This window comes from Equus caballus, chromosome 9, assembly GCF_041296265.1.
Source record: "Equus caballus isolate H_3958 breed thoroughbred chromosome 9, TB-T2T, whole genome shotgun sequence".
Taxonomy (NCBI): domain Eukaryota; kingdom Metazoa; phylum Chordata; class Mammalia; order Perissodactyla; family Equidae; genus Equus; species Equus caballus.
Genome location: NC_091692.1, coordinates 79264051 through 79408229, shown reverse-complemented (window position 1 = coordinate 79408229; position 144179 = coordinate 79264051). Strand labels below are relative to the sequence as shown.

General features: G+C 37.4%; 2 long non-coding RNA genes and 1 other non-coding gene across 3 annotated transcripts; 1 reads left to right on the top strand and 2 right to left on the bottom strand.

Moving 5' to 3' along the window:
• Positions 1 to 67521: 67521 nt before the first annotated feature.
• LOC111775103 (uncharacterized) lies at positions 67522 to 91804 on the bottom strand. The gene is made up of 5 exons (XR_002810604.2): positions 91645 to 91804; positions 85750 to 85811; positions 85339 to 85397; positions 69275 to 69374; positions 67522 to 67778 (listed from the first exon to the last, which is right to left on the bottom strand). It is a non-coding gene; the product is annotated as an uncharacterized lncRNA (long non-coding RNA).
• A 139-nt stretch (positions 91805 to 91943) lies between these two features.
• Positions 91944 to 128027, top strand: LOC111775102 (uncharacterized). The gene is made up of 3 exons (XR_002810603.2): positions 91944 to 92193; positions 122178 to 122274; positions 127750 to 128027. It is a non-coding gene; the product is annotated as an uncharacterized lncRNA (long non-coding RNA).
• On the bottom strand, positions 104891 to 104963 carry TRNAM-CAU (transfer RNA methionine (anticodon CAU)). The gene has a single exon. It is a non-coding gene; the product is annotated as a tRNA-Met (tRNA).
• Positions 128028 to 144179: the final 16152 nt, after the last annotated feature.

The window sequence follows — 144179 nt, the reverse complement described above, 5'->3', positions numbered from 1 at the left end:
GGTTTTTTTCCCTTTTTATTTATTGTGCTATTCTTTTTCTAGGTTCTTGAGGTAAGAATTGTGATTATTTATTTGAGATATCTCCTCTTTTCTAATGTAAGGATTTAGTGCTATAAAATTCCCTCTTGGCACTGTTGTATTTGCATCTCATATTTTGATGTGTTGTACTTTTATTTTCACTCAGTTTTACATATGAATTATTTCAGTTGAGACTTCCTTTTTGACCTGTGATTATTTAGAAGTGTGTTGCTTAATTTACAAGTGTGTAGAGATTTTCCTGTAGTCTTTCTGTCATTTTCTTCTAGTTTGATTCTGTTATTGTAAGAGACTATACTATGAGTGGTTCACTTCTTTTATATTTGTTAAGTTTTGTTTTATAGCTCAAGATATTGTCTACCTTTGTGACATTCCATGTGAGCTTGAAAAAAGTGTGTATTCTGGTTTTGTTGGATGGAGTATTCTATACACGCAAATTGGGTGCTGTTGCTTGGTTATGTCATTCACGTCATCTATATCATTGCTGTTTATCTGTCTAATAAATCTATCAGTCATGGAAAGGGAGGTGTTGAAGTCCCCAACTATTATCATTTGCCTATTTTTCCTTTCAGCTCCATCAGTTATTGCCTCATGTACATTGAGGCTCTGTTGTGAGGTGTATACACATTTAGGATCATTATGTCTTCCTAGTGGGTTCTTCCTTTTATCATTGTGTAATGGCCCTCTTTGTCTGCAGCAATTTCTTTGTTCTAAAGTCTACTTTACCTCATACCACTATAGCTAATCCTGCCTTTTTTGATTAGTGTTTACTTGGTATATCTTTTTCATCCATCCTTTCACCTTCAACCTACCTATATCACTGAATTTGAAGTGAGAGCCTTTAAAACAAAGTGTAGTTTGGTTAAGAATTTTATCCACTCTTCCAATTTCTGCCTTCCAATTTGTATATTTAGACCATTTCCATTTATGTTGATTTGCTAGGGTAAATCAGCTAAGTCAGCTATCTAACATTTTTTTTCTCTCATTCTTGTATTTGTCATTTTTTGCCTTCCTGTGGGTGCCTTCCTCATTTTTTATGAGTCCCTCTTGATCTTTTTCTAGTGTTTTTGAGTTCACTGATTTGTATAGTTTTTTTGTGGTTGCTCTGGATATTACAATATGCTTATGTGACTTATCACAATCTTCTGGTATTAACATTTTATGTCTTCAGTTGAAATGTGGAAACTCAACTTCTGTTTAGTTCTCTTTACCCTCCTCACTTTGAAATGTGTCTTTCTTGTCAGATGGTGCTACAATTTTTCTTTCAATTATCACGTACAATTTGGAAAACTTATGAGGAAAAGGTTAGTCTATTGTATTTATTCATATTTCTTATCTTTCTGTTATTCTGTCTTCCTTCTGGATCTCCAAGATTCCTTCTTTTATCCTTTCCTTTCTGTTTGAAGAACTTCCTTTGGCCGTTTTTTAAGGGTAGGTCTGTTAGTGAAAAATTCTTTGGTTTTCCTTCATCTGAGAATTCTTTTATTTACCCTTCATTACTGAAGGATATGTTTTCTTGAATATAGAATTCATTGTTGACAGGTTTTTTTTCTTTCACAGCTGGAAAAATCTTGCACCAATTCCTTCTGGCCTCCATGGGTTCAGATGAGAAATCTGCTGTCATTCAGATTGGTGTCCTCCTACAGGGAATGCATTATTTCTCTCTAGTTGCTCTCAAGATTTTTTTCCATTGTCTTTAGTTTTTAGAAGTTTAATTAAGATGTATTTTTATGTTTCTTTGGATTTATCCTATTTGGAGTAGCTTTCAGCTCTACAATTCCCATTTGATTCTCTTTTGTGTCATAATTCTTTGCTGAGATATTATTTTTTCATTTGTTTAAGAGAATTTATAATTGCTCATTGAATGATTTTATGACAGTTACTTTAAAATCCTTGTCAGATAATTTTACATCTGATTTATCTCAGTGTTGATGTTATTTGATTGTATTTTTTTTTAAATTCAGGATGTGATTTTTCTTGTTCTTGGTATGATGGATGATTTCCTGGATATTTAGGCTATTACATTAGGACACTCTGGTCTTACTTAAAATTTTAATTTTAGCAGGTATTGTTTCTGTCTAGGTTTAGCACAAAGGTCATGGCCTACTTTTGTGAGCTGTGATTCCAATGACAATCTAATGTTCAGAGTCTTTCTGGTACTATTTTGGTCTGCTGGTTTTATCTGGTGCTACTGGGGTATCTGCTGATCCCTAGTGGTTCTGCTTGAGAAGATAGAAGGATCTGCTGTAGGCTGGGCTAGATTGTGCCTCTAAGTGGGAGAAGGAAGACTCTGTCCTGCAGGGACAAGGAGCAATTCCCAAACTAGGTGCTTATCTTGGCTGACTCCCCATGCTTGTGTGGGAAAGAGTCCTTCCCAGGTGGGGGCCATTTGTTGTGGCATGATTCCCATTGCCAATGCACCTGGCTGCATGGTTTCTCTGGTTTAAAGAGGACATTATCAGGTTGAGTGGAAAGGAGTATGCTTTCCCTGGATGCTTATTTTCAGTGGGATTTCCAATTGATCTCCCTTTCTAGTTATGCTAGGCTCACCTGGTGTAGTCAGCAGAACTTCTGTTCAATAAAGAAAGAAATAAGCCTACCTGGGCCACTTTTCATTGCTTGGTGGAGGATTATTAAATTCTCAGCCTGATTTACCTTCTTCTATCGGGTTTATTCTTCTACTGCTGGAGTCCCTAACCAGATTGTCTTCTCCTTTCCACCTTTCAGAATTCTATGTTCGTTATTTCTTGCATTGTTTCCAGGAATTACAGGGAAATACAAGTCTGTGTCATCTTGTTCAGACTAGAAGTTTCACCTTCATTTCTAAAAAATTATTTTTCACTGATTATTTCTAGATTTCTAGACTTGTACTGATTCTGACCAGAAGTCTCCTGCCATTCTTATCTTTGTTGTCTGCATGGAGCATATATTTTTTTCCTCTAGATGATTTTAGATTTTCCATTTATAACTGATTTAAAACAATTTGATTATGGTGTGTCTTGGTGTAGTTTCTCCATATTTCTTGTGATTGGAATTCGTTGAACTTCATGGATCTGTAGATTTTCATTTTTCATCAAATTTGGAAAATTCTTAGTTATTGTTTATTCAAATAATTTTTCAGATCCTCTTCTCTTTTGGGGACTACAATTACTTATATAATATCCTGTTTGAAATTTTCCACAGATCACTGATGCTCTGTATTTTTCTTTGTGTTTCAGTCTCTATTTTTCACTATGATTCATTCTGGATAGTTTCTATTGTTATATCTTCACATTCATTAATCTTTTCTTTACAATGTCTAGCCTACTGTTAATCTTATTCCATCTACTTTTCATCTTAGTCACTACAATTTTTACTTCTAGAATTTCTATTTAGGTCTTTTATATTGTCCATGTATCTTCTTACTATGCTCATACTATACTTTCTTGAACATAAGAAATATATAAATTTTAATGTCCTTATCTACTAATTCTATCATTTGTATCATTTCTGCTTAGGTTTCTATTGGTTGAATTTTTCTCCTTATCATGGGTTGTATTTTTCTGCTCCTTAGACTGTCTGGTAATTTTTAGTAGATTAATTTTACTTTGCTAGGTGCTGGACAGTTTCGCATGTTCTTCAACATTCTCGACTTGGGTTCTGGGACACAGTTAAGTTATACAGAAATGTTTTGATCTTTCTTAGAAAGGCCAGAACAGCTTTAGATCCATGGCTAATTTTGCCCCAACCAATGAGACTACCCTTCTGAGTATTCTACCTAATGCCCATGTATTACAAGGCTTTTCCGCAGTGACAACTGAAAACACAAAATATCTCTGGCTTCATGTGAGCCCCACTCACTGTTCTCTCTGTTTTTTACTTGCGGTTTTCCCCCCAGATTCTAGTAGTATCCTCACATTCAAGCATTGATCAGTACTAAGCTAAAGACTCAAAAAGCTGCCTGCAGGGGTCAGTCTGGTGGTGTAGTGGTTGAGCTCGTGTGCTGTGGTTAAGTTCGTGTGCTCTGCTACAGCAGCCTGGGGTTCATGGGTTCAGATCCCAGATGTGGACCTATGCATTACTTGACAAGCCATGCCGTGGCAGTGTCCCACATGCAAAATAGAGGAGGATTGGCACAGATGTTAGCTCAGGGACAATCTTCCTCGAAAAAAAAAAAACCACTGCCTGCAGATTTCTGGAGCATTCTCTCTGTGCAATTCTTTGCTCATTGGGACTCTTCTCTATTAATTCTAGGCACCTTAGCCGCCTTGTGCTCTGAACTCTGTCTACTCAACTCAAGGCTCCCACTGCCTGTTTGGATAGCCCCTCTTCCTGTACTACCTGGGAATTTTCCCCAGTCAGTACATTAAGGCAATCATAGAGGTAATTTGTTTGACCATAAACATATCTGTGATCTCTAAAAGTTTTTTTTCCCCAGCCTCTTTATTTATTACTGTTATTATTTTTATAGTGAATTTCTAGTATACAATATGATATTGTTAACTATGATCACCATACTGTACATTACGTCTCCAGAACTTATTTATCTTGCATAACTGTAATTTTGTACTCTTTGACCATTTCCACATTTCCTCTTCTTCCTAGCATGTGGCAACCACCTTTCCACTCTCTGTTTCTATAAGTTTGACTATTTTAGATGTTTTTCATGTAAATGGCATCACAGTATTTGTCCTTCCTGTGTCTGACTTATTTCACTTTGCTTATGTCCTTCAAGTTCATCTATGTTGTCACAAATGACAGGATTTCCATGTCATCCAGCAATCTTTATGGCTATATATCCAAAAGAATTGAAATCAGGATCTTGAAGAGATATCTGCACTCTCATGTTCATTGCAGCAGCACTGTTTGCAGTACCCAAGAAATGGAAGCAACCTAAATGTCCATCTGTGATGAATGGATAAAGAAAATGTAGTATATACATACAATGGAATATTACTCAGCCTTAAAAAAGTTACCTTTCTAAATGAAATTAAAAGTATTTTTTTTCCTTTTAACAGTGTTTTTGTAATGTTTGAATGACAGCCATGTAAATTGTTCAACACAATGCTCATTATTTAGTAAACATTTAGTAAGATTTAGTTAGACTTCGTTTTGATACTAGTAGGGATTTTCTCTGAAACTTTTCCAAGCTTTTCCCCAAATGTGTTTCTACCACTTTGGCAAGGTGCAGTCATAGAACTTGTATCATGTCCGGGCAAAGCTCAGAAACTAATCCAGGAAAACTACATATGAACATATATAATGTAATTATGTGTAAGAAACCATGGTGGATGGTCGAAAGGCAATGTGACAAAGTGGTTAAGATTGAGCTCTAGAGTCAGATTGTCTAGATCCATATTCTAATAACTGGGTAATTTTGTACAAATTGCTTAATTTTTATGTTTCAGTTTCCTAACCTGTAAATACAAATATTAGCATCTACATCATAGGATTATTTTAACAGTAAGAGTTAATGTAAGTTCAGTGCTTTAAACATTTCTGGCATATAGGAAGAACTGAATAGGTGCTTGTGATTATTATAATGAATATCTTCTAGAAAAGAATAAGCTAAGGCTTAGAAGAGTCAAGAAACTCACCAAAGACGACACACTCAAGGAGTAGCGGAATTGGCATTTGAAATCGATTCTATCTGATTCCAAGCCTGTATTTTTTGGGTTTTTTATTATTTTAGTTTCTCAAACTTGAGTAATGCGCAGACTCTTTTTAAAAGAAATGAAAGTTCTCTTTAATATCTATGTTGAGTTTAATGATTTTTATTCTGTTGCTAAATATGTACAAATCTAAACCTGGATGTAAATCCTTATGCCCACAAATCTTTTAAGCTATAAAATTCAAACACACTTACTAATTAAATGCAGACAAAAGATGCACCACAGTAAAATTCAATTTGGTAACATTTATTTAATGTGATAGATGTTTTTTGTTTACTTGAAACTTAAAGCTACTCACAAAGGAACGTGGTACTCATTGTTAAGATTCAAGTTCTTTTGTGGTCATCATGCCCATACATCTGTGTGCTATGAGATCAGTCATTTTTTCCACCACTCTTCTCTGTTCCAACTACTGCAAAACCATAACATGATGTCATTCGGCCCTCACTTGGCAGAAATTCACCATTTTACGTAGTAATTCTGCTTCCATTTTTTTTTTCTTGCATCTTTTGTCCAGGATAAAGCAGAACTACTGGGTTCAACAAACTCCCAACAAAAACACTGCTAAGGTCTTTGAATTTGGGGGCAATTATTGGTTGTGAGATTACCAATAGATGGTCAAAAATATGCTTACGTACATATTTTTTACATTGCCATTGATATGAAATTCCCAAATCAAAAATTCTCATGGAATCTTGGGAATAAGTTCAAGGATCCCTAGAGAACCAAAGATCTTAGTTTCAGGAATTCTGAGCTGCTCTCTGTTGGTCTACTGCTGTCTCCTCCTGTCTTAAAGGAGCATTAGTTTATGCCATAAGTGATTTAGAATAATCTTTGAGTCATGCTAAAGTAGATCCAGCTGGAAGGAGGTAAGAAAGAACACTGAATTACATTTTCAAATTTTTGTACAATGCAAAGTGACAAAGATATTCTTTCTGAACACGTAGAATTAACCATGTTGCAAAGGGAAGGTTTTCATTTACGGCTTACTTTCGTGGTTGAGAAAAAGGGAGCCTTGATCGTGGATGACAATTATCTCACTCATTTTAAGGGGACAATCAACTAAGGGGACAATGACTAATGCTTCTCTGGCATGTTATCATTTACAAAAGACTTCCTCCAACTTGATTATCTTCTATCTTTAGTCACACCCAAATGAAGACATTTCTCAAAGTAATAATCATAAGTTGAGGAGGTGATATTTAAACTAGGTGTCCTAAATTCTAACTTTTCTATGTTTTGCTATTCCAAGCCACCTCCCATGAAGACTGGTACTATATGCACCCTCTCATGGACACAAATAGAAGAAAATACATCTTATCTTCTACCTGGTCCCCGAGTTTCTCCCTATTCAGAGACTAGAAAGTCTGAACTTTCTCGAAAGTCGTAACAAAATATTAAGAGCATGGGACTCTGGACTTACACTCCATCTTTATCACTTACCGGGTCTGTGACTATGGGAAAGTTATGCAAACTCTTGAAGTTGCAGCATCCTCATCTGAAAAATAAGGATGACAGTGCTTTGCTCATGAGGTTATTTTAAAGATTAACCAAGAAAATGTATATTAAAAGCTTTACATGCTACCTGTAATGTAGCACTAATAATATAATGTTTAGTCTTTGCCAGACACTCTTTTAAGTATTTTATGTATTAACTCAATTAATCCTCATACAACAACTCTATGAGTTAGAGAATATTTTTCTCCCATTTTACAAATGGGGAAACTATGGCCCAGAGTGATTAAATGAGTTATCTAAGGCCACACAGTTGGTGAGTAATGAAGGTAGAATTTGAACCCAGACTTTTGGACCCAAAATCTGTGTTCTAGAGGCTGTGCTTATTGGAAGGCTCTATACTACTTCTCTATGATTTCTAGTTTTTAGTATTGCAACTGGAGAGAGGAATTCTCTTATTTAATCTCCTCATCTTGCCTTCCCATCTCAGCTCTTTCCTGGAGTATTGCAACATCACTCAAACCTTTTACCCTGCTTATAGTCTTAGCTCCATTTTTCACATTGCAGCCAGCATGATGTTTAATATGCTCATTCTTCTTCCTCATTACAATCTTTCTAAGGTTAATCATCACACGCAAAATATTACCACGTTTGGAACCCTGCTTTCCTTTCCAATCTCGTCCTCTTCCATTTCCTCCCAAATTTGACATTCCAGGAATCTAGACTATTTGTAGTTTCCTAAATACACCATCCAGCTTTATTGTACTTTGAAGTATTTTTCCCTGTTGATTTGAACATATGTCTATGAATGGTTAAATCCTTCATATCCTTTAAAACTTGTTTTAAGGATCTTTCGTACAGGAATTCTTTTCTGATGTCCTTACTTGTACTTCCTGAATTCTAGGGATGATTAAATTTACATTTGCTAAGCAAGAAATTCTGATTCTGCCAGAAAAAAAAAGGCATGTAAGGATACTGGTAGTATCAATTACTATGCTGTACTCTGATGGGAGGTTTGTATATCAGAGACGCTTTGGGCAAATACTAAATAGCAACTGAACCAAATATTATCACCACATTTCTTGCTGGAACAATAGCAGTCTTGAATGAATCCAGCTCCGGTTGTGTTCACGTATCAAGAAATCTTTGCATAATACTTTGTGATCAGCAAACTCAGCACATGTTTTCTCAAGACTTCTCCATCTCTTCTTCCTCCCCCTCAACCCCTATCCCTTTGTTGTAAGCTCATGTTTGTCAAGAAAAATTTGGTCTCTATGAATCTGATTTGTTTACACTTGACTAATCAAAAATGTTTTGTAAGAGAAGTTTGATGTCCAAGAAGCCTCTTGAGCCTGCTTTGTAGATCTTTAAGATATTTTTTTTTCTGAGAACTGAGAGACTGTTTCTAGCCAAATCCAAGTAAATGGGAACTTCAAATGACTTAAGACTGTTAAAAGGATCAAAATATATGCATGAACATGATGGCATGTGCTCTCTAGTCCTTAAGTTATACACCCTTGCACAAGGAAGGTTTTCAATTTCTCCCTGAAGGTAAATTTCAGGAAGTGGGCAGTTGTACAATATGACCCAAGGAACCCTTCTTAAGGTATTGCACAGTTCCCTGGGCCCTCTTGGGATTTCTTTGTCCTTGATGCCCACTAATATTTCAAAATCGAAAGGCACCACCTCCCAGACAACAGCTAATCTGAGTTAAGGATTTCTTTCAAAATGATCTTTGGCTTACTGCCAGCCAAGGTGGAGTAGGGTCCTTCCTGCCAAGCCACCTGGCTCCTTGCTTCCTGGCTATACCAGGTAGTCAGGCCTAGTCTGTGGAAGAGCAAGCAAGCCTCAGAAAAGATAATGCAATCCATGTGTCCCAGCATAAATGTCACTGTTTTTACTGCATGGCTGTAAGTCATTTATTCAAAGATTCCAAATTATATTTTAAAAGTTCAACAAATAGTTCATTGTACATCGGACTTGGCCACTTAATTAGAAACTGCAGTACTTTGCTCATTGTATATAATATTATAATGGCCCTTTTCTTCCGTTATCCAAATGTTGTAGCTAATTTATCTTGTAAGATGTCTTGTGCGGTACATTACAAAAGTAATGTAACTATATACAAGTTAGACAATTATGGCCTCATTTGAGAAAAGGGTTTTTGAGAACACTTCCTTAATGTTTTTTCCTGGCCACTTTCTCTAATCCCTACCAAACCACAGGATGTCCTAACTTTAAAACCTACCACAACAGCAACAAAGCCCCCGTCTGGTTACTAAACACTCTCAGAGGCTTCCCTTTTGGAAACTCATTTTCAGTTCTCTGCCATTGCAAGTCACTAGAGGAAATCATCTTATTGTTTCAAAGCCAGAGAACAGAAATTGAATCCAATCACCTTTTTGGATGAGTTGACGCCATGACATCTTGATTTATCATTTCTAAACCCTATTACCCTTTTGCACCACTCAGTAACCCTTAGAGAAAGAAAGATATGGCCACATATTCCCTGCCTCTAAGTATCTGGATGAGAACTAGAAACTCAGTTATCTAATGCCAAACAGCTGGATATGTGAATACATCCTGATGTTTCCTTCTTTATTCCATTTTCAGCCAGATGTTTGGCATTACATAGACAACACCTAATGTTTCTAAAAAAAAAAAAGAGTTTCAAAATATTATGACTCTTCAGTTTTGGAAGATGGGAAAACAAAGACCTAGAAAGATATAATTGAAATCTATTCAATCATGAAGGATTTAAGTAAATTGAATATAAACTCATTCATAAACTCTCAGAATACTAGAAACATTCTTTGAAATTTGAGAAAGACTTTAAGCCACAAACAAAAAGGACAACTGAGTTAAGAATAAACATATGGAACTTGTTATCCCAGAGGTAGGGAGTAAAGATACACATAATTCAAAAATATTTATATACATTCACAGATGATCGACAGAGTTATTAAAGGCAACAAAAATATTTTGGATACATTGCTAACTTTCTGAACTTGGTGTCATGGAGGACAATTCTGACTTTTAGCACACATTCCTTGAAGTAACAATCTGCATCCATACACTAGTTTGGTTGAAATCCAGTCTGGCAACTGTTATTTGCATGGTAGCTGCTCATAATTATTTGTTGAATGGATATTAATATGTATGGTCCTTTCAAGGACATAAACTCTTACATATGCATTCTCATTTTATCCTTATTATAATCCTTTGATATTGAAAAGGAAGAAAATTCTCAAGAGAACTGAGATGGAAGTAATGTGGAGAGAGAAGGACTATGGAAAAGTAACTATAATTTTGGGCTCTGGAGAACTGTCTAGAATCCTGGCTCTACAAATGACAGACTTTATCACTTCAGACAAGTTGCTTAAACTCTCCAAACCTTAATTTCCTTATAGGTAAAATGAAAGTAATGAAAATTCTACCTCAGAGGGTTTCTATGAGAATTAATGAGATTGCCCCTATAAGGCATATGGTTCAGTGCCTGGCACATAATAAATATTTAACAAATATAAGTTTTGTTGGAGATAAAATTTATTTCAAAAGACATTAAGTAGTCCAATTATCCCACAAAACATGGCATATTAATTATAGTACTGATAATCAAACAGGATTCTTTAGATTCTGAACCCTATGTTTTTTGCATGTGCATGGCATATGCTGTTTGACCAAAGACAAAAGACTAAACTGAGTTGTCCAAGAAGAAAGAAACTTGGCATTTGGTGTCTGGATGAGTTGTCCCATACAATCACAAGCATGAACTCTATAACTCATTAAGTATTGTATATTTTAAATGGACTTCTGTTTGCTTTATGATAAAAATATCCAGTTTACTTTTGATCAATGACGGTCAACCGTATGTTTGAATTTGTGAGCTCACCACGCTTGTCTTGGCAAAGTTTACCATTTATAAAATGGATTCTACTGGATTCTACAGTTTTAAGTGACAAGAAATATTTGCATTTATATGATGTGTCTTGCTGTTAGAAGGTGATTAGACAAAATGATCTGGAGGAAACGTTGCAGAAGTGCTTCTTAACATCGATTCCTCAAATGAGGCCAACACTGCAGAACAAGCTTAGCATGAAAATTAATTAACATCCTTTCCAAGATGTCTTACAAAATAAGCCAGGTAGTGGGTTTGAATAATAGAAGAAAAAATCCTCCATAACATTCTTTTCAGTAAAATATAATCACCAAAAAGTATTTCATCTACAACATAATTATTTGACATTAAGAGTTCAATGTGTTTGGCCATAATTGAGCTCATATTTCCCTCTAAATACAAGTAAATCAGGTTATCACCTGTATGGGGCACCTTAATTCCGATTGCTTATCTTATCTTCACTCCACCTCCTCCTCCACCACAACCACCATGTGGAACATGTACTAGTGGTGCAAACCAAAGGTGGGAATTATGTCAGTTAATTCTTGCTGGGTAACAATCACCCCAAAACATTTTGGCTTAAACAACAAAGTTTATTATTTCTGATAATTCTGTGAGTTGGCGGGGCCGTTGTAGTCTGGGTCCATGCAGCAGCTCAGCTGGGGCTGGATGATCAGAATGGCGTTACTCACCAGTCTGGCAGTAGATTCAGTGTCAGTGGGGTGACAGACCACATGTCTCCCACTAACCCACAACCTCGCCCAGACTTATTCACATCATGATGGTTGCAGTATTCCCAAGGGCGGCAAGCAGGAAAGTCCCAATACACCGGTTATTTTCAAGACTTTGTGTCACATTGTTTTTTGTCTCATTGGCCAACAAGTCATAAAGACAAGCTCAGATAACGGCGGGGGGGGGGGAGGGGGGGTTAAATAGGCTTTGTCTCTTAGTGGAAGGAATTGCAAGTCTCACTGTAAAAAAGGTGATACTGGGAGGCGTGAAGAGTTGTGATGAGATTCCCCCCACCACAGACTATCCATGACACTATTCCAATTCGAATTCTCTACCAGGAGTTGGTCTGCACTTTACAAAGAACCTTCACAATGCTTCCTTATTTCATCCTGTCAAAAATTTTGGAGTGAAAATTAATGATGAAGATATGCATTTAAGCTCTAACCTTTAAACAAATTAGGTGTATAACTTTGGCCTAGTCATTTAATACTGCATCATTAAATAGAATTACGGCAGCTTCTGTGTCACGACATTGTTGAGAGAGTTAAGTTAGATGATTTTGTGTAAGTTATTTAGCACAAAATTCAAATTGTTAGCTTTTAAGCTTTCATTTATTCATTTAAAAATACTCTCTGAGCACTTACCACATTCCTATGAATTGGTATAGAATATTTCTAAGAATTAGTTAAGACAAAAGTATTGAGTCAAATGATCTGTACCTTATTCTAGTTTTTACCTTGAGACAAGTTCCTTAACATTTTTTGATCCTATGTTGTTTCCCTTACCTGTAAAATAAGCATAAAAATAATTATATCTGCCTCACAGGATTGCTGTGAAAATTTCCTATAAATACCTAGAGGACTGTCTGGCCAATCATAAGTACACAAGAAAAGATATTAATTATAATCCTGTCAGGGCATTGGACTAGGCATTAGATATATGTAGAGATAAAAATATTCATTAAACATGTCCTCATGTATATTGCAGCCTATTGGAAGAGTAAGATAATGAAAAAGTTAATCAATAAATGAAAGTTGCAAATTTTGATTAGTGCAGTGATGGAAAATATTATGAAAAGATAATGTAGGGATGAACTTCTGGTCATGTGATGTGACAGGTCTCTCTGGCCAAGTAATATTTATGCTAAGAATTTAAGAATCTAAGATATTTGAGATTTTCCAGAAGAGAAACATTATAGTCTGAGAGGTAAAGTAACTTGCTCAAGGTTGTACAGGGGAGAAATGGATAACCCAGGAAGTTTCTATGCAATAACCCCACTGCTCCAAACCTTACTGGCCCTGGGGATGAAAGTTGCCAAGCTCTCAGTGAGGTTGAGAGCATCTCAGATGCAAACTCCACTTCTCTGTGTGTTGTTCTCCTGTTCACCTTATCCAGCTTACGGAATCTTTAACCTGAAGACTGAGAAAACCCTGACTGTGGCTTTTGAAATTAAAAGCTAATAATTCTGTGCTTTGCTGTGGTCCACTATCCTGCCATGTAAAATTTCATAATATTCTTCTAACTAAAAGGCAGGAATTCTCACAAGGCATAAAACTCTAAGCCCCAGCTATATAGTCTATACTATCAGAGATATGTTTTACATAAAAAGACACAGGTAGGAATAAAGAAAGTAAATGGAAATAAATATATCATGCAAACAGTAAGCATAAGAAAGCAGGAGTGACTATATTAATTTTAGATAAAATACATTTTAAGGCAAAGAGTATTACCAGACTAAAATAGAGATAGCCCACAATGATAATGAGGTCCATTTGTCAGAGACCATAAATGTGTATATTTAATACCAAAATTTCAACAGTGACAGAAAAAAAGGGAGGAGAGACAATTCAATAATCATAGCCAGAGATTTCATTATCCTGTTTTCCACAACTGATAGAACAACTGGACAAATCAGAAAAAAACAGAAACAAGATAAACAACATTAATGTGGCCATAACTGAAAATTATGCAACAATGAACTCAATAATTGCCAAATACACATTCTTTTCACTTATTCATGGTATATTCACCAAGATCTGCAAAAAGGTGTTTCAAATGGTGCTTCAAAAATAGCACCATGCAGGATTATAATTCAAGTCCCCAATTTTTTTTTAAATAGCATTAATTTTAATTAATTAAAAATTGATGAAAAATTAATAGCAAAACTGACAAAGTTATCAAAAACAAGGAAAGTGCAAGAAACTACCACAACCAAGAGGAGCCTGGGGAGATATAATTACTAAATGTATTGTAATATCCTATGGGATCCTGGAACAGAAAAAAACATTAGGCAAAAACTAAGGAAATCTGAATAAAGTGTGGATGTTAGTGAGTAATACTATACCAATAATGGTTCATCAAGAAGACAAAAATCAGGACCACAGAATCAAGAAGACAAAAATCATGACTACAGAAGAACTACACAACTTTAAGTAGACAATGAAGACACTGGAATCGTTAAAGATCTTGTTTAACTTAATTCAGTCATCAAATTAAATTGAGACTGCAGCCAAGAAATCAAGCAAAGACTGAGACTCGGAAGGGCAGCAATGAAAGAACTGGGAAAGATCATCAAGTGTAAGGACGTGTCATTAGAGACTAAGGCCAAGATTATCGACAGCCTTGTATTCCAATTACTATGCAGAAGTGCGAAAGCGGACAGGGAAGAAGGCTGAAGGAAAAAAACTGATTCATTTGAAATACAGTGTAGGGGAGAGCTCTGTGGATTCCCTGACTGCCAGAAAGATGAACAAGTGGGTCCTACAGCAAATTAAGCTTGAACCATCACTGGAGGTAAAAATGATGAAACTGAGGCTGTCCTACCTTGGGCATGTGAGGAGAAAGCAGCATTCTTTGTAAAAGGCAATAATGCTGGGAAAAGTAGAAAGCAGTAGGAAAAGAGAAAGACCAAATATGAGATGGATTGATTTCATAAAGGAAGCCATAGGCTTGAGTCTACAGGAGCTGAGTAGGGCTGTTGAGGACCCTATACTGTGGACATCACTCATTCATAAGGTCACCAGGAGTCGGAGCTGACTTGATAGCACCTAACAATAACAATAATGGTTCATTAATTGTACCAAATTCACCAACTGATATAGATGTTAATAACAGGGAAAACTGAGTGTGGGGTATATGGGAACTCTCTGTACTATCTTCTCAATTTTTCCTATAAATAAAAAACTGTTTCAAAATCGTAAAGTTTTTTAAAAAAAGAGAAATTAGAAAATATTTATAACTAAACAATAATGAAAACACATGTCAAAATTTGTAGGATATAGCTAACTCAGTGCTTAGAAGAAAATGTCTAGCTTGACATGCTTATATTAAAAAGGAAGAAAAATCTAAAGCCAAAGACCTAAGATTATACCTTAAGAAGTTAGACACAAAAAGAAAAGAGTAATTCCAAAATAAGGAGAATGAAGGAAATTATAAAGACAACAGCAGAAATCAATGACAGACAAAACACATATGATAGAAAAAATTAACAACGTCAACTGATGTCTCATACCTTGTTAGTGGGAATATGAAATGCTACAACCACTTTGGGAAAAGATCTGGGTGTTTTTAGTAGTGTTAAGTAGACACCTACCCTATAACCCAGAAATTCTACTCCTAAGTAGTTACTCAAGAAAAATGAAAATATATATTCACAAAAAGACTTGTACAACATGTTCATATCAGCGTTATTTATTATAGCCCCCAAATGGAAATAGCCTAATTGCCCATCAATGGGCCAATGAATAAATATAATGGATTATCACTCAGCAATAAAAAAGAATGAGATTCCGAGAAACACAATGTGTATTTCCATGTAGTACCTTTTTCAGTCCCCATAACAACTCTGACACATTATTATCCACTCTATTTTAGATATTAGGCAACTGAGTCATGGAGATGATACTTGCCCAAAGTCAGATAGCTAGAGAGGGGTAGACCCAGGAATCAAATCCTGATGTTGTGCCAAAAGCTTTGCTCTTAAGCAGTATGTTATGCTTCCCTATGTTCACCTGAAACAATCAAATCCGCGGAGAGGCGTGTAGTACAAAAAGGGTATCTTGGAAAACTGCTAAAATATTTCCTTCTACCCATTGCTCCTAAGCAAGAGTAGATGCAGGGTGAAGAAGGTTCTGTAGCCTAGAGTCTCACCTGCTCCTGGACGCACAAACTTATTCAGCCAAGAAAATGCTTAAGAAAGATTGGAATATTGTCAGTTGTTCTAATTTTGCAGTTACAACTACCAGACAGAGACTAAGGGAAGAATGTGTGCTGACAAACGGTTAGATGGGGTATCAGAAGATCCCGATTCTAATAGCAGCTTTGTTACAAGGTGGCTGAAAACTAGGATAAGTCACGTCACTTCTTTGGACTTCATCAATTGATTACGGAGGCTGGACCTGACGAGCTTCAACTTTCCATTAAATTAGGAGATTCTGTGCCTCTCTTCCTAATAGATGAAACCCTGGTTCAATTTTTCTAATTATTCTTGCTCTTCTCTAATAACTGATCCATAATAAACTAGTATCTACAAGAACAGTTAACACAGAATAAAAAATTATTTACAGTTCAATGTCCAAGAAGACTTCCCTCTATGGCAGGATTTTAATTGTTTCCAGGAGAGGATTATGATATAGCAGAAATAAGGACTAGCTTAGGAATCAGACAGACCTGATTCAAACCCCAGGTCTGAACTTTCTAGCCATATAAACCTGAGCGATGCACTTACCCTCTGTAACATCTTCATCAGCTGTAGAACAAGAATGTAAATACATATCTTAATGACCTGCTGTCTGCTCTACCCGAGCTACCATTTCAGGAAACTTTCCCTAACCCATCCTTTCCCAGGTAACTCCCACTTGCTACCAGGAACTCCCTTAGAAGCAGCCTCTCTCTGCTTTAGGTTGCAAAGCTTGGGGGAGACTAGAAAAGTTCTGGTCTTATTAACACGGTGTATAAAACTAAGCAGGCTTGTTGAAAGCAGTGAGATATCCTATAGACTCGGCAAATACAATCTCCATTTGTAGCATTACATCTTTAGGAATTAAAATATGATTTTATTTTAAAAATAAAAGGAATAAGAAATGGAAACCTAGATGTCTCTCTTCTGTTTCGAAATCAAGTAAGAAATTTAGTTTATAGGTGGGTTTGAGAAAGGGCCCTTATCTTCTGCAAACTATTTAAATGATTTAGCTCATATCCCTTCCTCTTCTATTGCAATTTGTTTGTTCTTTTGTTAAAGTGCTTATCTCTGTAAAGGCCTGAGGGACACCCCACCCTCCCTCCCTTCCCCCCTCTCCCTCTCTCCCTCCTCCTCTTCTCTCTGGCTCTTCAGTTGCAGTTTGAGCCCTTGAAAGGCAGACCCAATTATTTGTTTCCTTGTTTGGGTCCTGCCACTTTGCACAGTTATATGATAGGCATTCAATGTTTGCTCATTCGAATTGGTCATTATAAACAAACTTCTGACAGCTGGTATGGACCAGAGCCTTTTATATCGGAAGTTCTCCCTGAAAAACACATGCAGCATGGGGAAATGAGAACAGAGTAAGTAATCTAACCTAAAAGGTTGTGAAGCCCCGTGACACACCCAGAATACAACAGTCCAAATATGAATTCAGTTCTTGGCTTATTTTTCATTTCTTTATTGGCTTCGAAACTGATCTTGAGTCATGGGTCACACTGTGATACAAATAGGACAATTTTGTTGTTCTTATATTTTCTGTTAGTAGTCTATGCTAAAATCTAGAAGTGCCTTATCAGTGGATCACTGGAAAAACCATAGTTGATCTCATGGTAAAAAATTAAAATAAACATGTAAATATACAAGAGTGCTTAAAAATAAAACACTCCAGGGTCTTAGCAGATCCTTTTAAGAGCTTCAATGAAACCCAAATTCTGACATTTATATTTTACCCTTGGATTTATATAGCACAAGAGAGTCAATGGACATCATTTAGGTTACACAGAAGATTTCAGTATGAATGGCCTAAGGAAGAATCAAGAAACTTAAAAATGTGATTATATATATATCCCTACACTATTCTGTAGCAGTAGTCATGAATATATTAGTAATAAAAATAATAAATCTAACGTATTCAACACACATTGTCTCTCAGATGTACTCAGGTTTGTGTATTATCTTATTTAACCCTCAAATATATTTATGAGATAGAAAACTGGGTCTTAAGGATATTAAATAAATTGTCAACGCTGTGTACATCTTAAGTAGCGAGGCCTAGTGTTCAAACCCAGAAAAGCTAACTTCAGAGCCCCAGGCTTAAGCACTGCAATATATTCAGTAGATATAATCACATTTTGCCCAAAGTATTGTAAAATCCACATACAAATCTAGAAAATGTATACATGAATAATAGTTATTTTAACTTTTTTTAACGTCAAATTGGATGGACATTAAAACACAGGACCTCGCTTATTTCTTGCATAAACCAAAAGCTGAAGTGACCTCGATTTTAGTAGGCGGGCAGAAATAGCCTTGTTGGCCAGTACTCTTCCCATGCCTAACCCTCCATGCTTCTCCTCATTCCCAGTCCAGAACTTCTGTTTGTTTTTTTTAAAGATTGGCACCTGAGCTCACAACTGTTGCCAATCTTCTTCTTTTTTTTTCTTTCTGCTTTTTCTCCCCAAATCCCCCCAGTACATAGTTGCATATTTTAGTTGTGGCACATGGGATGCTGCCTCAGCGTGGCCTGATGAGCAGTGCCATGTCCGCGCCCAGGATCCAAACCAGTGAAACCCTGGGCCGCCAAAGCGAAGCGCGCAAACTTAACCACTGGGCCACGGGGCCAGCACCAGAACTTTTAACATAAAAATATTTCACGCAGACTAATATCCAGGGCCAGATTAAGATTTCAGAAAACTTAAACACTGAAACATGATGATACAAAATAAAATGAAAATAATACTAAACTAGAAAACTAAAATTAATTTATAGGAAAATACAACTAGCTTTATTTCAAAGCTTTTCTACCTAAAACTTTTAGGATTAATTCGTTGTAACATCTCTTACCATTTTGGAGGAGGTGCCCCCTGCTGATTCCTAAAGCAGCGTCCTAAAATGTGGGGCATGTACACTCAGGGAATGCTTAAGATGCTCCACTGGGTTGAAGGAAGAAAATATTAGAACTTCTACTCGTCTTTATTTGTAAATATGTCAATTATTTTACAAATATTTAAAACATAGATGGACATGGGAGGCCTCACTCAGGCCACCAGGCAACTGGTCAAGAGATCTCCAGAGGGAAGAGTGGAAACTCCCAAACAAGGAGAGATTGGCACTGGAAGTTTCATTCATTTTTCTCTCTTTTAGTGTATTGCAATAATTTGTAGTTTACTTTTACCCCCTTAAGTGAATTTATAAATCATAGCCTTCAGTTTTAAACAATCTCATGTAATAAAATGAGTAAGAGGCTTAAAATATTCCTATTAAGAAATTGCAGATTGCAGATAATATTAACAACTCAAACACAACAAAATCCAAGAACATGGAGAAGGTAACCATTCTATTAGAACAAACTTTTATCAGCCATGCTGCGAAGTAAAAATAAGATGTTAACCTGAAAATATTTAAAATTATTAGGGAGACTATTCCAACCATGGATTTATAACCATTTTAATGAATTATGAATCTCCTCCTAAGGGCATATTGTGCCTTGAGAATTGACAGGTAAATAATAGTATGATGCCATCATAACCAAGACGTAACTCTTTGATTTTTCTAATAATGCTTTAATATATTTGGCACTAAAACAAGTACTTTTTAAAATTTCCCTCAAGGTAAAATAAATGCTTAGGAACCACTTTCGAGATTCATTAATGGCAAAAGACTGAAATCATTAGAGCACCACTTGGTTTTCCCACTGCAGAGAAATGCCTGCAAGAAGTAATGGGCAACAATATGGTCAAAAGCTAAAATACTTTCCTTTGTTAGTCAAAAGAGTTTTAAGTTCTATATAAAACATTAAAATGTCTTTTTCAAATTCTCTTTTCCCCTTTGAACCTACATATCTTTGCAAAGTAACTTTTTCAGGAATAACAGCCCTAAAAGCCAGTTTTGAGATAATTAAATTTGGAACCAGATCTTTGAATTTCTGTAACACAGTGTGTCAAATCAATATTTTATAAAATATTAAGGTTATTTATTTGTATTGTTCTCACTAAATTAATCAAAATACATTAATAATAATGTTATTATTAATAACAATAATAAATATTATCATGGCAGAAAAAATGCTAGGTGTTCACTCCATCATTTTCTTTTCCTGGACACGTATAAAGACCTCAGTTCTCATTTCTGATCATTTGCAGTAAAATCAGGGTTATCTGGCTGACTTCTGGCCAACGAAATGTAAATTCAGTTGCACACTGCTTCTGAACCTGGCCCTTAACACTTCTTGTGTAATCTTTTAGATTTTACTTCCCCATTTTTAAGTGACTGTGGAGGACTCGTGTTGCAACATTACAAGATGGACTGAGCCTGGAGTTACATGAGAAGAAATTTCCAATGAAAGCACAGCCACACTGGACTCTGATGTGAGGAAGAAATAAATTTTATTGAGATAAGCCAATGAGAACTCATTGTTACTGCTGGGGAGCCAGTACTACTCAGACTAATGTAAATAGTAGTAATATTTTAATGAAAGCAAAGTGTTTTTGTACCACTATTAAACATAATAAAAAATTATTTTTGTAATTTTTTTTACTTCATCTTTATGTCACAATTTTAAATTTTCTACTTTTCACATGTGTCTTATACGTAATATATTTCCACAGTAGTACAGATATACGTATGTTTGGGTTGCCTGATAAAGATACTTTTTCTTGATGAAGAAACAGTCAAAAACATTTGGAGATAACTCACTTAGAATATCTGCTTAGTAAATAAATTTTTGTCACCAGCTATTGAACTATCAAGAGAAGACTCTCAGACTTTTTATTCTTACAAAATGGATGCATATAATAGGACCTAAAAGGCAAGAAATGGACGTTAGCTGCATCCTACTTTCACACACATCTTCCAATCTTCACCTAATGTTAGTTGATATAGGTCACCATACCCAAACCAGTGATTTAGTGGAGTGTCGGCACTAAGGAATTAAATCAATTAGTATGGCTGAGAGAACATCCTCTAAAACACTCCTATCTTTGAAGTTCTGTAAAATATAAGCATTATATCTGAGAAATAATGATTGAAACAATGATGAAATTTCACAAGGAAAAAAGGTAATAAACAAGTAAATGCAAATTTTCATGTAGGAGAGAGAGAAATTTATCTGCACACACATATATAAACAGAGGCACACATAGACAAATACATGTGTGTGTAATTACATATATATTGGGTATTTATTTTATAGGATCAAGCATTTCTTTTTGGCCTGGAAACTCTTTTACTACTCAAAATGAAAGTAACTAGAGGTAAAGTTGAAATGAAGTTGAGCTGCCTGGAAAAAAGGAGGGTCTTGGGTCTCTTTTTCCTGAGTTAAGTCAAGATCACACATTTGTTTCAAAGGTTTCATAGAAATTTTTTGTCCTTTTCAGGTACCAAAGGCAAACACAGTCCTAGCTCTGAACACCTATTCGTCTTTCAAGAATAGCTGGTAAGCTCGCAGAGTGTCTGCTCAAGGATTCTGTTCAGAATGTTTTCATTTTGAGAAGTTTGCGGCTCTTAATAGTCTAGGATTAAAAGTAGTAGAGAGTGACCTTTGAAATCTTTGAGACTGTTGGCAGCTATTAGCTCTCTGGGACCTCCTGGTCACAATATTGTCTACTGAGCACACTCCTGGCCATGTCTCACTAGAAGCTCTCACCCTATTATCTGATCAAAAGTTTGACCTTTAGGTCACTCTGTGAAAGTTTCAAATATTCTTTTGAAAAGACAAGAACAACATTTCAAGACAACTAAAGCTGGATGAAAGTGTTCAGGGTGAATGAGGGCTCCCTCTCAACTTTAAGGAAATCCCTCCAAGAGTAGGGCTTTTGCCTTATTATTTCTCAAAACGGTGGTGCTATGGACTGAGTAATTTTGTTCCGCATAATTCCAAGTTGAAGCCCTAACCCCCAACGTGATGATATTTGGAAGAAAGGCATTTGGGAGATAATTAGGTCATTAGGGTGGAGGTCTCATGAAGGGTATTAGTGCCCTCAGAAGAAGGGACATGAGAGAGATGATCTCTCTCTCTGCCATGCAAGGACACAGCAAGAAGATGGTCGTCCGCAACCCAGGAAGAGAGCTCACCAGATATGCTGAATCTGCTGGCCCCTTGACCTTGGACTTTCCAGTCTTCAGAAATAAGTATTTATTGTTTAAGCAACCTAGTCTATGGTATTTTGTTATAGAAGCTAACTAACTAAGACAAGTGGTGATGAAACAACCAAGCACTCTTAACATAGCAAGCTACTTGGATACAAAATTTATGTTATAAATGTCCTAAATTGATCACATAGCATTAAGAAATCAATTTGCAACCCTCTGTCATCTTTACTTCTTAGGAATGACTCAGTTCATATTACTAATTGTGGGGAGAGAAACTGTAAATCTCCTCTCATCTCTCTTGGTCAGTGAAGTTGCCTATTCATTAGAGAGATGACATTTTGAGGGGGATGTCATGTATTGTTAGTAAACATAGAAATCTTTGTAATGTATAATGTAACTCAAGGCAGGGAAGGGACAAATGCTCCCTGGCATAATAAGGTCATGGTTATTCATTCATAAGAATTAGTAACAAAGTTTTCACAGTAGAGTGCATATGAATTCTTTATGTCTCTGGATTATTTGGGAGGATTTTTGTAGTTTCATAAGGAAGTGGCAAGATGTGTTTGATTTTAGGTACTCTATAAAATGCCAGATGTAGCCCCAAGTTCATGTTCCCCTGATCTCATCTTTGCTTCTATGTAAGTGAACAGGAGCCAGAAACCACTGAAATCAGAGTCCATCCCTGGCCCTTATGGAACAGCTATTATTAGACCAGGGAGTGAGAGCCAAGAAAGCCATTGACATCTAAGGCTGAAGCATTTATAAGACAGGGAAATGGGTTAACATGGACTGAGATTTTATTATTTGAATAAAAAAGCACAGTTCCTTGGATTTGCTCCCTCTCTCCACACACACACAACAGATGAAAGAGGAAGATGTGGCTAAAGGGAGAGAGAACTTCTGAACATTAGATAGAATAGGTGACGTAAATGTTCTGGAAGTACATTGCACCCACAGTAATCTCTCGAAGAGGGTACAGAGATAGACCAATGTCTCCAAGAAGACAAGGGAAAAAGAGATGGGTACTTGGCTTACACAGTGTAATTTCTATTTCCTACCTTGAAGTTTTGACTGTTGAGAAAAAAAAAGATTATGGTAGGTGTATTAGTCTGTTGAGGCTGCCAAAACAGAATACTAGAGACTGGTGACTTAAACAACAGAAATTTATTTTCTCACAATTCTGGAAGCTGGAAGTCCAAGATCAAGGCGCTGGCAAGGTTGGTTCCCAGTGAGACATTTCTTCCTGGCTTGCAGAGGCCCCCCTTTCACTGTGTTCTCACATGGCCCTTCCTCTGTGCCTGCACACGAAGAGAGAGGTCTCTGTTGACTCTTCCTCTTCTTAGAGTCACCAGTCCTATCTGGTTAGGGTTCCACCCTTATGATCACATTTAAACTTAAATTATTTTTTAAGAGGCCTCATCTTCAAATAGAGTCACATTGGTGGTTAGGGTTTCAACACAGGAATTTTAAGGGGATGCAATTCAGTCCAAAATAGTAGATGTCATGTTTAAAAGAACTAAAACCTTATAGGATAAAAGGTAGAATATATAATAAAGCCAGGGGTTAAGTTATGGCAAATACATGAATCCTATAGTAAAGTCCTGACTAATTACATTGGCTCAACTTAATTCTGAACTTCCCAGTGGCCAAGGCAAAGAGGTAAACAACATTGGTTATAGAGCCCACAATAGCAATAAACTCTTATTTCCTGCTCAGGGGAAACAAAGCTTTTCTCAGAGTCAAGACCTGAAAGATATTTCCCCCCATTTCAATGACACCTTTAGAGGTCAAGTGAAAGCCAATTTAACAGCCTCTAGTCTTAGTGTATCCCTCACTGCTAGCTGTGAGAATAAAGGCAAATCAAACATTTAGTGAAATTGTTTCAATGAAAGGGCCACACAATGTGGGCCAAATGCATAGCTATTTGGTGACACTTTCGATAATCTAAGTCCAACAATTGTTATCTATCTAAAATAGGTAACAATCAGTAGTACAAAATTAATTTTCATTTTCTGACTTTACTCATTAGAAAGGTATGCCACTGTGCTTATTTTTAACCCAAAGGAAAATACAAATTTCCAAATAATATAGATACAAAGAGGCTTTTTCTTCCTGTGTCAGTCCATCCAAATGCTCAATGTTATTCTTATTTTAAAAACTTGGGAGGGTAATCTGAGGACTGCAGAGGAACTTACAACTTACTTAAACTGTATCTGAAATTCTTGGCGTTGTGTAAAAGGGTGAAGCAATAAGTGCATGGATAAAATAATTTATCACAAAAGGACTTCAGCGTGAGAAGGGATGACTTCAAGGCCAGCAGCCCTGTTTATAAATCAGGAGTTCTTGAACTTAAGGATTGGCTTCTAAAAAGGAAACGATCATTTCTATGTTAGTTTAACAAACTTCAAATTAAAATGTTATGTTAACTGTCCTGCATACTTGGAACTTCGGTACTCAATAGACACTACTCTTGAAGGTGATGTTATGCTCAGTTAGGCTTCTGGAGATAACTCAGGGACCCAAGGAAGCTCTCTCTAACCTAAACATTACACCACCTCAACTTGCAGAAGAGTTTGCTTTCCCTACTTATGAATCACCAATAGGGGAAAAAAATAAGAGTTGGGCGCACTGGCTCCAAGAAGCAAGATTAAAGTATGTTTTATCAGTGACTATGTGCCTTCCTAGCCTTTTTAAAATGTAACCACTGTTTATTCAATTAGTAACTATCATCTTAAAATACAGTGAAAACCACGACCATAGACAGACAATGGACAATAGACAGAGTGCGTTGGAAGGACAGTATGTTTCCCTAGGCAGCAGAATAGAATACCCTGTTTAGAAAACACAGAACCCAGCTAGGGTATCTGGGCTCTCCTCAGTCCAATCCCACATTTCCCTTCTCTTCTTTGCTCTCCCAAAGTGAAATATCAGTTAGGGGTTAAGCTGTTCAACTTATCACCTCCAGAACACACGTTAAGTATTTTCTACAGTTGCAACTTTCTGGGAAATTTTGATATTAAAGACACTTCTGCTGCTGTGTGACCTTTTGGATGATTTCAATGTTTTATCGTTACTTAATCAATATGTGTCTTCATCTTGTTTCCAGAATGAGAATGAAACTCCTTCAGGGCAGTTGCTTATGTCACACTTCTTCAGACTTACCGTAAAGACTCGGAATGGTGTCCTGCACACAGAGAAACAGTATGGCAGGGAAGATCAGGCTTGAGTGTCGAGATCGAGTCTACCCTCACTCTTCTAGTCCATTCACTAGCTATGTGATTTCTGGCCCCTTGTTTAACCTTCCTGAGGAGTAATTATTATTCTAGGAACACGCTGGCGTACGTGGGAGAGTGGAGTTAGCGGACTGGCTGCTAGTGAACAAGAGGTTTACAGGAAACAGCTGATCCCATTTACACGGGTTTGAGGTTTTAGTGTCCTTGGCCTTGTTTGCAGAGACCTTTCTTTAGAGACGTTCAGCTTTCAATACCTTTAAGAAAATGCATTGAGAAGATCAAGGGAAGGATGACTTTTAAGCTGAGTGCAAAACCCAAAGCTCGCTTAGATATCCCTGGCTTATTCCACTACTGGATAGACTTATGTTCTTGGGCAAAGACAACTATTTTTCCTGGCTCTCCTCCTCAAATATGCAGACAAATCCTCGATGGCAGCAACAGCTAGAGAAGATCTGAAAGCCAACTCTGTTAAAGGGAAGTCGGTAATACGAGTCCTCTTTACTGGTGCCAAATTGCATAAGTCGGTCCAATATTAGAAAAGAAGTTCAGCATCCAAGGGTTTCTATTGATTGCCGTGGGTGATTTTATTCTTTTTCAAATCTAGATGTTTGTTGCAATGCTTAGGGTAGGGTTTGTCCAGAGTAATTTTGAAAAATGAATGAATAAGGGGTTTTGTTTGTTTGTTTGTTTGTTTAAAGCCTGCTTTTACAGACCTGGCATTATAGCTACCAACATGCAAAAAGAAGCATTCTATTAAACATACTGAAGGAGCTACTGGAAAAGATGGAAAGACATTAAAAATGAAAAACTAGAAGTTGGAGGAAAGGGTAAAATGGTATATTTTATATTTGAACTGGGATAACTCCCTGATTATTAACGGTCCTTCTGTGAAAAACTTGGGTTTGGATTTCAGGGGGCCAGTCTTGCTCTTCCAGTCTTGATCTTGAAGATCCTCCCCTCCCCCACTATCATTTCAGCTGTTGTTGCCCATTGCAACTGTAAGAGTTTGGTAATACTAGGTTAAATATTTTTATGGTAGCTTAAGATGGATTTGTTTCTTTCTGTGACTATTATGTTGTCATGGCAAAAGTCTTGTGTAATATGAGAACGATAATTTCCATTTCACAAAGAAAATAATGATTCTTCAAGCTGGCTTAAAGGGCTCAACAATTTAAATGAATAGCAAGGAACCCATACTTATGTATCCCTCAAATATAGCTGATTTGTATATATCTAAGGAAGTATGGATAAGCAGTCATTAATCAATGTCCTAAGTTATAACATACTCCCATCCCCCCAGCATTTGTTGTGAAAGCATTTGTTCATTCTTCCCTATCAGTAGTTCTTTTAAAAACGTGGAGATAGTTTCATTAACAAATTCAGAACTTCCACCAGGATTCATGGAAAAATACATTCCTTTATGTCCTGGTTTTGAAATTCCTTACCGAATCTGAGTCTTTGGAATTTCCATAGCTTAAGCAACTGTTGGTAAAAGAAAGTCACTACACTCCTTGATATTCAATGCGTTTTGCTTTCTGAATGAATGCAAATTAACGTTTTTGGTGACAAATTGTCTTATTTGAAATTTATAGGTATTTTTGTCAAAAGTATTGACTATAGATATAAAACAAAATGATAATTTTTTAAAAAAGCATTCCTCTTCTTATGCGTGAGATAACATAGTTCAAGTCAATTTTTGCCTCCCTTTTGTTTGGAGTGTACAGTCTCCAAAAAGATGGACCTAGTTTTTGAACAACAACAATTTATTTTTTTCCCACAATTCTATGGGTTGAAGAGTGGTTCTACCAGTCTTTCCTGGAATTTCTGGGGCAGTTGCAATCAGACAGCGGCTGAATTGATTGGGCTACGAGAACCAAGATGGCTTCATTCACATACCTGGTAGTTGGTGCTGCCTTTTAGCTGGGGTACCTCCGTTCTCCTCATCTTCACTCCATCCAAAGGCACTCACAGATCAGTTGTTGGCCACCTTCTCATTTCTTTCCCTCCTCCATTATTTTGCAGCCCCCGCCATTCCTCAGGGTGTTTGGAATATTTTTTAATTTCTCTAGTCCGTTTCCCATGTGAAGAATGTGGCCATCTCATAGCTCTTCACTCTTTTCCTCTCACACTATGCTAGATCCATGCTGTTTTCTTAGCTTCTTTTTTTGGCCACTTATTTTTACAGCTTTTATCACCTGTGGGACCAGTTTGTATTTCTGGGCTGTGTCTACTCATACTTTGGAGTGAATCTGCAAAATAGAAAAACATGGCAAATTTTTCATAACTAAGCTCTTAATTGGGGACGATCCTGATTTATGTACTATGATTCTTTGCAAAGACTCTTTTACTTGTATGCCCTTTAAAGGATTTTCTTTTGTTTTCTATTTTTGCTTCTTTTTTAATATCAAGTATATTTCTGTGTTCTATTTTTAAATATGTGCTGCTTTATGTCAACTAAAAACATCCTACAGTTTCTCTGTCTTCTTTCTATATTTTTCCTCTCTTAATACGGAAATAAGACCAATGGTCCACTCCAAGAAAAGCACTACTGGATCCAAGTGAACACAGCCTCTCTAAAGCTCCTGCCAATGAACCACACTCTCTGCCGCAGGACATTTAAGCACTTTGACACCCACCTGGGGCTATTGTCACAGGTGCCTATTCTATACTCCATTCAACTTCGGCGAGTCTACAAATGGTGTCCAGGGCTGAATGTAATTAACGTACTAAGAAACAAAAGGGAAGCACCCAGCAGAAACAAACTGAAAGTGTATTATATCTATCATCATGAAAACCACATTGCTAATTATTTTGGCTTAGGAAGAGTGAGAGCTGCAAAGCTTTTGTAAAATGATCTGTCCCTGAACAGCAAATATCATGAAAACCTCAAATCATCAAATAATACATAGAATTGCTAAGTATTGTCCAGAAGTCCTCTTATTTTAAGTAATATTGCTCCTAATCACAAGTAAAGATAATGTGAATTAGAATTGCCTCTTTGAGTTAACTTTAGTGAGTTGTGACTTACCTGCCTATATTACTTTGAGTGTCTTGGCTGCTGTTTATTTCTAAATTTTTATTGGATGAGCTCTGTCCATTATCTCTTGAGTAAAATTCATTTCTCAATTCTCAACGCAAAATTCTGTTCGTCTTAATTTATGATTAAAATGGCATGGAGAATTAAATAGTGCCTTTTCCTCCAAGGTCAGAATAGATTGAAGACCAACAACAGGGAGAAATTGAGTAACTTGGCTTCATTTTGATCTATTGCTTGGAAATAGCAAAAGGACTTCATCTGTCTGGGGAACTTTTCCAGTACTTATTGTTATTTATGTTTATTATTTCCGGATGACTTTTCCCAAGAAGAGCTCTGGGATCTTACAACAATTTTTATATTTTCTAAGCAAAACAATAGATAAATAAATTCAAATTTGTTAGAAAAAGAAAATGAATGGAAGATATTAAGAATATAGGAGGGAAAAAATGAAACCAAAATAAGCAAGACAAATAAGAGAGTGAAACACAGTTGAGTAGTTATTGAGGTGGGCACTGTCCTGTCAAATAGCTGAGGCTCTAAGAGTAGATGGACTCTCAAAGGTCACTTAGCTTCTGAATTGAGAACAAAACCCATTGGTCTCCTGGGGATTAATAGAACTCTCTCTACACCAGACCACACTGCCTCCCTGGAATTTACGTGACAATTTCATCCTAAACACTGACCCGCTCCCCAAGTCCAGGGCTGCCTCAATGTCCCTGAGTTTGGTGAGTGGCCAGTATTATTTTACAGACAGAGAAACAGAAGTTCCAAAGGGGTTAAGTGACCTGCAAAATGTCAAACAGTACTTCAGAGGGCTGATCTCGAAACTCAGGGCAAATCTCCTTAGCCAGATATTCTGGATAAAAAGTGATTCTTATTTATTTTGAAGAAGAAAAATCGCTCTGAGAGTAAATAGATGCAAAAGAGCTATGTTCTACATTTATGTGGGATTACAAAACAGAGCAATGATGACTTTGCAAATAATGTCCCTAATTTAAAACGTGTGGGGATTTCACATTTAAAAGGGTCATTATGAATATTTTTTTCCCCAAGCTTTTGAAAGTTCTTGAGGCATGATACACTTACACGGGGAAATGTACCTATGACGATCATCATTTCTGTGACATCTGCTCTGGCCTACAGAGTGTAGAGTTAAGGAGAAGACACGCTACTTATCCTACAAGAAAATTGGAAAGATCTTAGCTTTGAACTGTAATATTTCCAGATGGTTGAAATCAAAAGCAGACTTCCTCTCCTTGCCTGTTCAGCCAAAGTTTTATGCAGCAGTAAATAAACTCTTATTTGCTTGTGCCACATTTTATTGCAGGGTACAGAAGGATTGAGGTGACCAATTTCTCGGGAAATGATTCCCTTCTCAGTGTACTTTGGAGGTTAGGTACCACTTCAGTCTTAAAACAGGAATACAGAACTCACAATCTTAACTTTAAGAATACTGCAGAATTCTGTTGGTTCTTTGGTTTTATTAGCTTTTCCTGTGAGACTTTTCTAAAACTTGCTGAAAATGCTCTCAATTTCCATTTCCACAGACGGAGACAGAAATACACAGTGATGTTTCTTCCCCTTAACCTTTAAATATTAAACTGGTTTTTATGTAAGTAAGAACTCAGTACATGAATTTTTATTGCTTATACAACAATGAACAATTTTAGGAAATATAATATATTTAAAAACCTAAGTTAGACTTTTAAAATACTGATTTTCTCATTGATAAGAGTGTGACCATAAAGGAAACAATTGACAAATGGGTTGGGGAGTTGATTACTTACTTTACAAATGTAATTTCAACTTATTTTCTAACCCACAATTTCTATCCCATTTTTTGGTAGAAACAGCATTTCAGCCATGATCTTTGCTGGATAATGTTTTTGGGCCTTCCCAAATATGTTGAACACAGAGAATATGTCCTGTATACTTAAAGGAATAAATAGACACTCATAGTGTATGTGAAACGTGGTTCTAGAATATAACAAAATATAATTGTTGCATCCTATATTATGTGTTCAACCCCTCCTAATCTATTTTTGAGACTAAAAAAAAAAAAAAGAATGTAATATTGTTATAGAATCAACTCAATGCTTTTGTTTTTCCTCTGTGCCTGTTGAAAGTAAATAGTTGTTTTCCTAATCTTCATATGTGTAGATTATGGGTGTTAACGGAACCATGAATTTTCCCAGATCTATAGAATTGAGGTCCCTAACCTGGGGTGAAACAAGAACTCAGCAAGTGTCTGAGAAAGGTGACTGGAAAGAACACTGATTATTCACTAGGAACATTCACTAGGATGTAGCTATAAATATCCTCCTCCAGCAGGAAGGTGTGAGGGAAATGGAGGAGGGACTACAGACTCGGGAGAGAGGATAGAACATGTTAACTTCTCTGGTTCATTTCTACAAACATGTGCTGAGTGTACTGCCCTTGGCACCCAGGTACTGCCCTTGGCATCTTCTATGGACTGAATGTTTGCGTACCCTCAAAATTCATATGTTGAAATCTTAACCCTTAAGGTGATGGTATTAGGAGGTGGGGCCTTTAGAAACTGATTAGGTCATGAGGGTCATGGGATTAGTGCCCTTATAAAAGAGGTCCCAGAGAGATCGCTCTCCTCTTCCACCATATGAGGACACAGTGAAAATATGCTATCTATGAACCAGGAAGTGGGCCCTGATCAGACACTGAATCTATCAGCACCTTGATCTTGGACTTCCCAGCCTCCAGAACCGTGATAGATAAATTTCAGTTGTTTATATGTATTTTGCTATAGCAGCCTGGACAGACTAAGACAGCATCTCTATTCAATGATGAAAAGGGCACAGTACTTCATCAAGGAATACACACCCCAATGTAGTTTGCTTTTAGGCCATCTTAACTTGTGCCTGAGTAGGGTTCCTAGAAGAGGTGATTCTTGAAAGGTTAGTATGAGCCACGAGGTAAAAGATGGTTCAAGTGGAGAGGACAACTTGAACAATGGTACAGAATTATGAAATATGGTATATGCATAGGAGACTAGAGACTACATATAATTTTAATTACAACAATGTAAGACCTAGAGGAAAGAATATAAGAAGTAATTGAACAGAGAAGCTGGTCACAGTCATAAATAATCTCTTTTTCTGTACATATGTGTCCAATGCTGTCTTCCTTGTAAGATAATAAGCATGCTTATGACAGGGAATGTGCCTTGCTCACTATGAGAGCCCCAGCATTTAGCAAATGCCTGATAATATCTTCTGAAAGAACAATTACTTATTGATGTATGACTGAATGACCTGAATGACAGGAGTAGGAATAAGTTCAAAGCAAGAGATAGATTTTTGAAATATTCAAGAGGTAAAGATGCCAAGACTTGCCAACCAAAGTTAAAAATGACATCTGGGTGCCTGTATTAATTAGATCATAGGCAGCTCCAGGACTAGGCATAGCATAGTGTTAAGAATGTGAACTCTGGACTATTCTTAGCTCAAATCCCGGCACTCTGACTTCCTAGCCATGTGCTGCTAGGCAAGCCATTTAAACCATCTGTGCTTCAGTTTGCTCAAATGCAAAATGGGAATGAATATAGTACATGTCTCATGATGTGGTTCTGAGACTTACAGGAGTTAATTCTTATAAAGCACTGAGAACAAAGCCGGCAGACAGCATATGTTCAATAAAAAGCTCAGGTTAAGTTCTCAAGTCACTAGTCAGTAGTGACTGTTTCATTGCAGGGAGGTGACTCGGCTTTTAAATGTCAGCAATAACTCTTCTTTCGATCTTCTCTCTTTCTCTGAAAGGTCTCACTATCTTTGTTTAACAAATGGCAAGTCAGAAGCCCCAAAATTAAGTGATGTGCTAAAATTCAACAGATTGTCAGCACCAGAACTGAGCTCAAAGCAGAGATGTTTTGATCCCCCATAGCACTTCCTACTGAATTTCTTTTCCAGGGAGAGCTCTCTACTGGCTCTGTATGTTTGATAAAGAGCTTAAAAGCCAATTTTTGACTATTTCTAAAAGCATATGTTTTGGCAAATTGCATCAGATCCAAGAGCGATTCAGCCAGTGCAGACAAGCCTAGTCTTACCTGAGGCCAATACCAAAAACTTTTGGAAAGTTCTTCAAACATATGATTTTTGTTATAGTCCATTAAAGACCTATCTTCCATAAATTGAGCTGAAATATTTTTGAGCCTACGATGAATTTTTTCAAGTCTTAAAATTTATATTTTCCCTGATCAAAAGAAGTATGTCAGAAATAGTAAGCTATCCAGACATTGCTGTGTTAACAGTAGTTTTTCTCTTGAACAAAAGGCAAAGCAACATTTCCAGAGAAAAATAAAATAAATCACAAAAGAAAACGGAAGTGTATAGTTAAGACAGAATGGACTAGACTCTTGGTGACTAAGGAGTAATGTTTTTAATTAAAATTTTAAATTGGAAAGTCATATACCAGAATGTATCCAATGGCTATGTTTCAGTGATGGATTTATGGGCAGTCTTGTTTTCTTTTCTTTAACCATGAGTTTCTCCTTTATTTGCGATTCTAGTATATGTAGGTTTCATCTGCTTATATCTTCCTCAACAAGGAGAGTTTTGTGTTCAGCACGTACTAATTCTTACATTACTTCTCTTGTGGAGCATTAGCAAAAGCAGAAACCAAATATTGGGAAAGAAAAACGAAGTCATAGAGAATGGGAGAGTAGGAGTAAGGATTTTGCAATTCAACTCTGGGAGAAATAAAGGAAATTAAATTAAAATAAGCCTTGAGCCTTAGAAATGCCTCTGAGGGACTGTGTGAGGGGCTGAGCGGGGAGTTGGGGGTTTGAGTGAATGGAGCCTGACAGGACTGGGGCACTGTGCTCGGTGGGCTTCTGAAATGCCCAGCAAGGAGTCAACATTGGTGAAACAAATTTATCAATTCAATTCTGGCTACTGGATTAAATCAAGGTCCTCCAAAGTTTTTTTTCCATCAAAAGTTACTTTGAATTTCTAGGAGGAAAGGAAGGATTTAAACAGGATACCAAAGATGAGAGTCAAAATTTCATAAAATGTCTGAAATTACTTGAATATATAGACAAAGAATCCAGCCCTAGAAAATAAATATGCCCCTTGGAAGAGTCCTCTATTGTCGTCTGTGGACCAGGGCTGATCCCTAAAGGTTTGTTATCTGTCTGCTAGAGAAGAATAGACATTGAGAATAAGCTGTAAGAAACTTGTACAGCAGCTTAGAAGTAATTTCATGTCTATTTTATTTGATTATAAAACTAAAGCCGTAATGTAGGCCTTTGGTTTTTTGGTTGTTCTTTGTTTTATGTATGACTTTATTTTTCATATTATCTTTCTAGTGATTCCTTCTTTTCTATTTTATAAAAATGTCAGTCAAGGATGGATTGAGGAAGGAAAAACAATTGGCCTTTTATCATAGATAGTTTGAGAATTGCAGTCTTAAAATGAATGCTTTTTCCTACGAAGTGTAGCAAATGTACAACCATCACGTTGAAACCTGGGGAAACAAAGTAAAAGCTTTCTACCAAGCAAGAAAAGGTAAATGAAGGTTAATTTTACATTGTCCAGTATTTATGTTTTAAGATATGAAAAATGTCATTGTTAGGTAATACGTTGAATTTATCCTTTTTTATATTGATATATATGCAATATATATTTATAATGGCTTTGATAGTCGCTTTTATATCTCTATCTCCTAATCATAAGTTGAACTTACTATCACGTAAATTTTAACAGCAATTTCTTTTGCAACAAAACTTTCTGGTAATTTAGCCCTTCAATTGACAGGAATATACAGCATTTTATATTTTCAATCTGTATTCCTTCTCAGGGGTAGAGTTTCCGTATGTTAATTGCCTATAATGTAACACACTAAATCCTTTTGTTTTTCCTGAATTTACTTGCTTCAAAATGTGTGGTACTGTTTACATTAAAGAACAAATTTTCTTCATCTGTGCTAATGCTCTCAATTCCTTTGGACATTTCTATTTTGCTTCTTGTTAGGAACTGCGAGGGAAGAAGGCATGGTGTTAAGTGATTTATTTAAAAGAAGGACAAATATATGAAAAATGCTCAACTCCAGTCTCATAAAAGTGGCCAAATTGCAGTTTTTTCGAATAGCAGCAGTATTGAAATTAGACTTGAGCAAGCAGGACCCCTGTTCTAGCATACCCAGGGGGACATGCCCACCCAGAACATACACGAACACACACACACACCCCCTACACACACACACACCTTTTTGGATCCTGCTCAGGGAATAAGGGACCCTGGGGTTCCCTGCCCCAAAAGCCAGAACCTGCTTCCGGACTGTATGACCATCTTCCCTGAGTATCTTGTCCTGATGGTGACTATGTCACTAGTGTGAGCAACCGTAGGCCTAAGGGAGGCCAGGGGCATCTGTGAGGAGGCGTGAACAGAGATTTGAAGTGCAGTCTGGGATGTCTACATGTCTGAAAGCTTCTAGAGGTAAGGGACTCAGCTGTGGGATGGGGAAAAGAGCCCTGACCTGAGAGTATTAGTTACGCAACTGCCTCTAGGGTTGGAGAAGCCTTTTCAAACATTCTTGGTGAAGTACACATTGGTACAACCTCTCTTAAGGGACATTTGATGATGCCAGTAAATGTTTTAAATTCTCGTCTCTACTTTGAGGACTTTATCTTACAGGTATACTGTAAATAATATGCAAGAAAATGCCTTTCTTCATGGATTCATTTATTCCAAAATTATTGAATAATACCCTGTGTTTCTGACACAATTTTATGTGCCAGAGATACAGTAGTAAACAAGAAAAATAAAGTCCCTGTCTTTAGGGAAATTACAGGTTAGTGGGGAAAGCAAAGTATAAATAAGCAAATTAAGAAATAAACATAATTAGATAAATTTATTTACTATAAAAGGAATAAAAGTGGAAATTGGAAGACTAAGTAGAAACATTACATGTGTATATACATACATATATATTCATTAAAATAGTGCCATAGCAAAAAATAACAGGAAACAGTGAAAATGTCTTAATATGGGTTTCATTGAAAAAACTAAGATACAGCTAGGTAAATAATATTTATTATACAGCTGTTAAAAATTGAGGTAGAGCTTTCTGCATATGCTAATAAGGTAATATCTCCATCACAGAGGGAATAAACACAAAATATTGTATATTGTATGTTGTACGTTGTGTAATATGCTTCCTTTATTTAAAACACACAAAAGGATATATATGTATATGTATGTACGAGTGCACACACATATCACTCACATAGGTGTGTGTATCTATGCTTTTTATCTGCATGGAATACACCTAGACAGCCAGAGCAAGAAGAGTTAACAGTGGCTTCTTTGGCCAAATGGAGTGGAAAGTACGTTGTTCATTAAAAATTCTTTTGTGCTATTTTAACTTTTCCCCATGTGCATTTATTACTTTTTAAACAAATGATTGTTTTAAAGTCCCAGATTGGGTTAAAAAGGAAGTGCTGTCTTGTAGACTGAGAGCCATGGAATTCCAATCGGAGCGTGCACTATGGTTGCAGAAAAGAAAATGCTCCCTCTGGGTGAGGGAAGTGTGAGTGAGAGAGAGAAACTTAGAAAGTTGATGTCATTGAAACTTTGGTGAATACATTTCCAGAGACACACCAAAGTGGGAAAAGCAACTGAACTAGTTTTAAAATAGGAGTGTTTGCTGTAGGATCCAACTTTTAGAATAAATTAAACTCATCTGAGATTTCAGGCTGGGAAGCAGGACCACTGCAGTGAGAGGTTGGGGTACGGTGGTGAGAATATTTGGCAGGTTCATGGACGGTTCGCATGGTCTTCTCAACAAGCTGTGAGCCTGGAACATAAGACATGACAGGAGTTCTGGTTCCAAGGGGCTGGGCTAGGCTGAGTGAGGCAGCAGCAGGGGGAAGGTTTTTGGGATAAGGAGCATGGAGCCAAGAAGCCTGTTATGGGCAGCATCCCAAGGCAATACTGCAGAGGAAGCCGAGACACTCCCTCTGAAGAGGAGAAGGAAGCCAGGCAGAGGGAATGGAAGGGAGATGTCAGGACAGAGCCCCAAGTTCAGAATGGAGGAGAGAGGACAGATCTGGAAAAGATCCCTGGGGCTCTGGGAACCTGGACCTTTGCTGCTGGCCATCTGCTAGTACAGACAAGAGCCTATGTTAGGAGGCAGTGATTCAGCACCAGCATGGGAGCATAAGGTACTTTTCATTCCTGCATCTCATGGTTGTGCCACTTTCCAAGCTTGGTTCTCAGGTTCACATACAAAGCAGGCAGCCCTTGAAGGCACTTTAGAGGATTTGGGGCACCTGCACAAGGAGGAAATACAGTACGTAATAAAGAGCGTGGACTCTGAAGTCAGACTTCCAGGGTTCTGTCACCACTTCCTAGTTTGAGACCTCGAGCAAGCTGTTTAACCTCTCTAAACCTCAGTTTCTTCACTTGAAAAATAGAATAGTAATACTACTTACCTCATAGGGTTATAGTTGTGAGCATGAAAGGAGATAATGTACACACAGTGCCTGGTATGTCGAAAATGCTCAATAGGTGAGATGATTGATAATGATGATGATCATATAACAGCATCACATAGGCCAGGCAATGTGTGCATATTAGCGCATTTGACATCAGCTTCAAGGTGAAGTCTGTTGATCTCCATCCCTCAGTGATCTGGCAGGTACAGAAAGTGCTGAAAGTGTAGGTGAGGGGCAAGAAGTAGCCAGCTGGAATTCTTGCAACCTAGCCGTCCAGCCAGGGGAGATAAACCATAGAATTATTATTCTTAGCCCTCCGCACCACACTCCACCCTTCATGCTCTTGTATCCTCAGGCTGGTAAACACCTGTTATATAATTTTCATGAACATGAGGATTTATCTGTAGTTTCGTGCATTATATCCATTTCATCCACAGCTATACAGAGTAGAAAACTAACTGTGGGTTTTATCATGATTAATCTTTCTAATTAGGTTTTCTACTCCCTTTATTTCCTGCTCCCCATTTCTTCAGCATGGACGCTGGGAATTTTATACCAGGAAGTTGCATCTGTATTCATATGCCACAAAGCTTCAGTTACAGGAGGAACTTCTATACAGCCCCATGAGTTTGGTAATGTAACTTCCATGTACATTAATCCTTCTTTTGCACTAAAGGTAACTCAAATTTTCCGGCTGAGTGTTCACTGGGTGCTCTCTTGCCAGGTGTGGTGTGAAGGTGCTGGGGTCGGGTATTTTCTCATGGTACTCGGTCATTAGGACAAATTTCGTAGTTTCAGTTAGTTGTATATTGGTTTTCTATTGCTGCTGTAACAAATCACCATGCACTTAGAGGCTTAAAACAATAAAAACTTATTATTCAGTTTCTGAAGGTGAAATTCTGGGCATAGCATGGGTCAGCCGATTCTTTGCTTAAGTCTCGTAAGACTGATAACCAAGGTATCAGCAGGGCTGTGCTCCTTACTGGAGGTGCTGTGAAAAAATCCACTTCTAAACTCATTCACATTATTGGAAGAATTCATTTTCATGTGGTTGTAGGACTGATTTCCTCATTTTCTTTCTGATTGTTAGCTGGAGGTCATTCCTATCTTCTAGAAGCTACCTAACTGCTTTGGCTCATGGCTCCTTATGTCTATCTTCAAACCCGGCAATGATGAATCAAGTCAAGCTTCAAATCTCTCTGACTTCCCTTTCTGCCACATTTCTTTACCTGGACTTCAGTTTCACAGCTCAAAAATTTTAATTTTTCCAGTTCTTAGGTCCAAGAAACTCACAAGAGACTAAAATAGGGATGGAACTAGGTTTCAACTCCAACTTAATGCCAGTGGCTATCTAGCATGCTCTTTATAGAAGGATATCGAGTCTATAATGAAGTTCAGCAAGACTTAACCTGCAAGGAATACTTGACAATGTCATCTATGTGTCCGTGGGTGGATCTAGAGGTGGTGGGTGGAGAAGGAGGTCTCAGCATGCATGCCTCTCATTTGCTGTACAGCACCTAATTTGCAACCTATAGTATCCACAAATTTCTCTGTCAGGACTCAAATGTTTGTGTCCATAGAACTCTGAATTCTTTTCATATTGCAGATCCTTAGAAAATTAAGTCACAATGAGAAGGTTGCTCCAGTAATGCTGGCCACATCTAGCTGTTCTCTTGTATCTCACTGTTACAGACTGTTAAGTTTGACATATTCTTCCTTTCTCATTGTTTACACTAAGGTTCTAGGAGACTAATATAACCAGCTGACCAAAGCTATACATATATATTTTATTTTTTTATTGAAGTAGCATAAATTTATAACATTATATAAATTTCAGATGTATATCATTATATTTCGACTTCTGTATGGACTACATCATGTTCACCACCCAAAGTCTAGCTGCCACAAAGCTATATTTTGATATCTTGATTAGCACTTTGGTATTCCCAGACCCCATTCTTGGAGTCACACCTGCATTTTATGCTCTTCTCCAAAAGACCACTCCTTGTTCCTGTGCCTGGAGTTTTCCAGGTAATCAAATATGTTACTCAGTCATCTGGAATGCCCTTCACCCATTTCTCCATTTGCTACAATTCCTTCAAGAACCCATCTCAAATGTCACCTTTTCAGGAAAACGGATGCATATAGTAACGATAGTTAATATATTTTAGATAAAATCTAGGTCAGACACTAGTACCTTTACATGGCCATAGAATTTAATTCTTTTAATAAGTCTATCAGGTGAATATTACTATACCCATTTTAAAGATGAAAAAACAGATTCAAAGTGATTAACTCGTTTCCAGAAGTAAGTCCAGTTACTAAGAGCAAAGCCAGGTTGCAAACCCATGTTGGTTCCAACATGAACCCCTTGTTCTTAATTGTGTTGTGATTCTAAAATGCTCTGTGCTTGTGACTCTTTGGGTTTAAATTCAGTCATTCCTTCATGACCCACCTCAGAGTCACTTCCTGCACAAACCTTTCTTAATTCCCTCAAATAGATACCCCTAGATTTGAAACATCGTCTTCTCTTATTTGCTCTAGTCCTGAGACCCTTGTCATTACTCTTCTTGTATTATTATTTTCCTTATTCTCTATCTTCCCTGGTGGGCTGTATGTGACCTCCCTGAGGACTGGCTCCAAGTCTCATGACTGTCTCGTTTAAAGGATCCAGCATTCTGCCCAAGAAATGTCTGATAAATAACTGAAGAACTGATGAATATTTCCCTGAGAGGATTTTTAAAGAGCCTGACATAAGAACGATTCTGCTTATATTAGAGGAGTGTAAAGAAAGATGACATAAGTCATGCTTTAGTTACCTTTAATCCACCTAATTGAGTCTTTCGCTTTGAAGTTAAATCCCAACATGATTAAAAATGCATTACTGACCTCACACACCATTTTAGCTGTACGTCAATGCTCACCCACTGGGAGTATCAACCTTCTGAAAGTTAAAGCTAATATTTGAAGGAGGAGCACCAGCAGTTAGTGATGCCAGAAGATTTAGGCCTTGGGGATCTGCATAAAACAACCCGCCCCTTTCTTCACACAGTGATGTTACCACTTGCTAATCAGTCAACAACTGGCCTCTGTGATAGAATTTCCTCCCTGGATTTATACAGTCTATTAAGACAGAACCATCAGTGGACCTTTCCTTTACCAAACACAATCTACTTCCATGAAAGTATTTAGCTTTGGGGACAGGAAATTACTACTGCCCTAAAGATGAGAAGGTGGGGTTATACTGCAGTTTTCCAATTTTCTTTTAATTATTTGAGGCAAGATTGAGAAAACATATACCTGCATATGCTAAATATGTTATTCCAGGGGCTGGTCCCATGCCCGAGTGGTTAAAGTTCCACTCTGCTTCAGTGGCCCAGGTTTGTGCATTCAGATTCCAGGTGCAGACCTACTCCACTCATCAGCCATGCTGTGGAGGCATCCCACATATAAAGTAGAGGAAGACTGGCACAGATGTTAGCTCAAGGCTAATCTTCCTCAAGGGAAAAAAAAAAGAGAGAGAGGAGGATTGGCAACAGATGTTGGCTCAGAGCAAATCTTCCTCACACACACACAAATGTTATTCCAAAAAGCTTTAATACTAAATATACACATTTACATATATATTATTTAAATATGTATATATTTAGTGTGATATAGATATACATATATAGGTATACACACATACATACAATGGTTTGTATAATGCATAGTAATTTTTTTAATTAAGTTTTAACTTATTTTTTTCCTGGGAAAGATCTGCCATGAGCTAACATCTGTTGCCAATCTTCCTCTCTCTCTTTTTTTTGCCTTCCTCAAAGCCCCAGTACATAGTTGTATATTGTAGTTTTAAGTCCTTCTAGTTCTTCAATGTGAGCTGCCACCACAGCATGGCTGACAGACGAGTGGTGTCATTCCCTGCCTGGGAACCAAACCCAGGCCTCCAAAGCAGAGTGCACTGAGCTTTAACCACTAGGCCATCAGGGCTGGTAATATGCATAGTAATTTATGAGATGTTTCCAAACTCTGTCCAAATAAGAGAAGACCCAGACATTGAGTGAAAAATAAAATGTCACAAATAAAAATGACACAGACATTGAAGAAATTGTGATTTTGTGTAGCTACATGGCCAATACAGTATACAGGATCAGTTATTCAGTGGTTCAAAAAAATCTTCAAGGACCCAGGTTCCTACCATCTCTTTGCTTTGCCATTCTCAGCACGGTGGACTTTGTCCTCAAGCTTACCCACCCAAGATCACAGCGTGAATGCTGCACCTCCCAGTTTCATGTCATCAGATAACCAAGTCAGAAAGGAAGAAGGGAACAAAAGCGTGGTGTTGCATGGCTGTTCTTAGTTGGTGGAGCAATTTGTCTGTTTAATTCCTGTAACTAGGGAGACCCTGGCATGCTAACTAGTTATGCAACCCTGGAGCAGTTGGCATCCTCCAACTCCTTAGAGGGACAAGTTCAGCCACCAAGATTGAGCAATAACAGGTCTATGATGCCTTTAGACATCAGAGACTGTGTGCACGCTACCCAGACTGGCTCAGCATGTGCCTACCCAGCGACAGCAGATGCAAGTAAACTGTTGAACCGCATTCGTGATGGGGATTGGTGATTGAATAAATATAAAATATTATTAAAATTTGTTTACTAGTTCAAAATATACTACAAGTGATAAAAATTTAACCATACTCAGAAGGGGGAGAAGTCTGTGATTTAAAATGTTTACCTGAATGTAAATTGGTACTTTCAGCACACTTTTGGAGAGTATATTTATTCATTTGTGGCTTTAATGTATTAGCAAGTACTAAATAGCCTAAAATACTTACCATATTGCCTAAACATTTTAATTCTAGATAGAAGTCTTAACTCATAAGCAGGCTGTTTTGACAGGCACTTTTTAAGCTCCTAGTATTCATTGTAATAATATTTTGCCAGGTTAATTTATAAAAATGAGTACATGCTTAATTTGCTTTAACTTTGTAATATATTAAAGTCAAAATAAATGCTATGTCACTTGGACAAATATTATAAAATTATTTTATTTTAATAAAAAATATTCCTTTTCCTTTTTCTTTTTTATTTTTTGGATGAAGATTAACCCTGAGCTAACATCTGCCACCAAGCCTCCTCTTTTTGCTGAGGAAGATTGGCCCTGAGCTAACATCTGTGCCCATCTTTCTCTACTTTATATGTGGGATGCCTGCCACAGCATGGCTTGACAATTGGTGTGTAGGTCCACACCTTGGATCCAAACCAGCAAACCCCATTCCACCAAAGCAGAGCATGCGAACTTAATCATTATGCCACTGGGCCGGCCCCAAAAAGTGTTCCTTTTTAAAAGCAACGAGTATTTTCTAGAAATCCGCAGCAGTAGTCCCTCACTACTCATTAGCCAGGAGAAATCATTACCATGATTGGAAGATTAATCAAGATTCACATCCAGGAACAAAAGAAGAGTCCTGTCTCCCCTAAAGGATATACTTACTGTATACCTGAATAAATCCCGCTTCTGTTGACAAGAAAAGGAGGCGTGAGCTGCTAGATGGGCCACATACACATTATTCATTTTTACCCTTTACAATGGTACGGTGGAGAAGGTTAGTGTGATAGACATTGATGATGCTCACCGACATGTACAATTCTCCTCCTTTTAGCCACAGAAAGGCATGAAATTCCATGCCTATTGAAATCAGGTCAGGTGACTTCTTTTGATCAATGAAATTTAAGTATGTGTGATGTGTTATTTCTGAGCAGAGTGCATTTAATTACTATACTAGGCACTAGTGCTCTCTTAACCTTCCTTGAAACGCATTGTAGCTGGCGTTGAAATGGAAGCATAAACGCAGCCATCCCATGAAAGACAGCTTCCCTGCAGAGTTTTTCAGATATAAAGCAGAAAATGAGTGAGTGAGAAATAAACCTTCGATGGATGTTTTAAGCCACTGAGCTTGTATTTTTACAGCATATCAGCTTAATATCACTGCTAGAGCTAGTTAAGTGGGATTATCTCTATTTTTTTTCTGGCGCGGCTAACCACAAAAATTATGTAACTTACTCAGTTCTACCATCTAGTCCATCCCCACTTCAACTTAGACCTTCTTATCTTTCTTTTCAGTAACTATAGTAAAAGTAATCTTATCTATTTAAGGGGGAAGTGCCAGCTAAACAGTCTGCTCCGAAGACATCAGATTCCATAAACATTTATTAAACAGCTATTATGTTCCAGGACATTATGTCTCCATATATGGTGTCATACTTTAACCTCACAAAAAATCCTTGGAGAGGGAGATATTGATCTTACCACTATATAGAAGAATCTAATTCATTGCGTGGTTAAATGAATTCAAGACTACCCAGCTAACAAATGGTAGAAACGAAACACAAATCCAGAGTGTTAGGCTCTAAATTCAGCATACCTTTCACAATGCTACTATGCAGGCTTAGAAAATAATTTCAATTAAAGGAAAGTAAGTCCAAATGATGTACTATTTTAAAAGACATAATGAATGAGAGTAAGTAGTATTCAAGAGTTTAGACAAATAAGTTCAAAACTGGAATGCATGTATTAGGGGTACTTGAAATAATTTTGGGTGGTATATAAACAGGTCTGATAGTATTGACTCGGATTTCTGCTTCTAGGAAGATGATATACCTTTCTATTTATCTCAATAGGTACAACTAAAACTCTGGACATTATATGGAAACAAACATAAGAAGATTCTGAAAGGTGAAGAATGACAACTTGACCAGAGATTTGATACCCAAGGATGACATGATGGTGAGTTCCTTGGGTTTTCTTTTTGCCTCAAGTATCCTATACTTGGAGCCAAAGAAGCTGGTACTATAGACTGAATGTTTGTGTCCTCCCAAAATTCATAGGTTGAAATCCTAACCCCCAATGTGATAACATTAGGAGGTGGGGCCTTTGGGAGATGATTAGATTATGAGTGTGAAGCCCTCAAGATTGAAGTTAAGGCCTTTATAAAAGAGACTCCAGAGAGATTCCTCACGCTTTCCACCATGTGAGGACACAGTGGGAAGATGGCCGTCTATGAACCAGGAAGTGGGCTCTCATCACAACTTTATCTGCCAGCACTTTGATCTTGATTTCCCAGCCTCTAAAATTGTAAGAAGTAAATTTATGTTGTTTAAAAGCCACCCAATCTAAGACTTTTTTTATTGTAGCCTGAACAGACTAAGATAGCTGGTAACCTGGCAATGCCAATGGGTAAACAAAAGCTCCAACAAAGGCTTTCTTTCTCTAGTCAAAGAACCAAGAAAGAGGCAGCTTAGTGAGATAGAAAACTTTTAGACAATAACTACTGTACTCCAGCCAATCACCAGAGAAAACACTCCGGACCTTCCTCCATCCACATCAGCAAAGATGAAATACGGGACCTAGACTTATGTTCTTGTGAGGCTGTAATGAGGCACCCCAGCACCTCCACCTGTGTGGTGTCAGAGAAGGCTGAGTAGAGAGTATCAGTGGAGACAACTGGGAAGCTGAACTTCCATCCTCACCCATAGCAATGGAGTACCCCTCCACATAGCCTAGACATGGTGTCAAATGAAGTTTAGTAAAGAGTCAGGACTTCCACTGTCACCCAGTGGTAATGAGGTACCCACCACTGTGGTATCAGTGGAGGTCATGTGGGTATCAGGAATTCACACCCTCAACCAGAAGTAATGAGGAATCCTCCTTCTTGTTTGTGAGGCTGAGTGAAGAATCTGGTTTTCTATCTCTACCTGAAAGTAACAGTGTGGCACTCGATCCCCCTTCTGCAGCTGGGGCAGGGTCAGAAAGTGCCAGGTACAATAGAAGGTTTAAAGGAGATTCAGGATCTTATAACATAAGAAGAAAATTTCTAGATTTGAATTAAAAATTACTTAACATATGGGCCGGCCCTGTGGCTGATTGGTTAAGTTGGCCCCCTCCATCTGCTTTCCTGGCCCAGGGTTTCACTGGTTCCGATCCTCGGCACAGACATGGCACCACTCATCAGGCCATGCTGAGGCAGCATCCCACACAGCACAACCAGAGGCACTCACAACTAGAGTACACAACGATGTACTGGGGGGCTTTGGGAAGAAGAAGAAGAAAAAAAAAAGCTTGACAACAGATGTTAGCTCAGGTGCCAATAAAAAAGAAACCTAAGAACCAGGAGACGTTCCAGCTGAATGAAAAGAGACAATAGATGCCAACTTAGAGGTGACAAAGATGTTAGAATTATGTGACAAAGATTTTAAAGCAGCCATCATAAAATGCTTTAACAGGCAACTATAAACATGCTTAAGACGCATAAAAACAATTTGAAATTCTCAGCAAAGAAATAGATTAAAGGAGAACCAAAGAGAAATATTAGAACTAAAATACACAGTAACCAAAATAAAAATATCAGTGGATGAGTTCAACAACAAAATAGAGGGGATTGAAGAAAAGAACTGAGAACTGCAAGATAGAACAATAGAAATTACCCATTCTGAACAACAGAGAGAAAATAGACTGAAAAGAACATGAGCAGAACCTCAGGGACCTGGGCTATAACAAAAGATCTAACATTTGTATCACTGGAGTCTCAGAAGGAAAGGAGAAAGAGAGCATAGCTGACAGAGTCCTCAAAGAAACAATTGCTGAAAATTTCCCATGTTTGGCAAGAGACGTAAACCTACAGACTCAAGAGGCAAGCTCTAAACAGGATAAACCCAAAGAAATCCATTCCTAGACACATTATAATTAAACCTCTGAAAACTAAACACAAAAGCATCTTGAAAGCATCCAGGGAAAAGTGGCATCTTTTCTGTAGGGGGAAAATCATTAAAATTACATCTGATTTCTCATCAGAAAACATGGAGGTCAGAAAGAAGTAGCTCAGTACTTTTCAAGTGCTGAAAAGTCCTAGACCCAGGGAAAATATCCTCCAGGAATGAAGCGGAAATCAAGACATTCTCAGGTAAAGGAAAACTAAGGGACTTTGTCACCAGTAGACCTACCCAAAAAGAATGAATAAAGGAAATTATCTAAACAGAAAGAAAACAATGAAGAAAAAGCCTTGGAAAGAAGAAAGAAAACAGTAAGCAAAAATATGTATACATACAAGATCCTTCACTTCTCCTCTTGAATTTTCTAAATTATGTCTTCTAAATTATGCCAGTTGAAGCAAACATTATAACACTGTCTGATGTGTTTCTAAATGCATGTAACGGAAATATTTAAGAAAATTATCTTATAAATGAGGGAGAGAAGAGGAAAGTAAAGAAAGGTAAACTTTTTATATGCCACTGGAACTAATGAAATGATGACACAAATAGACTGTGATCAGTTATATATATATGTATAACATAATACCCAGAGAAACCACTAAAAAGCTACACTATTTTGAGTGTAAAATGTACATTCAAAAACAGTACAGATAAAAGCCAGGCCTGATGGCCTAGTGGTTAAGTTCAGTGCGCTCCACTTCAGCAGCCTGGGTTTGGTTCCCAGGAGCAGAACCACACCACTCGTCTGTCAGTAGCCATGCTGTGGCTGCAGCTCACACAGAAAACTAGAAGGACTTACAACTATGCACAACTATGTACTGGGGCTTTGGGAGGGGAAAAACAAGGAAGAAAAAGGAAGAAGACTGGCAACAGATGTTAGCATAGGGCAGATCTTCCCCTCAAAAAAATACATATATATTTAAAAAAAACTACAGATAAATCAAAATGAAATTCTAGAAAACATTGAAGCATTCAAGTAATATACAGGAAGACAGGGGGGAAAAACACAAGAGAATCAACTGAAAAAATAGTATTGTGTTACATAGTGAGAAAACAATTTTTCCCTTTCCAATTCTTTTCAAACTTCTGATCGAGTCAGGCAGAAGTCCCAGTCTGGTGACAGGAGACTAGCATTCCTCTGGTGTTGCTAACACTCGTTTTTAACCTAGAGAGAGCAGGTCACAGACTCAGAGTCTTGGCTGGTGACACCATTTTTCCAGAACTCTATAACACTGTTTTCATTGTATTTATTTTTAAGGTTACTTTCCTTTATGGCAAATGATATAGGTTTTCATACATAAGTGTTGTAAAATGTTCCTTTTATCAATAATTACAGGTAAATGATGGATCAATTTATGGGAAAATATTAAATATATATTAGTTCATATATCCAAAAAGAGCAAATATCAGGAAGACGGTTTGCAAATGACTAAAGTTTGTGGACTTATTTAGGCAAAGTGGCAAAGCAATTCCCTATCATGTGTTCATGAATAAAACATTTCTGTCCTCAGTATTCATTATTTGTTTATATACTTCTCAAGCCTACTATAATGTGAGCTCCTTAAAATCAGGAAATATGTCAATTTTGTTTCTTTAGCATTTAGCATTATACTTATCATATAATTTTCTCATTAAATGCCTGGTGAATGACTGATTAAACAGCTCTAAAGGGAAGTATAGAAAAATAAGATCAAATTCAGTCCCAGGTACACTTTGCCTGTGGTGGGCCTGGAAAATAAAAGTTGGAAATAACTTATATGCTTGAATGTTCTCTAAGCATGGGTTTATTTATGCATTGGGACAGTGGGTACAAAACTCAAGGAGATAGAAATGGGTGGTATGGTACCACTTCATGAATATAAATAAGCACAAAAATACAAGAGCATGCTCCCTGATATTTCAAATCCAGCATTCTACGAACTACATTTAGCTTTCAGAAAGATTAAATTTTTAGCATAATCATGTGTCCATTTATATTATAATTTTAATCAGATACTAGATACCAAGATTTTAATCAGCTTTTAAATTTATTTTTGTTGTAGATATGGGGTCTATTCTGGAGGAACATGATCACAACTTTTATGAAAATTATTATTAGCTAGGTTGATGTAAAAGAAATTCTCCATGTATGTGTGTCTCTGTATATAGTTGTGTGAATGTATTGTGTCTGTGTTCTTTTAAAACATCATGCTCTACTTTTAATCATGTCCTAATTAACTTTGAAAGCCCAGAGAATATTCTTCAAAAGCTGAGCCCTCGTTATTTCTGGAAATAACACATTTTCTCATGTAATATAAAATGATCTGAGGAGATGAACAGTCATTTTTCACAAAGGAAAAAACCACTTTGTGTGTGTGTGTGTGTGTTGGTGAGTGTGTATGTGCGCATATGTGCACACACTTGCATGTTTGGGGGTGTGTAAATAGCAAAGTTAAAATTATGACTTAGATTGTACAGCAGGACTTTCTTACTTAAGCAAGCTTGTTCTTACTTTCAGACACAAACAATAACAGAGACTAATGACTAAATTTTCCAGATGTGGCCTGAACAGATTCGTACTGGAAATAGATAAGGATCATGGAAGTCAGCATTTCTTGCTGTACAAATCTCTATTGAGTATATGAAATCAGTTGTTTTTCAAAACCTCCTGTTTGAAATAATCTTGACAATATTTCATGCTTAGCAAACTCCTTTTCCGTAGATAAATACAAAGGTAAATTTTGACCTGCTCTTGTTCAAATGATCACAGATTTGGAATTTGTGGTCTCACTTACTGAAATTTACTATATTGTTCTAAGAATTTTTTGATGCCTTAGAGAAACAAAATAAGATTTTACGTTTGAGGAAGAAGAGGTTTTTTTGAAGAATAAAGCAAGAAGTTAAATTTTAAATTTTACTCATTTGACCCTATAAAGAACAGTTTCAATTGATTTTTAATAAGTGAAACTGTGATATAATACGTATCAGGAAGAAAAATGTTGCACAATGCCCTCCATAGCACATTCTGAAATATGCATATCCCCTTACTTCTAGGAACAATGGTTTGTTTCATATTTTACTTTCATATCCATTTCATGAGAATGAAAGGCCATATTTGTGGGAAATGACATTTCAAAACTGGGAAAAGGGAAGAGCATATTAATGAGGAAAGAATGATTCATTTCAGAGGCATAGTTCCCTGTGATGCACAATTAATCAGAGTTAAACATATAGCTTATTTCTTCAATAAATATTTATTGTGAGCCTACTCTGTGCCAACCGCTGTTTTATCATCAAAGTTGCTTTGGTGAGCTACACAGGAAAAATTCCTCCTCTCACAGAACTTGCATTTTATTGAAAGGAGTCAGGTTGTAAACAGGGAAAACTGTAAGGTAAGTTTGGGTAGTGAGAAGTACTGTATAGAAGGTAAAAGAGGGTGATATAATAGAAAGTGATTATAGTGAGAAAGAAAGTTCCAGTTAGAGTGAAAGTCAAGGAAGGTATTATGGTGTGACTATGATAAGTTGGATCTAGGCTCTGTGCTTTAAAGGTCCTGCATATCACAATACACACACACACATACACACGCGCAAAATACACACATTGCAAAACACAAACACAAATACACAGGTGCACTTGGCACTTTTCATCCATCACTGCAGGCACAGTGTTGGCTTCAACTTCAAACACCTACCTTCACGACTCATGGCATTCAGCCCCCAAGAAAAGGCTTCTTCACCTCTCTTGGCCTTATGTCCTTGATAAAAGACAGTGGAGGTTTAGCATTGTCTGCTGTTGATTTCAGAATTGGTCACTTTTGTGTCCATGGAGGACTTGAGTAGCTGACTTGCTTAGGTAAGAAAAAGGACAAATTCTTCTCAGTTAAAACAAATGCATAAAATTCTTGCACAGAAAGAAGCGTTTTCAAGTACTACAATAGGTCCGTTTTCTTGCTATTTGTCTTCTAATTTTTGTTTCTGGAGGTATTTGCAATATATAAAATATATATGAATATATGTTATACATGAGTTATGTATGTATGAATATGTATACATGTTCACCCATGGACATATATATGTGTCTATATCTATATTTATCTATACTTATATTTATATATAGTAGATCTAGATGGAATATACATGAAGTCTTATACCAATTTTTTACATCGGGATCTAGATAATCTTTGAACTCTAGAATTGAAAAACTTGTATTTTTATTAAGCTATTGAGTTATTTAAAAATATAAATTTATTTAAAGATATAAATGTCTATATAAAATATATTTAAACGTTATATAATTTTCATTTTACATTGATAGACATTAGTTATTATTTGCCTTTTGTCTTTCTAATTTTAATGGATAATTTTAAATAGCTAAAAATAACTTTTTGAAAACACAATAATATTATGACTGATTTTTATATTTAATTTCTTACTATTTTAGCAAAAACATATTCAAATATTATGTATTTAAAATGTATTCAAATGTTGTGTACTTCCAATCAATTAAATTTTATTTTTGATCCTTTTGATCATTATCACGAATACATTACAAATTGTACAAACGTATGAATTACAGCAATACAATGAATGACATTGTTAGGGTAAAGCCAAGAAAATTAAATTCATGGAATTATTACATAATGGTTTATAAACTGTGTATACTTTATTATATTATTCTTCAAAACATCACCAGTCTTTCAACCAGAACACTGAGACATGTGCAATAATAATTAAATTAGATTCAATTATCTGATATTTTGTCCACCTGCAATCACATAAACCCTATAGCTCTACATATGTGCAATTTATTTCTTTGTCATAAGGACATGTTTGGAGGCTATAATGTGATATAATAGATTCTTACTAGCTTGTTAGCCAGTCATTTAGACATGATGTATGTGGGTTTCCATTTAGTCTCTTAGCCTAAGCCCAACAAATTTTGGGGGTAGGCCTGCCTGAAAGACAATATTTCAGCTGTGCTCAGGTCTGAGAGCAATGAGAGAAAGATGCCTGATATGTTAGAGAACCAGCAAGAAGTGTAGTGTGACTGAAGCCCACATTGCTGGGGAGAATTTAAGAGACCAAATGTGAGGCTATTATAGTAATACAGATAAGGTATGGCTGTGATTGATGCTAGATTGGTAATGATATGAATGGAAGAAAATGGAATTAGTATGTACTTTGGAAGTATTACTGACAGGATTGTTGAAAGATTCCATATGGGATTTGAAGAAAAGAATCAAGATGATTCGTAGGTTCTGTTTCTTGAGCAAATGGGAGATCAACCAGAGTAATGCACCCACTTACTGATCCACAATAAACAATTACTCTGAAGATTGTATAACTATAAATATGTTTAAGGATGGATGGTCAGCAATGTGAAAGTGATAACAATAATAAAAACAATGATGCCTAATATCTGAATATACCTTTGTATTTATAAAGAATTCATTTGTCTCAGTTGATACCCATCACAATCATGTGAGGCCATTTATTTTCCAACTTTTACAGATAAAATTATTTAAAACATCTATTTCTTAGATTCCCTAAGATCTCAAAGCTAGAGACCTAAGAAAGGAGAAATCGAAAAAAAAAAAAAGACCTAGATCAGAATCCTGTTTCAGGATTTCCTACTCATGCAATCTTGAGCAAGTTGCTAAACTTGAGTTTAGTACTTCTCACTTTAAGTACTAATCTGTCTTCTGTACCACAACCGCATTCCAATGCATGAAGAGTTGACTATCTGGTCTCCTTTTCACCTCTAAATTTCTATAGTTTGTGTGGTTTAACCTTGGAGCCAAAAGGTAACAACAAACAACATATCTATAAAAACTGGCTTCTTTCTTTACCTTTGGTGAGGAAGTTTCTGCATTCACCTCAACATGAGCAGCCTATGCACTCTATTACTCATTCTTCTGCAAATCAGATTATAGTTTTCCATAAATACCCTTTAAAAATGTTTTTTTAATTAAATACTTATAAAAATCCCATTATCTTACATTTAAAATAGGCCAAACTGAGGCAAGGGTCATTAAAAGGGGGAAAAGGACGTGAGCTTTGTCTGTTTTGTCTCTAAATCCCATGCTGTGTTAGTGGACCACATACGCTGCTCCCCAGTTTTGTGTATACTTTAGCTACATCCTCTTAATTTACCAGGAAGTTTTGACTCCCAAATCAACTTAGAACTGTTACATATTCCTATTTCCTCAAAAAGGCAACAGTAAGAGAGTCATCTAAATCACCCTTGGAGTGATGTCAGCATCATGGCAGAGTGGGTTGTTCCCTTCATCTTTCCCCTCTAAGTTACAACTAAAAGAACATTTGTTAACAAGCAGAGCATCCCTGCACAGCATCACTTGATGTCTGAGATATCCAGGCAGCTGTGCATCTGAAGGTGAGTCAACTGGATCCCTGGGAAGCAGTGGAACTAGGTGAGTGCACCCCTCTCTTTCCCCAGCAAGAGTAAGCCAGTTCACAGACCCTCACACAGTGACTAGCATACTGTAAAAAGAGGCAGGCGCAGCCCAGCCTGCACAAATCCTTTTGGAGAGGTAGCCTGTACCACAGGAGGACCCACCATGCCACAGCAGCCCCATCCATGGGAATACTCCCCACTAAGTGATGGAAGCTCAGCCCCCATGAAGGTATCCACCCACTGGGTGCAGCACAGGTGAGAAGTGCCCTCTCTGCTTAGAACGCACTCTGCCCATGGAGCACAGCAGCTCACAGGACCCACTGAGTGGTGGCTCCATCCCTGTGAAGGCACCTGTTAGCCAAGTGTAGTGCAGGTGAGAAGGCACTCTACTCAGGAGGAGGCATCATGGCTGCAGAGCACAGCAGCCCACGGGACCCACTTCTTCTGTGTAGATGCCCTTCATACCTAACAAAGCAGCTTGGCTGGTCACGTGCCCAGTTCAGCAGCCCTGCCCACATGGAAGCAACCTGCCCACCAAGCAGAGAGGACATCCCTACAGTGCACAATCTGCCCAACAAGCACAGAGGCCCTGCTCATCTGAGTGCAGCTTGAAGAGTGGTTGTGGCCAGCCTGTGCAGATGCAGAGCAGCCCTACCTGCACAACTTCCAGCAGATGGGACAGGATCAAAAAAGACAGCTTCTACTCCACCTCAAGTTGTGACAGGTGGAATCTGTGACCTGATACTACCACAAATGCACTGGAAAAGGATCAATTCATCAAACACCATGAAGAACTACAGTAACACTTCAGAGCAGAGGAAAATGACAAGGCTCTGGAAACAAATCCCAAAGTCACAAAAGTTTACAGTCTAAATGACAGAGAATTCAAATAGTTATCATAAAGAAACTCAATGTGTTACAAGAAAACTCAGAAAGACAGTTCAATGAGCTCAGGAATAAAATTAATGAGCAGAAGAACACTTCACCAAAGAGATTGAAGCTCTAAAAAAAACCCCAAATTCTGGATATGAAGAACACAATTAGTGAGATTAAAAAATAGTCTAGTAACCATAAAAAATAGAGCTGGTGTTATGGAGGATAGAATTAGTGAATTAGAGGACAGAAATATAGAAATCCTTTAGGTAGAGAAAAGAGAAATAAGATTTTTAAGAAATGAAGAAATTCTTTGAGAAATATACAACTCAATTAGAAAAAGCAACATAAGGATTACAGGTATTTCAGAGAGAGATGTGAGAGAGAAAGGAGCAGAGAGCTTGTTCAAAGAAATAATAGCCATAAACTTCCCAAACCTGGAGAAAGAACCAGCCAAACAACTATATGAATCCAATAGAACTCCTAATTACATCAATGCAAAAAGACCTTCTCCAAGGCATATAATATTAAAACTGACAAAAGTCAATGAAAAAGAAAAAATATTAATAGCAGCAAGGCAGAAGAAAATAATGTACAAAGGAATCCCTATCAGGCTCTCAGTGGATTTCTCACTGGATATCTTACAGGCTAGGAGGGAATGGAATGATATATTCAAAATACTGAAAGACAAAACTTTCAGCCAAGAATACTCTATCCAGTGAAACTATCCTTCAGATACAATGGAGAAATAAAAGCTTTCACAGATAAACAAAAGCTGAGGATATTCATCACCACTAGACCTCCCTTACAAGAAATTATGAAGGAAGCCCTCCTACCTGTAACAAAAAGGCAAAGGTTTACAAAGCTTTGAGCAAGAAGATAAGTAGACAGACAAAATCAGAAAAGTGTAGCTCTCTAACAGAACAGGTTAGCAAACACTTCATTGTAACATAAAAGATAAATAGAAAGAAAGGATCAAAAATAATTATAAACACTTCAATGTAGTTACAAACTCACAACAGAAAACAGAATAATTCTTCACAACAATAACTCAGAAGCGGAGGAGGAAAGAGATGGAACCTGATTAGGCTAATGGAGAATAAGAGGCTGTCAGAAGATGAATGATCTCATCTAAGAGATCTTTTATAGAGACCTCATGGTAACCACTAAACAAAAAGAGCAGAGTCATAAATCATAAATAAAGAGAAAAATGAGAAAACCATCACAGAAAACCACTAAACTGAAATGGCAGTCAGAAATTCAAGGAAAGAGAAACGATGGAAATATAGAACACTCAGAAAACAAGAGCTAAAATGGCATTATTAAGCCCTCATATATCAATAATAACTCTAAATGTAAATGGAATATAAATAGATTAAATTCTCCAATCAAAAGACACAGAATGGCTGGATGGATTAAAAAATAAGGCCCAACAATATGCTTCTCCAGGAAACACATCTCAACTCTAAAGACCAACATAGTTTCAGACTGAAGGGATGTAAGATGATACTCCAAGCAAATGGCAAGCAAAAGAAAGCAGGTGTTGTCAGACTTATATTAGATAAGGCAGACTTCAAGATAAAAAAGACAATGAAAGTCAAAGAGGGGCAATACATAATGATAAAAAGGACACTCCACCAAGAGGACATAACACTTATGACTATATATGCACCTAACCCAGGAATACCAACATATATAAAGCAATTACTAACAAACATAAAGGGAGACATTGACAGCAACACGATAATAGTAGGGGATCTCAACACCCCACTTAAATCAATGGATAGATCATCCAGACAAGAAGTCAACAAGGAAACAGTGGCTGTAAATGAAACAGTAGACCAGATGGACTTAATAGAGATATAGAGAACATTCTATCCCCCAACAGCAGAATATATACTCTTCTCAAGTGCACATGGAACGTTCTCAAAGATAGACCATATCTTGGTAAACAAGGCAAGCCTCAATAAATTTAAGAAGGTTGAAATAATAACAAGCATCTTTTCTGACCACAATGCCAAGAAACTAGAAATCAACTACAAGAATAGAGCAAGGAAAGGCACAAATTTGTGGAGACTAAACAGCATGCTGCTGAACAACCATTGGACCAATGAAGAAATCAAAGGAGAAATCAAAAAATATCTGGAGACAAATGAAAATGAAAACACAACACACCAACTCTCATGGCATGCAGCAAAAGCAGTGCTAAAAGGGAAATTTATAGGAATACAGGCCTACCTCAACAAACAAGAAAAATCTCAGATACATAATCCTAAACTACACCTAACAGAATTAGAAAAAGAAGAACAAAAAAAGCCCCAAACTCAGCAGAGGGAGGAAAATAATAAAAATTAAAGCAGAAATAAATGAAAAAGAGACTAAAAACACAATAGAAAAGATCAATGACACTAAGGATTGTTTCCTTGAGAAGATAAACTAAATTGGCAAATCCTTACCAGACTAAGAAAAGAACAGAGAAGTCTCAAGTAAATAAAATTAAAACTTAAAGAGGAGAAATTACAATGGATATCACAGAAATACAAAGGATTATAAGGGAATACTATGAAAAACTATATGCCAACAATTGTATAACCTAGAAGCAATGGATAAATTCTTAGACACATACAACCTCCCAAAACTGAATCAAGAAGAACTAGAGAATCTGAATAGACCAATCACAAGTAAAGAGATCGAAACAACAATCACCAACCTCCCAAAAAACAAAAGTCCAAGACCAGATGGCTTCTCTGGAGAATTCCACCAAACATCAAAGATTTAGTACGTGTTCTTCTCAAACTAGTCAGAAAAATTGAAGAATATGGAACACTTCCTAACTCATTCTATGAGGCCAACATTACCCTGGTAGCAAAACCAGACAAGGACAACACAAAGAACAAAAATTACAGGCTAATAAGATGCAAAAATCCTCAACAAAACATTGGCAAATCGAATACAGCCATACATTTAAAGGATCATATACCACGACCAAGTGGGATTTATACCAGAGACGCAGGAATGGTTTGACATCAGCAAATCAATCAATGTGATACACCACATTAACAAAATAAGGACTAAAAATCACATGATCATCTCAATAGATGCAGAGAAAGCATTTGACAAGATCCAATAACCATTTACGATAAAAACCCTCAATAAAATGGGCGTAGAAGGAAAGTACCTCAACATAATAAAGGCCATATATGACAAACCCACAGCCAACATCCTACTTAATGGTGAAAAACTGAAAGCCATCCCTCTGAGAAGAAGAACAAGACAAAGGTGCCCACTCACATCACTACTATTCAACATATTACTGGAGGTTTTTGCCAGACCAGTTAAGCAAGAAAAAGAAATAGAAGGTGTCCAAATCGAAAAGCAAGAAGTGAAAGTCTTGCTGTTTGCACATGACATGACTCTATATATGGAAAACCCTAAAGTATCCACCAAAAAACTATTAAAAATAATCAACAACTGCAGTAAAAGTTCAGGGTGAAAAATCAACCCACAAAAATTGGTTGCATTTCTATACACTAATGATGAACCTGCAGAAAGAGAAGTCAAGAATACAATCCCATTGACAATCACAACAAAAAGAATAAAATATCTAGTAATAAATTTAACCAAGGAGGTGAAAGACCTATACACTGAAAACTATAAGACATTATTGAAAGAAGTCAAAGAAGACATAAAGAAATGGAAAGATATTCCATGCTTGTGGGTTGGAAGAGCAAACATAGTTAAAATGTCAATATTACCTAAAGCAAGCTACAGATTCAATGCAATCCCAATCAGAATCCCAATGGCATTCTTCATGGAAATGGAACAAAGAATCCTAAAATTTATATGGAACAACAAAAGACCCCAGATAGCTAAAGCAATCCTTAGGAAACAAAGAACAAAGATGGAGGCATCACAATCTCTGACTTCAAAACATACTACAAAGCTATAGTAATCAAAACAGCATGGTGCTGGCAAAAAAACGGACACAGCAGTCAATGGAACGGAATCAAGAGCCCAGAAATAAAACCACACATCTATAGACAGCTAATATTTAACAAAGGAGCCAAGAACATACAACGGAGAAAGGAAAGTCTCTTCTATAAATGGTGTTGGGAAAACTGGACAGCCACATGCAAAAGAAGAAAAGTAGACCATTATCTTACACCATACACAATAATTAACTCAAAATGGATTGAAGATTTGAATGTAAGACCTGAAACCATAATACTCCTAGAAGAAAATATAGGCAGTACATTCTTTGACATCAGTCTTAGCAGCATCTTTTCAAAAACCACCTATACTCAAGCAAGGGATTCAAGAAAAAGTAAAAAAATGGGACTTCATCATACTAAAAAGCTTCTGCAAGGCAAAGGAAACCATGAATGAAACGAAAAGACAACCCACCAACAGGAAGAAAATGTTTGCAAATCATATAACTGACAAGGAATTAATTTCCAAAATATATAAAGAACACATAAAACTCAACAACAAAAAAACAAACAACCCAATCAAAAAATGGACAGAGGATATGAACAGACATTTTTCCTAAAATGATATACAGATGGTCAACAGGCATATGAAAAGACGTTCAACATCACTAATTATCAGGGAAATGCAAATCAAAGCTACAATAAGATATCACCTTACACCCATCAGAATGGTTATTATCACCAAGACAAAAAATAACAAATGTTGGAGAGGATGTGGAGAAAAGGGAATGCTCATATATTGCGAGTGGGAATGCAAACTGGTGCAGCCACTATGTAAAACAGTAGGAAGACTTCTCAAAAAATTAATAATAGAAATACCATACAATCTAGCTATGCCACTACTGGGTATTTATCCAAAGAACATGAAAGCAACAATACAAAAAGGCTTATGCTATGTTCATTGCAGCATTATTCACAATAGCCAAGATGTGGAAGCAACCCAAGTGCTCATTAACTGATAAATAGATAAAGAAGATGTGGTATATATATACAATGGAATACTTCTCAGCCATAAAAGTAAAGGACAAAATCGTCCCATTTGTAACAACATGGATGGAACTTGAGGGTATTATGTTAAGCAAAATAAGCCAGATGGAGAAGCACAAATACAATATGATTTCATTCATTTGTGGAAGATAAACAAACACGTGGATAAAGAGAACAGATTAGTGGTTACCAGGGGGAAAGGAGAGGGGGGTTGGGTAAAAGGGGTAAAGGGGCACATATGTATGGTGACAGATGAAAACTAGACTATTCATGGTGAACACGATGTAGTCTATACAGAAACTGATATATAATAATGTACAACTGAAAATACACAGTGTTATAAACATTATGACATCAATAAAATAATTAAAAAAGAAAAAGACCAGACTATAGGGAATGTTGATTGGATTTGTTGATATTAAGAATTTATGTTCAGGGTCTGGCCTGGTGGCATAGCGGTTAAGTTTGGGTGCTCCACTTCAGCAGCCTGGTGTTTGCTGCTTCAGATCCTGGGCACAGACTTACACACTGCTCCTCAGGCCATACTGTGGCAGCATCCCACACAGAAGAACTAGAAGGACTTACAACTGGGATATCCGACTATGTACCAGGGCTTTGGAGAGAGAACAAAGGAAAAGGGGAAGATTGGCAACAGATGTTAGCTCAGGGCCAGTCTTCCTAAAAAAATAAATTATGTTAATTTTTCAGGTGTGATTCTGGTATTATGGTTATGTTTAAATGAAGAATCCTTATCTTTTAGAATAAAAACTAAAATATTTTCAGAAGAAATAAAAAAAAAATCACCCTCGACAGCTCCTTCTCTCTCAGTGCCCATATCCGTTTCCATGATCAAGTGAAAATTGTGATTTGAGTCTCTCTTCTGCTTTCCATCTGCAACACCATCATCTTGATTTCTCTCTCTCTCCCGTCATTTCTCTCAGCAACATTTCCCTGACATCCATTCATGTGCCTTCCCAGTCTATTGTCAACATTGCAACTTGACTGATCTTTTCAAAATGCAAATCTGATCATGCTTAAAATATTTCAAAGGTTTCTCATTGTTTGGGGGATAAAGAACACAATTCTTAATATGGGCAACATAGCCCTGTGTAATTTGGTGTCTACCTATTTCTCCAGCCTCATCTATACCAAGATTGATCTCTCTCTACTATAGACACTCTGGAATTATAGTTCTCAAATATGCCGTGCTCCTTCCCACCACAGGGCCTTTGCACATTCTGTCTGCACAACCTGAGATGCTATTCACTTCATCTTTATCTAATAATATTCTCATTTGGGGGGTCTGAACTAAGTTATCTCCTCCTCTGGGAAGTCTTGTAGAGCTCCCAGAATAAATCAAATACCAAATTATAAATTTACATAGCACCCTGTACCTATTCTTATTAAAGTTGTCATTTTATATTTATGTCTGCTATTTTGAGTAATATCTATTTCAAAATTAGATTTCAGACTTTGTAAGGACAGAAAAGTTTGATTTTGTTCCTTATTTTCAGCACTTATCCTAGTGCCTAGAACTCATGAGGCACTCAATAAATATTTCATGAATGATTGTACAAATTAATTAATTAGCTTAACAGTGAGTTTCTTGGCAAAAAAGGTCAAGTTGTTAAATGGACATAGGCCTTGAAAATGGCTGTTTCTAAAAGAAATTTAAGAATTTCTTAGAAAAAAACATTATAAAATACCTTCATACAATACTTAAATTATTTTTTTCATGGGAAATCACAGTTTTCAGAATAATAGAGCAAGAATTAGAAAGTATAAAATATTTTTGCTAATGACATTTAGCATTAAAATATAATCTAATTTTTGTAAAGGTTTACAGGGTGCTAGAGCTATCTCCAAGAGTAAAATTCTTATTATTTCCTAGAAAATATCATGGCAACTCAGGCGGCTTAGACAGAAACCAAACAAAGTCATCTTTCTGTGATTCAATATTGGATGGGTTATTGGAATCTGTGACCAAAATACATCTGTGGAAACAAACACAAGCTCAGTCTTATTCTTTTCCTTGAGCCAGCCAAACGCTGCTTATAAATCACCCAGAAGCAGCAATAATGGGGTATGTCTTTTCTGAGAACCCACTGTTCATAATGCATTTTTCAAGTTATCCCTTAAAATATCTATGAAGAAGATTCCTGTATTTTTCTATTTTAAAAATGAGGTAACTGTCATTTTAGTTATTCCAAAGTAGAGACACAGTCCAAAGGAGGTATGTCAAGCATGGACCAAAATATCTTCTGCAGGACATAAGTCACAGGAAAGACGTTAACTGGTGTTCTTTAGAAAAAAACAAAATCGAGTTTTGATCCTTGATAAAATAAGTTTAGAAAAAGCCAGGGCTAAAAATCTTAAAGCAGTTTCTTTATGGTGGGATTTCTCAGAGATGAGTTCAATGTTTTAATATGCATTGGGATCTTCCCAAAAGAGTTAAATAGCACACAGAATTTTCTATATTTATTTGGCCTCTTGAAATATTAATATATTTCAAGAAATGGTTCAAGAAACTCTCATGGTTTGTGGAACACAGTTTGGGAAATTGTGATATTATAATGTATGTGGTTTTAAATCATATAAACAAAGTGTCACTATTTTCTTCCACCCAAGTGTCACCTTCCTTCTAGTATGTTTGGAAAAGGTCTTGGAGAGAGGGGACTGTTTAAATCCTGAGTTTTAAAATTAACTCTGGATGTGCTGAGTTTTATAATTTTCTAAATTATCTTCCCTCTCTGAAGCTCAGAGAGGTTAAAAGACTGAGCTCATTGATTAGTAACCAATGAGAAGGAAGTTTCAGTTAAGCAAGATGGATGAGTTCCAGAGATCTGCTGTGCAGCATTCTACCGATAGCCAACAGTACCGTATGGTACACTTGAAATTTTATCAAGGGTAGATCTCATGTTAAGTGTTCTTAGCAAAATAAAATAAAGATTTGTAAGCTCAAGGTACACACAAATTGGAATCAAAACAAAGTTTATCGGACTCCAAATACTGGGTTCTTTCTGCTAAAGCTAAGGATCTCCTCATGTCACTGTCGTCGCTGGGACAATTCCACATCGTGGTTAAGAACCTGAACTCTTGATGGAGACTGCTCAGCAACAGAACTCCATTCCAACACTGATGAGATATGCAAACTTGTGATTTACATAACCTCTATAAAATTCCCTATCTTCATCTATACAAAGAGAAAAATAATAGGATCACCTCAAGAATCAAACAAGATAAATATAAAAAGACACAGTGAGTGCCCCAAAATATTCACTACCACTATTATGCATACTATTATGAACATGTGGTTGAAGAAATTATCTTATAAAGACAATTTTTACAGATAAAATATGGAGAATCGAGATACTTATTCCAAAAAGTCAAGCAACAAAATCTTTTTATCTGAAATATTTAGAAAAAACCTGTTAAAGTATTGTATTGGCAGTTTATTTTAGTCATTGTTTTCCATTATTTGCTATCAGGGTTTAACCTGGGTTAAAGAAGTTCATTAGTGGATAGATTTTAGGAAGTCCACGACTCCTAAATCATAAGCAAATTTTTATCTGTACATAGCTGTAGACATTTTTCCCCTGAGAAAATGTTTACAACTTTTCCCAGATTCTTCACTTCTGAAATTTAGTAATCCCATACTTATGTATCTGTCCATATTCTTTATTTTGGCATAGGTTAAATGGCAAGATATTTTTGTCCTATATAAATGAAATCATTTCATCGAGATTTTCAAAAGTGTCAAAATTCCCAAGTTTCCTTGTATAGGTATACAAACTTTCAAGTACCACATTTGGCTAATTACTGGCTATACAGAAAAACTCAGCATTTTGCAAGTACTTAAACGTTAGATGATGATTAAATAGCCAGCACACGCATGCACACCTGTGCACAAAAGAGTGATTTGATAATGTCACCATCTAGTTGATCTTTGCTGAAAAACTCGGAAACAACAACTTAAAAAGATAAATAGCAGGAGGAAAGGGTTTAAGAGGTAAAGTAGTTTTTAATTAAATAGTTAATATAATAAGGCTATTTACTTGTATTGTTCATCTTCAAGTGCATTCAGAAAGTACATTAAGAAAAAAATGAGTGTAATATTCGTTTCAAATTCTGGTAATATGCCAGATATTGATTATTGTTGCTCAGAAATATCACCACTCTCTTAAGCTCTTCCTTGTACCTCAAGGATATGACTCTCAGAAACGGTATTTACCAGACTCCTTGGCCAGTGGTGTTCTACTAGCTTCGCCAATGGGAGGCACTCATGTAAGATCTGGATGGCAGAAGAGAAGTAAGCCATTATTTTATGGCAGCTGCTATCAGTAGTCAATTGGGCCATGGCAGACAGTGAATGTGGGGTTTGTTTTATGGCTCCGTGATTCCTTCTGAGTATCTGCCTCCCCAGTGTTACAGCAAACAGAGACCACTGATGGTGACTTCCATGCTATCCTTGGACTTCCAGAATTCCTGAAAGTAATCTTTCTAATCATCACTGCTCCAGACTATCAACAAATATGTAAGCCTAATACCATATATTAACTTACGTTTTTCTTAAGACACCCAGAGTGGTATCTTTTTTCCAGAACAAATTTTGATTATTATAGATAGCATAATAAAATAGCACTAAAATGAGAACCAGACTGAGCACTCAACTGGAAGCCCAGAAACATAGGCTTTTGTTTTAATTTGTCCATTAACTTTCTAGGTGACTTTGGACATGTGATTTTACTACCTGCTAGGGCTCAGTTTACCCATCCATGGCTTCAGGTGATTCCAGGGGAGAATTTTTCCAAACGTTGAAGGAAGAGATAACACTAATCTTATATACCTGTACCAGGTAATTTAAAAACGAAGGAAGATTTCCCAATAAAGCTTAAAAGAACATTACAAGCGATGAAAATTACAAACTAATCTCTCTCTCATGAACATAGGTGCAAAAACTCCAAACAAAATATTAGAAAATCAAGTTCGATGTTATACAAAGGGATAGTACATCACAACCCACTTAGTTCATTGTATGAAAGGAACAGTGATTTGGCATTTGAAAACAAATCACGGTAATTCATTATACAGTCAAGCGTCACTTACCTTCTGGGATACATTCTGAGAAATGTGTCATTGTGCAATTTCATCGTTATGCAAACAGCATAGAGCGTACTTACTGAAAACTACCACACACCTAGGCTATATGGTATAATCTCATGGGACCACCGTAGCATACGCAGGCCCTCGTTGACCAAAACATCGTTATGTGGTGCATGACTGTATTACAGAATAAAGAAAAAAAGTTACAATCAATTCAATGGATGCAAAAAACATTGACAAAAGTTATAACCCACTTATGATAAGAACTCTGAGAAAATTCAGAATAGAAGTTAACATCTTTAGTTTGTTAAATAATAGGTTAAAAAATCAGCAGATGTTACATTTTATAGCAAAATTGGAATGATTGCCCACCGGGCTTGTGAGCAAGAATTGTAATCACCACTTGCGTGCAACATTGTACTGGTGGGCATAGCCAGTGCAGGGGCACCTGGCATACGCCCTCATATGCAGTCAGTTCTCAACAAATATTGAGAAAATGTTGAGTACCGCTATTTTGTATCCCAAATGAGGCAAAATAATGAGAAATAACAGATTTAATTTAGCATGGGCAGAAAGTACATTAAGGTTGTAAGATAACTGCTTGCCCTGATCCCTTTTACAATGCAAAATGTCACACATTATCTTTATACCATAAATTTAATTTTAAGTCAAAATAGTCCCAATTTTACAGTTTTAAGTAAAACTCTATATAAATAAATAAAAACTCTAAAATTGTTTTTTACGAAAAGATTGATATAAGTCACACAAGTGAAGGCAAAAATGAAAATCTGTGCAATAACATATAGATCATCGTCTGGGAGAAAAGCCATCCGTATAACATTATCACTTCGGTGATACTATCATCCAATTAATACCATCGTCCAGAGCAGGAGCTCACGATGTCTTAGAGTGGGAATTTAGGCTGGGTTCGGGATTTGATTAAACAGAGCAGGACAGAGTTCAGAGAAGAGGTAGATAAAGAAAGTCTCAAGTGTTGGACATCTATATCTAATACATTTGTTTTAAAGAAGTGTGAATTTCAGATGACCTGTATCCAACCAAGAATAATATAGTAAAAGTCTTGGTAGTGACACTGTCGATAAACAATAAGCGTTTTTAAGATGGAAATATATAGACTTTTGGTTAAAAAAAAAGAATATGTATTTGAAAAATATAGGAACAAACTAAAAAAAGGAAAAATTCATCCATAATTCTATGCTCACTGATAACTGTTGTTATCACTATCCCCTTTTGATATTTTTTAAACATAGTTGGGATTACTGTGAGTTATTAAAGTGAATATAAAAAGGGAATGACTTTGGTTGTGACTTGTTCCATGTACTTTAAGTTCACAAAGTAAAGAAAGAGGTACTAACTGGTGAAAACCAAGAAAAATCTATAGGATTAGACAGAGAACTCAAGACAATCTTAAGTACAGTAAAGGTAAGTGCATCTGTTGAATGCAAGTGACTATTATTTTCTGGTGAGATTGAATTTACTTTTATTTCAGGTACTTTCAATATTCAGCTCAAATATAACCTCTTCTAGTAAGCTCCATACCTCTCTTCTTCTCCAAGGTAGAATTTACTCATCTTCTTTTGCACCTTACAGCATCCTAAACAGACTTCTTTAATAAATTCTTTGATACTTCATTGCACTTTCTCACCCTTCATGTATCATCTTAAATGCCATTCCTCAGGGAAAATTCTCGGACACCTATGATGAGATTGTCTTCACTCCATGCTCCCATAATTCCCTAGACTTTGCTTTCATAGCAGGTACACTGGTGGATTTATGCACATAATTATCTATTTTATATCCCTTCCCAATCAGCCTGTAAACTACACGGGAAGGGACTGTGTCGTCCTTTTTAATGGTTTTGTTCCTTTGAATTGACCCCAGTGTCTGTCACATAGCACGTATTCAAAAGATGTTTGAAGAGGAGAAGAAGGAAGGAAGGAAAGAAGAAAAGTAGAAAGGAAGGACGGAAGGAAGGAAGGAAGGAAAGCAAGAAGGAAGGAAGGAAAGAGAGGGCAAGGGGGGGCTCTGAATGGGGTTTTCCACCAAAGAAGATAGGTTGAGTGCTTCCGGGGAGAGGGCCAGCAAAGGGGGCAAAAGTTTTGCAAACTATTGCTAGATCGAAAAATAAGCCAACCAATAACAAAAACAAGCAGCGAGTTTATCAAAGATATGAAGTAATCCTGTACTCCTCTCCCATTCAAAAAAAAAAAAAAATGCATTGTAGCTGCTTCTTGAAGTAATTTGCAGTGTATAAATCCATCCCCTGCTGACTTGGGCAGTTTTGCCCCCAACACGTCTCAATCTGTCTTTGTGCAAAATGTTCTTTTCTTTTGGAATAGGTCACTCATGTTTACAAAAGTTGGCCGTGCTTTTTATTATTTTTGAAAATTTTAATGTCTGGGATCTAATCTGCTTACTTGCACATCACTGAGGGCTGGGCTGTGGGCAGGCCAGGCTGAACAATAGCTTCTGGGATTTCCAAGCCCCACAGGCAAAAAGGTGAGACAGTCTGGGGAAGAAAGCAGTATAGATTTCGTTTACCGGGAGGAAACACCACCAATGTTAGTGTTTCTTTTTGCTTGTAAAATGGAGGATAGAGAGGTGGTAAAAAATAATTTTGCCAGTTTATCTTCAAATTGGTAATTGGGAGGCTGGTAGGAATTTTCAAACATAATATAACAAAATCGAGAAACAAAAAAGTTCCTTTTCATCTGCACAGAGGCTCTGTTGAAACTGAAATACTTGTGGGATATTAGGAATGAAAAATGTCAGCATGCACACTGCCCAGGCTTGCCTGGTTTATGGCTCCCACCTCGTGGCCGTCATTGCTGCCCAGTAAAAGAACCTCTTTGTCCCTGGAGCATTGCTTTTCAAAGACAAGAAACATCCCCAAACGTCCTCTCACTGACATATAGGTCATGGCATTCAGAGAATAATGCGAGGGATCGCCTGAGTGCCAGTTCCTTGAATCATTGGGACATGAAGCTATTTAGTCCTTTCTGCTCCTACAAATTTGCTTCCTGAATGGAAAGTCACGTTTCAAGTAAAAAAGACCTGAGTTCTTCAGTGGCTTGAAATGCAAAGCTTGTAAACAAATAGAAGGCAAAAAGGGATTGGGGGTGGCGGGAGGGAGATACAGGAGATGGAGAGAGAGGAACATGTCATTTAAAAGTCTTAACCAAGCCTATATTAGAGACGTGTGTGTGTGTGTGTGTGTGTGTGTTTGTTTTGAAATCCACAAGAGGAATGCCAATCCTCTAATTCAGAGTTGAAATGATCCAGACCTTGAAATGAGCACATTTCCTGCTGTTCTGGTAGGTTGAGAAACGTGGTTTAAGGACAAAGACAAGATTGACACAGTCAGGATTGACAGAGGTATTCTGCCCTCTACCAGAAATTCTCCTGCATCTCCAGCCTCAACTCAGATCCCAGAGGGGACAGATGAGTTTCCAGCACAGCTCTGGAATGCCGTGGTCTATTTCTTAGAGGTAAGGGTGCTGGAACCACAGCTCTTGCAAAGCAAATCATTTCTAAACCTAACTTAGTGGTTCACGTTTGTTAAAACTGTGGCACTAAAGGAGGATAGTTGCTTCTCTTTCTGGGTGTCTCATGTGAATGCCAGCTAAGCCCTCTTGCTGAAGGCAGATCTAACTGGTCTTCCTGTGTGTATCTTGCCTGAATCCCGCTGACAATAAGAAGAGTCAACGATTTTGCCTGAGATCAAGTCATGATTGAATAGCATGGCAGACCCTGAGGTAGCATGAACATGTGACATGTGACAGAGGAAATGGTCACTGTTGAACCTGAAAACTTCAAAATAAAAATAAATTAAAGAGCCAATAAAGAGACCGTGTTAGAACACGCAAGTACACCCTAAGCACGAGCACTGAACAGCACTGGGCTTCGTTTTTATCAGAGCACCTTCAGACATAGTTAACTCTGTTTCTGAGCTCAGGTGTCTTACCTTTGCAAGTATCTTATTTTCTACTAGAAAATAGAGGCTGAGTCTTATATTCTTTTATCTCTCACAATGCTTAACAAATTAGCAAACACTGTGTGTCAGCTATTGCTCTAACATACTTAATCCTCCCCAAACCTGCTAAGGTGAGGAACTCCTGTTGTCTCTATCTAACAAGTTCCCATGACTTGGCAGTGGCAGAGCGAGTATTTTAATCTGGGCACTCTGTCTTCACCACTTGCTCTAACAAATATGCCCTAATAAAGCTTGCCAATTTTTTCTGCTTTATTTTCCCTTACTTATGTCATTATAGTCACTCTTGACGCTACAGCACATCTTCATATGTAGAGACAAGGAATATAGATGTTGAAATAACTTGTCACCTTTTTCAAGTCTTGCCCTAACTTTGAAAAGAATTCATTATTCATTCATGCCTTGATTGATTCATTCATTTATATTACAAATGTCTTTTTGTGAAGGAGGTGAGCCTTACATACTTCTCAATTCAGATGTTATAGTCTTAGGAAGTGGGGGAAAGAATAGGGTTACGTTTAAATGAGATGGTGTTAAATGGATTCTATCCTCTGAATGGAGGAGAGAACTAGGTTGGTGAGTCAGCTGATGGTGTAAGACATTCTGGGTTTCAATGCATAAGCTTGCTCTTTTTAATACAGATGAGTCTCCCAAGCAGTAGCTTCCATAGATCCACTAAGGGTGAGGAAAAGATGATTGTGGTTAGAGAAATAACACCATTCTTATTTCCTTAGTCCCAGAGGCAGGGAGAAGGTAGTATTTTGCTCTCAGAAATATTCTCCTCCATCGAAGCATTAAACAGAATGACTGCGGGAATCTGGTCTGGCTCGTTGTGACTGGGAGTTCTTCCATTTCTTAGGAGATGTAGACACTTTTATGTAAAAGAAATAGCACACCACATGGTCAATATACATAGATTTATATTTTGCTAACTGCTCAATTAATTAATTTTTCCAACCCCCTTTCCTACTGACCTCACGGGCTATTTTTTTCCAGATATGTCTCACTTCTTCATTTTCTCTTACCCCTCTTCCTTCCAAATTCAGCAGTCGTCTTATATAGGGCTTTTCTTCTTTCTTTCTCAGCTCTGTGTTTTTTACAAGCGATCCCCCCGGCAGTACCTGTCCTGGCTCACTCTGATCCATGATCTCTCCTCTCTGACCCCGTAATAACTCCATTCATACCCCTGACTTACAGGTGGCACCCAGATGGTAAAAATTGGGGTAAAGGTAGACCAAACTATGCTCAGTTATTTTTGAACGTCTAAATTTCTTTAAAATGGGTAATAAAGACAGTACCCTTTTACACATTTATTCATTGAAAATATTCAACAAATATTGTGGGACTACTATGTCCCAGGTACTGTGCAAGGCCCTAGGAATAAAACACAGGACAGGTAGATGTAATTCCAGGTGATGGGAAGCTTAAAGACTGATGGGTTTGATCATTAGTATTACCTGGTTGAAAAAGTTAAACAATTTTTAAAAAGGTTTTACCAAGGATTGCTGCTGTATAAATGACAACATATTTAATAGTTCAAAACTTACGGCAGCCTTTTTTTCTTCTAGTCATTACAGAAGAATATTGTGGGGGGCGGTCCGGTGGCACAGTGGTTAAGTGCACACGTTCCCGGGGTTCCCCGGTTCGGATCCAGGGTACAGACACAGCAGCACTTGGCACGCCATGCTGTGGTAGGTGTCCCACATATAAAGTAGAGGAAGATGGGCATGGATGTTAGCTCAGGGCCAGTCTTCCTCAGCAAAAAGAGGAGGATTGGCAGCAGATAGCTCAGGGCTAATTTCCTCAAAAAAAAAAAATATCACAAAGCTCTTTGGAATCTCAGACCAATCAGTACATGACTTTCTCCTTCCCTCGACATATCACTGCCTTACATTAAAACGTTTTTAAAATATCTAATGAAAATATTTCTAAATATGGTTGATTCAGTAAGTTTAATTTTAACCAAAGCTAAATGTGTAAACCAAACTGAACATTAAGTAGTTATTTTAAGCTTATAATTTTATTTCTCATATAACAACATGCCTATGTTGTTTGCTAAACTCACATAAAAAATAGAAACCCACCTAGATTTTCCTTGTAAACTATTTGTTTTACCTTGCATAATTTCTTGAAAAGAAATAAATAGACAAAATGTAGCTCATGAGAGGTAAAATGTTTAATTTCTCAACATTAGAGGTATTTTCCAATTTTGGAAGAATCTATAGTTTTCATATAGGCTTAATGGGAATAGTTTAAGATTTCTTAGACATTCTCAGAGAATCAGGTTTTATGCTAGGGAGAGGTATGGGACACCCTTGGTGTTAACTGACTTTTTTAGTGCTTTGTCCCCAGCATGGAACACGGTACCGTGCATGTGGTAGGTATATGATAGATGCGAACTCCCTTCTCCATCTTCTGTTTAAAGCAGAATTTGGTGGTGTCATATCCGCATATATCACAATACCATCTGAAACACATCACACTAACATCAATACTTTATTTTTTATTTCTTTGATTTCCTTTATTCTTTTTCTATCTTTTCTGCTATTTTTATTTTTATAGTGCCAAAGTGACAAAGGTATTGGTGAATATCACAAGGAACCCTTTTCCTTCATTGGCCTGGAACAGAAAATTGGAATAAGGGCCTAGTCAGGGAAGAAGAGAACAAAGAGAAGTCATCAAAAGGATAGGTATTGAGTCACCTCCCCATCCATCTCCTCTGAGTCCTAGAGGAGAAAATGGCAGCCTTACTTTGACCTGAGTGAAAGGATTAGTCTTCCCCTGGGATCTTTGGAGCCTTAGTTCTGGACTGTATTATCTCTTCTTTGACTTTCCCAAACTCTTCTTCCCCATTCCTACTTTGGTCCTTTTGTTTTTTCCTACATTTCACCCTAGGGTTGTTTCCCATTGAACTAGAAAATCTTCTCACGCAATGTGATTTTATAGCAATGCTAAAAGACCAACCAAGTTCTTTCCAGAACCTGATGCTCAGTAGCTATAAAACCCAATTTATCTCTCAAGAATTATGGTCCCCAGGGAAAAATCATACTGTATGCCTCTGTATTTCCTCACTTTCACATTTTTTGGAAGGAATACGTCCTAAAAGAGAGATAAAAACAGAAGACTAAATTCAAATCTGGTTCTATCCCGAGCTAACTGGGCAAAAGTTAGGCAAGCTACTTAACAGCTTCTTGCATAATTTTCTCAGCAAAGCTGGGTTTTTGTGTCCCAAGATAAGATTATAAGCATTTATGGTAGTATACGGCAGTTGTATTCAAAGCGTGGTCTGGGCACCCATATGTATCTTTGGGACATTTTCATGGGATGTAAAAGGACAAAACTATTTTTATGACATTACTAAGACGTGATTTGGCTTTTCCATTCTCATCCTGTGAGGACATCAAGTACAGAATGTTCATTAATCTGGTTTCAGTTTGCATATTGCAATTAATCTTTAGGAAAATAACACCTATAGAATTTCCATGTATCAAAGAACATCCACAATTATCTAACTAAAATACTCTTTTATCCAGTTAATTACCTAGTTAAAATACTCTTCCCTTTTCCAACTATGTATCTGTGTGGGACCAGACTTTTTTCATATACTTCAAGCAAAACAACACATTGCAACAGATTGAATGTAGAAGCAGATATGACAACCCAGCTGTCTTCTATTAAGCTAGGAATTAAAGAGATTTGGAAAAAAGTAAAAACAATGCCACTCTTTGCTAAAAATATTTTTTGTTTTTGAAAATATATTTATTACTGATAAAAATAGATTATTTATGTTCACATATAATGGATTTATTATTATTTAAAATAAATTAATAAATAATATTTTTAAAATCTACTTTTCAAATTTGGAATACAATGAATATCAATAAATATAATATGTGCAAACAAAAGATCTTTAATGTCTTTAAATTTTTTTGACAATGTAAAAGAATCCTGAACAAAAACTTTGCGAATCACTGATATATGGAATGATGACATATAACGTATATCATGCTTGCTTACTTATTAAACAAATGTGGAAAATCTGAGCTCATATTTTGCCTGGGAAAGTTATTTTAACTTTTTCTTTCTCTCTAATATCGTTCCAATGTCTTTTTGTTATCTAACATTATCTAATATCTTTCTATTCTTTCTAATATCTTCCGCACTGTCAGCTGTCCTAATTTAGTTAAGAAAGTCTATAACGCAAACAAACATAATAGGATTTTGCCTTATTTAAATCTTTATACCTAAAAAATAATCTAGTACAAAGAAGCCACATTTAATGACAATAGGTCACCCAGTTGTATTTAAAAAGAAATCAGGGACAATTCAGAACACTATATATTTATCAATCTGATACATGGTATCACTGAGATATTAACGAGATGAAATCGCAAAACATCTGGAGGAATAGGAAAAACTAACACTTTTCAAAGGGAAACCTTCATAGGGCCAATTTGTCGGGAGAAATGAAACAGAAGGGATAAGGTAAGATGTGTTCTATTTGTTTCTCTGCTTTGAGTCCTAATCCAGTCCTGAAATAGCACCATACATTTACAGAAGTAGAGTTCAGAAAAGAGAACCTCGGAGGAGAGAGATTCAAAAGTTCTGGAATTACAATAACCGAAATGTAAAGAACTGTAAAACCAGTCAGGAAAACTTGCTGAGAAGTCCTACGTGTCTTCTAAACTCAGCGAAATGGAGTGGGGAACCTCCCGACATTCAGAAATCATGAATATATTCGGGTTTCACACACACACACAAACACACCCCAAAATTCCTCCATCTTCACTATTTATTTATTGAGGATATATTTGCACACTCTAAATAGATATAGTGAAATTGATAAGTTAAACATAGTGCAAAATAGGAAAATAAAAGAAAGCAGGAAACTCTCTATGTCAAAGGACACGGGAGTTACCAGGATCCTATGACTCGGGTCATTCATCTACGTTATTGTAATACTGACAACAATTAACTGAGCAATCAATATGTTTCCGGTACACTATATATGTTGTCTTGTTTCATTTTCACAGGTGATTTAAGCAGCAGGTTCGACTGTTCCCATTTTACCTGAGGAAACCGGAGAATAGAGCCCTTTTTCAGCATGCTGCAGGCGGCATGGCGAGTAAGTGGTGGTCTTAGTTCTTAGTCACTGTAAGATACAGCTCTTTATGGTCATGTATCTGTAGCAGGAGCTGAGAGGCAGTAATGAGTAATACCAAGGCCCTGACCTCAAGGAGCTTACAATCTCATGTACTAGCCAATTAACCAAATAACTAACTCAATTCAGACTGTTTTAGTCTTCAAATTATTCATAAATCATGAGCTTTAGAAAAACAGAAAAGAGACTAACTAACTCTTTAAAGCAGACACTGTGTTTTTTATCTGTGTAGCTCTAGCACCCAGCATCCATGTGGACTAGAAAACAAGGCTATCAGAAAATATGCGCAGAAGTAGGCATTTGGATTTGGCCTTTATGAATCAGGACCATCTCCCTAGAGAGGGCATGGGAGAGACCACTGTATTTGTACACTAAGTAACATCATTACTATTAATAACCAAACCATAGTATTCACGGAGTGCTTGTTCAATGTCCACTGCTGTATTAAGCACTTTATTTGTATTTTCTCCTCTAATACTCACAATGGGATAGATAAGTACTAGCATCACCCTTCATTAATAAACAGGAAAACTGAGGCTTGACAACTTGCAGAATTTGTCACAGCTAATAATTGTTCACAGCCCAAGCTGTCTGAATCTAGCATTCATGTTTAGCCACAATGGTATGCTTTCTTTTAAGAATGCCAACTTTTCCTATGCTCTCCTCTTCCCTTTTCTCCAGGTTCGCACGCCCCCGAGGAAGCAGCCGTTCCCTCTCTTGCACACTGTACTTGAGTTTTACATGTTCCTTGTACTTCATCTTGGCTCCCTGCAGCCCTCCTACTGCAGGCACTAGACTGGAAGCGAGGATAGGGGAACCCCAGTGGTGGCAGGAGCAGAGCTGTTTTGTAACTGGAAGCCGAACAAGTCACTTAGCTTTGAAGGCACAAGAAAGGTTTCATTTAGATACCAGGCAAAAAAGATCAAAGCTGGGGAGGACAAATATGTCTGTTGTCTGCGGCAGGCGGCAAGTCACCAGAAGGGAGCCCCACATCCTTTACTGCAAAGCAGATGCAACACATCTGAGAGGCTACCATAAACCAAATAAATAGTGCCGCAGAACCCTCCCTTGAAGTCTCCGGGAAACAAAAGCACGGGCTTCCACCTGAAACAGAGAAGGGCTTGCTCTCTCTGCAGCTGGCACGTGGCCTTCTGCCTGCCCCACACTGCTTATACTGTCTTAGGTGAATGCTGAGCATCTACTAATAAAGTCACCAAAAATCACGAAACCACTTTATATACGTCTGAAAGAACACAAAAATTGATTTTATGTAAAATACCGTCTGAGAAGTGACATACAATAACTTCTTTGCAAATCACAAAGGTTTCAGGTTAATAGCAGGCAATTAAGAGAAATACTCCTCTCCACTTAAGTGAAGCCACGGCTCTCAGAAATGACCCCAATAACGGGAGGGGTACGTTTCCCTCCTCTAGTTGGGAACTTCCTGACTGAAGAGGGAAATATAAATATAGTGAGCATCTACCCTTCGGCAAATACTACTTTAGGTGTTTTACATATGTGATTGTACGTGATTGCTATCATAATCCTGTGAATTTGAAATTATTAGATCTATAGATGGGAGAATATATTGAGTTTTTTCCTCAAGGTGATTGAGTAAATGGCTGAACTCCTTTCTTCAAAAAATACTAGATTTTGTTTTAAAAGTTACTTTGTAATGAATTTTACCAGCTGGGAAACTGAAAGCCCAGTTAGGGAAATTTATGAAAGTGACACAAAAGCAATTAACTTTAGGAGTAAAATATTTCATCTGTTAAATTTGAAGAAAAAAGAGACAGTTTTAAGATCTTAATAATTAAGCTTTGGTGACAAACACAGCACACTGAACAAAAGGACATTAATCCTTAAATTTCATTTTTCAGCACAATTTTGAGTGCACATTAGAGTAACCAACACATTCTGATTTTCCCAGGGCTGTCCCGAGCAGAACTTTAGGCACGATTGTCTAATTGCTAGTCTGTAATTGCTACAAGCAACAGAAATTAGCAAAGGGAAATCGAGTGGTGATTAGAGTCATTAAGTTAGTTACGTAAGTGCATTAACAAGGGGACTTGAACTGTCCTGGGTCTTTAGGGACAGCTTCCTGTGGAAGTGACATAAGTGGAAATGGGAAAGATGAATAAATATTAGCCAGATATAAAGGGGGTTGGGGTGCAGGATATTCCAGGCAGAGGGAGAAACATGTGCAAAGACCAGCTGGCAGAAGGGAAAGGACCTTGGTGCATAGGAGCCATTAGGGACAAAAAGGACTGCATAAGGACAGAGTGAGGAAGAGCAAAGCGCAGGTGACCCTCACAGGGAGATGGGACCGACAATTCAAAGGTTTTTAAACAAAGTTAAAGGTTTTGGTTTTTATCCTAAGAACAGAGAGAAGCTGTTAAAGGGTTTTGGGAGAGCAAAGGGCAGCGATGGAGGTTAGAGCAGACATAGTCCCATTTCTGCTGTGAAAAGATCCCTGCGCTACGGGAACAGAGAGGATGAGAGAACTTCCAGCAGATGACTGCTGCAGACTAGAAGGGAGACCCTAGTGGCCGGGATTAGGTGGTCACAGAGATGGAAAGAAGAGGGTGCATTACGTACATTTCTCGAAGAAAAATTGACTGCTCTTGGTGATAATTCAAGGTTGAAGCGTAGTAGAGAAAAATGTCAAAAATGATGTCTATTCTTCTGGCTCTTGTAAATGCATGGATGGTAGAAACTTATATAAGGTTTAGTTTTACTATCTAATAATTTGTTAGCTGTTTTAATAAAGATGTTCTTGTTTTTGTAATAACATCATAAAATGCATAAATCTCTCCCCTGCAAAGGTTCTGTAGTCCCCTGCCACCGCTTGTTGACCTTGTGCCTTAATATTGGAGAGATGACCTGGGAGGTAGAGAGAATTGAAATGCTCAAACATCAAGCATGTAAATTACAACACACATCACACACGGATGATGGTAAGAAGAGTATAAGGTGATCATTAATTTCAAAGCTTCCTCCAGCTGAAGACAAGTCAAGAGGCAGACTCATATGAGTCAAAATGCTTTAGAACTAATTCATTTTAACCCGTCTTCATGACTTTATGAGGGATAGGAATTATTCAAGAACAGGTTTTCTGTAATACATTTCAGAACTGTTTTCACAAGAACCAACAAAATGATTGCGCAAATCTCTCTGCCACTGTGAGTAAAATTATTATTCTCATATACCTTCTAAAAGTATTTGATTATGTTCACCCTCTAGGTTTTTCTCTTACCAACAGCATTATTATTAAAAAAGTAAAAGCTACTTTTAAATTATTTTTGCATTGTCTCATAATCAGATTGTCTGAAACAGTTTATAATAATATTACATAATAAGTAATCATGCATAAATAATACACCTTGGTATATAATATAGAATAATATATAACATGTGTGTATTATATAGCAATATAACTTAATGCATAATATATTATAATATATGTTTTAATGTTTAATATATTATATATAATGTATAACACATAGCATATAATAATATATTGTATATATATTATATATAACAGAATATGTAATATATAACTATACATGTTATGCTTTAATATATTAAAGTAATAAGTAATACTTATAATATGTGCCATATTTTATAGTTTCCAAAGTCATTTCATGTATATTTTCTCATTGACTCTTCACTGTGATATGAGTATCACTGTGCTTCTAACCGAAAAGAGGAAATAGTGACTGGGATCATGTGGTCAAGATGGATGATGTAATATCTCCATAATGTACAACACATCGTATGTAATACGGAATACACCACCTACGATATATTACATAACATACATTTCCATACAGTCTCTCACTGAGTCTGCCTTGGGATGGAAGCGTTATTGTGCCCTTCTAACAGAAGAGGAAATGAGGTGATTCAGTAACATGCCCAAGTTCACTCAGCTAAATTATTGGGCAGATTTAGGACTCACAAGCAGCTTTTTAGAAATGCAATTCCAGTATTCTTTCTACCACATCACAGCTGTCTTAGATAATTGGCTGACTTTTGCTTTATAGTTTTGAACTAGCTTCTAAATGGCAGAGTTTCTTATAGGAATATGCATGACATTGTCTGATTAAAAATGGCTCAACTAATGACATCCAGAAGCAATCAAGAAAACACTCAGTGTGGATCACATGTCAGGTTCTGAATGGGGTTATTAAAAATTCCCAGTAAGCATTTGTGTGGGGTATGTCCTTGGCAAGAACCAGACTCTCAGGGCTGGACTGCATCATGTGCAAGTGGGTTTCATCATTCTTTCCCTTTCGAGTGATGCAAGGAGCAGCCTTGCATTCTGGGCTCACAGAACCAGGACTACCTTTGCAGATGCGAAGTGAGAGAGCAAGGGTCTTGGCCTGACAGCCAGGCAGAGTACACTCTCCGCTGGAGGCAAAGGTCATTCAGGCTTAATGACCTCCAAGGAGCCCACCCACCCAGAAGAACAAAGACTCCTCTAGGTTCCTGGGACAGATGAGAGCAGAGGAATGGTGTAAGTGTGTGCAAGGGGTTCCTGTGGCGGGGGGCGGGGGGTTGACATCATTCTCTGACTTCATAGTCTAAGCACAGTTAACCCCTAGAAAGCTAAAAGGTAAGTGAAAACATACAGGGAATTCATGAGCAATGGAGGAAAAAAATCAGCTTTTAACCCTAGTCTTTGCTTTCCCCCATCTGGTGCTCACTCCTAATAGTACCAAAAAGAAAAAAGTTAAAAGCAAAGCAAATACTCACACACTCGTCTACACATACATATATACACATATATAGATGCCTACATATGTTTTATATATGTATACACATATATGTTTATATGTATGTTTTCCCTTATATTTTCCTGACCTCTAAGAATGCAGAAATGCATTTCTTTGGGAAAAAAACAAAAATCTAAAGAACTTTCACTGATGCCAAAGATTAGCTGTTTTTAAGGTTAAGGAGATTGAGTAAAAATTGTCCATAAAAAGGAGAAATTACACAGACACACTTTAGTTTTATTTCGGTCAAAAAAAGGAGGAGAACCAACATACTCTGCCTGCCTAATTTGTATTTGCGTTTTATGTATATGATCTGATATAGCTTCACTAAGTTTGAGAGCACAGTGTCACTAGGCACATTTTACAGATGAGGAAACTGATGCTGCATGGAGATAAGTGACCTGCACAAGGTCTCATATGGAACAGATGTCTGGTCTCGCTCCAAAGCCATTGCAGTACACCACCGTCTGTCATGAAATAGTTCAGGCCTGACATTTCCCCACAGCTTCAAAACAGAGAGCAGAAGATGCCTCACTTTTAAAAAATGATTTTGAATCAGCAACATGTTTGTCCTTATTTTTCCCTTTTTTCCTGACTCCTGAGAATGCAGATAATGCGTTTCTTTGGAAAATAGACTACAATCTAAAGAACTTTCACTGAAGGGAAATAGCAAAGACTAACTTTTTAAAAACGTTATTGAGAGGATTGAGTAAAACTTTTCTATAAAAAAGAGACATCGCGTCTAATTAAGGCCCCTCCTTTGGTCCTGACTGACTCCACTCTATCTTCTACTCCAGTGGGTCTGGAGGTGCAATCCTGAGACCTGCAATGTCAGCATCACCTGGGAACTTGTCATGAATGCAGCTTCAAGGGTCCCACACCAGACCTCCCTAAATCAGAAATCCTGGAGGTGGGGCCCAGCCATCTGTATTTTAACCAGCCTTCCAGGCGATTCAGATGCACACTAAAGTTTGAGAACTACTGAATTGCTCAATTGTCTAAGCCATCTTTCTAAAATGTATATCTAGGGGCCGGCCTGGTGGCACAGCATTTAAGTGTGCACTTTCCGCTTCTCAGCGGCCTGGGGTTTGCTGGTTCGGATCCCAGGTGCGGACATGACACTGCTTGGCACACCATGCTGAGGTAGGCGTCCCACATATAAAGTAGAGGGAGATGGGCATGGATGTTAGCTCAGGGCCAGGCTTCCTCAGCAAAAAAGAGGAGGACTGGCAGTAGTTAGCTCAGGGCTAATCTTCCTCGAAAAAATAAATAAATAAATAAAATGTATCTCTATGTTGCCTCCCTGCTTAAAATTTGTTTTTGGCTATTCATTACTTATAGAAAAATTCTGAAACTCTTTGTGTGGCTTATCTTCTTTTTCAGAAACAAAATCCTCACCCCAACTCCCTTGCAATTACAGGACTATTTCCAGGTCCCTTGGTCTATGCAAAGTCTAATCATTCTGTTCAGAATGCCTTTCATTCCTTCTTTTGTGAGCTGGAAAACTCCTTTGAGCTCACGTTAGGACACAAGCATCACCACCTCTACGAAGACTGCTTGGAATTCACTGAGCAGTCAGTGCTACTAAGTGACCTTGTTCCATTCCTCCATTATATTTCTTATTATTTTTGGCAATTTTTATAGGTCCTCCTCCTCACTACTGGAACTCTTTTGAAGGCAGAGAGCATGCTTCATATACCATTATGTCACCAGAGCCTTTCACTGTCCTAAGCACATAGTAGGTGACCAATAAATAGTTGTTGCATGAATCAATTGATAATTGAGTCAAAGCCAAGTACAACACATTAAAGATTCTACCAGGTGACTATGGTTCTGGTGAGCTCAAGGGGCATCTAGTGCAATTGTTGAAGGCCTTATTTCTGTCAAGGATTGTAGATCATCTCTCTTGTTTCCTCTGACTTTCTCAATCCTTTTCTATTCCTATCTTTTTTTTCCAGTAACTCTCTTTTTTAACTATACTTTGAGTTTGCTATTTGCACCCAACGGATATGATGGCACCCAAAGGATATGATGGCACCCATATATTTTTCCAAATATCAAATCTCTATTTTCCCACCAGCCTCACTCCATCCCACCATTACCTTTTCTTATAACCTCTACAACCGAAGTAGAACCATGAGGCTGACTACATTAGGGACAAGGAGGGCAGGTACTGCCTGGAACGAAGGTTCCTTCACCAGCTTTGAGTTTTCAGTTCTCTAGACTCTAAGCTACAGGAGCAGAGGGGCCACACTTTTTGTTTACTGCTCCATCTCTAGAAGAGTTCCTAGCACGTAGTATGCACCTAATAGACACTTACTGAATGAATGAAAGCTGCTCCTCTTGATGTCTTTAGTACAACAAAAGTAATAATTACTAGACTTTGTTGAGTAAGAAAATACTTTCTAACATTTCTTTGAACTTCTTTTGAACTTAGCAAAAGGCAGCCTCACTCACCACATTAGAGCACCAGGTAGAAGGAGAAAGAGATTATGACAAACAGGAAATAGAGAGCTCAAAGCCCACCTTTTCTGATCCCAATAAATAATGTGATGTAGAAGGGGGAGAGAACAAAGGGCAGCAGGTGATCAGAAGTGTGACCCCAGCTTCCTTGCACAGGCCAAAATCCAAGAAAGAGGAAACAGGCTGGATAGGTTGGGGGTCACGCCAAATGTGGAAGAGCTTTCGCTCTACTTCTTTTTGGACACTGGAAGGCTATCTCCTGTTAAGCTATTCTCTTACCATCCTGGAGATAGTTGCACCAAATAGGATGATTCGCTGTGATTAGGTAAGGGGGGAATCCGAGTTTAGTTATACAGAGCTATTCTCCAGGGTTGCTAGATTTAGCAAATAAAAATATAGAGCACCTGGCTGTATTTGAGTTTGGGATCAAGAAGTGAATTTGGGTTTTGTTCATTAGTTTGGGTTTGGTTTTTTGGTTTTTGTGGGGTTTTGGGGATATAAATGTCTCATACGATATTTTGGACAGCCTTGCACTACGAGAATGTTCCAATTCAAACTTGACATGGCATTCGTATGTTAAATGGCATCTCTGCTGCTGTCAATTTTTACGTATAATGTATTCAAGGATTCCCATGGAGCCCTCATGAAGGCATGTAAAAGTTATTTAAGAGTTCTCTAGGGATCTTGCCAGAGGGTGTCACAGCACACTGAGAGCCAAGGTGTGGGCAAATTTCCAGAGAAGATCAATAAGCTCTGACCAAAAGAAGAAAAGATCCCAAGTTATGCCATCCTCATTAAAAGAGAAAGAGACAGACTCCCTAGGAATGGAACAGTTGCCCCTCCACAGTGTCATGTGTTAAGAGAGAAGACAGCTGAGCCAGAGACCAACAACAAGCCAAGAATCCAAAGAACCTAGGGTAGTGGTGGAAGTTCAGCACTCAGATCTCCATTCAGGACAGAACTCTCTATTCAGTTGCAAAGAGTGCAGTTAGCTGACAGCTTCCCTAATGGCGTCAATTTCACTCCCCTTTTGAGACAAGAGCACCCTGTTCCTGGGAAGCCCCTTGCAATGATTGAATATAGCAGGGGTACTAGGGCCTGGTTATTTCTGCCCAACATGAGACCCCTCTAACAATCAATCTTTCCTTGAGAGCTTGCTGCTGGCTTGACAGAGCCTCTGTCAGATCTGCATCATAGTCTTCCTGCCCAGTCCTGCTTCCTTCCATCCTTCCTTTCACAGGTACCATACCTTCCCTCTGAAAGGCTTTCCCTGTTTAATTCTGCTTCCTCCCCCTTTTAGTCTTCACAGGTCTTGGGTTGAAATAAACCCGGTGATCTTTTACTTTGTTTCAGCATCTGCTTCCCAGTTCTGTGTTAAATGCTGTGATGCCTTCTAAATTACCCTCCTCCCATAATCTTAATTGGTTTTTTTTGGAAGAGAGGAAGCAACAGAACTCTGATATATTCTGTATTACCTAAGTCATCCTAGCAGAAAAATAGCTTATGTTTTTAAATCAGAGTGAGAATACCTAGCTGGAATAAATCCTGGAACAAATTTCTCTTTCCAAATCATCTACCTAATAAGATGTGAGCTCATGGAGATCAAATTAGTCATAGAAAAATAAAGATGTCCCTGTTTGATTGCAATATTGAAGAATTTACAACCCTGTCCCATCTACTTAGGTAGAATCAGACTGTTCTGATTAAGGAGATAGGAAGACAGAGATGAGGGAGAGACAGAAGAAGGAGATAGGTTACAGGGAGGAGAAAGAGGCAAGTATCGCAAACATTTGAAATTTCAATGTCTTTTGGGGGAGGATGCTTTTGAGTTCTACCCTCTGACCCTTCATTAACTTCAATGCTGCTTTCCTATCTTGGGAAAACACTGGCCAGGTTAATTTCAAACTTCTACCCTATACCTTGTTCTGGGAAAATGACAAAAAGTTATTTTCTAGCAGGTACCTGAGAAGGGGGAGAAGGAGGCTGACTTCCTGCCAGCTTTTGTAGTGTGAAGGCTCATCTTCCCCATCTAATAAATCTCATAAAAGCATAACATCCGTCCAGTAACATTTTACTCAGGCTGGGTTGCTACCCTTTCAAAAAGCTTTAGGTTACATCCCAACCAGAATGAAAGAGATTTATCAGAGAGATATATACCAAAAATACTTTAGAATCTGAGCTCTTCAGCCTGCATTTCAGTATACTTCCTAAGCTCGACCTAACCCATCTTTGTTCCCAAAGGATGGTTAGAGCGATTTCCTGCCTGTGTTAAGCATTGTCTAAATCTTAAGCATATACGGACTTGCTTCAACCCTTCTATCTTCCTTGGTCATAATAGTCACAGATTTATCTCTTTCTTTCAATCATTATGGCATTTATTTTCTTATCACTTATTTTTTTATTCATTATATACCTTTTTATATTTTATAAGTAATTTCCTGCATAAATATCTTATCTCACGAATAAAATATTAAAGTTATTAAGGAAAGCGATCACATATTGTTCTTCTAGAGTAAATAACATCTAGCAAATACTTCAAAAGCAGCTGTCAGAGAAAAACAAATACTGTATGATCTTACTTATATGTGTAATCTAAAAAAAAAAAAAAACAGGAAAAGAGATCAGACTTCTTATTACCAGAGGCAGAAGGTAGGGAGAGGAGGAACTGGAGGAAGGCGATCAAAAGGTACAAACTTCCAGGGATAAGTTAAATAAGTCATAGGGGTGTAATGTACAACACGATGACTATAGCCAGCAATGCTGTAGAATATATAGGAAAGTTATGAAGATAGTAAATCCTAAGAGTTCCTATCAAAAGGAGAAAATTTTTTCTCTTTTTTCTTTTCTTCTTTCTTTTCTTTGTATTGTGTCTATATAAGATGATGAATGTTAGCTGAACCTATTGTGGTAATCATTTAACAATATATGTAAATCAAACCATCACGCCGTATGCCTTAAACTTATACAGTGATGTATGTCAATTATTTCTTAATAAAACTACAAAAAAAAATTCTGAAAAGTAGCTGTCAGCTGATTCTGGAAGTTCTCTGGGAACCGAAACAAGTTATTTCAGGAAAAATCACAGACATGAATGATTAAATTAGGGTCAAAGGGGTATACAAATATTATGCCCACTGTACTCTTATTCTTCAAATCAAAGAAGTTTTGAGTGGTGAGATAGAATGCAAAATGGACTTCAGCCAACTTGGTTGTGAATAACTATTTGGCCTCTCCCAGTGACCAACAATGAACTCTGAGGTGAGTCCGAGCTAGCTACTCCACCTGTAATACAGCGTTGCTCCCAGTTATAATGAAACGAGGTCTCATTCTAAATTTTTCCACACACACAAACAAAACACAAACAAAACAATGCTTAGAAAGCAAAAACAAAAACTGTTCAGACAACCTGTTCTGTTAGCTCAGTGAAGTCTCAGCTCACTGTCCTTTTAGATATTGTTTTCACAAATTACAAGAAAAGTTCACTTGAAGCAGACACAGCAATATTCTAGAAGCAGACACAACAACAATTGCAGAGCCAGGATTCTGCCATGATTACAGCTAAATCAAACAACCAGAATCCTCCAGAACTCAAGGCTGGACACAGGAATCTTTGGGGATTTAGATTAGGGCATCTTTTACAAGGGCGTAGGCCATAAACCCTCCCTGCATTCTTATTGTTCATGCATGTATGGGAAGTTATCTTCTAAACATTTTAACCAATATATCTACATTAAATATTTTTAATTTCCCTAATAAGGAGCCATTTTTAACATGAACCATCCTTGTCAACGATCTACTATTTTAACCAATAAAAGCCCCATTTCTGACATCCAGTATATTAAATATCAAAGTAACAGTGATCCATCCAGATGCAAGCCACAAAACAACGGAAATTGCCACATCTGGAGAATAGGCTTCCTGAGGGCCAGGATCCAGTTCGGGACTGTGAATTTCTGATTAGCACATTCATGGATGATCTCTGGATTGTGCATTCTTCATCAGGTCTAGAAGCATCTGGATTACAGGCTAAACTAAATAATACAAAAGTTTTCCCACATAGTATCTGCTGAAGTATGTAAAAATAATTTCAGATATTATAATCAAAACCTTAGAGAATGTCTCTACTAGTGTTTCTTCTAGCTGGGCTCTCCAGAGCCCTAGTTTCAGCTCCTCACTCCCACCTACTAGGGAGCCACTGTATCCTTAAAACAAAGTGACTTAAAAACTTTATTCAACTCTTTTTATTGGGCCTCCATGTAAGATTTCATCTGAAGGAAAAGTTGCTGAAAACAATGTTGGAACAAATTACTCTGCTACTTCTGTCCTGCTTTTTCTCGGTGGTAAAACTGCCACCCAGAAGGCATAGAGATAAAATTTGAGGTCTATTATTTAGTGGCAGAGATAGCCCAGAAGAGCATTTATGACAGGAAAAATGGCAAATAAACACGTTTTGCTGTGGCAAAACCAAGATGTTTATGTGAAAGACCAGCACAGTAAATGGTTTGCTGGATCAAAGTCTGGTAGAGTGGGCCTGAAGAACCAATTGTCTTGTGTCCCTGTTTGACACATCTTAAGTTATGTACATATACAGCATCAGTTCAATAATAGGAACTGACCTGGATGATCATCTAAGTCAAATGATGTGTTTAGAAGAATCGATTCTGTCAGAATCATTCGTGCATGAGGAAGAAAACTATCCTCCAAGAAATCAAGGTGAAAGCTACCTGGAAAGAGTGAGATTTGAGGCCATGTTATTTCTAGGATGGCTTTGAAGTTCAGGCTTGACTGATTAGGTGGGAGCCCTTGACATTGTGATAGCCTGGAGGAGCACGACGTGCTCTGGCACTGGCTTTCTCCTTTTAGTCAGAGGCTGTTAAAAGTCTGCTTTAGTGGATGCATGTGAAGGAGAGAGTTCTTTTGTGGACACAGCTGACTCTGTCTCTACTTTCTTTGTGTCCTGGGGAGTTTCCTACAAGGAGAGAGAGGGAAAAGCCACAGACATGGGCCGACTGCAGTGTACATGTCCTCCTTCTTTGGGGTTGATCTTCTTTGTCTTCCCGTACACATTTGTCAATCAGCAAGTACTTCTACCAGATATATGCTAAAGGACTTGTGAGATGAGAAGCAAAGAAAATTCAATATATCAAATTTGGGAACCCTGTACTAGGTGGTTAACCATCTACCCAAGCAAGAGTTCTCAACTTTTTCTAAGTTATGTTTTTGAGGACTAGTAAAACCCTGGGCTGTCACCCCAGAACAGTGCTCATGTGTTTCAAATTTTAAAGACTATTCAGAGAGATTACGGCCTCTCCAAAGTTCATGCACAGATTCCCCCTCCTTCAGTTGACCTCAATCTAGAAAGAAGGTGGCCCCAGGTTACAGGTCAATGAGGAATTCAGATGTTATAGGTGTTAAGTGAGTCTGTTGTATGGATTAAAATTAAAGGTAGTACTTGAACTAAAAATAACAGAAGTATGATGGTTAACCCACTGAAGAGTCTCTACCAGGAGATTCTCTCCCACTTCCCGTTGTGTTCCTCCATAAAACTACAAAGACTAGGAACACTCCCTACTACCTCTTGGATGTTATTTCTTTGAGTTAGCCTTCAGGCATATTTTGGTGTAACCAAAGCTATTCTGATAATATAAAATAAAATAAATGCAAATAAAGTTATAGAGCTATTTGAATCACTCAAATAATTATTTCTAGAATTCATTTTGAGTTTATCACAAGCTTTCTCCAATTATTTAAAAATACATTCCTAAAAAATTATTGTAATTCACTCCTTTACAAGGATTATAGTATTTTTGTATGATTGTGTGATGTTGGTAAACTTTTAGCAACCCTTAGGGCAGCACATTTTCAGGTTGCCAATTTCGATTTTAAAAGAGTACTTAGTACAGGTTTCTTTGAGATCTCTAACACATCACTGACTGTATTGTTTTACATTTCCACCTCTATGATGAAATGAATGCACAAGGGAGGAGGTGAAAGTGGGAAAGGTCATGGGAATAATGTTAAATGCATCTCACCACCAAATTATATCCGTCTTAAAAAGCCGTGCTCCGGTGTGGATTGGCTTTCTTCTGAGCTACGGAGAAAGAGTAAACAAACAGAAACGTTTTTCAAAGAGAAGGAAAATAATTGCCAAGCTGTACACATTTAATTGTAGTACAATAGTGCAAGTTAATTTGCATCACATATTTTAGTGATTAAAAAACAAAAATCAAACCTAGGAAACCACTCAAAGTTTCCCTCCAAAGAAAGTATTCTACCAAAGTCTAAACTGTGCAAACACACCCTGTGATTATCACCAATTGGGAACTGTGGAAGGTCCTGAATGCCAAAGCACGAGAAGGCATTTTAGCATTACATGCCACCTACTTGTTCCAAACTATTTGATAAATTCAAAAAGGCTAATTTACAAAAAGCATAGTACATACAGTGCTTGTTTTCATTGCCATCTATTCCTTGCAATATTTCTCTGAGCTCAAATCCATGATGCCTGTTGGATGGAGCAGAAACAGTTAAGGAGCAGAGAAGTCAATGCTCACTTTGTCAGGAATACATGTATCTTTTGCTTCTCAGGGCCATTATAGAGTCAGGTTTACCAAACCATTGTCTCCTAGAAGTATAACTGATTTGAATGGTTTTACCAACTTTAAAAAACTTAATATAATCCCAGGACCCCCCAAATTTGCCTTAACTAACACTCGATTCTGGGCGGGGGGAACATCTTATGTACCACTTTGCCCTGTTCTGTTAGATTTTATCCCATCATTATGATGGCTAGTCCTTTATAAGAACAAATAAAGATCCTAGTTCTCAATAACCATAGGTAAATAGGTGGGCCATGAAGCCTGTCTGTAATCATAAATAAGATGAAAATACAATAATCTACAAAGCCCCAAACTCATCTGATTTTACCAAATTATCCTCATAATTAAGCTCAGATGTCGTTATTAATATTTACTAAGTTAGATAAACTGTCCTATCCTTGACTTCATTTGGTCATCGTTGGCCTGACATGAATGAAAAAACAAATTATTCTGGTGATTTATGTAAAAATCTGATTTAAATAAACGTTTTAATTTGTAATCTTGAATTTTTTCCTTTGACTATGTGCTGTTTTTCTTTTGTAATGAGATAAAATAATACACTTTTAGGACTTGAGAGTCTCTTATCTTTTATTTAAGAAGACTCTGAAGAACAGAAAGCTTAAATGAATTATCTGAGGTTACACTCTTAATTAGTGGAAGGACCAAGGTCAGGATTCGAGTCTCCTGATTCCCAGTCTAGGATGCTTTCTACACATCCTATACTAAACTATACTTCATGTTCCTAATGACTTCCATTTTCCATCACATAAAAACCCTCAAATGGGCCGGCCCAGTGGCACAGTTGGTTAAGTGTGCAAGTTCCACTTAGCCGGCCCAGGGTTCACCAGTTCGGATCCTGGGTGCGGACATGGCGCCACTTGGCACGCCATGCTGTGGTAGGCGTCCCACATATAAAGTAGAGGAAGATGGGCATGGATGTTAGCTCAGGGCCAGACTTCCTCAGTAAAAAGAGGAGGATTAGCAGCAGTTAGCTCAGGGCTAATCTTCCTCCAAAAAAAAAAACCTTCAAAGACATGACCACATTCAACAACAGTATTATTACACAGAGAAAAAAAAATGTTTTCTTATATACTGAAGTTCTTTTATCCCTACCAATGAAATAATTGTCAAGCTAAAAACATGATGATGACAGAATGCAGAGTAAACATCACATGAGATGGTCTAAAAGCCTACTGCATTCGATTCGGGCTGCAAAAGAGAGGAATGAGGAAAATGTACATTTAATGAAGAAGAAAAATAATTTTCTTGTCCACAAGTTTCAAGTTAGCATATTCTAAGAACTGGAGTATGAAAATATTGGGTATCTGGGAGAGGATGGAACAGTGGAGAGAAAGGGGAACTCATTTCCAACTCACAGCCTCCTCTGGTATGAAAATGGGTGACTGCAGTCAATGAAGAACATCCATCTGCAGTGACTGCTTTGTCTAATAAGACTCCCCCATACTCCACTGGAAATGACAGCATCTATTTCAAGCATCTTATCCCTTTTTTGGCTAAACTCTCCCTCCTATGTTTATATGATTACTGAATAGAGGACAGGGTCTCTTCCAAAGAAACATCCATAACCAGAGACATTCTAAGAGATGTTACTGTCTACATCTTATGCTTTTTTTGCCTAACGAAAGAAAGGAAAATAGGCAGAGCCCAACTTGCTTTTTCAAGTGTGGTTTCATAAAATTAGCCTTTCCATAACAATCTGAGCTGTCCATTCATCCTATAAAAATGCCTCATATTAGACAGCTGTTTTGCTTTTGCTGAGCTTTGCAATTGGGATATTTACACTGTGTCCCATTATAAGCTAAATAGGCTCACACCCTGGAAACAGTTATTGCTTAATGAAAATAATATGCTATAGCCAAGATTATATTAACATCTGACAAGAAGACCTCCCCTGTACTAAAATGTGTCTCTTCTAATAAAAGTATATGCAGATTTAAACCTATTTCTCTGGTTTTACTCATGGGCAGTATATATAACATAACTTTTCTTTGTATGTTTTATCTGAATTCAAGAGCAAAGCATCTGATGATGTTTGAAAATGTTTCCTAGTTTGGTAAAATGCATGGTCCTGGGCTTTAGTAGCAGACAGGATTTGAGCTGTGCCATTGAGTTGCTATGTCATCTTGTAAAAATTGCTTAGTTTCTCTAAGGCTTAATTTTCTCATTTTATAAATGGAATAAGCATACATACTACATGGTGTCCTTGTAGATTTCAAGACAATATCAAGTACCTAGCTCAACAGCAGAAAAAGAGTAAATATTCAATGTGGTATCATGGTTAACAGCATAAGTTTGGGAGTTGGTCTAAGTTCAAAGTTGTGTTCCACCACTTTTGTGCCTGAATCTTTGCTTTTATAAATTAGGCATAATAGTAATAGCCATTGGATAGAGTTTTTTTCTAAAGGATTAAATAAGATAATATACATAAAGCACTTAGAATTAAATCTGATACATCATAAGTACAAATTCATTTGCTAAGGCAACAAATGTTTATTGAGCACGTACTACATGCCACATACTTTTTAAAGAGCTGAAGATTCAAAAGCAAAGTAAGTGGTCAAAAACACTTCATAATTTTCCAGAAGGAACAATAAACAAAATAAACAAGTAAAATTACTATTATTTTAAAATAGTGAAAAAATGCCACGGAGATTTTCAAAGAGCAGGGTCAAAATTTTAGCTAGAGTAGTCAGGAAGCCCTCACTAAAATGATGTCATTTGGGTAAAGACCTAAATATTAACAGCTATTACTATTACTATTATTTTCCATTCTTCCTTTCTTATTCTGTAATCTGTGGTACAATTCAATGAGCAGGAGGAGAAGAATGAAAATATATCAGCCAGGGGCTATACAAGAAAACAGAGACCACTCAAGCTGGAAGGCATTTACTTGAGGGAATTAGGTGCTTACAAAACCATTGAAAGATATGAAAGAAATGAAATTTAAGTGAGATTACTGTTTATTTTCACGAAATTGGATATTATAGAAGTTGCTGGAAACCACTGCCAATGATGTCAGCTGCCTATGGCACCAAAATGGTAACTCTTAGGGGAACTCATTAAAGCCACCAGCAAAACCTCATATTTGTCTGCTACCAAAGTTCATGCACTTTCCTGCCCCTGGGAGAGAGTCATATTAATTTCTATTTCTTTTCTGCCTTCAAAATCTTATGTAAATATATCTCATTAAGGAAATTTAAACCAGAAGACTGATGGCAATGGATTCTGGGAAATGTAGTTCCTAAGCTTCCAGCCTGTGACACAAGGATGGCATAGACTGGAGTCTGGGTAGGTATCTATCAAAAAGAGAAAGACAGGGCCAGCCCCCGGTGGCCTAGTCGTTAACTTTGGTGCACTCCACTTGAGTGGACTGGGTTCGGTTCCTGGGCTGGCAGTGGATGTTAGCTCAGAGTGAATCTTCCTCAGCAAAGGAAAAAAAAAAGACCAAAGAAAAGGAGAAACAAGGCTATTTACTGTGTATCAGGTATTGTGCTAAATTCTTTATATTCATTTACTTCCTACAAAACTGTTCATTAGTAGTAGTATATCATCTTTTTCATTTCAGAGACAAGGAAACTGGAACTTGGATGGACTAATTAATTTGTCCAAAGTCACACACCAAATAGATTGCAGAGCTGTGATTTGTTCCGAGTAAGTATGATTCCAGAACCTGCATTCTTAACTACTCTGCTTTTGTGTACCTAAGTTCTTTATTCTCAGAGAAAAGGATAAAGAGTGAGGTTAATTATGTAATGATCTAGAGAATATCATAACTGACTTTATTGTAACTGACTTTGTTGGAAAGGAGTGAGGGAAATAGCAATTTAAAAGGAACAAGAGCTAGTTTTGAGGGCTATTGAGGAAGAGGCAGCATTCAGTAAATATCGCTAAGGAGAAGAATGAAGAGACACACAGGGATGTCCTGCCACAATATTTCCACAAATATTTTGAACCACTCTTATTTTCAAGCAAGGCTCCTTTTCCAGAGCAAGGTCCACAGAGAATCAGAATGTCATACCTAGAAATCTTAGAAATCAATTCACCCCAGATGGGGAAATGAGACCACCAAGACCATCAAAATTAAGACATTTGTTCAAGACACTGGCAGAATTGGAGTCAAGAACTTTTCCTTCTAGACCATGTTTTAGTCTGCTGTTTTAATTATTTAATATCTATGAATATTTGTGTGTCTGGTGGTTAAAACAGTAAAGTAGAAATGCTGTTTGCTATTCTTGGCTCATCTGCAAACTTGCTGGCAGCTATGTCATGTCTCATTCACTTCATCCAAGGACTCCAGAAACTCCATGTTACCGTATGTGGAACAGGAGTCTTATTAATCCTCATTCAGAATATTAAAGGGACTGGATGATGAGTTCACTTGTGAAAAGTACTTTGAGATTTTTAGATAAAAATCCATCCTATAAGCAAAGAAAAGGGGACTTTTCTTTCTTTTCTGGATCATCAACCAATATTTTGAAGAATGGCAGACTCTAAATTCAAAAAGAAATATAAATATACCTCTTTGAAATCTTACAGTCAATTTTGGAACGATTTCAATATCCATGAAATTTCAAAAGTAATCATAAAGTGAGCTTGCCTCCAAAATCTTCCTGTGTAAAAGTAGAAGCATGTTAAAATTGTTTTGGAGATATTTCTATCTTGAGGAAACAGCTGGCTGTGCTCTCCATTTAACTACGTATTCCCACGCCATCTTTGGAAAGCTAAATACTGTAATTTACTTCAGCCATATTGTATTAATATTTATTATTTGAAGAAGAAGAACAGATAACCACTGAGTGTTTTTTCTTCTTTGAGAAGCACTGTGAAGATTTATGGGTGGGAATCTATTTGTATGTTTTGTTTTGTTTACTAATCTGTGTCAATCTCCAGTGACTGAATATATTTATTCTGTTAAACTCCACATTGTTCACTGAGCTTCAGAATTAAATATTTTATTTTAGTTAGAGAACACCATTTATCTCATGCCCAATAGCAAGAAATAAGCATTTATTTTCCTTTTTCTCCTATTCAGAGGCCCAGAAACAAATGATTTTTATACAATTTGAAATGTAGTGAATGCCCACACTGAGAAGCATGGTAAAATTTTTGATTAATTAGTCTATGCCTCTCACCAAGTTGTAGCATCAGAAATATCCAAAGAATTAAAATGACCTAATTTTAACAAACTGTAATTGGAAAGAAGAGAATGATATTCCTACCTTAAAGTACAAATGGCATTTGCTAACCTCTTCCAAAACAACCTAGAGAATTCAGTTTTATAATTAAATCTGTCTGAAAAATGCATGCGAATCAACTCATGGACACTCCAAAGCTTTCTTGACTCCTTGGTTCTCAAGATCCTGCCATCTGGGTTCTAATTCCACTGTACCACTGAAACTGATTTTGACAAAGTCATCAACAGCCTCTTGGATACCAATGACTACCTTCTTGAAATGAACTTTTTCCTTGCTGTTTCTCAGCATTCTGTCATAGGCCCTCTTATCAATTTACATATTTCCCTTGAGTGATTTCAAACATTCCTTTCACTTCAATCATGTTTCTCTCCCTAAACATATGTTTATAGTCCAGATATCTCGCCTGAGCATCAGACCTTTATACTCAATTTCATATTAGATATCTCCATTTGGATATCTGATAAATATCTGATAAATATTTGAGGAATACTCAATATTTCCCAAAATGAACTCACGCTCTTACCCCCCACAAACTGCATCTTCATTTGTGCTCTGAATTTCAGTGAATGCCATCCATCAGTCTCTCAGTTGCTTAAACCATCCCTCCCAATCTTCATTGCTTCCTTGGTCTCCTTTCTCTAACACCTACAATCATTTACCAAGTCCTCATGATTCTGTCCTTTAAAGACTTTTTAAATCTGTTCCTGATTCAGACTACCTCTATTGTTTAGGCCACAATCATCTCTTGTTCAAATCAAGAATTTTGAGACAAAAGAACTCCAACTGGACATTCTGTATTCAGTCTTATCTTTTCTCTAATTCATTCTTTATACGGAACTAAAATTACAACATGGTCATGTCATTTTCCTCTCTCTGTGTCTCTCTCTTTCTGTCTTGTCTGAATATTAGGAGGCATCCTTAATTCCTCTTTCCTCTTTTTTCTCCAAACATAAGTCCCATCAACTCAGCATTTAAATTGACCACAGATAGGACCACTTCTCTCCACCCCCAAGTCTGAGTTAAGTGTCTACGTTGGATGCTTCCAGATCCACTGTACTTACCTCTACTAAAGGTAGGCAATGACCCCATTCTTTGGTAAATGTTTCTTTACTTTTCTGTGACCTCTAATTCGTTGTAAATTCTTTAAGGTTTAGGACCTTGTCTTGTTCACTCTTATATTCCTAGCATCTAGCTCTCTCCCAGGTATATAACAGGAGTTCATTAATATGTGATTGAAAAAAGAAAGGAAGGGATAAAGGAAGGAAGAGAAAGAAAAATGACAATTAGAAAAGTCATATTGTTTATTTTTTAGAAAGATAAGCTATGTTCTTTCATGTAGAAAGTCTCAAGAAAAGAAGACAATCGTTTCTGAAATGACTAGATATAAAGTTGGGCAAAGATACACTGTATGTATAAAAGACACCCAACAGGAGGGGGTGGGCGAGAAAGGTGGAATTGTTAAGAAAAAGAAAATAAACCCATCCTTCATGGCCTCCATTCCAACCCACTTGCCCTGTCTCTGTGCCAACAGATACCATTCCCTGAATGGTACTGAACATTTCCAGCCCAGGCAGAAAACCATTTTAAATGTTGTCTATGCCATAAGAAAAAAATGACTATCGCTACATAAAAACATCATGACAATGAAAAAAAAATAAACCTTAACTAATCCAGTAATTCTTGTGGATGTGAAACTGCTGCTCTGAACCTTTTATTTATTTCTTTATTTTTAAAGTTTAGTTGGTCTAGATTACGGCATTTCGACTGTAAGGAAGGTACTCAATTTCTAGATTTTATCATTCAAATAAGTCAGGAGAAACTTCAAAGAAACTGAGATGATGCTGGCTAATTTCGAGAGTTCACTTTCCCATGTTGACGATACCACCCAAACCCTCACACGACCTCCATGGAGGGATGGTTGAGCAAAAAGTGCAGAATAATATGATGTCAGGCTGCAATGCTAAGTTCCCATGAGTGGAGAAACATGATTTACAATTTTTTTTTCAAACGTGGTAAGCACGCAAAAAAAGAATCTGAGGTTTGATTGCAGAGCAACGTCCTTTCTCTTTGAATGTGTTCTTTTTCCTGCTGCAGTCCTTGTCCCAGGGCAGAAGGACCAGATGTGCAGCGTGATTCGCAAACAATGTGAGGCGACAGTTCTTCCTTGTCTGGAAATACTAAACACATTTCAAAGACACATTTTCAATTGTGCCAAACCCATTTGAAACCACCATCCTTAAAAATGACATTTTTTCTTCTTATTTAAACTTTTTTCCCTTAGACTCAATGTATCTCGAACTGAGCTCTCTGGGTATTTGAAACTGAAAATATTTTTTAAAAGCAATTTTGCAATTAATAAGAGAAAAGGGTTATTTCAATTCTGGAAAAGTCAACCCAATTTACTCCAATATTTTATATCCCTTTTGTGTCCTTAGTTTTCTCTATTGTGTCTCTCCACACATATTTCAGGATGCTTTTCCAGATAAGCATTAAGTATCTTTTAAAAATTACTTTCATTCTTATGTTTATATACTCTACAGAGAACATTAAAGAAATACTCAAATAAAAATGACTTATAATCCCACTCACTGGAAATAACTGCATTCTTGCATTATTTTCTTCACATGTTTTAATAAAGCTAAAGTCATGAAGCTCTCTATATAATTTTCACCCTCATTTCACTCTGAGTAATTTGCCTATCATAAAAATGTCTTCAAAAACATTATGTTTATTGCTAACTAATGTTGGATTTTTAGGTAGTTTTCAATTTTTTTACTATAACAAGTTTTGCAGTCATCATGAGTTTCTGTACATTTCCCAAGTCCAGAGTCACAGATGAGAAATTACCGTATCAAGGAATATATATTATATAGATTTTGAGGAGTTTGATTCTTATTTCTAAATAACTGTTAAAAAGATGGTAAAAGTTTACTGTCTTACATGCAATATTTCAGAACCATCCCTCTCACGACAATTTTAAGGGCATCGGGCATTGTTTGTTTTCCTTTTCAAATCTCATGAGCAAAGAGGAATGTCTTCGTTATTCTAATCGGCACTTTTGGTTACCAGGATTGTTGAAATTTTATGTGTGTGTTACACACACACACACATTCGTATTTCTCAGCATCCACCAGCTTGCAGATGCACATGGGTGTGTCCCTTATATGGTAATTTTATTTATCTTTCTGGGACTGCCCCTAGGGTTTATATTTCTATGAACATAATCACAATGTCTGATTTGGTTGAGAACTCCGCCCTGGGTTTGAACTCAGGCTCAGATGTTCCAGAGAAGTGCTTTACCAAGGATCAGATTTCTTAACATCACTCAATAGAACCAGATCTATTTAGGCTTCTCTGTTCTCAGGTATGAGCAGCATTAATTCCAAATGCATTCTAAAAAGCCAACCCTGTGTTTTATAGAGCCATTGAAGGGGGAAGCCTGAGTTTATTAAGTAATTATTCCCCAAGGAGGTGGCAGCTAATGCCAAGAGAGAGGATGAGATCACTCTCATTTCCTATCTGGCCTTTTGGATCAGCTCACTCTGTTCCTTTGAGGGGCAATAGGCTGAGGGACTGGAGAATCCTGAAAGACTTCATTTTATAACCATATGTCCCCATGTTTATTACTAAGTATGAGATCACAAGGCCATATGGACTGACTTGGGGATGATATTTTAAGGAATTATTAAAATGATTCATAGTAAGTGCAATGATAAACACAAAGACACAAAAACTGGGATTATGAATAATTTGATAATGTTTTGGACACAGCTACAGTTAACAGTACCCATTGAAGTACCACAGAAGAAGCAAAAAGTGTTAAAATAGCAAAAGACACGGCATCAGCAAATAACCAAGTGACAACAACAAAAAACCCACAGCTTTCAACAGGTTCCTCCAAAGACTCAGTTGTCCTAATTCAATACTGCTACTAGACGGGAAAGAATAACGATGAACATTGCCACCTCACGCCAATGCTGGTCTAACACCTCTTCCTTACAAGAGTAACACCCCGTAACTCAGTGTTGGCAACATCTAACCCTTTTCCTGCAAGAACCTGCTGGCTCCTCCCCCTCAAGATTCTCACATTGCGCCTCCTCCACCCCAGGAGCAAGAGATTAAAACACAACAGCCACTCTTTCTAACAGCTCTTCTGAGCTCTGTATTCTGAATTCTCTGAACTGCATCTTGACTTGCCAAACTATTCTCAATGGTAAATTGACAGTAAATAGGAAATACTTGTGGCAAATGCCCGTCATTTATTTTTATTATATAACTATAATAGCTACCATTAATTAACATATATAATGCATTAAGCAAGATGGTAAGCATTTTTCAAAATGCATAAATATATTCTCGCAACCTATAAAATAGATTCTATTATTATTATAATCATTATTCTAGCTACCTTTTATGGCATGCCTACTGTGTTTCAGACATTGAGTTCAATGTATTACAATAATAATATTTATACTCTTCTTAACAACTCTCCGTGATATGCATTAAAGTCATTTTATAAATAATAAAACTGAGACTCAAAGAGGGTGATTAAATTATACGTGAAGCACTGACTACAATGGTTGACATTTAGAAAATGCCTAATAATATTACCTATTTTATTATTAATGTTATTTATTTTATTATTAATATTAATTTTGATGTCACAGGACAAGCTTTTAGGATGGAGATTTGGCTTGGGAAGGCATACCATATACAAAAAAATAAATGTTTGTACCTTTGTGCTCCATTTTATTAATAATACTAATATTATTCATGTTAATAGTATTAAATAATATTAATAAATAATAGAAATATCAATACCATTACTATGTATGTGCAATATATGCAATATATTATATAGTACACAAATACTATATACTACTTAGCACTATATGATATACTAAAATAGTACTATTATTAATATCATTATATATGATAACAATATTAATATTGTTAATAAAATAACTTCTCTTTATTGAGTACCTACTACATGCCAAAAAGTGGGCTAAGAACTTATTTGGATGTTCCTCATTTTACCCTCAAAAAATTCTGTTCAACAAATTCCTGTGTTAATTCCTGACTTCCACATGAAGAAGTGGAGGATAAGAGAGATGAATTAACTTGCCCCAAGCCACACAGCTTGTATAAAGAGGGTCAGGAGCTGAATTTAGGCCGTCTGACTCAAGAGCTCTAGTTCTTAATCATTGTGTCTTTGAGAACTAGGAGGAACCTTATAAATCTTTTTGTATTTAACTCCTTATTTTACATATGAAGAAATGGTGAGGGAAAAAAATTGCCCATGATTACACAGCACTTATTGGCCTAGCTGAAATTTAGTGATAATAGTCTTATTGTTTGCTTACTAGGCACAGTCACTGTGCAAACATTATCTTACTTAAAGCCCCGATATCCACGTAAGTTAAGTTCTCGTACAATCTCCTTTGTACTATAAAGGAAACTGAAATTCAGAGAGGTTAAGCAGCTTGTCCAAGCCCACGAGAAAAGCTGGGCATTGGAAGCGGGTAGCCTGGCTCCTGAATTTTTGCCTTTAACTGCTGTTCACTCTCTGGGTCAGCCATCTCTCACCCCAACACCATCAGAGCACCACGATGTTTTCCATTTCTTCCCCAGAGGCAATAGTGTGCTGGAGCCACATCACACCAACTTGCAGGAACTAATTGTTAAATGTCCAGGATTTTGCTAGCTGGTGGTCAAACACATCATTTTTAGAAGTTAAATTTTGTAAACTTGCAATTAAATAAATTATATTAAAAATAGAGGTAAATCTTTTTGTACCTTTGTCACCCACTTTATTTGTCATGCTAATAATAAGAAGAAGAACATTAATAATAAAATTAATAAGTAACACTAATAAAACCAATACCATTAATAATATTACTACTGGGAATAGTATATACTTTACTATACACTATATTATAGTTCTACATTTCCAAATCCTAATTATTTTTCTACCTTTGCTCGTACCTAGGCTCTTGAGATTGTGTGCCTATTATATCCGTATTGTGGGAGTACTACAGCATGGCGTGCTACAGCACATCTTTTCCCAACTCTGCCTTTAGTGATGTCATGTTGGTGGCTTGAAATTGCCCACAGTAGGACTATGTACACCACAGAAGTGGACAAACACTAAAAATCAGTGCGTTTATTCCCTTATGTAGTCAGTTGTTAAACATTTACCGGTACCACTGCCAAGGGTCATGAGTATTAAAAGAGAAGTCACCAAAAAATTTTTCCTAAATAATTTATGTTACATGATGAAACCTCAAGTTTATGTTACACTCATTCGAAAGATATAATATGGATTCACTGGATTAAAAAAAAATTAACTGTCTTGGTGATACTACTGACAGCTTATGAGTACAAACACTTCAAAATGACAGTTCCTAGAGAATTTTAGCTGATACTCAAGCCAAGAGGCTTTTAAACATCTCCATGAAATCTCTCTCTTTCCTTCTCTATCTCATGTAAGCAACTTAGTATAAGACAGAGGATGGAAGGAAGATAATAGATTCTTTTTTTTTTAAAGATTGGCACCTGAGCTAACATCTGTTGCCAATCTTCTTTTTTCTTCTTCTTCTTCTTCCCAAAGCCCCCTAGCACATAGTTGGATATTCTAGTTGTGAGTCCCTGTAGTTGTGGTATGTGGGACGCCGCCTCAGCATGGCCTGATGAGCAGTGCCATGTCTGCACCCAGGAACTGAACCAGCGAAACCCTGGGCTGCTGAAGCCGAGCACATGACCTTAACCACTGGGCCACGGAGCCGGCCCCAAGATAATAGATTCTAAATTCACATAATATACTACAGTGTGGACCATCGGATCAACCGTTACAGTTTCCACTGATGGATCCCACCCTTAAGAGGGACAAAGTAGTGAAAAGTGACATTAAGCCCACAGGCCGGAGGAAAAATCCAGTCAAATGTGAGAAGTGCACAGCCTAAGAGATGCAAACCAGTCCATGGGCTCCCAGACTGCCTGGCTTGGTAATATGATGCTTGGTAATTCTGCCTCGTGGGTCACTGGTTCAGCCTGGCTTACATTGAGAGTAGATGAAAGCTGCTGGCAGCAGCAGGTGATTTAATGCTCTGAATGAAATGAAGCAGCTATCTCAGCTCAGTTCTGCATGGACTCCTGTTTCTTCCCATAACAGTTGGCAGTCATTAGCACTCTTGTTGACAGTTTCTGCAGAAAGGCCAAAATCATAGTATGCCCAGAGATTAAAATCACATCGCAACTTGGTGGTCCCTCCAGCACAGAGCGGGAAAGGTGAAAAATCTTGTTCTGCCATTTGGTCCCATTAGAGAACTTTCCAGCAGTATACTGCTTACTCAAGGACCCTGAAGTCAAGAGTTCAAAGGAGCACTAGAAGGAAACAAAAAAATGTTTGTAAAGCCTCTTTGCTCTGTCATTTCCTTTCGATTTTAGATAGGAAAATGCAACATTTCTAAGGTCACAGTCTTAAATCAAATTCTTTGGGGGGCCATTTTCAGTAGAGGAAAATTTTGAACAGCTGAATTCTGTTTGAATTTGTAGGACTTATTTTGAAATTGTTAAGTTGGAAAGACAATAAATTATAGCGTGGAATTTTACAGACCTCATAATGGTAGAAAAGCATAGCTGAGCAAAATGACCTCTCCAAGCTATTTTAAATATTTAGATCTCTGGAAAAAAGACTAAGGCGGTGTCGTAGAATCAGAGACTGGGAACTGAAAAGGACAATAGTGGAAGAGACTAAGAGGTTTGCATTTCAGTCCCAACTCTATCATTTTAGAGCACTATGAGCTTCAAAACTCGCTGAACTTCCGTCTCTGACAGCCTATGGTCGGTCCAGATCTTTTTATAAGCAGATAAAATATTTCTATACAAATTTTACCAACGAAATATCTAAGAATGTTAACATCTACAAAGCACTTGGCATAAGGTCTCAAATAGAATAAGCACTATGTAATTTTTTGTTCTATTATTTTTATTATTCTTATTATGATTGTTATTAAAAATGCTAAACTACCCAAAACAAATTATAAAAGAGTTTTAGGAAACTAAAACTCCAGCCCTGGCCTGGACAACTTTTTTTCATCAAAATGTCATACCTAATAGGTGATCATTTCCCAAAATGTTGTTCAGCTCTGAAGACACTGACAACTTCCAGTTTCTTAGCTGGAGTCAGGTTTATAGTTTTTATAGAACTGGAGCCTGTTGTTTATAATGACCAAAGACCACTTATTCATGGTGAATCCAACCACATGATATAATGGATTTTCCAGTTGTTAACAATGAAGGAGAAAGTGGTAAGTTTAATTTGGGATTTCGTGGGCAGATAAAAGTTTGAGATTTCAAATTAATCCCAGGTATGAACATTTGTTACTGTACAAGAAAGTAAATCCAATTTCTCCAGATATTCTGATTTTTCAAGAGTAATCAGAAAAGCATCCTCATTTCCAAATATTGTCAATTATTTTAAATTTTATAATAATTTCCTTCAGGGTAACAAAGCCACCTGTGGGCTTCCCCTGGCTCATGCTGCTAGATAGCACCTTTGACTATATATGTGTGTGGAGTTCAGTCACCCACCAAGACTCCATCATGTACGTACAAGGTCTTAAGTAAAAGAATTCTACAGGTATTTCAAATGTTGAAATTGTGAATCCTAGTGACTTGCAGCATCAAGACATGAGCAGAACCAGTCAAGGAACACCACCTGAAGTTTTATTTGAAAAGCTTATTTGTTTCTGTTTGGGCACAGCACACGTTACACTTGGCCAAGGTATTTAACCTTTTAGACACTTCACCTATATGTTGAGAAACTTGGTCTATAAGATATCTGACGACACTTTCATCTACAATTATAGCTATTTGAGATTTGGACACAAATTGAGAGAAAAACAGTGTAGATTGCATGTTATGGAAGACAATTGGGTAAATTATCTTATGATGAGAGGTTCTCTATCTAGAACAGATTCTGTAAAGGATAGAAATATAAAAGAATCAATGAGGATTTAACTCTTGTTTCTTGTTGTTGTTTGCCTTTTTGCATATAGCAAGAACACATTTTTCTCTTAATTTCAGACATTTGAATTTTTAGTTATATAAGTAATACATGAATGGGGGAAACTAAAGCATCTAAAGTAAAATTATTAGTCCTCACAGAAATATGCCCACATCCCTGAAAATCATTACTAAGAATTTTGTATTATTCTATAGTTTGTTTTCTTTGCTTATTCAAGCATATAAGCACATTTGTAGGTTGATTTGTTTTTCTTACAAATATGGAATTGCATTCAATATTTTATCTTATAATTTCCTGTATTTATTATACTTGACACCCTTCCTACATATATATTTCCTTCTAAATACATTTGGTCTACCTCATTCTTTTTTTTTTTTTTTTTTTGAGGAAGATTAGCCCTGAGCTAACATCTGCCACCAATCCTCATCTTTTTACTGAAGAAGATTGGCCCTGAGCTAACATCTGTGCCAGTCTTCCTCTATTTTATATGTGGGATGCTGCGTCAGTGTGGCTTGATGTAGGTCCGTGCCCAGGATCTGAACCGGCAAACCCCAGGCTGCCAAAGCAGAGCATGCACACATAACCACTGCACCACTGGGCTGGCCCTACCTCATTCTTTTTGATAGCTGGATGGTATTCCATTCTTTGGATGATTGAAATTTATTCTATAATTTGGTGGCACTAAATTATTCAACCATCTTCCTATTTAACATTTATATTGTTTCCAGCTTCTTAAAATCAAAGACATGCTGCAATCATTTTTAGAATTTGATAAACTGATTCTGAAGTCCATGCAGGAGAAAAATATGCAAGAATTGTCTAAAAGTCTTAAAACACAATAATGGTAATTTGGTGAGACGATTTATTGTTTATTGAGACAATATAAAGCTACTATCTTCAAAATAATAAAGCACTTGCTCAGGCCTATACAATTGAATCAAAGAACTGAATTCAAAGGCCAGAAAAAAATCCAGATACATAGGAGAACTTAATAAATGAAACAACTAATCTGCAAGTCATTGGGGAAATTATGAATTTACCAGCAATTGGTATTAATAATCATTATTTACTGGAAGAAAATAAATGTAGCCCCAATTGTGTGCCCATAGACAAAAATAACTTAAGACGAAAGTTCCAATCATAAAAATAAAATATTAAAAGAAAAAAATTAAGTTAAGAATGTATATACCCTTGGGGTAAAGGGAAGCTTAGTAAGGAAGATGGAAACAAAAAAATAAAAAGGAAAAATAAAATACCAGATAAAATTATAAAACAATGAAACATAAAACATTTGAATGGGAAAAGGCAACTTAAATTAAAAAAACAATAACAACGTGGGAGAAAATATTTGCTATGCACAAAAACAAGAGATTAATACTCTTAAGATATAAGTAGATCTTCAAATTAGTAAAAACGATGTATAGTGCAAGGAACACTGATATTCAGGGAGGTGAAAATAAAAGCAACAATAAAATAAAACTTTTGGCTCTTCAGATTGGCAAAAATGAAAGATCTTGTTAACGCCCAGTGCTCATGAGATTGTGAGGAAAACAACACTCTCATACACTATTTTTCAAGAGCAGTGCTGAATCTGGAAATTTCTATAAATTTTGGAAAATAAATCTGGTTATATTATTGTAAACTGTAAGTTACGCATATGATTTGATCTAGCACCCCACTTCTGGGACATTATTTTTCAGAAAATACTGACTGATGAGTGTATAGAGATATTCTTTTCAAAGAAGAATTTGGTTTATTGTCTCTTGAATAAAATAGACAAGCATCCAGAAAACTGTGGGTCAATTTGGGCCAATTTGGGTGCCTGAACATAAACATGCTTCCTTTTTAATGCTCCTGCTCCTCTGTACCAGAAAACTCCATAGGAGAAAAAAATGTCAACAAAGTGTAGCCTTGCTCTTCTTCCTCACTGGAAACGCTAGCAAGAAAGAGGGGAAAGCTAAGCAAAGCAAAATGGATGTGTGAGGGACTCAGGCAGGAAGCTAAGGTTGTGCAATTCAACAAGGGTCACGGAGCCAGGTATTGACAAATGAGTAAAATAATCCTGCTCTCCATCGTTTTGCAACTGGGTGGCGAAAGAAAGACAAGCGCACACGTTAGACAAGGTCCTAACAAAATGTTTTAACAGGTTAATGGAAGAACAGTCACTTCACAAATATAAGCAAACTCAGGGCCAAATCCTAAGGAGTTTCTCAATTAACGCTTTGAGATACACAACAAAAGGCAATCCGATTTTTGGCACTACTATGTTTAACCAGAAAAATAAAGTCATAATGGCCAACCACACAGCCTTTTTGGGATCCCATGTATTAATTCAATCTGTACTAAGTTAAAGGGAAAAGGATAATTAAACACACATACACTCCCAGAAACCAAAATGCCTAATGCTCATCGAACAAAGAAATAGCACTAAATTTATTGCACTGTTTGTCCGAAGGAAGTTGATCAAATATGAGTAGTTACTATTTTTCATGCACTGTATTAGACATTAAGATAGAAAGATGAAGAGAGATATGGCACATTTTATCACTAGAGAATCAAACTAAAACAGATGCATTATCTCTACACCTACCGACGTCTTTCTAAGGAGAAATGGGAAGCAGAGACTCGGAGCGATAAGGAAAAGGTCTACAAACAAATCTGTCCCCTTATTCCTGTAATTTGTCTGATTCAGCACTTTTGTCCCCTAGATTTTCCTTAGAGACGTAAGACAGTGTCCCTTTCTTTGTCAAAAGGCCCATTTTCTACACTTTTCCTCAGTCTGTTACTTGTTTTCCTGGTCACAATTAATGGGAACAAAACATCTGCTCTTTACTGAGTGTCTGCTGGGTGTCAGGGACTTTGCCAGGCATTTTGTATCAGTTGCCTTCTCTAGTGTACCCAACAACCCCGCGAGCTTTGTATTTTCTGTATTTTATAGATTAAGGAAACCTAGAGGTTCAAAGTTATTGGTAACTTGGAAAGGATCTTACCTCTATCACATGGCAAAGATGGTCCTCAGACCCTTGTGTGCTAAACTCCAAAGCCTATGGTGTGCTTAAGCATGTTGTTGGTCTATGGCCTCAAGATGGAACATTTTGAAACACAGATTGCCATGCTTTGTACTACAGTGCTCATTTCTCTCTTCATGACATTTTGACTTTTTTTTTTCCCCTTGTGACCAGACCTATAGATTAGGGTTAATTTGCATGACTATTTAACTCAGGAGTAAATAAACTAAATATTCTCTACTGGTCCTTGCTTTTAGAGGATCTCACATTCAGAAATGATATTGTAAATGCAGGAAGGTAAAATGAAAATATTTAGAAGTTGGTAAATTACAGGTCCTTTGTTAAGGAAAGATTTGATTTGCCTTTGTCTCTGTTTCTGCCAAAGAAGGACTAAGGACACACAATGCCTAGACTGGTTTTGATGTCTAATAGATGGATTTCTCTTGAGAAGCTGAGATAATCTCTGATATTTATATAGTGGCAATCATATCCCTGGCACTTAGCTGTGGCCAGAAAGATTAGATAAAAACCCTTAAGAGATCAGTGTAATATAACCCAGACTCTGATGCATCTGTTCTCTGTTGGCCTTCGAAGTCAGGTCCCACATGCCATTTTTCACAGTAAATCCAAGGCACAGTTTGAAGATTCTATACTATGATTATTTTTTCTTTTCAGTTATTTTTAGTACTATTGTCTTGGTTCCTGAAACTTTCTTGACATAAAATGTTTAAATACTCAATTTTCTTTTATAAATTCAGCATCATAATATGAAGGTTCTTTAATTATACACCAAACTATGACTGATACTGAGATGGACCTCTATCTTAATCATTTTTTGAAAGGAAAAATAATGATTAATTAATTTCATCTCCTAATCCTCAGACTTCATTCACTCCGTTTCATATTCACTCCATTTCTCTTCTCCCCACTCCGTGTTTCTCTTCAGTACACAGTATGGGGCAAAAGGGATGCTTGGTGATTGGTTGGAAGTGTTGGGATAAAAAACAAGCCTTTCCATATCCCTTTGATTATTTTTACAGATTGCCCAATGTTCCTTTTTAAAGACTGACATTTCTTAAAAGCCCCAGAGTGATTGCTTACACTAATCCTAATGTATATCTAAGCATATCGGCCTCTTGGCCTGGTTTCTCTGTTTGAAATTGAATGCACATTGAACCCTACCAGGTCCCTTCCTGCTCTCCCAGTCCCTCATACACCCATTAACATATATACACACAGATTTTTTTGTCAGTATATATTCTCTAAGGTTCAAAGCATCCCATTAAAATACCCACACACATTTCTTAACCACTACCACTCTTTCTGGGGTCAAAAGAACACACTCCTTCCATAGGTTTTTCTTACAAAGATGCTAATTAATATATATATATTTATATTTACCTTGATTTACAACCAGTTTCTCCTATACAATATTTTTAGTTTTATGTTCAGTTCATTGTAATCTCAATCCATGTAGCATGCTTCCTATCTGAAACAATGTCTTTAATGAAATATTTGACATGCGTTTTGAAATCTAGTAATATTATAATCATAATTTTCAATTGGCTTATTCTTTGATATGGCCCACTCCTTCATTTTTCACTTTATTATTAACCAATATTAATTAAAGAAAGTAAAGTTACTAGGAGGAATGTAAAATCCCTAAAAGAATATTATTCTGAAAGTTCTTTTCTTGGGGTAGGTGGGGGCAAAGAACAATGGCTAAACAGAACTGCCTCCTCTGAGGTTTGAACTCAGGACCTTCAGATTATGAGACTGACACGCTGCCTACTGCGCTAAGGAGGCACACAGAGTGCTCTTGATTCCTTATACATTGTTCTCCTGACATAGACACAGACACAATAGCACTTTCCTTTGAAGACTGAAAACTGGTAGAATGCTAGAATCATCAAATTTCTTTTATTGTCTACAAAGTATATTTCAATGATTGGTTCAAATTGTCTTTCAAAATCGAAGTTGCTTTGATTATATACATGGAACTTTCCAGTGTAGAGATGCAATACATTGAGGTAAAGTAAAACTAGCCAGTGTTTTTATAAGACTTTCCCTTATACTAAGCTTTCTGCCCTTAAAGATCCAGGAAAGGACTGAGGACATAGTGGGAACATTTTTGGAAGCGGGTGAGTTGCAAAATGTTGCTTATTGTCCTGATATTTAATACAACTTAATTGTGAAGAATATAGCTCCATTTTGTTCTTTACCCGGAGACAAACGATAACATTCTCCCGAAGGTCAGAATTTAACTTGCTAACATGGTGCTAGTTGAACAACCATGCCATGCCGGGTAGGTCACATCAGGTAATTTCTGTAGGCTTCTAAAGCCACTAGTAGTTTTGGATGATTTTTCCCTGCAGATCTTCTCTGCTTTTTCTACTGCCTAGTTAAGATGAAAAGAGAAATTAAAGTGTTTCCAGTCCCAGTAGGTCAAAGAATCACTAGGTGCAAATCTAGGAAACCAGAACAAAGAAATTCAGACGGGCAGACCTGGGTCAAATGAGGAAGGGAGTTTATTTATTTTTCACTTCTCTGTGGGGCCATCTGTGTGTTGGATGTAAACTCAATGTGAAGTTAATTTCATGGAAGAAGGATACTGATGTTAAGGAAATCACACAATACTTATTTAATTCACATACCTACACATCTTCAGGATTCCTGTTTTACTTTGTAAAATAGAGCACTAATTGTTTGCCTTTGAATTAGCTACCTGAGTTGTCATTTTGAAGTTATCAGTTCTATACTGTCAGTGATATTTACTCAGATTTGTCCTTTCAAGAGTTCTGAATTTAAAGTTAATTTAGCAGTAAGTTGTCCTTCCAAAGCCTATGTTGTCCAGAGGGCAGATAAGACTTAATTATTTTGTTTGCTGAAAGAAAAATACATATATGACCATAACGTTGTCACACCTACTTGGGAATGCAAAAAACAAAACACTAGAAATGGATCACAGAGAAGAAAAAGAGGGTCAATATAGGAACATGACTGAGAATAGACACCCTACCAGGCAGAATGATGACATTGTATTCAGGTGCTTTTTTATTCTGGAGAGTAATTGATTTTAGTAAACTATTGTGTTAAGGATAGAAATTACAATTATGATACAACCAAATATTTCTGTTGTTTGTGGGAGGATCTTGGCAAAGTTGATTGGTCATGTCACTCATGTTTTGTCTGCTGAACTAGAATGTAAGCTCCTGCAGGTCAGGAATGACAGTAATTTTTTCTGCACAACTCTTTTAGAAGATACTCAAAGATGCTTTCTGCCTCCCAGACCTATAAAATGGTCCTGCCCAAATCCATCTCACTCAAGGCCCTAGACACTCTTCTGATTGGGGGCAGAGGGCAAATTGGACATCAAAGAGTTGCCAAAGGCTTTTCTGCTGCTGAAGGCTGAAGAGCTCTTGATGATTCTTTGATCTCTGCCTCCATCCCCCTCCCCCGGCACTGCCCCCACACACACCTCACAGTCAGTCTTCCACCAGGCCCCACCCTGGGTCTCTGCTCTCCTCAGCTTCTCTCACAGAAGACCCCTGGCATCCTGGTCTACATTAAGCAGCAAAACTAAACAAGAGTGCAAACAATCAACCTTCTAATCCAGACAAGCTGCTATCATAGCCTTTGGCTCCCTTATCTGAAAAGAGAAAACATTTGGGGAAATCTTTTAAGTCTCAGTAAAAAATCAAGAGCAGTTTTTTTTCCCCCTCTTTATTTAATATAGAACCTAGGTTTTATTGCTATTGCTATCTTTGGCCCACTGCAGAAGAACCAAGAAGGAAAATTCTAGGGAATCAAATCTGAAGTTTATATCCCTCCAGTAATATAATTCTTGAAAATCAAATTTTAAAAATTAAAGTTAAGTCTATTGTGAATGAATCTGCCCTGAAGTGTAGCATTCCATTAACTGCCATGTAAAAGCCGATGATGGTTTCTTTTGAGAACAAACTGATAGGGTTGTAGTCAAAAAGTGTCTAAATGTTGGAATCTCTTACATACTCAAACATGCAATAAGAACAATTGGAAATGAATTTCAATTTCATCAAGAGAGGCTTGGTTCAATATAAAATTATTGTCTTGAACGTATAAGATGTTTTAGAATCAACTTTAATGAAAGAGAATAGATTCTCACTAGCTTTGATGTTTCAGATTTTGAATGCCTGAAGGAAGGGAACTGAACCTCATGACCTTCTGAGGACTCTACTCTGTGTGGGAAGGTCATTTCAGCCCAGGAATCAGCAGATGGTGTCCACACTCGATTGATCCCCTAAGTCAAAGCTGGCATATCGAATCACTCAAGTCTTTTCTGCTAAATAGCAATTGCACAGTACAATCATCAATACATTTCCCCAAAGATGGGCATTGATTAGCTTAATTTTAATTCATCTGACATGCACTGAGAATCTTCTATGTGCCGAGTTCTATGATTTCTCTACTGGTAGGTATAAGGAATAATAGAGCAAAATTGAAAAATTCATTCCCAAAGTATATTTGTAGCTTCAGTTTCGTCCTCTGGCTTTTTCTATTATTAGTTGAGAATTAAAAGGTTCACAGAAAGCTCAACATGTAAGACAATCCGCTCTTCCTCCTAAACTGAAGGAGAAATTGGAAAGTTTTTAATGGAGCTTTAAATACCCGGGCCTAATTGCTAGGCACTGAGATGTTTTAAAGCAGATAAAATAGAATAGTATGTTGATCTTGAAATGAGTATACAGCTTTTTCCTTTGTCACTTCGTAACTATTCTGGCATCTTTCAACTACTAAACGTAGATGCCCCCCAGAGTTCTACCCTCAGTCTTCAGATAGAAGAAGGAGAGATTTTCTTTTTTCTTACCCACCCACACCTCGTCTATGGTCACCCTAAAGCAAATGACTTCTAGTGTCTCTCTCAGATCTCTATATCCAGCTCTCTTACCTCAATTCTTTCCTCAAATATCCCCTCAACATAACGCCTACCCTTACTACCCTGTTTAAAATGACAACTATTCCCTGCCACTGCACCCCAAATCCTATTACCACGCTCTATTTTTGTAACATTTAAATATACTAATAATTAAACCAATTATTGCTTATTTTTCATATTTTACCCTCTTCCCATGTTATAGAACGTAAGCTCAAGGAGAGCAGGAATTTTTGTCTGTTTTGTGTCTGATGTGTATTCAATGTCTGAGAAAAACTCCTGGCACACAGTAGTCCCTCAAAAATATTCTTTGAATATGTGAACATATCAACTCCAACTCCTGAGTCAACTATTTCTGTTAAGTGTCTTATTTTCTCATCAGATTCAAAGTTCGGGTTCCATATTTGACTCTTTCTTCACTTTTCTCCATATATCCTAAGAGTCAACAGGTGTTGACTATGCTTCATTAATGAATTCTATTCCCACTTCGAATTCTATTCCCCCTACCAGAAGCCTAGTTGAAATTCTCATTTTGTCTTTCCTGATTGAACACAACAGCCTCTTAATTAATTTCCTTTTCTTTAGCCTTTCCCTTTCATAGCTCATTTTATGTGTTGCTGCCTTCCTAAAACAGAGCCTTGACTGGGTGATGGCAGTTCATTGATTCCTTCATCAAATATTTATCAAGAGCAAATATATGCCAGGCAAGGATTGAAAAGACAGAAAAGCCTCTGCATCTGGGGAGTTTATATTCCCAGCTCATTACTCTTCAATAATTCCTCATTGTCTACAAAGTAAAGTCTGGGCTATTATATTGACAGCAACGTTCTCCATATCTGATTTCATCTACCTTTCCCATCTTCCTTTCCATTATAACCCTCTATGCATTCATGACCTAAGCAAATCAGACCATGTATGATCAATCTTGTTCCATACTCTGAGTCCACACTGGTTTATCTCTGTGTAACAGATTCTGCTTCTCTCTATCCTATAAGAATCCCACACATATCTGACTCCACCATCTCCATGAAGTCTTCTCTAATTTGCTCATTTATTTGGAGATAATCATTTCTATATTCCTTTCTGTCTGTTTTTGCCTCTTCAAAAATACATATCATATAATAATACTTTGTATGCTATCTGTTAGTCTACATGTCTCATCTACCACAATAGATTAGACCCTCCTGGAGGTCAGAGACCCTGCCTTAATCTTGGATTTCCCATAGCCCCTGGTGCCCTGGTATACTTAGATACTCAATAACATTTGTTGAATAGAAGAAACAAAGGATATATTTTATCTCTTCTAATCTATATTATACTCATTTAAAACTCAATCTTAGTGATAACTCTTCACTTTCAAGTAAATATCACAATATTCCAATCCACATATCCTGACAGACAATACAATAGAGTGGTTAAGAATCCAAGTTTGTAAGAGAAAAGACTTTACCTTGGCCTTATCAAGCACTGTGTACCTTGTACACGGTACTTTTACTTCTATGTGTCCTATTTTCCTCATTAATAAAGATGGGCAAATAATTAATACCTAACTACTAGAGTCATTTAATACTTAAATGTGATAATGAATAGATGCCAATTAGTGCATCTGACACTCATTTAATGATGGCTATTATTACTACTGCACAAATAGAGTGGCAGGGTTATCTCTTTACTCATCATCCCCCTCCTTCCTCCGTCATTCTCACTCCTGATTCCATGATTGTGTCATGCTATATCCTATCCCTGCTTCCTGCCTCCCCAAAACAACCAACCACCCTTCCTTTTGCCCCTATTCAAAGCAAATGCATCCAGCAGAAACCAGTTCAAGCCTTACCTTCTTCATGAACCCATCTTGGTTTCTTCAGCCTATGAGTTTGCTCTTCTGTGACTTATCACAATACTCAGGAGAATATATCACACATTTCAGTCTTTCTATATACACTCTGTTATGAGGCACTTATTTTGGCATATTCATTTTTGTTCCTCAAATTCGTTACATGATATTTGAAAGTAAACAAATACATATATTTTTATATATACACACTTAATTCTATGTAAATATATATAATTTATATTTTATATAAACATGTATTTTTAAAATAAATAAATTTATTTATTTATGTATCCATATTCAACTGTCCATGATATCTAGCACAATGCTTTATAGTCATAGTAGGAAGTATGCATGAGACTTAGGAGCATGGAATATTAATTACAAAAAGCTAGGTTTAAATTCTGTTATTTTTTTAAAAAAATAAGTGATCTTGGACAGCTACATAATCTTTTTAAGACTCACATTTCTTGATATGGACAATGGAATGATAATGCTTACATTACTGGATAGATGTTATAATTAAAGTAGATGATACATGTAAGTATTTAACACAATGTTTGAAACCGAGTAGACATTTCATAAATAGAAGTTGTGGTCATCACTGTTATTACTATTACCAGTTAATTAATTCCTAGATAAATGGCATGAAACAGGGATTAATCCATGAAGCCACAAATCTCATTTATACTGAAAACAACTGAATTTGTTGTATGCTATATACAAAATTTCCTTAGACATGTATTTACATATTTCCTTCTCTTATTTTTTTCAGTATGTTCATGAGGTTTTCAATTTGCTTTGTAATAAGAACAAAAGCAAAAAGTGAAAAAAATAATCAAACTTGTTATCTTGTGCCTGTTCTTAATTTAAAACTAATTTTGTCAAACTGGAAGTGTTCAGAAGGACACAGCCATTTTTTCCCACCAATAGGGTGCGGTAAATCTGTCCTGAAAAGTGAAACCTTTTAAATGAGCGTTTCCAAATGCTCCATAAAGTTCATTATTGGTTTATGCTTTTTGCTGTGTTGACTAAGAATCTTTGAGACAGGACTTAGAGATTTTTTAACACCCAGATCTTATGTGGAACAGTAGTAACATCTTATCTTTTAAAATGCCACATTGTTGGTTTTCCACTGCTGGATAGAATGAATGCTAAGATGATGTCTACTTGCCTTGTATATGTCTGAAGCAGAGCAAACAGGATATGGAAGAAATAAACTGGTGTCTTCAATTTTCAAGGGCTGGCTCATTAGAAATGCAGTGATGAATTTGATCTGTTCAAAAATTCTGAAGCTCACACTTACATCCATGGCTGCTTCATGCAGAAGGTACAAGAAATGCTTTGCCAGCCTGGAAAACTGAAGAGAGACCAGTTCAAATATTCCCTAGTAAGGACCCTGTGATTCTCAACTTTTAGACAGTAAGACCTAGAACATGTTATCCAAACAGGGACAGAGCTCAACGAATCTGTTTATTGTCAAGTACAAAAGTCTTCTAGTTTGAGATGTATTCTAAATTATGTCATATGTCCTTTCATGTTACATCACCTATCACAAACTTTCAAAGTCTTGCCCCGAGTGCTAACTTCCTAACTCTTCCATAGCTCTTGTTTAAAAATGACTTGGGTCCTTTTACATATCAGATAACTAGGTAAAATGTTACCAGAATACCTCTCCAATTACAATTGTATCATGAAAACATTTCTGATTGTGATTAATTAAGACCTTGGACTGAAATCCAAGGCTACCTCCTACTAGGGACATTATCATGATCAATTTATTTGCCATATCTGGGTTCTATTTTCCTTTTTTGTTGGTGAGCCATCAGATCAATAACATTACAAGGCAGCAGTAAGGCGAGTGCTATCAAAAACAACAAGCCCAAAATGGAGTCACTTACGCTAAGCCCCACATCACCAAACTGAGACCTAACTTAATTACTCCCACAAATAGAATCTTGAACCAGTCAATCAGGAATGGCCTTATCAGTACTAGTTAGGGAATCTGCCTGATAGACTCCTGTCATTCCCTAAAGGAAACTTAACTTTGCAATAACCAACCCACTTTTTGCCTAATATAACTTCTTTGTTCTTGCTCCCTTCTGCCTATAAAAGTCTTTCATGTTTTGAATAGCTCCTCAGAGCTCCTTTCTATCTGCTAGAATTGATGCTGCCCAATTTAAATGACTTTTTTTCCGGGGCTGACCCGGCGGCGCACTGGTTAAGTGCGCATGTTCTGCTTCTCAGTGGCCCAGGTTTCGCCGATTCGGATCCCAGGTGTGGACATGGCACCGCACGGCACACCATGCTGTGGTAGGCATCCCACATATAAAGTAGAGGAAGATGGTCACGGATGTTAGCTCAGGGGTAGTCTTCCTCAGCAAAAAGAGGAGGACTGGCAGATGTTAGCTCAGGGCTAATCCTCCTCAAAAAAATAAAATAAAATAAAAATAAATGACTTTTTTCTCAAATAAATTCTTAAAATTTTTAATACGCCTCAGTTTATCTTTTAACAGTGCTAAATGAGAACTCTAAGAGGTACAAGAGTTTAGGTGAAAGAGAAAATCCTGTCAGCTAGTGCACTCTGGGAAGGTTTAAAAAAAAAGGGAATAATTTGAGTTGGGCTTGGAGAGATGGAATATAAATATACAAGTATCTTCTGCTTTTCAAAAGTTTGCTTTAGGCCACTTCGCTTTTACAAAATACTATATTAGTACTATATTAGTACTATATTAGTCTCTGTCTCCGCAGAGAATTTTCCTTTGAAGAAGAAAGGGGAAAATAGCGTTCAGCGTTTGTTCTACAGGGAGCCGCTGTAGAGGCAGCGCACACCGAGGAGCAAGAGCGGCATCGCCAAGCTCCTCCCTCCCCCACGCCGTGCCCACCGCGAACGATGCTCAGCATCCCCGCGTCAGGCTGCCATGGCTTTGAACTGTGTCTGTGAGCATCTGTGCATTATCTCAATTTATACTGTGCATCCGTTAGCAAGATGTCTGCTAAGGTAACTGCTTCTTCACTTTATGCCGTTTCTGCTTGGGAAAGATTCCATATGAGCGCTCTACTTTCCAATAGCAGAGGAAACCCGTATTTCGTTACCTTAAAGGAGAAAGCAAGGCTTTCTTAGCAGGAGCGACAGTGTTGCTCAGCTGACACTGGCTCAGGCTGGCTAAAGAAGTGAACTCAAGTAAAAGATTGGAAAGGCGCTGGAACCCTTGAAGGCTAGGCCAAAAATATTGAGGTTTTTGTTTACAAAGAACGTAGATTTTGATTTCAAATATACTTCATTTTGCATCCTGGCTTTGCTAATTTCCAGAGACCAGAAACTGTACACTTTATTCGACCAATATGACTCAGATTCCCAAACTGTCGTATAAAGATAATAACTTTCAAGAACGCTGATGGAATCTGAAAAGATAAAAGCAGTGTTTTTGGCACATTACATGCTGGGTAGACTGGTGGTTTGATACAGGGCCTCCACTAGTCCACCCTCCACATCCCTTATCTGCCCTTCTCTGACTTACCCTGTGCTCAGGGAGGCTGGCTTCTGTGAACTGCGTCATCTGGGTCCCTACACCCCCTGGCTTCTGGTTGGGCTTGGCCAGTGGAAGGCACTGGCAGGAGATTTCGAAGCGGGAAGAGGTACAAGCCATGGTATTTATTTTTTTTTCCCCAGCCCCTCCCTGCTTAGGCAGTGACTGTGTCCTTCCGTGACAACAGCTCCTGTAGGTCAGGAGCTTCTCCATGGCTGCTGATATCACGGGGGCTCTGATAACAGAATCTCTTCCCCTGCTCAGGCAGCTTCCCTTGATGCTAGTCTCCAGTTGCCTCGACATTCCTCATTGTTTCTCTGATCTTGTCCTGACTTCAGAAGAAAGCATTTCATCAAAATTCCTTATTCTTTTCTTGCTGGGACCCTGGAAATATCCTAGATATATCTTAATTCCATTCTTATTATTCTAACAGCAAGGGAAGCCTCCAGAACGTGGACACAACAGGATAGCCATGCTTTAGGGTATTTAAGACTTCTATGACATTTAGAATAAAGAGGGGAGAAGAAGAGACCAAAAATAATTTTAATATAAAAACTAAAATTTGAGCTAAGCATTTCCAAGGGTCAGAGTAAGGATGGTATGATATTGTGATTTATAAGAAATATGTTTTTAATATGTTCATTCAGATGACCCAAATATATTTCTCATATATACTTGGTCTTCACAATTCTTGGCTTACAGCTCCCAAAACCTTTAGAATTTCCTGAGCAATAAGAGCAATAGGAGCATCTTTTTTTATAATATTTGGTCTTGTCCTCAGTTCCTGAAAACACTTCAGAGCCATAAAGGTGAAATGGATATCTTGTTATTCATAACAAGCCCTTTTCTACCACAATTGGGTTTATGTTAATATAGGTGACTCCCAGAAAGCACCTAAGAATGGGGGCTAGTTGCCGGATGGAGAACCAATCATGAATAGAGGATTGGAACTGTCAGTCCCGTCCCCTGATTTCTGGGGATGAATCAATCATCAATGGCCAATGAGTTAATCAATCATGCCTATGTAATGAAGCCTCCATGAAAACCCAAAAGGAGAGGGTTCAGAAAGCTCCCATGTTGGGGACCAGAACACTTTCAAGTGCCACCATACTGGGGCCCAAGCCCCATAAAGACAGAACCTCCTTTTTTCAAGGCCTCACCCTATGTGTCTCTTCATCTGCCTGTTGATTTACATTCTTTAATATCCTTTGAAATAAATTGGTAATCTAGTGAGTAAATGCATTTCCTGAGTAATGTGAGCCATTCTAGCAAATTCTTTGAACCCAAAGAGGGGGGTCGTGAGAACCTCTGATTTATAGCCAGTCAGAAGCACAGGTGGCAACCTGGGCTTGCGATTAGCATCTAAAGTGGAGAACAGTCTTGGGGGGGCCTGAACCCTTTACCTGTGGAATCTGATGCTATCTCCGGGGTAGACAGTGTCAGCATTGAGTTGAACTGAGTTGCATTCTCAGACACCCTGCTGGTATCCGAGAATTGCTTGTTGATGTGGAGAAGCCCACAAACACACACACACACACACGTGCATGCATGAACACATGTTGAAATTGGGTCCAGGAACCCAAAACGGGTGATAAGCACAAAAATGCTGACTAAGTGGTGAATGATCTTACTTCTTCATGAGAAATAATCATTACCAAATATAGTGAGCAAAGAACCAACAATGAATTAAAAAATGACCTATAGTATATTAGCTCTTTTACCAAATGTTTGATTTTTTACCCAGATATTTATCAATTAGATCAAACCTAAACAGTTCTTAACTACTCATCAGAATTTCAATTTGTGACACAAGAATGAGAAGATCATAGTTTTCATTGACTTTTATTGCTTGAGTAGGTCCGAGGGAGACAAAAGAAAACTAAAAAACTAAGAACAGTCTGGTAACCTTGGAGAATATCCAGCTAATACAAGGCTGACTAATAATCTGAAGTATCATCACAAACCCTGGTATCCATACACCTAGTAAATTCTCCTTGTCATATTAGCGATTTTACGAAGTATGCTGTGTATTTGAATATTTATTTAACTTTCAAAATGACCCTAGGATTTATCATTTTTTCTACCATTGGTAAAGTGAAGAAACTAAGGATAATGAAAATTAAGGTAGGGGTGTGTGTGTGTGTATATTCTGTGTTCTTTCATATATATGTGTGTGTGTGTGTGTGTATATTTCTATTTTATCTTCTGCTTACAAAAGCTTTGCTCAAAGCAGAACATTTTGAAACCAAGAAAGCATAAGGAAGAAAAATCAAAACTAGTCATAATCTCACTCTGACTAGTTTGATAAATTTTTCCATATTTTTGTGTCTAGTGAAATATATAACCCCCGTAATATATATGTGATATATTTTTGTATATTTACATACATACATATATTCACATGGTTAAAATCATACTGTAGTAAAAATTTTGTAGTCTTTTTTTACCATGCCCCAAGTCATTTTTTTTAATCTATAAATTTTATTCTCTGCCAGGCATTGACTTAGGCACTGACTTGATTCTAATCACAACGCAGTGGAGAAATGGCAGATCTAAGAACTGGAAATATCCTTATGATCATAAATCCTGTATTCTTTCTCATATGCTACAACTACTTTCAGCCAGTATTTTGAACTGTGGGCTTGTTGTTGACCCAGGATGTTTCCACATTATTTATAATTTGGCAATGTTTTTACCACCCCGACACCCCGCGCACACACACTAAATATCTGATTGTCACAAATTACAATCCTTGGAAGATTTCTATCACCTTTGCCAGCAGCTTGCTACTATTTAGCCCCCACCTCGAGGCCCATGCCTATCTGTTTATGAAACAGTTCCAAGGGGGAAAAAATGGGGCATCTGTGGTCTTTCTTCTTCTAACCATTTGCTTAGAACTGACACTCCCAGAATTCATATCCAATGGCCAAGTAATGAAAGATGGCTGGGGACATTACATATGAGATCTGGGACTGCCTCAAATTCCACTAATAATTTTTTCTCTTCTTTGGCATTCAGACTCTGTTTCCTCAGATGGTGTTATTATGGGAGTATAGTCATACAGTTAGGCTTTCTTGTATAATTGCAATTACATATTTCTAATACACATAGAAGAGGATGTACCTGCCCTGCTGGCAAGGCTGGATGGGAATGGGAGAACAGAGGAAAGGAGGCTTTAAATAAAGATAAGAGAAAAGAAGATAAAACGCTGGGTAGCTGTGTCATGTCAACACCGTTTCTTGGATGAGATAAGACATTCAAAGCACAGCACCTGGAAGATACTAAGCACGCCATGAGAACCACCTATAAATTCTCTCCAACTGATAGCTATTTCTACAAACGTGAATTTTTTTTTGTTAGTAGCCACATAGTACAACATTAGATCAAATATAAAACACTGAAAAAAATATCAGTCATGTTATTTCACCATCTGAGATTTAAATATGATTGTTCATATTCCCTTTTATTTCTTTTCTAAAAAAATGTGCATTCACTTTTGTATAACTTAAAAAAATGGCGATGTGTAATGTTCCCATTCTCATACTATCTATTTTAAGCCACAAATATTGACTGTGGGGGCACAGGTGACTGGGTCGGTTAATGACATACCTTAGGGTCCAAAATATACCCCAAAGGACCACAGAATGAGATGCACTGGGCAGAGAGTTTGACAGGTCTGTTGTTTATTTGTTTAACTTCCCCATAAGAACATCAGGTTATAGGTGTGTGTCGAAGACTCAGAATACCTCCCCACATTCCAAAACCATGCCTGCCCATTTGCCCTCCTCCCCTTCTGAGAGGCAAAATGAGCGTAAAGAACCCTTTCACCCAGGTTGAATCTTGGTCTTAGGTGAAATTATAAAAACTGTCAAGGAAGGAGTAAGCCCTGAAATGCAGTGCCACAGCTTTGACTTCGAACCTTATTTTAGACAAAATCTTAAGTTAAGACAAAATCTTAACTTATTTTTCAGCAAATGTGCTTAGCAACCCTTGTAAGAATATGTAAATGAAATTTGACTATGGTCAAAAATAAGATGAATTTAGCTTTAACTAGTAAATGACTGGAGTCCCTGGCTATTTGCATATCGTTTAAGCAGAGGCATTGGCGTGTTTCTCAGTGGTATCATACAGCGCAATGACTAACTATTCTAATATATGCTCTACTTCTTCTGTGCTCTGGAACTTTGCGCAAGTTGTTTAACCTCACTGTGCCTAGGTTTGCTGGTCTGTAAAATGGGATAATAATATTACCTAGCTTGTAGGAATGGTGTGGATTAACTAAAGTAACGCATGTATTATAAATGCTTTATATATAAAGTGTATATATATATATATTAGCATATATATGTATACATTTTATTGTCATTTTTATATTGCTCCCTTCGCTTAGTAATACCCTTTCATTCTGCCTTTTATCCTATGAACTATAAAATAAATGAAACTCTTAATACAGTCCGGGGGTTCCCCAGCGATTTTCAGCATCACTAACCATTTTTACACTGGGTCATAAACAAGATTGTTTTACCCATATCAGAGTTTCAATGTGACAGTCCCATTGGTTACCAAATAGCCTTACACGCTGTTTTCTTCCTTGCTGGCAGAAAGCCAGTGCAGATCGGGTAGCTAATCTCCCTGGTACTCAGGTCGGTGAGCCTTCCCTACCCCAGGGTTGAACTGAACCCCGATCATCCTAATCCAATCACGGTTCACTCCATTGATTAGATTAGTGATTGTTTTGATGAATGCAGTGTGGCCCAATATTGGTCAATAAAAGCTAAGGGGAAGGCTTGGGGCAGGGGGAGAGGGGTGGAGGAGGAGGGCAGAGGGCGTGTGGGGAGGAGACAATTTAAAGATTTTCCTCCATAATAAAAAGGAGTTCTGGGAGGAAATGTCTCTCCTCCACACTGTCTTCTGTAGTGAGACCTAGAATTTACATAATAGGGAAGTTGTCTTTTTTGAACTTTGTCACTCCCACTCTACTATATGTTCCTTGAAATCATGAAGGCTCACTTATTCATCTTCATAACACCACCCCACATCCCCCCACCACAACCCCAAATCTAGTAGTTGATGTTCAAATGATCCAAAACAACTCTTTGAAGCTTTCACTAACCCCCAGTAGCATAAACACCTTCCTCCTCTGCCTGCCTTCTACATTCTAGCAGGAGGACATCAAAGGGGATCAAGTGTTGGCTCTAGAATCAAACTCCTGGGTTTAAATATGTACTCAGCCAACGTTCTTTCCCTGTTGTACCTCAGTTTCCTATTCTGCAAAATGGGTATATCTATCCTGACTGTCTTTTAGGACTTGTGAGGATTAAATGGGTCATTACCGTAAAACATTTAAATAGTGCTTGACATATAGTTAATACTTAATTGGAGATATAACAGTTCTATAGCATTTATATCATTTTACTGCAATGAATAGCCTACACATCTGTTTCACTCACTAGATTTCGAAGGTAACAAACTGGGATGCTGCGATTTCCGTTTCCCCATTGGCTAGCAAGGTACCTGGCACATAGTAGGTGCTCTGTGAATGTTACCTTAAGTGAAGCATAAAAACAGGATGGAGGGAAGGAGGGAAGGAAAGAAAAGAAAGTATTTGGTTTTTTTGGGATTTTTTTTCCCTTGGGGCAGGGGAGAATTTACCGATCTATAAAGTTAATCTAATTACCTGTTTCCACCAAGTATCTAGGATTCAAAATTTGTCCCGAGCATCCAGAAGCTACCTACTGTGGAGGCTTAGCTGTGAAGGCCCATCATTTCTACACTGCACAAATGATGCTTTCAGCTGGACAGTACCATCATGACACAATGAACTCTATATTAGGGGTGTGCAGAGCCCACGGGCATAGTGAGCCAACTGAGGCCTCTGACAACATCCCACTGTGTGGTCACACAGCCTGGCTGGAGCCTCAGAGGAACTGATTATATTGTAGAGACTGGTCTTCCACAGAGCATAGAACTCCCCCTGCCATGCTGAGCTGCACAAAATGATCATATTCATGGGGGCCACACAATCTTACTTGTTGTGCGTCTGAGAGCTCACCCCACACCTGGGTGCTTAAGCATTGAGTTTATGGCCTCTTAGATGTTTCATAATAGAAACTTGAAGATCAGCCAATTCCTCTCACAGGAAGTAGTTATCAGGAAAGTTCCCTAACACATCAAAACAAGGAGAATGGATGGAGCTTGGTAGATTACACTGAGTTCTCTTGCCTTTTGATATTGTTCCAAATTATTTGGGAAGAGCTGAAGTCAGATTCTGGAGCTGTGGCCTCATTGAGGGATGCAAGCAAGTCCGTGCATAGCCTATGACTTAGATAACTTAATCCTTGTGTTCTGATACTGGTGAAAATTACAGCTTCCTCATTGTGCAAAGCTTAATTTCTTTGCACAAATCAGAGAGAACAATTTTATCTCCAAAGAAGCAACTCAGATTTTTGTAGACTACCTGTAGTCATTTTATTATCCTTTGTTGCTCTGTCTGCCTTCTTTCTCCCTTCCTGGCCCTATCTGGCTGATTGCAACCTTCTCTGATGAAAATCGTTTCCCTCCTCTGATCCCCAGTGCAAGTTCAATGTCTCTTTCATATCATGCTGTTCTGTTCTGACAAGGTACTTAACACAATCTGTGATTACAATTTGTCACCTGTTTGTTTAAAGTCTCCCTCGCTCCCAGTGTTGCTCTGAGAAGCCCTCTTCACCTAAAGATCACCTGAAAGACTTATTAAAATGCAGACTCCTGGACACTATCCCAGACTTTTAGAATCATGAGTACAGGAAGTTGGCCACAGGTATTTTTTTATTGACACTAAAGTTCGAGAACCATTTTACTAAAGTTCATGCTTTCTGAGGGCAGAGGTCTTGTCAGTTGTATCGAGCGCTGGTATTTCAGCACTAGACTTTGTGCCTGGCGATAACAGGCCCGTAATACATCCTTTTAAATGAATGAAAATAAAAATTGGAGGAGCCGACCCCAAGGCTTACTGGTTTAAGCTCCGCATTCTCTACTTCAGCGGCCTGGGTTCGTGAGTTTGGATCCCAGACATGGCCTGACTCCACTCATCAGTCATGCTGTGGAAGCACACCACATGCAAAATAGACAAGGATGGCACAGATATTAGCTCAGGGCTAATCTTCGTCAAGCAAAAAAAAAAAGAGGAAGATTGGCAGTGGATGTTAGCTCAGGGCAAATCTTCCTCACCAAAAAAATAATTTAAGGGGCTGGCCCAGTGGCGCAGTGGTTAAGTTCACATGTTCCACTTCTTGATGGCCCGGGATTCACTGGTTCGGATCCCGGGTGCCGACATGGCACCACTTGGCAAAAGCCATGCTGTGGTAGGCGTCCCACGTATAAAGTAGAGGAAGATAGGCACGGATGCTAGCTCAGGGCCAGTGTTCCTCAGCAAAAAGAGGAGAATTGGCTGTAGTTAGCTCAGGGCTAATCTTCCTCAGAAAAAAATTTGAGTATCAAAAATACAATTATTAGTAAATCATATTCTTCTAATAGAGACATTGAAAGACAAAGAGTTTAAGTATGCTCCAACTCCACAATCATTTAAACTTCAAAGTAGAGAAGTTGTGTTTAATATCCTTTATCACATGTAAAAGGCCATAAAACCTAAGTGGGAACTCTTGTATTTTGGTCAAGAAGTTGATAAAGTAGGAAAGAAAGAGATTTTGCAACCCTCTACACTTGACTGGCACACGTTAGTTCTATGACTTTTGCCAATTTACTTGAACTTTCTAAGTTCCAATTTCTTCATCTATAAAGCAATAGCTCAGTTAGAATATGATTGTCAGCACACAATTAAATGAGAAGATATAAACATAGAACTCCATTATGCTTGGCGTTAAAGGATAGTCCATGGATGATAGCCCTTGTCTGCCTGATTCCTGGGTTCAAGCAAATTGTTTTAAAAACAACCAGGGAACACATTGGCAAGCAGTCAGCAACCCTGCCCTTTGTCATCATGCTTAGTAATGTTTAGGGAGCGCAGCAGTTTTTAATTGGAATTTAAAGGATAATGAATACAGCCCTGAACTTGAATTGGCAGAATATGCTTTCCTGATCATCATCGTGTTAGGGCTATGACTGGCTTAACACCAATCAATGTATAAGAGCTCTAATCTGAAAACTGAGCCTGGGCTGGGAAGATTCAATCACAGAAACAGTTTTTGAGTGAGGGTTGCGACCTCGGGCTAAATTGTGATGATATACACTTAAACACCAGGAGATAATTCATTTTTTAAAAAAAGAGTAACAGGCATATTCAGGACTGCTAGAAACTATAATTGCATCTATATTTTAATGCCACAAATATGGATAATATCCAGCCATGGCAAAAGAATAGAGAAGAAAAGTCTTTTTTTTCCTCCCTTCCTTAGTTCCTTGGAGAAGGCATTCTAATTGTTTTAGCTCTTTTACTGGGGGAAAAAAAAAAGAAGAAGAAGATGAGACTTGAAAGGCTTAAGAAAGCTTTGGCAACTCCATCCTTTCCAGCTGTGTTAACAAACTTCTGTGAAACAGATGGGTGGCTGGCTAAAACACTCAGAACTGCAAACTCTCTTAATCAATTGACACTTCCCAGTGCTATGAAATCCATAATAAAGTTAACCCTCCCATCACTGCTCCAGGAACATCTGGGCTTTGTTATGTCTTTTTCACTTTCACTTCAACTATTAGAAGGAAACTCATTTCAATAGCTCTTATCCTTTCTCTGCGAAATTTTCTCTTTGTAGATACTGATAGAAAAGTCCGTTGCAGGACTTTTCTTAAACAGCTGATCCCTGTCACATTGGAAACAGATGACTTCTGCATCAACATATACTTTGGATGGTAAATAACACCTAGTTCACTATAGATACTTGCTAAATAATAAGAAACTATAATGCTCACAGTAGACAAGTTCCTTTATTCTTCAGTGGTATCCATAACAATATAGAATGTTTATATAGGCTTAGTAGTTTTCAAGGCACTTCCACACCTAATAGTATCTTTGAATATGTAGGTATTGTGTAACAATTTTCATGAATATTCAAGTACAAATGATTGTCAGTGATAAGTCAATATATAGGCTTCTTAGATTGTTTCGTTTGGTGATATTCCTGGTCTTTCAAAGCTAGCCTCGGCACATGGTTGGGGTGAGAGATGGAATATGGACAGCAGTTCCACACATTGTTGCTAGGTCCTAATTATGGGTCTAGCTGTTATGTTACACTCTGTGGGAGAGGCTCCAGTGTGCATGACCTTAAAATGAAACATGACCAACCAAACAGGGCGTCACGGTTTGCCCAGGATTGTCTTGGTTTTAAATCTGAAAAATCCAGCATCCCAGGAACCTTCTTAGTCTCAAGCAAACTGAGACATCTAATCACCAAATTCATGGTAGGTAGCACCTTTATTTTCTAAAACACAAAATAGAAAAGGTCAGTTTAATGTGCTCGTGAGTGCTTGTCCCTAAACACAGCATTACAAAGTGAAATGTAGAATGAATGTTTACATGAGTTCCTATCAAATTCATTTCTGTTTGTGTTCATAACTAGAAGGTAAGTTCTTTCTGACTATTCTATTGGAAAATGCTGAGGAGTCTTCCTAAACATGCTTATTTTATTTCCCGGTTGAGATTTTAATATGTAAAATGAAAAACTGAGACACAAATGTTGGGACATTAAAAAGTGATGTCTCCAATATGTCCAGAGCTTCTGATCAAGTTTAAAGAAATCACTGGTGTCAATCGTTGTCAGAATGAATGCTGCTTTGCCCTCATTGAGAAAGATTCTCCCATGGAAGGGGACGTCACTGGGCGGGTTTAGGTGGCTTCCTGTACCTTACCTTCCAGGCTTTCATCTAGTAACAACGCCAGTACCTAGCACCTTTTCCTAGTACCCGGTTCTCTGTGCTTACCTAGTTTTAGTGATAATAAAAGTAGTTATCCTCTACTAAAAACAAAGCGAACTATATTCAGGATTCCTGGATAATAACAATAGAGCTTTATATTAATAGATATTCAGCAAACTTTATCTCTTAGCCTTATAGCATACCTAAAAAGTAAATATTATTAATCCTATTTTGTAGGTGAGGAGACGCAGAGATGGTATTTGAACTTTGGTCCAATTGCATTCATACTCAAAACGTAGTCGATTCTGAGGTTGTTTATGATGAACATAGATAATTTGAGTCACAAAAAAACTCCCTTTATTATAGAACCACTTTCTCTTGCCCAGCCATGCCTTTAGCTATCAGACCTGATAAGGAGGATTGCCAAGTGAAGAGAGGCCAAAGTGTCATTTTGGCTACGTAACTTCAAGTGGTTTAGAAATGGTCACACTATTTGAAGGGCAGGAGTAAATATTTTAGTGAAATTCTTCAAAAGGGACTCCAATTTTCTTATGCGTTGTTGGCAAACCCTCCATACTCATGTGTATCAGCTCCCTCACTCCCTAAATCTTGTTTTTAGGGTTGGCTCGTTTGTGAGATAATTAGCCACCCTCTGTTAGCACCTCACCCACAAGCTTCCTCATGATTCACTAGTTCTCAGTCCTAGCTCTCAACAGAATGATCTGTGGAAATTTAAAAACAAGACACAAACAAGCTCTTGGGCTGCATTTCAGACCTATTAGACTTATTGATTTTAGAGGTGGCAGTTATATTTTTCAAAAGGATCACAGATAATTCTGATGCCCAATTAAGATTCAGGACTGATTCATGCTTCATGCTACAGATGGTTTCTTGTTGGAATAAAAGTCTTGGAGTTCGCACTATATGTAGTTGAATGAGTTGAAATGCTGAACAGAGGCCATTTGGCCCAATTTGCCAGATGGTAACATCAACTGATGACCCCATTTAGTCCCTATCATCCTTTTATTTCAATTCGTCTTCCTCATCTTAAAAGACTCTGGATGTGCCGTTATAATCAAAAGGTGTTAGCTCATTCTTGAGTTAGGACTCAATGGCTTTCTGTTTAGTAGAAAGAGCGAGAGATTGTCTTCAATGAACAGAAGGACAGTGGGAGGGAAGAATATGCAGGAGGCAGCAATTCTCAGTCCTTGCTCAGCTGTGAGGGCTGGAGCTCGACCAAGAGGGAAAGTTTACTAACATTCCAGATTCCACCTAGAGGCCTTGAGTGGGCAGGCAGGGATGCCCCCATTTAAATCCTATAGGCTTTCTTTGCATGCTGCCTTAAAACACAGTACTTGGGAACACAGAGGAGAAAGCCCACTTTAGGATTTAAATTAAGAACAGGAACTTGATCTTAACTATAAAAGCAGAAATTCAGTTTAATTGTTATATGCTCTAACTACGGTCTCAAAAAATATCTTTTAATGCTATGTAGGTATCAGACATTAAGTCAATCGAAGCAGTGCACAGATCACCAACCCAAAGGCATCACTCTGATAAGATACTATTAGAGAGAAATAATGAGAACAATAATGAAACTAACACCTGGTATTCCCTCAAGTCCTTACTGTGGTAGATCTTGTTCTAAATGCACATTTTACGTGCCCTATATCAGTTTTTCTAGCATCCATGTGGAGTAAAAAGTATTATTACCCCCATCATACAGATAAGACTTCTGAGGCTCAGAGAGTTTGAGGCACTTATCTAAGCCTGCACAGCAGTGAAGAGTCAGAGACAGGATTCAAATACAAATATGACTCACTTAAAAAGTCTGTAACTTTATTTCTTTGGCTTGCTTCCAAAAGACCATGTTTTATTTATTAGGGATATCAGAGAAAGAGCTCAAAAATGTCCTGCAAATGCTAAGAAAAAAGTTTCAGTATAAAGGGGCTTCTAGAACCCATCTAAGAAACAATTATTACTGAATTATTGAAAGATCTTTCACTGGCCATTCTGAAACATGGACCCGAAGAGAATAATGTACCTAGAGTCTTGTGTGTTATTAAACTCTCAGTTATTTAGCTATTTGTTCATCTTCCAAATGGGTCCCTACAACAGACAACCACCTTCCTCCAAGCCTTTTTTCCCTCAGAGCGATAGCCTCTCAATTTGAAGGGAAGTATGTTTTTCAAGTCAGATTTTTATGTCTCTGTGAGATTACTTGAATCATCTCAGTTCTCTAATAAACAGAATTAATAGTATTGGGATGAGCTTCTAACAAATTCCAAACAATATGCTCCTCTGCACTATAACTCTTCTCTGACAGCTCCCCAAGATGGTGCATTTAACAGTTCCATAAATTTGTGGAGCGGTAAACAAATGACTAATAAATGTCTGGATGTTCAATGAAAACATTCAATGAACATATTGCAGAAATAAATAAATGGCCATTAAAAGCTTAACAGTGACTGCCATACATGATAGCCCTTAGACTGGGAAAACATGGTGGTTTGGGAAAATGTACAAATGGGCAAATTATTAATGGCTGTGCTTTTAAAAATGGATGTTTATTCAGCAACATAAATAGAACCTAAGTCTAAAGAGGAAGTCTCTCAGCTTCTGGCCATGACTATCATCATCTCATAATAATCAACTGATAGAACCACAAAGCTGCAGTGAATTTCTACAAGTGGTCTATTCTGCCCCTTTCGTTCCTCCAGATTATAGTTTTTAAAAATATTCTTTATATCACTAGGGAAGCCAATTCAAGATCTACCCTGATAATAAGTTGTACCTCCCTAGAAGTTTAGTAAAACTTATATATTGAATAATAAATTGTCCCTCGCCCACCATCGTTTAATCAGCTATCTCATCTTAGTTCTTTCTGTAGTCTCTTGTAACCACGCTGTGTCTAATGCCCCAGCTTACTGTCGCAGCCCTGCTTGCCAAAGACTTTGTGACAGTCTCCTGACCCGTACACTCGGTTCTTAAACCTTCTCTTCATTAACCCTTCCCCACGTTAGCCTTCCTACGTCGCATCTCTAATCCCATTTCTCCCTTGCTCAGAAATATTCAATGACAGAGGACAGACTAAAATGCTCAAGTCTTACCCTGAAATTAAATACCTTCAATAATCCAACTCTAAACTCTTTTTAAGTGGACGTTAGGAGTCTTCAGGTTGCAAGTGACAACCTAATTCAAAGTGGCCTAAGAAAAAAAAGAAAGAAAGCTAAAAAGAAAGAAAGAGAAGGAAAAAGAAAGAAAGAGGAAGGGGTTAATTTATTAACTTCAATATTGGCCCCAGCCACAGCCAGATCCAAGTGTTTCAGTGATGTCACTGGATTCTTTCCTGCTCCTTCCTTTGGCTCAACTTCATCTGGGCTGGCTTCATTCGCAGGAAGGCTCTCCAAAAGAGAGGGAGATAAAATGGCTGCCAGTACCTCTGGCCTCAGATCCCATCCTATAGCAACTCCAAGGGAAATGGTGCCTCTTTCAAAATAGTGCCAACAGAAGTCCAAGGCTGGTAGCCGTTTCCTGAGTTAATCACCATTGCCAGGAGGAAGAAATATCCTAGATGGTCAGGCCTACATCACTTGCCCAATTTAAGAGACTACGATTGGATCAGCTACACACTCTTCCAAAGAGCCAAATGTTGTCCCGTGCAGTATTTGGGACACGCTTATACTAAAAAGTTATCTGTTGTTTATCTGAAATTCAAACTTAACTGAATGTTCTGTATTTTTATTCCCTAAATCTTAGCACTCTACTCTCTAAGAAAATACAGAGATTTTTCCAAAGTTACTTGACTTTGGAACTTTTTTTTCCCCTACAAATCATCCTACATGGGTGTTGCACAGAATTTGCTTGAAACGAAGCCACAGTAACTCATATTTAAATAATTTAGTACAAATTCAGCACTCCACTCTATAGTCTTTCCACTCCATGTGTAGTTTTCTTAGCCACTGCCCTATGGAGTGAAATTCTTTTCACTGAAGAAAGAGCTAGAAGAAGAGAGAAGACACTTGACATGCAAAAGATATTAGCCCAAAATAGAAATTAATGATTTATGAGCAATGGAAACAAAAGTTGGGGGTTATTTCATATATTTGCCCCTAACTTGGTGAGCATGACTAAGGCTGATGAAAAGATAATATTCCTGAGACCCAGGGAAAATCATATTCTTAAAAAGTGATACCTATTGAGCGATGAAAATATTCATATCTCTTCACTTTACATAACACTGTTAGTAGAGACTCACCAGCCTCCTCTTAGCCCATGATCTGTTATGTCAAAAAGATTCACTGCAGGCTGTTTGCACATGTAATTTAAAACATCCTATAAATTAAAAGTGTGTGCGTATGAAAAAGACTGTAAGAGATGTCTTTCCAAAATTATCGCTAAAAAAGATATGTGTTTAAAAGAACACTCCTATGTGAGGCTTTCCTTTCTTTGATTTTTTTCTCTGTGTTACAGAAGCTACCTAATATCACATCTGGAAATGGAAATGTCTGAAAGAAATGTCATTCATTGCAGAGGGCAAGAAGCAGAAACCTGAGATAAATATGCCTCCATCAAACGGAAGCAGGCAAAATTACCGAAGGAAAGAAACCAGACATGCCTTGGTGCTCTCTCAGATAATAATTTATAAATGCCAAAGTTTTCATCAAATCAGTAATAAAATAGATAGTCTAGTTATGCACATAGAGTTACAGAAAGAAGAATATGAAATAATTAAATTATAGGAAATACTATGTTCTTTCGTGTCTTAATTTTCTATTTTGGTCAATAAAGTGGCCTTGGTAGATAGGTATTGGGGAGACCTCTATGATTCCTGCATACTCTAGAAGTCTTCGATTCTAAGAGAAGAATCACATAGATAGTTGGATCCACCCATGTGATGGGGGTTTAGAAAGTGGCAGTGTGTGAAAGTGCCTGTGGTAAGAATGATGAATTGTAGAAGAGTTTGTTCCTTCACCTTCCATCTTTGCCCTTCCAGGCTCTGCACTCTGCTCGGTCACCTGCTCCTGATGTTGTCCATCCATTTATCACTTTGGTTCCTCTTGACTCAGTTGTTATTCTTGGGGTTCTTTCTATGTGAAAGAAGACACCTAGTAAGCAAGCCTTGCACAGGTTGTTTTTTTCTTTGGAAAGATATATTCTAATTAATGCATATTTTAATATTCCTCTATTATTATAGAATATTTTACTAGGTAATTCATCCTTTAATTAATTACTACTTGGCAGAATAAATAAATTTATTTGAAAGAATAAAATCTTATGTAGAGGGATGATTGAAATTTTGCGAAGAGCTTTCAAAATTGGAGATATAAGGGACTACTCTTCCAAGAGTCATGGAGAAGGAGGAAGTGTTCGGCCCTCCATTAGTTTTGTGCTTTGTACAAATTTCCCTAACAGACAATAAGGTCCCAGAGGGCAGGGATTACATCTGCGTTGATCATCATTAGCACAATTCTTGGTACAAAGTAGGCACTCAATAAAAATTTTGTTACATGAGTGAGTGAATGAATGAACTACATGGAACCCAGAATGGCTTCTTACAACAAAGCAGATTCAAAGAAATTGGTCTATAAAGAAATAGTTTTAACGTATTCAAAAAATTATTATTGGATGGGTTATCCAGGTTATGAATCAGCAGTGATTTATTTTTTTTTACTTCATCTCTCTCATTGTTCCCAACACTCAGTCTATCTACTTCTAACTGGCATTTCTAAGAGAGAAAACACAAAGCCACATATTTTCTCAACATGATTTTAGTATATCTCACCAACCACGTTGCCTTGGAAATTTTTTCCTGGAATACTTAATACAAACAATTGCTAAGAGTACCATTCTGTATTTCAAATATAACTCTATAATTTACCATAATCATTATCTTTATTCTTTTATGTTGTTTAAAAAGTTTTTACTAATATGCTTATTTATGCATTGATATATGTGCATATTTTTATTTGCAGGAATATTCCAATGAATGGTACTGAGTATGAAATTAATGGATATTGTTAGCTAGTTGTTACTTTGGCTGACCCAAGTCAAGTTTTTTCGTAGTCACTACGCATCAATTTTAACATCATCACTTTTGTTTTTTTAAAAAAATTATTAAAGTAGCACTTTATTTGAGGCATTCCACTGCACAAATGTGAGCAGTAATATGGAGGTGACTGTCAGATAAAATAATGTTGTATGCTCTGTGGAAATCAGTAATCTTTATTAATGTAAGCAGACCTTAAGGCTATTTCTAAACCATTAAAAATAGCTTTTACTGTTTCAGCGTACCAACTATTTTCATTTGTGGGAAAAGAACTCTGGTAAATGTCAACATTTATTTTGGAGAATTTGAGTGAATATCAAAGTAAAACACTGAGTTGCAGAGAAAGCAGCTCTCTAGAGTATAAATTGCATTCTAGTGTATTTGGTAACAAAGTTTATGTTTCAAAAACAAATTGGCATATATTACTTAGTATATATTGACATATTTATTATCTACTGGAATATATTATTAATTAGCCATTGATATATATTATTTATCAGTGTTTTGATTTTAAGAAATGTTTGCTGTCTGGCATGGATGCCCGATTACATAAATCACGGAAGAGATGGACTGCCCAGACCATGACTTCACATTTCTTTTTAGTAAGAGAAACATTCCTTAAAAGTTCCAAATTCTGAAAACTCTAAATTTGTCTAATGGAGGCAGATAAAAATGAAGCAGCAAAAAAAAAAAAAAAAAACGAAAAAACAAAAAGCAGTATGTACTATTTTATAATAAGCAACATAATAATAGAAATATTTGAAGTCTCACAGACTTGGATTAAATTGCTGCTCTCCCGTTTATAGCTGTGGGGCAATGGGCAAATCACTTGCCTCTCTAAGATTAAGTTTCCTCCTCTGTAACATAGGAATATGGATGTCTATCTCAGAGCAACTGTGAAGGTAGAATTGTATGATAAAAATAAAGTGTCTGATTTGGGGACTCACCTCTTATCCTGACACTCCAATTACTTAATGGATTTAATTTTTAGAATGCCCATTGTACCAAAATGAAAAATACTGTTAAATATAGAATTACTATGTGACCCAGGAATTCCAGTCTAGGTATATACTCAAGATAATGGAAAACATATTTCGACATAAAAACTTGTATGTAAATGTTCATTTATTACTCATAATAAGAAAAAAGTGGAAAACAATGAAAATGTCCATAAACTAACGAATGGATAAATAAAATTCAGTATATCCTTACAACAGAATATTATACAGCAATAAAAAGGAATGAAATAGTGATATATGCCACAAGATGGATGAATCTTGAAAACATACTGAGTGAAAGAAGCCAGACACAAAAGATCACATACTGTATGATTCTACATGCATGAAATCTCCAAAATATGCAAATCTATAGAAACAGAAAGGAAATTAGCAGTTGCTATGGGCTGAGGGGAGAGGGCGGAATGGGGAATGACTGCAAATGAGACCAAGATTTCTTTTTGGGGCGATGAAAATATTCTGAAATTAGACAGTGGTGATGGCTGCATAATTATATGAATATATTAAAAACCAATGAATTACGTGCTTCAAAAGTGAATTTTATGGTATATGAATCATATCTCAACAAAGCTGTTATTAAAAAAATAGAATGTTCAATGTCACACCTCATATCCATGGAGCTACATATTGTTTCTCATAGCAAATAATAATTTTTAAATTCACATTCATAAAAGCAAGTCAGTGGATTAAAAAAACATACAGCAACAAGTATTTCTTTTAAAAAATTTTTTTAAATCTTTTATTGGTAACAAATGAGTTATTAGTCAGTTTTCTTTTCATAGATACTTTCAGCAGAGGCGTAAGTCATCTCTCAAATTACACAGATGTCTAGACACAACTATGCACAGTAAGAGTAGATAGATAGAAACAGCTTTTTTAAGGACCAAAAGGGCACTTCTTTCACCCTTGCATGAAAATGTCCCCAAATGCGGAGATGAGTAAACTTGTGTCTCCTGAAACACCTGTCTCATCCCCAAATTTCATGTGCCCTTTCCTTTGTCCGAGGACCTGCCAGGAGCAAAGAATAGGGTGGCTGTAAAAGGATGGGCGAGTATCTGCATCCACACGAGTCACCAGAGGGACTTGTTCCTGTTTCACATATGAGCTTAAAGCTCAGAGAGGGATATTACCTGCTGGAAAACACCCAGTTAGGAACTGTCAGAGGCAATGTTCAGACCCATAGCTGTCTTCTTCCCACAGTGCTGCCTTTAGGGAATTGCTTTATTTTATTTTATTCATTTTTTTGCAGGGGAAGATTTGCCCTTCCCGACATCTGTTGCCAATCTTCCTCCTTTTGTTTTCCTCTCCAAAGCCCCAGTACCTAGTTGTGTATTCTAGTTCTAAGTCCTTCTAGTTCTCTGTGAGCTGCTGCCACAGCATGGCTACTGACAGACAAATGGTGTGGTTCTGTGACCATGAACCAAACCTGGGCCACCAAAGTGAAGCGTGCCAGTCTTTAACTGCTAGGCTGTCAGGGCTGATGCGGAGTTGCTTTTAAGAGTGTGGCTGATGAGCAAGAACCAATATAAAGTAATAGCCAGATGATTGGGACTGAGAGGCAGCTGCTTGGGCTTGAAATCGTCTTTGCTGCTTTCTAATTGGGTACTTAACTTCCAGTGCCTCAGTTTCATCCTGTGTAAAATGGGCCTAATGATGTACCACTCTCATAGGGTTGTTGTGAGGATGAAATTATTAATCATTCATTCAACAAATATTTACTGATCACCTCTTATGCGCAGGCTGTATTTTAGATACAAAAAAAGGCTAAGATTTCTACTCTGATTTCTTCTGCAGTCTAAGGATAGAGACATACAATAAACGAGATAAATACAGTAAATAATATGTTTGATGTCAATAAGTGCTAACAATGGAGAAAATTTAAGCAGGAAGTGGGAAAGGCATGTTGAATATGGCAGCATATGTAAGGGGCTTAACAGGGTACCTGTCAGAGTAAGAACAGACTAGAATTAGCAAATATTACTGCAATTAAAATCAGAAATGTTTATTTCAAATTTGCCATAAAATGATTTACCTATAAACTGCTAATGCCCCTGGTTCCAGGGCAAAAACAAGCAACAAATGAAAACAAAAAACCCTGTGCAGAGAGACAATTATGAAGGATGAATTGGGTTGGCCTCTGACTTTTGACTGGATTCAAAGAAATGTCCTTTGCAGGTGTGGACACAGGTGGCCCCTGTGTGTTCTCAGATTATGAACTCTTCATCTCCACGGTTGTCCTTGGGAATTGCTAGAGTGGAAGAAAAGATGACTGAACCTTCCAGGGGAAGTGGGGGCAAAGTTCAACCCTCCTGCAAGAAGTCCCCATTGCCTCTGTCAGTTTTGGGACACTGAGTAAGGACATCTTGTTGGCCTTTCCTAACCTCGTACGCTCTTGAGAGGGTGTGGTTGCTGCTTGGTTAACTCCTGCCTCCTGATACATGATGCTGCTGCTTCAGACACTACCTGGCTAGAAAAGGATCATCACAGTATTGTTCTGCAGAGCAGCCTGTGATGCAGTTTTCTTCTTTCTTTCAGGCATCGGAGGGTAGAAAGTAGGAGGAAGGCTGAAGCTTGAAAGAGCAAACAGGACCTCTTGAGCAGCAGTACTCGAACTCAGATGCCCGTTGAAATAACCTGGAAAACTTTAATTATACAGGGATGCCTGGGTTTCCTCCCCAGAGATTCTGATTTATTGGGTCCTGGGTGTGGCCTGGACACTAGGATTTTCCAGAGCTCCCTAGATGATTCTCCTGTGTAGCCAAGATTGAAAATCACTGATCTAGAATAAAGATGAAAGCAAAGGAACACCTGTGTTAGAAGATGACTTGAATTTTGTTAAAGGGTCAAAGGTTTAGGCAACAAATAGTGCCCAGTATAGCGAGGGTTTGGGGAGGGGGAAGGAGGGTCTTGCAAAATGGTGCAAGAAAAACTAAGATTGGTAATATGAAACCTGAACTGCATGGAAATGTAGTGCTTATATTCATGTAAATCTTGCTGTATGTATTTTTAAAAACCTGAATGATTGGTTTACAGATGCATCACTGTTTTAATAAATTACTCCTTTTTCTTTAAGAAAAAGCAATATTGTGTACACTATTCCTTTGACACATTTAACCATACGTAGTAGATAGAATAACACCTCCTCCCCACAAGATGTCCACGTCCTAGTCCCCAGAACCTGTGAATATGTTACCTTCCATGGCAAAAGGGACTTTGCAGATGGGACTCAGTTAAGGATTTTAAAATAGGAAGATTATTCAGGATTATCTGAGTGGGTCAAATGTAATCACAAGGGTTGTGAGAAGGAGACAGAGGGTCAAAGTCAGAAAAGGAGATGAGATGATGGAAGCAGAGCTTGCGGTAGGTGATGTACTGTGAGGACAGAGGAAGGACCATAAGCCAAGAAATGCTGGCAGCCTCTAGAAGCTGAAAAACACAAAGAAAAGGATTCTGTGCTGGAGCCTTCAGAAGGAACGCAGCCCTATGTCACCTTGATTGGAGCCTTGTAAGACTCAATTTTTGGACTTCTGACCTCCAAAAACTGTAAGAGAATACATTTGTCTTGTTTTAAGACACCTAATTGGTATTGACTTCTTACAGCAATAATAGGAGACTAATACCTCATGTCTTTAGAAAGACTAGCTCTTTAGACCACAAAGCTATGTCTGCACCTCCAAAAAGCATCCATCTACTTTGTAGCTAATAAATGAATTGCAGGCATAATGCTCAGGAGGAAATAGACAGTGGAGTGCTAGCTTAGCCAGGCAACCCTATTACGTGCTGGCAAAAGCCCAAACAACCCTATCGTCGTAGGAGAGCCCAGAACTTGGATTCAGCGCAGGTATTTAGGATAATGGCACCTGGAAACAAATTCCATTCCAGTTAATTCACTAGCCATGCCAAATCTCCTGCAGGTATTCAGACTGTACCAGAAGAGTTTTATTAGAGGCTCACAAACTTGGCTGCACGGTGGACTCCCTGAGGAGCTTTTAAATTTCCTGAAGCCTAGGCCACACCCTAGATAAAGTGAATCTGAAACTCAGGGAGTGGGACCCAGCAATCTGTTTTAACAAATCTGCCCTAGCAGTGGTTCTCATCATTAACCAGCATTCTCTTCATCTCGGGATCCTGTTTAAGTACCCAAGGTTCTGCATCTCTAACAAGCACCAGCTGATGCCAATGACAATATCTTCGACTAGCAACGTGATGTAATGTCTTCATTTTCTCTGTGAGATCTTCCTCAGTTAACCAGCAATCGAGGAAGAATTTAAATGAGAGGCTTAGAGAATTTTGTGTGAGAATTTCTGGTGGAAAGTCACATATCACTGCCTCTACCTCTGTATTTCCTTTGTTCTGTTTTCCATATTGCCTAATCATACAAACATTAGTTTTTAGCTACCACATATCCACTGAAGGTGAGAAACTACCAAGAAATATTTTTTAATCTTATATGATGTGGAGGCATATAGCATTGAAGAATCTCCAACTTAATTCTTCTGTTGGTTGTTTCTCCATCCCCAGTATATCAGACAGAGTTTTATTAATAAAACAAAGCTCACTCAGTTGTATTCCAAGTGACAATACATAATACAGGAAATTAAAACTTATACAAGTATTGGATGGCTGAGGAAGCTGCGGCCTGACTTCCTGACATCAAGAAGTATTAGACCTATGGGAAAACATAGGTGATTGCAGGTGCCTGTGGAACCCATGTGTGTGATTCCCAGGAGTCTGCTGAAAATCCTTTGTGAATTTCAGGAACCTCAAGAGAGCTTCCCCGTCGATATCAGCTGCCTCTTGCACCAAAGCACCATCTTGCCGTTCTGTCTGCTCTCTGCCCATGCATCTCTTTGCAGTTACAGCCAGGAATATGGCTTCTCCTTCTCATCCACCTTCTAGATCTCATAAGATCACCTCTCAGTTGGCAAACTCTAACAGAAGAAAGAGATCTGGGAAATGCAACCCTGGATTTTTCCTTTGGGATGTAGAACAGACTAGAAACAAGTGTGACAAAGCCAGGCTAACAACAGCCTACCACATTCAGCTCTTCAGTTCAACTCAGCAACAGTTTACTTAGATCCTACATGGGACTCAACCATGTGGGGAAACAGAAGATGATGAAGAGATGATGCTTCTTCTCCAGGCTTTCCCAGTCTAATACAGGAGGCAGACACACACAAGCAACCATGCCAGACAGATTTATTTATTTATTTATTTTTTTAAAGATTTTATTTTTTCCTTTTTCTCCCCAAAGCCCCCCGGTACATAGTTGTGTATTCTTCGTTGTGGGTTCCTCTAGTTGTGGCATGTGGGATGCTGCCTCAGCGTGGTCTGACGAGCAGTGCCATGTCCGCGCCCAGGATTCGAACCGACGAAACACTGGGCCGCCTGCAGCAGAGCGCGCGAACTTAACCACTCGGCCACGGGGCCAGCCCCCCATGCCAGACAGATTTAAAGTTCACTCCAGTTATATTTAAGTTCAAATGCTTAAGAAGTTGGATATGCCAAAAGAATACACCTGGCCTTATTTAGGATGCCTGATCTCATTCAGATTTGGATAATTTGAGATCTCATGAGAAATCTTATATTTCCTCAGTCCTCCTACTGTCATCCTTCTGTTTCTTCAGGAGCAGAGGAAAAAGAGTTCATCAAAAATACTGAAACAGAAAAACAAAAAGCCTTCAGGTTTAGGCAAAGGCTTAGGTCCACAGCTTTTATCCGGAACTTTGTCTTCTTAGTCATCATCAAACCATACACGGTTAGTGTTCAGAACACCCACACATAGAGCTGGGATCACACAACTGAGGTCTAGCATGTATGAGTTTTTCTTTTATTCACTATGCATGTACTGAACACTTATCAAAATAATGATGGCTGTCACTATTTAGGATATTGCCTGTAACCTACATTACTTACTTCATTTTATACCTCTCAAAAACTCAAAGAATTTTCCTTAGGCCCATTTTACTATATCTTCTTAAACAGTGAGCTATGACACTTCCACTTTACGACAGGCCCTGGAGTACAGGCTACAATTTCTGGGTGCTGGGGTATACACATGATATTCCCAGCCTTGAGTTTACAAACTAATTTCTTTAAAGTATCTGAATATTTTATTAATATAATTTTTCAGACATTCCCTTCAAACATAGTAATAATAAATACTTTAATATTGGTCTATTGGGAAAGACTGTAAGAGCTCCTTTGGCTTCAGTAATATTTAAAAATGAATTTGTACGCTATTAATCATTGGTAGCAACTGTGTTTTAAAATTATGCAGGCTGCTGATAATTCTTTGAGTTAGGAACTCCTTGGAGTAACTCTGTAAGTGAGCCTATGACCTATGTTTGGAAAGTCACAGCAAGCGAATTGGTCATGAAGTTAGCATTATCATATGGAATTTGTCTGCACAACGTGGCCAGTCTTGTCAAATATCCTTGATTACTCTAGAAATGTTCATAGGGCATCTGTCACCCATTCATACATGCTTAGTGCATCCATCCTTTAAGAAGCAACCACTATGTCTTAGATAATTACTGACCCTATAACACTCTATATAATTAAATCCTTTGATTATAATTTTAATGTTTCTGGATTCATCTGGAGTCATCTGGATTTGTCACCATTTGATTTGATTAAATCTTTTTGGGAAAGATAGATGGGGCAGCTGTTAACATAGCACATATTTTCATAGCTCCCACTATGAATCTGTACTAACCTACGAGGTGGCGGCTCTTGCGCTAATATAAGAGGTGGAGGGAATGTATGTTCAAAAACAATGGTGGAAGTTAGGTTCATTGGCATTTTCCTATTGAGTTTTATTGTTCTTTTTATTTTAGTCTTTGTTTCTTTTTTGCTGTAATTTAAAAGCTGTGTCTTTGGAAAGCCAAAGCTATAAATTAAGAAGCAAAAAAATAAATCACACAAATGTGATTTGTTCTCCCAAAGCGTCTTCAAAAATTTGTGTGTCTAGAGATCTTCGAATTGTGCAAATGTTGTCAATTTGATGGGTTAGCTGAAGTGGCACTGTGCTACAGTCCTCGACTACCTGCTTGGAAGGCAAATTCACTCTTCAGCAAATAACAAACCCTGCATTTGTGTTCATAGCCACCACATATGCTATTTCATATGATCCATATATTTCATCAGGATAATTTAATCTAAGCTAAACTGTGATAACACAAAAAACTCAATCATTTTAATAAAACAGAAGCTTATTTCTGGCTCACCTTAAGTCTGATGCCAATTATTAGAAGCTTTCCACCAGCCATTGACTCTGGAATCCAGGTTTGCTCCATCCGTGACGCCACTGAGAGCCAAAACCATCTACGCACACACTCAGTCTGGACACTGAGAACTGAACTGTGCCTGGCTGTCTGCACTAACATGACTTTGGTATTTCACTCTCATCATTAGCATTTCTTTACTCTTCCACCACTGTCCTGGGAGAGCAAACGGTTTGATTGTTCCTTGCAGGAACTTTCCAAAAAACCCATCAACTATTCAATGGAAACTATCGATGGACTGTGACCTAAGATCCTTTGAATCCTTTGCCTCAAAATCCTTACCTTGCAGTTTCCACGAATCCTGGACTATTGAATTGTGATTGTGAAGTGGTCTCTCCTATGGGGGGAAAGCAATAAACTCAGCTTTATCTAATCAACAGGTGTGGCGGTGATAGGTGGGGAGTCAGCTTTTCAACAGAACCATCGTAATACATTGTCTCCGTGCTGGGAAAAGAGAAGAACAAAGAAGGTAAACTGGCCCTTTACATGCTTCAGGTTGGAAATGATATATAATTTTCACTCCTGTTGCACTTGCCAGAATTCAGTCATAAGGTGATAACTTTCCTACAAAGGAGGCTAGAAAATATTATCTTCCTAGTGTTCTGGAGGAGCAAGTGGTGTAGGGAGCACATAGACTTCCTTCTGACACAATGTGGTAACAATGTAATATTAAAAGCCAACACTTACGTGTCACTGACAATGTGCCAGGAACTGGTCTAACTCCTTTACGTATTCTAACATGTTTAATTCTCACAATAACTCAGTAAGGTAGGTATTTTGTTATCCCCCATTTTTCAGAAGAATAAACAATAATACAGAGAGATTAAGTGACTTTCTCAAGGTCACACAGCCGGTAAGTGGTGTAGCCTCACAATCCTATATAGGAAAGGACGCAGATGAGTCTGTGCTTACGACCTCTGAGCTATGCCGCCTCATATAATGTAGGGGAAACTTACAGTGCACATTTCATATGCATGGCGTTCCTCTTAACAACAACAAACAAAAAACTACTCCCAAATTATATTAGTAAGGGTATTTAATGTATCTTTCTATTCAAATTTTTACCTAACCTGTAGTGAATTTTCATCTAAGTAATTTTTCAAGACACTAAAATTAAATTAGCATACATTTCTGCACTATATAATTCAGACCACTTTTACTTCATGGAAAAACTAATGGGGCTATCATTTAGTGATTCTTGGAATACCCAGCTCTTTGCTGGCTTGGACAAATGTTAACAACAATAACTCTGAAATAATTTATCATTGTTTCGTTTATACGTGTGATAATAAAAGAGTGGTTTCCTTACAGCCAGTGCAACATGAGACGCCATATGAGTAGATAATCATACAGCTTCTCCTGAGATAAGTGTGAACATCCTGTCTTTTAGGAAGTCCTCCAAACGTATTGAAAGGCTAATCTTTTTATTTAAAAGTCTCAGGGAGGAAAAACAGCCTTGGGAATATTACTGATTTTCTCTGCAGTAGAGGATTCTGGAATTTAGTATTTCAAGGGGACTTCTGTGAAATGAACTGAGTAGCTCTTCAGGTTGAAGTTTATAACAGGGCCCCCGTGCAGTGAGAATGTTTTCATTTTCCCAACTGATTGGGAACCCAAGCTGCAAAATACAATAACAGATGTTAAGAGCCACTTGAGAGCATCTTTGGACTTACCAGAGTTCATGTGTCTCCATGATGAATCCGGCTGTTAGTAAATTCAAGACCAGTTGCCCTAGAGTTAAAGAAGCTTAAGATGCTTTTAAAAACGAGTCCACCATGGAGGATTCATTGGGAAAATATGTTGCATTTAATTAAGTATTCCTGGTTATCTAAGCCTCCCACACATACAGTAAAAGTGGTTTTGGAAGCTGCAACAGCCTAGCCAATAACTGAGCTGCAATTGAAAAAGTAAATGATGTCCAAATGCTATTTGAAAAGAAGAGAGGATTAAGCCCTTAGCTGTTGAGCAAGCTGAGGCATTTGCCATTCCAAAGAAGGTGAGTTAGGTTAGAACAACACAGAAAAAGAAGGTGAGTTAGAACAACACAGGCATGTGTGGATAAGACATGGCAAATGGTGATCAAGATGAGATGGGATAGGCTGAACAGAGCCTTTGTCCCTTAGGTCTATTTTTTTCTAATAGTTCCTAGAGGCAGATAACAGAAACCCAGACTGAATAAACAGAAGCAGTGTCTAAGGACTTGCAAAGTCTCAGAGCTTTCTAAAACATGGGCATTCTGAATCATATTTGGAGGTAAGGAGACAAGCTTTGCAATGAACTTTGTAACTGAACTCAGAAACAAGATTTAATGAGTAAGCACTTTCATCTTTAGTTTCCTGTTTTGTTCATTTTGAGAATATGTTCTGATTTTCATGGTCTATAGACAATCCACACTTTGTAAATACCATATCATTTACCATTTGGTAGTATTTTTCCCCCTTGGTTATTGGCATTATCGTCATGGCCAATCAATGTTTGTATACATTTTCTATAAGAACAGGAAGGCTTTATTTGTTTTCTTCTCAAAATCAAAACGGCAGACATTTGGTACCTATCTAAATTCAACTCAAAGCGAGTCAGAGGTTTTCACAATGTGGAAATTTCACAGTCCAATATAAGCAAGGATACAGGTGACATCTGTATCTCTCTTTGTCTTCTTCACTCACTCCTCTTAGCTATTTCCTTTGGTTAGGCTCCCACAGCATGACAGAGACTAGTATTTCGCATTTCACTGACAGTGGCATCTTGTGATGATTGGCCATCATAACCAAATTGACTAAAGCTTTAAATCATGTCTGATTTTCCAGGCTGTAAAATAATACAAATAACCAGATGGATAAATCAGTGCATTATTAACAGAAAGAAAAGTCTAACCGCAAAAATTTCATTCTGATAGCCAAACATTTTTGTTGATGCTATCTTGTTGGGTTCCTGTAATAGATGGGTCAGTGAAGGGGTTCTCAAACTTCAGTGTGCATCAGAATCATCTGGAGGGCTTGTTAAGGCAGAGATTCCTCTGTTTCACACCTAGAATTTCCAGTTCAGCAGATCTGGGATAGGGCTTGAGAATTTGCATTTCTAATAAGTTTCCAGGTAATGTGAATGTTACTTCTCTGGATGCTAAACTCTAAGAATGACCGCTCTAGTATCAACACTCTAGTGCTCTCAATCCCTTCTTCAAGGCCACTGCACCAATTCCACCACCCCCTAAATGGTAATATTGGCTATTGCCCACTCACAGTTGTGATGATTATTGGAATTTACTCTCAGCCTCTTCCAACATTTTGACCCCACCCAGGGCTTGGCATGAAGCAAATTACTGGCTGAAGGAGGGAAACAGAGGCTTTGCCAACTTGTCTCAATTGAGATCATCTACAGCATCTTCCCAGTTACAGAGCTCACTATGGGATCAGCCGAGGTCTCAGTTTCAACTGCATTGTGGGTCAGTTTTCCCCTCTGCTTATTCCAATCTTACTTCCTTGCAGGTATATCTCCCAAGACCACTCCCCAATAAACTTTTGCACAAAACTCCCTGTCTCAGGGTCTGTTTCAGTGGAATCCATTATAAGACAGTGTCAAATAATATTTTGCACCAAAATTATTTGAATTGTTTCTCTAAACGTGGTCCAAGTGTCCCAGCAGGCACATTGATGCCTATGCTTTCTACTATTATTGAAAATGATGTTTTGCACCATCTGGTCCGAGAAACACGTTATTCAACTCTGTGTTGTCTTATCAGATCCTGTCCTATATTCCAGAACTCCTCTTATGCCTTAAGAAAAGACTTAGGGCCGGCCCCGTGGCCAAGTGATTAAGTTTACGCACTCTACTTTGGCGGCCCAGGGTTCAGATCCTGGGTGCAGACATGGCACTGCTCATTAGGCCATGTTGAGGTGGCGTCCCACATGCCACAACTAGAAGGACCCACCACTACAATATACAACTATGTACTGGGGGGGATTTGGGGAGAAAAAGCAAAAAAAAAAGAAAAGACATTTCATATGAAAATCAAACATGCTGAAGAATTCATGCTATTTAAAGGCACAGTTTTGTCTGCTTAAATTAGTCTTCCTGTTTATGATACATTGATGGTTAAGAATTATTATAACCTGAAATTTCCTACCTGTTAACTCAGAGTTCAAAACTACTGGTAATGTTGACAAAAATATTGAATATACTATTCAAAGTCACAAAACCCTATTAGTTCTTTGCTGAACTTCCTGTTTCTCCTTACACTATAAAATGTATTTTATGAGTAAAGTATTTTAGCTGTGAGAATAGATATGATGATGAAAGCAAGATAAGGTTATGGGAAAAAGACAATACAATTTTATTTCAATAGAACACCATATAAAAATACAGATCACCTATTAAGCATCACAATTGTTCCTGGTTTATATCTTTTAAAGTATTTTAGGTTTTCTTTGTGTATAACTCAGAGTAACTGGAAACATTCTGTTCCTAGACGGAATGAAAAATGAAAAAATACCCAAGACTCTTTGAATCTGCTTAGAATGGGCAATAATTTACCCACTAACTTTCTTAATGAGTAAATGACAGTATGAAACTTCCTTTCTCCACAACTTGTTTAGAGTTCTGATCCAAGTTCTCTTTTGAAGTAGATGCAGAGTGGAAACTCCCTGGCTGGCCAAGAGAATGCATAAAAGTGTTAGAAAGTGCCTTCATATGCTTGTGTAGCTTCCAAAATAGACACTTTCTTATCCAAAGACATAGTAAGAAGCAGGGAGTTTATTGTGAGAAAAAAAGAAATTGACAGAAGCAATATCTGAGAAAGAAAAGTCAAAGAGAGTCGGCAAGCGGGAGCATAAGGTCAAACTATTTTGGCTTATTCAATTTCTTTTGTGAGATCTTATTTTAACTAACTACTGGGCAACTAGCATCTGTTGTGAACTGAATGTCAGCAACTCACAAGATTCTGCTGTGTTAGGATGTAGGACTCTCCCATTCATCATGTCTCTGAGTGAATGTGCTTTGTGAAATGGACGTAGCAGGAAGGAGGAAGGCGAAGAACATGGTAGAATTTCAGATGTGATTCTGGACGTCATTTCAGCCAAGTAGAGTGCTTTCTTTTATACTTTCTGGCAGCCCTACATCTCTGCACACCCTCTGCCATGACTATGTATTTCTCAATAGCTGGCACTTCATAGAAGGTTACATCAAAGCCAACAGAAGCAGGCAAGATGCACTGTATGATTCAGAGGGAGGCACATACTGGGCTCCCTGGTAGGCCATGGTGACCATCCCATTGCTGGCACTGACAGACTGTGGGGAGGCAGCCAAGGCTAAAGTGATTCAGAACAGATGACTACCATGATCAGAACTGTGAGATGTATGACTACAAGACTTGCATCCCTTTCACTGCCCATGCCAGTCCCAGAGGCAAAGCACTTGGGATCCACTAGAGAGTCAATGAAATTGAGAGCAGGCATCATGTCTCAACTAAAGAGATGATATGTGCTTAGTGTGTACACCCATTGAAGGACAAGTCATCTTAAAACTGAATACAGTATTTCCTAGACTACTTCATCATCCATCAGATATTTGTTGAGAATCAATTATCTATTAGGATCTTTAGAAAAGAAAAAGTAAGACAGTCTGATTTCAAGGAGCTTATAACTCAGTAAGGGATGCAACATGAACAAAATAATCATATTACAAGGCAGAACTGGATAAGAAAATTACAAGAGTGAAGAGGTGAAGAGTGAAGTCAAAACCTTCCCAATAAAAGAACAATTACATCTTATAGGCGATCTTGATTTCTGGTATTACTCATCAGTTATAGGCTACCCATGTATTCATGCACTTAATACACATTCACTGAGCATTTGTAATGTACAGAATGCTGTGCCAGGCCTAGGGACGAAATGATAGAGTAAAACGAAATATACTGGAATTAGCGTTTGCTCCCATCTAGGCAAAACATAATCACAACAGTTTGTTGAAGTTGTGCTATATGGCCCCTGAATAATATAGTATACCTAAGGTGGAATAAGCTATTCTCAAAACATTTCTTAAGAAGCCTTTAAAACTTCTCTAGTTGTTGGGCAGGAGTTAAACCTTAGTAGAGATCCATAATCTATACTCCTTTCCTAAATGGCTCATAATATATAAATTGAGTGATCTTCCCAGTACTGCTAGTCAGAGACCAATAACAATAACAGATGCCAATTGCCTTCACTGTTTAGGCCAGATTCCATACTAGATGATGACCTCTTTTAGTTTTCCCAGTAGCTCTTTGTGGTAAGAATCCTTGTCTGCATTCTCCATCTAAGCTGAGACTCAGAGAAGTCAAAAACAACCTATAAAAATTCTCGCAGTTAGAAAGAGAGAAGGTAGGATGCAAACCTAGAGCTGTCTGGTTCTTTGGCGAGCTGATGCTCCACTCCCCATCGTATTGCACTTTTGATCCCTGTCCTCCTTCCACACTCTTCGTCTAGGATTTGTTGATTTTTATTCCCCTGAACTCAACTCTCACACAGCTGGTACCGACTTAGCCCACTGTTTTGCCTACCAACACCACTCTTCCCTGTC